Source organism: Tasmannia lanceolata, unplaced genomic scaffold, assembly GCF_043159265.1.
Source record: "Tasmannia lanceolata isolate RefF3 unplaced genomic scaffold, GAP_Taslan_0.1 ptg000007l, whole genome shotgun sequence".
NCBI lineage: Eukaryota > Viridiplantae > Streptophyta > Magnoliopsida > Canellales > Winteraceae > Tasmannia > Tasmannia lanceolata.
In genome coordinates this window covers 12,436,269-12,552,222 of record NW_027518684.1, presented here as the reverse complement: position 1 = coordinate 12,552,222, position 115,954 = coordinate 12,436,269, and the positions used below count along the sequence as shown (strand labels likewise).

General features: G+C 38.1%; 7 protein-coding genes and 2 pseudogenes across 10 annotated transcripts; 7 read left to right on the top strand and 2 right to left on the bottom strand.

Moving 5' to 3' along the window:
- The first annotated feature begins 12,785 nt into the window (after positions 1-12,785).
- On the top strand, positions 12,786-47,484 carry MAA3 (P-loop containing nucleoside triphosphate hydrolases superfamily protein). Of its 3 annotated transcripts, none has more exons than XM_077385264.1 (20): positions 12,786-13,043; positions 13,118-13,256; positions 13,428-13,564; positions 14,436-14,651; positions 17,577-17,774; positions 17,857-17,892; positions 23,982-24,067; positions 24,231-24,281; positions 26,190-26,301; positions 27,291-27,396; positions 31,103-31,200; positions 31,290-31,409; positions 31,706-31,798; positions 33,712-33,765; positions 37,605-37,663; positions 37,745-37,829; positions 37,921-38,286; positions 38,371-38,493; positions 38,588-38,674; positions 47,197-47,484. In XM_077385264.1, the coding sequence occupies exons 1-20, from the start codon at positions 12,936-12,938 to the stop codon at positions 47,467-47,469; spliced, it is 2,547 nt and encodes an 848-aa protein (XP_077241379.1). In that variant the 5' UTR covers positions 12,786-12,935; the 3' UTR covers positions 47,470-47,484. The 3 variants fall into 3 exon arrangements, with proteins under 3 accessions (XP_077241379.1, XP_077241380.1, XP_077241381.1); XM_077385265.1 differs by lacking the exon at positions 47,197-47,484 and adding an exon at positions 38,903-39,484 and having other exon boundaries at positions 12,788-13,043; XM_077385266.1 differs by having other exon boundaries at positions 13,028-13,043; positions 13,118-13,219.
- On the bottom strand, positions 42,053-43,424 carry LOC143881927 (uncharacterized). The gene is made up of 2 exons (XM_077385268.1): positions 43,070-43,424; positions 42,053-42,365 (listed from the first exon to the last, which is right to left on the bottom strand). The coding sequence occupies exons 1-2, from the start codon at positions 43,331-43,333 to the stop codon at positions 42,183-42,185; spliced, it is 447 nt and encodes a 148-aa protein (XP_077241383.1). The 5' UTR covers positions 43,334-43,424; the 3' UTR covers positions 42,053-42,182.
- A 3,731-nt stretch (positions 47,485-51,215) lies between the features above and the next one.
- Positions 51,216-53,396, bottom strand: LOC143881926 (abscisic stress-ripening protein 3-like). The gene is made up of 2 exons (XM_077385267.1): positions 53,050-53,396; positions 51,216-51,528 (listed from the first exon to the last, which is right to left on the bottom strand). The coding sequence occupies exons 1-2, from the start codon at positions 53,314-53,316 to the stop codon at positions 51,346-51,348; spliced, it is 450 nt and encodes a 149-aa protein (XP_077241382.1). The 5' UTR covers positions 53,317-53,396; the 3' UTR covers positions 51,216-51,345.
- An 8,842-nt stretch (positions 53,397-62,238) lies between these two features.
- On the top strand, positions 62,239-67,897 carry LOC143881923 (protein SET DOMAIN GROUP 41-like). Of its 2 annotated transcripts, XM_077385262.1 has the most exons (5): positions 62,239-63,032; positions 63,263-63,302; positions 63,402-63,502; positions 65,313-65,411; positions 66,825-67,897. In XM_077385262.1, the coding sequence occupies exons 1-5, from the start codon at positions 62,280-62,282 to the stop codon at positions 67,791-67,793; spliced, it is 1,962 nt and encodes a 653-aa protein (XP_077241377.1). In that variant the 5' UTR covers positions 62,239-62,279; the 3' UTR covers positions 67,794-67,897. The 2 variants fall into 2 exon arrangements, with proteins under 2 accessions (XP_077241377.1, XP_077241378.1); XM_077385263.1 differs by lacking the exon at positions 65,313-65,411 and having other exon boundaries at positions 62,240-63,032.
- A 1,052-nt stretch (positions 67,898-68,949) lies between these two features.
- On the top strand, positions 68,950-73,152 carry LOC143880993 (citrate-binding protein-like; annotated as a pseudogene).
- Positions 71,119-72,393, top strand: LOC143881217 (protein LOW PHOTOSYNTHETIC EFFICIENCY 1, chloroplastic-like). The gene is made up of 2 exons (XM_077384212.1): positions 71,119-71,224; positions 71,458-72,393. The coding sequence occupies exon 2, from the start codon at positions 71,572-71,574 to the stop codon at positions 72,391-72,393; it is 822 nt and encodes a 273-aa protein (XP_077240327.1). The 5' UTR covers positions 71,119-71,224; positions 71,458-71,571.
- Positions 73,153-73,628: 476 nt separating the features above from the next.
- Positions 73,629-76,090, top strand: LOC143880992 (citrate-binding protein-like). The gene is made up of 2 exons (XM_077383967.1): positions 73,629-74,021; positions 75,661-76,090. The coding sequence occupies exons 1-2, from the start codon at positions 73,752-73,754 to the stop codon at positions 76,048-76,050; spliced, it is 660 nt and encodes a 219-aa protein (XP_077240082.1). The 5' UTR covers positions 73,629-73,751; the 3' UTR covers positions 76,051-76,090.
- Positions 76,091-85,510: 9,420 nt separating this feature from the next.
- LOC143880991 (citrate-binding protein-like) lies at positions 85,511-87,981 on the top strand. The gene is made up of 2 exons (XM_077383966.1): positions 85,511-85,823; positions 87,595-87,981. The coding sequence occupies exons 1-2, from the start codon at positions 85,548-85,550 to the stop codon at positions 87,979-87,981; spliced, it is 663 nt and encodes a 220-aa protein (XP_077240081.1). The 5' UTR covers positions 85,511-85,547.
- Positions 87,982-111,775: 23,794 nt separating this feature from the next.
- On the top strand, positions 111,776-113,935 carry LOC143880593 (citrate-binding protein-like; annotated as a pseudogene).
- The last annotated feature ends 2,019 nt before the right edge of the window (positions 113,936-115,954 follow it).

Genomic DNA, 115,954 nt, shown 5'->3' with positions numbered 1-115,954 from the left:
CCCACCTGATGCATGGGTTTGAGACTTTGAGTGGAATTGGTGGAGCCAATCCTATCAAAACACAATGTAAAGGTGGGCCCCATTCTATGCATGGATTCGGATGGAGATGGTGGTCCCATTCATGGCTGTAAAATGGTGGGTCCCACCATATGCCTGGGTTTGGTTAGAGATGGTGGGCCTTACTATATAACAAGAGGTATAAAATGCTGGGCCTCACCCATACTATACATGACATGAGGTATAAGAAAGCCCAACATAGAAAAAAATCAAGTAAAAGTTTTCTGTGTAAAAGGTTTTCTGATAAAAAGTTTCCATGAAAGAAAACAAATGACAAAGGAAAGAAATATGTTTAACATATGGGATTTGCTTGGGACCATCGTAGTTGGCATTTTTCGGACCTGCTTGCATGAGAGAGAAGCCACATAAGAAATATTGCTAGCAACAGACACCCCTTAAACACGACCGAGGATTTAAATTTAGAGCGAAATCCGAAATTTCGGAGAGGACTGAAACCGAAATGTTCCAAAATTTCTGAAATTTATGCGAAATTCATGATAAAATATATTTTTTTATTCCTTTACAAAATTTCAGCCAAAATTACCGAAAATTTCGGCCCAAGAAAACTACATTTCGAGCGCTTCTTCTGAATTTCAGCTAAAATTTCAGTTTCGGTGAGAAGCGAAATTACCCCCGAAACCGAAATTTAAAACCTTGAACATGACAACACATCTTCATTTTTTCCTACTTTTTAGGGTTGAGCTGTATGGACACCATAAAGAATATTCTATGGAATATTTGTGGGGCCAGTTGTGAGAGATGGGGGAGATGGAGACTAGAGAGGATGAGAGCGAGGTGAGCATGAAAAGCCCCTAGGAAAAAAAATAAAAATTAAATAGGTATTTTCTTTTCATTAGTTTTTACATGCATTTTACTTGGAAAAAGGAGCATTAGCAAAAAGATGAAATATAAGAAAAAAAACGCCTACCAAGAAAAACAATTACCAAAAATGAAAAAGTATCAAAAAAGAAAACTCAAATTAGTGAAACAGTCAAAGAAAAAAAAAAGTAATCCGGCACTTGAAACTTGAAAAGATAAAAATAGTCTCTCTCTCTCTCTCTCTCATTAATTCTCTATTTTCCTCTAACCAATTGCACAATGCTCTCTCTGCCCTTCCCATTATTCTGTTTGTGAAGGTCTATGGTCACCTCTCCTGTTGTAAACTCGACTTACCTTGGGACCTAACACGATTTTTCCTGACTCAGAACATGACTTACCCTGATACCTCATATGGCTTACTCTGACATGACTTATCCTAGGACCTGACACAACTTACCTTGAAACCTAACTTGACTTGACATAACTTACTCTAAGAATTTACTTGACTTGGTCTGAGGCATAACACGACTCAATATAAATTACCCCGAATCATAATATGATTTACTCGTCACATAACATGACTTATATATCTTCAGGGAAATGATAAATTCGCCCCTTTTCATTACTTGGGACACCCAGCTACAGTGTATCTATGACTGCAAATGGGCTAATGAACTTCACATTTGAAGGAATGAAATGACCTGATTGCCACGTACAATGCAGCTGGGTGTCCTAAGTGATGAAAAGGGGCACATCTATCACTTCCCCTATCTTTAAACCTTTGACCCACCATAAATTATCATAAGATCTAACATTAGCATGAGGCCTAACACAACTTTTCCTAAGACCTAACACGAAATATCTTCAAAAATATCACGACTTATCTTAAGTCATAACATGACTTATCCCAATATATGATACGACTTACCTTGAGACCTAGCACGACTTACCCTTAGATCTAACACGAATTATCACGAGACATAGCAAGTCATGGTATTTATCATATAATGTCTCAAGGCAATTCATATTATTATTATTATTTGATGACATAGGGTATCTCCACCCTATTTTAGGGCCAGGTTATTTCCTACGGATGCAAGCAATCACCCGTAAACCACGCGCATTGGGTAAGCCGGGGGGATTTGAACTTGCATTAGTGTGGAGCAAACCCACGATGCCAGCCAACGTGTCAACCCCATACGTGTTGTAATTCATATTATATCTCAAGGTAAATCATGGTATTTCTCAGGGTAAGTAATATTAGGTCTTTGATAAGTCGTGTTAGGTCATGGGGTAAGTCATGTTAGTTCATAGGGTAAGTCGTGTTATATATATGTCATGGTAAGTCGTGCCATGTCTTAGGGTAAGTCATGCTATATATATCTTTCAGGGGTACGTCGTATTATATGTCACGCCCCAACTCCACTGTATAAATATTGGCCGGTTCTGGGTCTTCTATCCTCCCACGTTTTGTTTTCCAGCACTAACCATGCCCAACCCACTTCGTGGGGTCCGTCCCGTCCCTTGGAGATTCTAAAAACGTGTCTACCCAAGTAGAGAAAGTCCACATATATAGCCAAGAAATCTTGTCTCCTTTCCGATGTGGGATCGTACAATCCACCCCCTTGGGGCCCAGCATCCTCACTGGCACACCGTACTGTGGGAGGTCTGACTCTAATACCATTCTATCATGCCCTATGTAAATATTGTCTGATTCTAGTTTTTCCCACCCTTCTGGTTTTGTTTTCCATCAGCACTAACCGTGTTAGACCTACTCCATGGGACCTACCCCTTGGAGATGCTGAAAACGCGTCTACGCAGGGAAAATGAGAGTTCACATATATAGCCCAGGAACTTTCTCTCCCTTTCCAATGTGGACCTTAACATCCACCCCCTTATGGCCCAGAGTCCTCACTAGCTCACCGTACTGTTGGATGTACGGATCTGATACCATTTTGTCATGCCCCAACCCTACTGTGTAAATATTGTTTGGTTTTGGGTTTTCTACACTCCCGGGTTTTGTTTTCCAGCCGCACTAACCGTGCTCAACCCACTCCACGGGGCCTGCCCCTTGGAGATGCTGAAAACACGTCTACACAGAGAAAGGGTCCATATAAATAGCCAAGTAATCTCTTGTCCCTTTTTGATGTGGGATCTTACATTATATGTGTGCCAGGATAAATCATGTTTTATTTCAAGATAAGAAGTGTTATGTGTAACGGTATGTCATGTTATCACTCGAGATATAAGTCGTGTTATGTCATGGGTAAGTAATGTTATTCCTACGTATAAGTTATCTTTTATCGCAGAGTAAATCGTGTTTGGTCATCATAGTAATCAGTCCTTCCACTCAAAGATCATTTCTTATTGCAGGTATTTTTTCCATAGAAGAAGAAGAAATTATGCCTCATGGCATGAGAGCACCTGTACTATTGAATTTTTTTACCACTAGAGATGTTCCACATCACGGTCAACCACGATATGCCAAATGAATCATATACAGGCTAGGAATCAAGCCTTGATGATCAAATGACTGGGCTTCTGTCAATCACGAATGACGATATGAGGTCAATGAATAAGGGTGAGTTTCTCCATGATAACTTCTTTGGATTTACGTGAACGCTAGCAGTGAACTGATCATGGGGATGCTCAAAGAAGAAGAAATAATTAGAAGATGAAAGAAGAGGAAGTGTTGGGTTTGTGATATGAAATCACCACATTTCTTAATCTTGGGATTAAATTCTTTATGAAGGGACATTCTTGGAACGTGTTTTATAAGTTCACTAAGGAGGGTTTTATCTTTAGTTGGGAATTTATTCTCAAGGACAAGTTGGGTCTCTTTCTCTACAAGAAAAGAGTGGTTTTCTTTTTCTTCTTCTCTTGCAACTTGCAAGAGCTTATATCCAAGGTTATTGGGTTTCGTTTATGGTGTTTTTCAGGTTGTGACGACATTGTGAAGAGTGATTTAGGTTTTTACTTAGGTTACAGGCGACTAATTGTTGTTGTACGCTTTGAGTAATTTCCAGTAAGTAGATTTCTAGCAGCAGGTTCTTGCCACAACAAGAAGAATAATAAGAAAGGTATTTTATTTTATAGTTTCGTCTAAGACGACCCTAATTGGTTATTATTTGCATGAATGACTTTCATTAGCAAACCCAAGTGTGGAGAAGATCACTCATAACGAACGGTGTTAACATGAAAGTTGTGATCCGAACTCGAACAATTACCGTTTCTTTAAACATCACATGAGATTTTTATTTCACTCCTATGCTTGCTCTTCTTCTTAACATCATCATTAACAAGAATAACCCAATATTATTTCACCCCCACGTTCTTAGACTACTATGTGTTATAATCAAAGTGCTACCTTACCTAGCATGATGCAATCTAAACTTCTTCATATTGTTCCATAAAACACATATAATATCGAGGCGAACTATGTAACATTTATTATTTTAGCAAAGGTATCTTCAAGGATAAGCTGTCACTCATTAGAAAAGTGTGTTTAAATGTACACCCAAATTGCAATTCGGGTGTAAACTGCAATCTTATCTTTAGATTTTTGTCAAAATCAATAAAATAATGAAGAAGAAAGCCTAAAACTTCACGGCACAATAGCATTAATATGTGTGTGTGTGTGTGTGTGTGTGTGTGTGAGAGAGAGAGAGAGAGAGAGAGAGAGAGAGAGGGTTTCTAATTTTTTGACAGAATAAAAAAACTTGTTTCTTTAAACTAATGGCGGTTTCGAAGAACCACCGTCTTTCAACAAACAAGAAGAAAGAAAGGTTACCTATTTAGAGTTTAATTTTCTTGGAGGGGAGCTTTAAAGGCTTTGTTTTCTTGTAGATATAAGCGATTGATTGAAACCTTTTCCTCCGCCTTAAAACTCCCAAATCTTCTTCTTTTGCCTTCTCATCCGAAGAAATCTCTGGTGGGTTTCTTTCATTGCCGCTGATTTGAATTAGCTTTTGGGCAGCGGCCATGTCTGATTCTGTTAAACAATCGTTTTGAGGAGGAGTTTCTGCCATGGAAAAAAGAGAGAGCAAAGGAGGTGAAAAATAATATCGATATTGGTTTTTCTTTCTTTTCTTTTGTTGGTTTGGGTGTGTTTGACGGGTTTTTCTTCTTCTTCTTCTTTTTACTCTTCTGTAGCGTAGCGTAGAGCGCGTTTTACGGTTTGAGGGACTTGTTTCTAAATCTTATTATTCGCGTCTCTTCGTAGCTGCTCTCTTATTATTAAAATTACTATGACCAGCTGCTACGAATACACGCGACTTTGAACTCTCATGGAGACCCCGCTTTGAGAAGGGTTAGGATTATCCTATTTTTGGGGCACAAACGAATATGTGGGCCCAGTTGTACTCATCATATAATTATTCCTTTTCCGGAGGTTTTATATGGTGTAATCAAAGTCTTAGCCGTGGATATTTGATCCAATAACAACCGACTTCATAATAAATAGTTTCGCCAAGGATGATAACTATGTGATACCCCATTGTGCGCACATGCAGCCAAAAGTAGAAAGGGGCCCACGTGATTAGATAATATAAGCCATTCCTTTAGGGAAATGATATTTACGCCCCTTTTATCACTAGGGACACCCATTTGCCAGTGTACTGTGCAATCAAAGCCTCTGGATTTTTCTGACATAAAGTACATGAGCCCCCTTTTTGCCATTGATACACTGACGCTGGGTGTCCCTGGTGACGAAAAGGGGCGTAAATATCACTTCCCTTCCTTTATTGGCCTCCGCAAATACAGAGGGGTCATCGCTCAAGAAGTTATATATGTCCTATTTGTAAAAGATTATGACAACCGATTAAAAAGGGCGGCCCAGTGCACGAGGCTCCCACCGTTCCGGGGTCTGGGAGGGCTCACCCCTACTTTTGTAGAAATAAAGTGAAGAAGCAAGTACAATATCATTTTACGGTTTCAAAAATGATGAGACCCTGATCGTTTTAAATTTTGAGAATTGATAATGAACGCAGCGGAGTCCAATAATCAGTTTTGGACTCAAATTTGAACCTAAAAATATAGAACAAACAGGGCCTAAGATGATCACAGTTAGATTCTTTTGTAACAATCACATTTTGAACCCCATATATGCAATCTAGATGTGATTGAGTGACACATGCAAGTATGGTGTATGTGATGTAGTTCAAGTAATTATTTTAGGATTATGCTTTTTAGATTTGTGGGTGTTAGCTATTGGAGGAATGATAGATGTAAGGGCCCTCTTTATACAAGGGCTAAAGAAGGGCCCTTGAACAGATCCATGTCATTTAGTGCAACCGAATCCGGTTTCTCAACCGACTTTAAAAATGACATGGATCTATTCGAGGGCCCTTCTCCAGTCCTTGCATCTATCATTCATCTAGTTATTGATTATATGTCATGTGAGTGGGTAATGGGTTATGAGAGTGGGGTAAATGGGTTAGTGATGTGGCACACCTTTGTGCTTGTATTTAAGTTCTTTATTTTAATGAAATAAGAGGAGGAGAAAATTACAGCAAACAAGGGAAACGTTGTTTAGGAGAAGTCATGGTTCCTCACGATTTGAACCACCGAGAGGTCCGGTTTCCTCGAATCAACCATTCCCCCATCTCTTTCTAGTTTTTTTTTTCATTTTTTAATTATGTACCGCCAATTAGGCACGTAACATCGAGTCCGTTGGGATCTACCGACAAAGCAAGGATCCATCCCATTGCTATTGGGCCATACTTGATTGCTTGGCTTCGTGAAGGTTAAATTTTTTCCTCTTCCTTTTCTTTTTGTGTAATGCTGGGAAGACCCTTTGCACATTCACAGAAACACAATGTCATACTCATGCTGCTTATCTAAGAGAAGAGAAACAGCAACCGACACGATATCGAGGGAACGTAGAAACTGCCTTTCTGACTTAATTTGAAAACAAAATATCCTGTTTCAAGGGTCAATAGTCAAATGAATGTGATCCACAGGGTTGCACAAGCCAGAAACCAGATGACCCACTTGACCAAAAATTCTTAATAAAACCATTTTAAGGGAGGTGATAAATTTGCTCTCTTTTTTCACAGCCGTTAAATCAAACTATAAAAGGTCTCTCTCAGTACTAGGAAAATGTGTAATTTATAACATTAGCTTTTGTATAGTTGGCTCTCATCTGTGATGCTTCTTCCTTTACGCAGCATGTCGGTCCTTGTTAAGACAGACCTACAAGTGTAACCTTTCTCTCAGTACTAGAATCAAAATACCCTGTTTGGTTACCAGCAAAATTTTTATCCTAGGAGCTTTTTAATCCCAACAGTGAAATCAACGGGATTTCCTAAGTTTTTTTTTTCCTACAATTCCTAAAATTCCCGCCAAAATTTAGGGGTGTCATTACCAAATATTGGAAGGGAGGAGAGAGAGGGAAGAGAGAGGGAAGAGAGAGAAAGAGAGAGGACATCATTCCTTAGAACAAGGTTTAAAATTTTGGTTTCGGTAACCGTTTCGGACCCCACCAAAAACCGAAATTTGGTAATTTGGTTCCAAATTCCGGACCCAAATTTCAAAATTTCCAAAATTTTGTAACACTTTATTTTTTTAATAAATAATGTAATTGTCCGAAATTTGGTAAATGGCGAAAAATTGAAGTTCGGAAATTTTCGGTTTCGGTCCCCCCCGGTATCCGAAATTTTAAACCATGCTTAGGAAAGAAAAAGAGGGGGACAAGGAGTCCATGTCATACTCGTAAGCAATCATTACAAGAGTGGGATTAAAAAAATTCTAGTGCTAAAAGGCAACCAAACATGGGATGGGACGAAAAATTTTACTAAAAACTTCCTAGGTTTTAAATTTTACTGGCAACCAAATTTTCTATGTTGTTTACCATAGTTACTAAGGGTTTTGGAGGAGACCCTAGTATTCATACCTAGGTACACTTTGTTTTTAGAAGTTTCTTGTAGAACCGGTTCCAATCAAAAGAGGATATCATTTACGATCAAGAAATGGAAATATCACCTTGTCAATTTATGACAATCCTTAAACCTTTTGCAATCATCTCTTCTTCTTTTTTCTTTACCTTGGGACACTCCGTTTTTAGAAGTTTCTTATGGAACTGGCTCCGATGATGAAGAGGATCATTTTAAAAAATACAACGAAGGCTGCCTTATTTGAAGATCCAAACCATTCAGCTGTTGGGCTCCAATGTTACTAGATTGCCCCCACGCACGTGCACACACACACAAAATCATATTCATCGGATGATCCTAACCTAATACGTAGCATACGAAAATCTCTATAGATCGAAGAGCTCGGACCATCCAATGGAGATGATTTATGGGGTACGACATATTTAAGTTGGTGCCTGACAACTGAATGGTTTAGATCACTGAGCATGGTGGCCCCACAATTTTTCTTTTAAAAGAAACGTGGGACCACATACAGATGGTAAGGAATATAAATTAATTTTTCTCTCGATTTGAGAAGAAAGTTAAAACAATTTATTAGGTATTGCATCTGGGGTTACCTTGCACGTTGTTATGCGAGAACAACTTTCATGATTGTACATACTTGTTCTTGTGGGGGACCCTAATATTGATCATCACTATTGATGTGGATAGCAGTACATGCCAAGTCCCTTTACTTTTAAAGGGACTAGTAAAAATGCACGTGCAATGCACGTGCGTGGTTCATCTCCATGAACTTAAAAACTTAAAAAGATGATTACTTGACGGATAAGTGGATGAGGAGCAAAAAAATTCGGATGTTGCTAACTAATTAAACATCAAAGTGAGTATCGTTAGGTTATATTTAGATAGTAAAAAGGATATAACATTTTGACATTCGAATAGTAGGCAAATTCATCCAGAAAATTTGGAGGATCGCATGATTTACACATGACATATTCAATAAATTCTAAGAATAAATTCAGTCATTTAACATCAAGCTTTTGTAAGAAATTCCTCATAAGTCAGCAGCTTGGGTGAAATATTTCAGAATATTCTGATCAAGACATAATATAATGCATATGAGACCTAACCTAACAAAGTATAGTACAAAAACAAAACACACAGTTAGCTTGTTTTCATAACAACTCTATTTATTTTCAGCCACTGCTCACATGAGCACAAAGATCTAAAATGGAATTTATGAAATGGAATCAAATGATACATAAGTTTGAGGCGGGCTTCATTATGTTACCTGTACAAAATGTCAGCGAAGGTGTCGTTTGTCAAAATTTTCGGTGAATAAGACCAAGAACTTTAGAGAGAAAATGTGAATGTAGCAATCCTGGATTAAGGAGTAAATTTGATTAGTAAGAAACATTTATTCCAATCTCTTAAATCAAAACAACTTTACAAGCACTCAAAGCTTAAAAAGAGAAGAAAACCAAGAGATACATCCCTCCGTACAGCCACAAACAAAAGCATCACAAATCATAAACTACCGGCGAGCATATAATAATTACAAGGGAACAAAGAAACAACTTTAGATTGCCTAAAGTGGCAATAAGGGTGTACACAAATTTTACTCTTGTGGCATTACCTCACTTCTACCTAAGAGACCTAACCCAACTTTAAATCTTTCAACAATACAAACATAAGGGTGTACACAAATTTTACTCTTGTGCATCTCCTAAGGTTAAGACCCAACCAAGAATATGGCTGTACACTTAGAATACTGGGGAGGGCTTGCATTGTTGAACATGTTTGATAAGAAAATTATAACATATGTCACACTAAAACATGAAATTGTAAATTTGAAAAGACCCAAAACCTGAAATTGTAAATTTGAATATGCTCTTATGGTGAAGAGGGTGGAAATGCTAATAGCATTATAGCAGAGACATTTAGAACAGGCTGCAATTTCATAATGACACAGAAAATGCAGATACTCGGCAACTGATGAACAATCCTTCAAATTTGATGCAAAGCCAGAGAGCAGAAATGCTAATAACATTATAGCAGAGAGATATTTACAAAAAACTTCAATTTCATTAGGTCATGTGAAGAAGCTCACCCCATCTAGCAAGAATATCAAGAAGAAGGGAAAAGAAACTGAACACCAATACTACAATTTTGTAAGGACAGCATCATTAACCTACATAGCCAAAAGGCATTACTATTAACATTAATTCACTCATTCTCAAGTTAATGACAATCTGATATGAATAAAAACATTCTCTGCAGCATAGTACTTAAGGAAGACCAGGGCAAACCGATTTAAGCAAAATTTAAACTATAACATCGTCAAGGAATAGAACTCTGATTTAAAAAAAATCTTCCAGGGCAAACAGATTAAGCAAAATTTAAACTATAACATTGTCAAGGAACAGAACTCTGATTAAAGAAAAAATTGAACCTCTTCAGTTTGAAAGTTGCTCTTTTCTGCTAGGTTCAAGTCTCCAAACATGACTTTCAAAAAAAAGAAAGTCCCCAAACATCAGATATAACATTTCATGACTGATCATGGGTTTTTTTTAGTTTTTTTTTACTAATCATCAATATGTCCTGATCTAAAAGTAGGAATCGCAATTTTTGGGCATATAACCTATACATATTTTGATGCAATAGATGAGCATTCTAGATTGGCAATAGATGGGTTTCTGTGGCAAAAAATTTCTTAATAGGTCATTTCTTCTTCCCTGACCTGACAGGTGATTAACAGCAAAGGATGCAACTTATGCTCCAAAGAAAAAAGGCGGGCTTATAGAACTCACTTGCTGACTTATAAAGAGTATAACACACAAAGAAAGCTAAGATAAACATGTAAATTGGGCCGAAATGTGTCCAAATATAAATAGGGGAGACCAATACAAGTATTCCTTGGTAAAGTATTCATGTATGACATAATGCCATCAATGTCATTCCATCAGCAATGATTATCTGGATTGCATAAGTTACAATCTGTCTTCAAAAACCTACAAGAAGCATTTATGGTCTTTAAAGAAAAGAAAAAGAAAAATTACAACTTTATAAGTGAAGCTTTGGAGAAGGGTCTCCAGAGAATGTGATTGTTTTTTTTTTTTTAAAGGTGATTGTTTTGGAGATTTGCTTTTTGTCATCCTCTTAAAAGAAGAGTTTTATTTTTCCAAATTAATTTTCTGTTGATGAGTCGTCTCTTCAAAGTAGTTTTTTTTTGAAATTTTTTTGCTTTGCTGTTCAGATCAGAGGTTTTTCTTCTTTGTTTTTAATTAGCATTTTTTATGCAGGGAAAAAAAGTACAGTAGAAATGACTTTAAAGATGGCGACTCAAACACAGAGGAAGTAATTTGCGATACTAATTACTCATAATCAGCTTAGAGTGGAATAAATCTCATTGTAAATTCACAGCTGTCCTTATGTTTATTTTTTTGTTGATGAGCAGCTGCTCTTGATTTGAAAGGTGACGGAAAATAGAAGAAACCATAATCTGTAAAAAAGGAATGAATCAAAATCTAGCTATATTAAATTTATACAACAACAAAATACTGGAGATTTCTTACAATATTGAAGCACTGAACAACCTTTACAATAGATTCTCACAAAACAACTAATAACCAATGCCCTCAGACAAAATTCAATAGTAGTGGAAATTCTTGGTGCAAATTATCCTACAGGGGGGTGAGAATTTATCATCACCCATTTTTTTTTATTGTCCCTTAATTTTCAAAAAGTATCATAGCTATCCGATCTATGAGGAACTGCATATTATGGGAACTTGTATGGATGAGAGAGCTAGGATCATCCTATGAAAATGTTTTTTTTGGGGCACAATCGATTTACGATGTGTTCCGTCACATGGACAGTTTGGATCATCCTATGATGTGGTCTGTATAGTTCCTTTTAAAAAAAAAAAAGGAACTCTAAGAGGTTACACCATATAAAATCTCCAATTTTTTTTATAAATAAGTAAAAACAATCATGGAAGAAAGTAATGAATTGGAACCATAGATTCCTCACTTTCGATGGGAAATTGGAACTGGGTACTCGAAGTTGGTTACTTGACCCCAAATTGGTGCAACTTGAATGCAAACAAATGGTCACTAATTCAAAATTTATGACGTAAATAGTGAGAACCCATAGAAATTTTTCTACTTTTTTGTAGCATAAGGTATAAACAATCCAAGCAAAAGCAATGGATCAGCCAATAGTCAGATCCAATGTAAGGCACTTCACGGGCAACATCAAGTATTGATTGAAAGACATTGGAGATGAGAATCACATGATGAAATAGCTGTTATCTGTATCTCACCTACCTGCGACCCAACTTATCACTTGTTGGAGTTGAGTCGAACCAATCCAAAGGCCATGACTGAGTCGCAGCAGTTATCTGCATCTCACCTACTCGCAGCCCCAACATCAAGTGCAGAAATTGATTCATTCCACCAAAGCTTAATCTTGATGCTATACATAATTTGTCTCCCCTGTAGGTTTTCCTTTGTACTCATCACTTGTGAGAACCGAGTCCAATCAATACAAAGGCCACGAACTGAGTCCATAATTGAAGCTGGTTACGAAGACGGGGAAAGGTCCATCTATATTTCAGTTCCTGCAAGCCATATTAATGAAGGAAAAAACACATAAATAGAAATTAGTAGCTACTATTCCAACTCAATGAAATTAGGTAAGGCAAATTAAACGGCAGTAGGACGAAAATAGGCTCAACTAAGGAACATTTTGTTTTTTTGATGGCAACTAAGGGACATAACAGGGGAAATTTACTCAAGTCAACACGACCCAAGGAACCTTTTTTTCCAACCCGAACCTGACCCGAATTTTTAAGCTTACAAAATAGAAAATGATAAAAAATGTTGGGTTTCACTCGGGTTGGGTTGCCCAAGCCCTCAACCCGAACCCGACGTGAACTCAAACCAGGTGGGGAAAACCTAAACCCGAACCCATTTTTTTTTATTTTTTTGGGGTTGAACACGAGCCGAGTTGAGTGAGCCGCAAAATTCCCTAGCAAAACTTTAAGATGACTAAACCCCAACCAATCAAAACCCTGGAGCAGATAAACACCCCAACCAATCAAAAGTTCAAAACTCTGAAGCATAAACCCTCGCTCCTGTGATTTTGTATCGAGGGACGCGAGAAAAGACAGACAGAGTGAGAGAGATGGGCGTGGAGAAGGGCGGTATCCAAATAGCTTCTTCTCAGCTCTCTCGCTTTCAGAAAATCGTCCTCACTTGGGATTATCTCCGTCTCCTCAAAGAATCCTCCTCTGTAAGACAATACCCACATTTCCTTTTTCCTTTCTTTTCCTCTTTTCAACTATTTTTACCCTTCTTTCTTTACAGCAAAAGAAGAAAGTTATTAGCGAAGGATTTGCTAAAGTGAAAGATACCTTCAAAGACGTTTCTGAATATATTGGAATTTTCGAACCCCTTTTGTTCGAAGAGGTAAAGGCACTCATTGTTCATGGGAGAGATGAAGAAGGTATTGTTTTCTTTGTTTCAATTTTGAGGAGAGAGAGAGAGAGAGAGAGAGAGAGAGAGAGAGAGAGAGAGAGAGAGAGAGAGAATTTGAGATTTGATTGGTTGGTTGATTAGGGTTTTTTTTTTTAATATTTATTTTGGGGGTTAATGGTTTTGGGGTTTTGAGTTTCAGAGATGGAGTGGCAGAGGGGTGGTGTGAAGTCTTGTTTGCAGGAGCCATATGGGTTTCACATGGTATCGTTGGGAGTTCAATACGGATTCGGTAAAGAAGTATCGGAGAACGATCTTTTATTGCTCTCCAAAGATAATGTAATGCTTCAAATTCTTTGATTCTACATTGTCTTTTGATGAAAGATTTCTATTAGTTTCCTGTTTTCTTCTGTTTTGCTTATACTACAATTGGAATTTGAAAGTTTCTTTAGTCATTCATAGTCTGGCAAGTTTTAGGATGGGTTTACATTTATTGCATCATAGAGCTGAATTAATGGTATGTAGAATAGAGAAGCTAGACATCGTAGTATATTATTATTGCATCATCGATCTGAATTGATGGTAAACAGAATAGAGAAGCTACCTTCCACGGAATAGGGCATGAGCTACTGTCATGATAAAAGCTGAGGAGTGAGTATTGATGTTGTTCCTTCATAATTTTCAGGACATATTCGACTAGTAATATCTAACATAAAGTTGACATTTCTATCAAGATGTTTTATGAGTTGATGAACTTAGGATCTCTTTCTTGCCATATGTTCTTTCTTATGTCCAAAATACTGCATTTCTCTTTCCCACAACAGTACTCTGTTTAACCTGTTAGATACTAAAACAGCTTTTGCTGGAATTGCCCATAATTGGGTTACACTTGTCACGTTTCAGGTGGTAATTTGTATTAGGCCAGTTCATGCTGCATCTACACTATAAGATCCTTAATCTACACTTGTTCAGCTTTTTCTCAAATCGTTTATTGTGAATTGTGATATATTCATTTTGGAATATGGTTATGTTTTATGATCATGCCTACCACTGGGAAGAGGAAAATAAGATTTCCCATGTGAGATATATTATTTGTGCTATTGAATACTCGACCCATTTTACCATTCATAAAAAAAAATAAAAATCGACCGGTTTAATTTTTGTATGATATTTGAGCTGTACAAGTTGAGCAGGTCATTGTTTTCTGTAGATTCAAGAGGAGGCACCACTTCCAACTGCCTATGCTTTTGCTTTGGTGGAATATCGTGAATTCAATCGTGATCTTGAACAAGTTACTCTCAGACTTAGAACTTTTCTAGCCGGAGAGGTCAAGCAGATGAATACAGATGAGATTGAATCCAGCCCAAGGCTGTTGAGGATGCTTTCTATTCTTACAGCAAATCAGAGTGTCTTGTCAATTTTGAAGGTAAGGTTCTACTTCACATCATAGTGGATGTGAATTAGGTAATCTTGTATGCATTTTTTTCTTGATATGAAATATTTGTATGTTGGATTTGATATTCCTCTTATTTTCATCTAAATACAATAATATATCTTAGTTACCTATTGCATAGTTTGTTTTTTAAGTAGTTTCAGTTTCCTACTGTCCACAACTCGTATTGAATGCCTGTTTTCTGGTTCTACGGCCCTATTATAGTTTTCTGAAACCTGTTTCTTGATTTCAGGAGATCCCTTTTTGATTTTTTTTTAAAAAACCTACTTCCTGACAGTGGGAACCCATTTACGATTACTGAGACAACTTTTTAAATTGATCTGTGTTGATATATGATGATATATGCCTACATAGTCATATTTTTCTTACACGTGCGCAGATTTGAAGGATATCCATTTACGCAACCATCTCCTTTTCTGATTCCTCTTATAATTTATGGGAATGTCTTTTCTGATTCGTGGATGGCAATATAACCCTCATTAAGGGTATTTTAGTAATTTAAATAATATATATGGAGAAAATAAAGTATGTGCAGCTGCACAGATAAGTTATCTGTGCATGGCTTACAAACCATAGGGGGCCACATTTTTGGGGGCATCCAAAGCATTCATTTGGAAGGCCCTTCCATGGATAGGGTGTGTACCAAAAATCAGCCCTATAGGATCATCCTAACCCAATCAAAGGTGGAGGGGAAAACGGACAGACACTGTTTCTGCCCATTTTTTCCCTCCACAAATGGCAGGGTTAGGATGATCCTATAGGTCTGATTTTTGGTACACACCCTATTCATGGAAGGGCCTTCCAAATGAATGCTTTGGATCCCCCAAAAAATGTGCCCCCCCATGGTTTGTGAGCCATGCACAGATAAGCTTATCTGTGCAGCTGCACATACTTTAGTTTCTCATATATATATATATATATATATATATATATATATATAGCAGAAGAGAAATTGGAGAATTATTGTCCATTTAACATGTTAGTGTGCATGATTTTTACCCTTTTTTGCCCTCCCCACATATCTGTACAAACTATCTATGAGGGTAAAATAGACATTTAATTCACCCGAAATATAGCAGTCATCATTACTCTTTTACCATCATCATTACTCTTTTACCATTAACCCCTTTGCTGACATCTAACTCTACGAGAAATTATTTGGGGGTAAAATCGTAATCTACATACAAAAAGTACCAACACAGGTACCTGTCTATGACAATTACGGGGAAAAACTACCAAGAAGAGGTAAAGACATATGACAATGACGGAAGAACTACTTCTATTACTCATGCAGGACACTTGCAAAATATTGACGGATTTCGGACACCTAAAGAGGAACAACAATTATGGAAACCTCTACGATTGGAGGGCTAGGATTAGCCTATATCGATTGGAGGGCTACGATCAACCTATGGAAATGATTTTTCGGGCACAACCGATTGATGTTGTGTTCCATCACATGGACGGTTTGGATCAACCTATAAAGCCACATAATTTCAATCTTACCCCCTCATTTATGCTTTTTTAATAAAAATCTATAGGGTGATCTTAACCATCTGATTTAAGAGGAACAACATATTATGGAAACCTCTATAGATTGGAGGGCTAGGATCAGCCTATAGAAATGATTTTTGGGGCACAACCTATTTATGTTGTGTTCCATCACATGGACGGTTTGGATCAACCTATGATGTGGTCCGTACAGTTCTTTGTCGGCCCGTGCATCGCACGGGGTTTTTTTCGCTAGTGTGTGTGTATATATATATATATATATATATGAGAAAAGAGTTCCTACACCCCAGAATTGATAACTTATCTATCAGCGGGCTTAAAATACAGTGGGGCCACATTGTTTGGGTGATCCAAAGCATTCATTTGATGGCCCTCACATACATAGGGTGTGCCCAAAAAATCAGTGCCATAGGATCATCCTAACCCTTCGATTTGTGGAGGCAAAAAATGGACAGATTTGTGAAGTTTTATACCCGTCCATTTTTGCCTCCACAAATCGAAGGGTTGGGATGATCCTATGGAGCTGAATTTTTGGGCACACCCGATCTATGTGAGGCCCATCAAATGAATGCTTTGGATCACCCAAACAATTTGGCCCCCACTGTATTTTAAGCCCACAAATTAGATAAGTTATCTACTCCGGGGAGTAGGAACTCTTCTCTCTCTCTCTCTATGTGTGTGTGTGTGTGTGTGATATATATATATATATCTGTGTGTGTATGTCTGTCATTGTACCCTGATTCTTGAATTGAATGAACACAATCTCATACATTTTGATTCTTTTTTCCTTATCATCAAAATATTTATCCAGTTTTACATAAACCTAACGAGTGCGTACACCTTTAAATCACTGAAAAGAAATTGTGTCAAAGCAGAGGTAGAAAATATTGAAAAAATTGTATTCTTCATGAACAATCAAGAAAGCTTAGGCTTCAGACTGCAGTAGATTGGCTATGATACCATGATGAATAGTATTGCAAGGAGAGTTTTCTTTTGAGAGTTTGGCGGAAGAGGTGACACTGTTTTGATTAGGAGTGCATAAATCCCGAATTAATGCTGCACAACCAAGTCACTCCATCAATTGTATGAATATTTCATAAAAGCCCCTAGGCTTATACAATTTCCATAGGGGAATAATCACATGAAGAATGCTGAAATATTAAAACTGTCCTCTCTTGATAAGTCCATCTGACACATTTGGGGAAACTTAAAGAGGTTACTATTGATCTTATGAAAGAAAAATTAGGAAACAGATTTTTAATCATTCATTGTTGTGCCACTTTTGGAGGTGGTTGACAACTTATTTTGAGTTTTTTATGCTTGAATTTGATCATTACATGATTTTTTCTGATCAGATCCTTAATTGAAATGAAATACAATGTACAGATTGGCAGTTTATCAACTATCATGCGTGAATATGTGGCTCTGCAATCTATCAGTACTCTACCTTTCAAGGATTTGATACTATCGGCCACTGAAAAATCAGCAGATGACACTTCTGTACACCAAGCCTGGAACGTTCCTAGACCCCTCATGGAGTTTCTTACTAGTAATCACAACCCATCTCAATTGGCAGCCATACATGTGAGTTGCACTCAGAATAACTACATAACTGTTTCATATTTTGTAATGTACATAATTGTTTCCTTATTATCTTTTGTTGCAGGCGGGTCTTTCACGTAAAACTTTTGTCCTTATACAGGTTTGGTTGCTGCCTTCTTTCAGTGCTCCTATAAATTTATATGAACTTTCTGGGTGCACCTCTAGCTTCTTATTCTTAGTATATTTTTATATTAGTTATAAAAGCACACCTTGAGCTACTCCTTTTGAGTGAATACTATACATAGGATGAATTGGATGGAAGTATTGAGTTGCAAGGGAGAGAGTTGTTAGTAAAACTAATCAAAGTCATCTTAGTATTACTGGAGACCCTTCTCGGGCCATATCATAATCAGAACATAATTGCGAAGATAACCCAAATGCAAATGAGAACTGAGTTGCCAAGTAAAATGTAGATACAGCATTACGAGCAATCTAATGTATCAAATATAGGCAAAAGAATCTAAATCCAAAGCCTAATTAGTAATCTAATCCAGTTTAATTCTCTTAAGGCTGCTTGCTTTCAATTTAGTTGTATTTAAACAACTACAAATGACATTATGATGATGATGCAGCAAAAGTAAATGGAACATATCTGAATAGATCTGATCTATGAGATAAACCGAAGAAACTCCGAAGAAGAGAGCAAGAGAGAGATCAAAAAGCACCAAGGAGGGTGCTAATTGGTTGTACAACTAGTTTAAGAGAGTGAACCTCCTCTTTGTTTTCTATAATCTCCACAATCATCTATTTTACAGCCAAAGAAATTACAACCATTGAGAAAAATAACTCATGTTGATAGTCCTTATTACTTAATTTATTGAAGTCATCAGTTAAGTTGATGGTCTCCACTCTCCACCATTTTTTAAGTTGCAAAGATTCTAAAATCGAAATTCGAAAATAAAAAGAAAAGGACTGCTAGCACTACTTCCCCAAGGTAATAATAATTATTCTGCATCAACTCCCCCAAGCTGAAGAGAACTTGGCTCCAACAAGAGAACCTGCAAATGTTGCTCGTTTATGAATGGATCCATCCAACTGCTTTAAACCATCTTCCGAAATCCACATGCTTTCACTCAGCGGTCGTCCAAGCCACATGATATGGAATTGTCGATACTGATTACCTTGATGGAAACAAACTTCTTTCATGTCCAAAATTTCATCAATTACTTCTGCTGGCTTCTTAGGCAATTGCTTCACAAAATCACTACACGTGAGCTGATCACCAGTTTCATCAAACCCATGATAATCATACCAATCAGTGTGTAAAAACGCGGATGCAGCACTGGACGCGGCCGAAGAAAATCCTAGTCGACTCGTCACAACCTGGTCAAGTACTCGGCTGACACGGTTATTATTTGGGGGATTCAAAGGAGTTTTTATTGACTCTGTATAGCAAAACGTGGAAGGTGGCCTCGACTCGGGGGAATCCACGATGATGCGGGGGAGTTTTAAAACTATGGTACAAATCACCTACATTGAATGTATGACTGACCTAGAAATCGTTAGGTAACTCACCGCCTGAGCATTACAGCTATTCTCTTAAAAACCTTGCACGGACAAATCTTTCTAGCCTTCTATTTGTGATAGGTTCCTTTAGAATGTCGTTTCTTTCTTACGTGTACCAAACGTTGATTCACCTTCGCTGAATTCTTTGAATCAACAATGCCGATTTGCTTATTCTAGTCTCTAGATAGTGGTAATTGCAGGATTTAGTGACTGCACATCCTCTTGAATGCGTTTAACATGATCAATACTCACTCATGCATCTTGAGGCAACGGGACAAGATCAAGAACATGCTGCTATTTATGGCCATAAGTTACTTTCAACGAAGTCTTCTTGATAGTGTGATTAACGGAGGCATTATAGGCAAACACAACTCGAATTCCAACTTTTCACAGTCCTCAACAATGCATCACAATATATAACCAAGGATTCTTTGACGACTCACGTGTGCCCATTTATTTTGGATGACGTGGGCTCGGAATACTTCAATTGAGTACCCAAAATTTTCCATAGAATACGGCCAAAATATCCCATGAACTTAAATCTTGATCTACAACAATAGTGAGAGGAACACCATGAAGACGGGCTACTTAGTTGAAGAGTAGCTCGGCTATGTGCGACGCTTCAGTTGTCTTTGAGCGTGGAATAAAGTGGGCCATCTTTGAGAAATGATCAACTACTAAATATCAAATCATGCCTTAGAGCAAAAACAATATCCCTGCTAAGACGGATCCATGGTGAAGTAAGTATTGGCAAAGGAGGGTACAAACCTGTATTTTGCGATTGTCCTTTGCAAATTGACCTGACCTATTCATTAATCTTTCAACGTCCCGATGCATCGTTTGCGAAAATTAACATTCAACCACCATAGCCACACTCTGATCCTTTCCAAAAATACCCCCAAGTCCATCTCGACGTAGTTCTCTAATGACCTGGTCAGATAAGGACCCTTCTGGTAGTCAATAATAAAGAGCTCCTACTAAGTGCATCAACCGCGCTATTTGATTCCCCAGACTTTTACTTTTATAAGAATGTGAACTCTTGAAGATAAGTGCTCCATTTAGCATGCATATGACCGAGTTTCTTTTGTGAGCCCAAGTACTTACATGCTTTGTGGTCTGAGTAGGCGACAAATCCCTGTGCACTAAATAATTTTTACAATGCTGTAACACGTGCACCAATGCATATAACTCCATTTTATAAATGGAATAATGCTTGTTAATATCCATCAACTTCTTGCTAAAGAAGGCCACATGTTTTCATCTTGGTTGAGAACAAGCCCTATCCCAACATGGGATGCATCCCACTCCACCATAAAGAGTTTCACAAAGTCCAATAACAACAACACAGGTGCTTCAATCATTATTTGCTCCACCAAGTGAAATTCCTTATCCTCAGTGTTAAACCACACAAAAGTAGTCCCTTTCAAGCACTCGGCAATACGGGTCATGATAGCACTGAAATTACGAATGAATCTTCTGAAGAAAGACACTAGGCCATAGACACTACTAACATCCTCCACCACCCCCCCCGCCCCCCCCCTTTCCCTAGTTTGAGGTGCCAGCCATTCAGTGATAGCTTTCACCTTCCCTGGATAACCCATCAACTCCGACAATATACCCCCAAAGCACCACATTGTCTCAAAGAAAGGAGCACTTTTCTAGAATGGCGTGGAGCTTCTCCTAGCAAAGAATTGAAAGGTTAGTCACTAGCGTCGTAAACTCTGCATCCTATTTAATTGGATTTGATGATTAACATAGTTTTCTTTCATTTTAATATGCACAAACATATGGTTATCGACGTAAAATAGGTAAAAAAATTGAAATGAGTTATTTTTCTATAGGGGAATTCATACAAGAATTTCCTTGTTATTAATGCTAGATTAACATAGTTTTCTTTCATTTTAATATGCACTAATATATGGTTATCTATGTAAAATAGTTAGAAAAATTGAAATGAGTGATGCACATAGACACTTAGTTTTTATTTTTTTTTCTTTGTTGTTTTTGGGGTGATTGCCTAGGTAATTGCGCCTAGAGTCTTCTGATTCTCAGGCACTCGGGCAATAACACATATGGATAGCGGTTTATTAGCGCTCTAAAATCTAGATAAATTCGTTCTCTGAACCACTATTTCAAAACTTTGCACATCAATCGTCAACTCGCCCGTGTCGACTCCCGTTTACGTTGGCCGAGTTTTTGCCGGAGTCTGCATGTTATGAGCCCATCAAATGAGTACTTGGTCGCATCAACCAACTACTCGACTGTGCCACGCTGAGTCAACTAGCATTTTCTTTGACTGCATGGTCCACATCCGCATTTGGAACATTGAGTGGAACAATGCAAAGCTATGCATTGTATGCAATTCTTCTAGTAAAGAGAAGGTTGAAAACTTGGAGGTGACTGATGAGGACCAACCCTCATGGAAATTAGGGAGGGGACTGTATTTACGATAATGGGGCCCATTACAAGTGTCTTAGGGTTTTCTTATTTTTGTAGGCGTATAATTGTCATAATGTGTTTTTCATTTTCAATGTAATTGAGAGGGTTAATAGGTTGTTTCAGTGAGGTTTGTTATTGAATTTGAAGACACTATTCTCATTATTCACCCAGATATTAGTGTTTTGTTTTTAGTTAGAGTTTTATTTGTTTGTCATGTATGGCCCACATATTAAGGTTGAACTTGTTAGAAGCAAGGTTTTAGGTTTCAGTTTTGGTCGTGACAGGAATGGAAACTTGTCGGTTTCGGATGGAATTTTCTATGTAAATCCTGTAAATTCATGGAAACATCTAGAAACATATGCAGATGGTTGGCGTTTAAGAAACTTCTAGAAGTGCTAGAATAAGTATAAATACACACTAAAAAAATCATCACATAAGAGAAAAAAACCCACTCATAATGGGTTAACAACATTGAACATCTGAGCAGACTTTGCTCAATCCACATCCCTTGCCAGCTTCCTCGATAACCCCATCAACCCTTTGCACAACTGCTGCTTATAACTCGACGGGCTTGAAGTTATTTTTCAGAACTGCTAAAACTCCAAGTCCATCAGAAACCTTTTCCCTGTCAATTTCCAATTCTACAGGCAGTCTTTATTAAATAATAGTTATTCCATGCAATGGTACCTTGACACTACAGTCCCTGCCCAGCCTTGTTACAGCCTGAAACCTTGCCTAAACCTATAACCAAGGAAGCATGATTCTTCCCTGGGAGCCTTCGATTCCCGCTCTGGCAACCTTGAGCAGGATTCTTCCCTGGGAGCCTTCGATTCCCGCTTTCAATTCCAGTTTCGATTCCCACTTTCGATTCTGGCAACCTTGCCTATAACAATGCTAAATATTTTACTTCAGGTAATTTGCTGATCCATTATCATTCTTTCTACCCATTGCCAATCCATAGTCATTAATGACATTTCTTTTTACTCTCTCCACACCCTATTACCATCAAAGGTCAACCTATATCCCTCCAAGAATCCTATTTGGAGGCTGTCCTATGTTATTATTTTTTTATTTTTTGAGTGGTGCAAGAAGAGAAAAGACTCAAGGGGAACATAGTTGAATATCTCGAGACCGACTTAAGAACTCTCTCCCTCGCTAACCTATCCGCCACTGAATTGGCGGACCTACGGATATGGATGAAAGCAATCGAAGAATCTCCCACAATATCCTGTATCTCATCAAAGAGTTGCGCAAATCTCCAGGGGGGGACTAGAGAACCTCGAAGCCAACGGATGACATTGAGGGAGTCTCCCTCCACAATCACCCGATCCAAGGAAACTCTATCAAGACTTTTAATGCCTGGTAAGCTCCTCAAACCTCTGCCTCAGAAGCATCTGAGACCCCAACAGAAACTACAATGTAATGAAGGAATGCAGTACCCCAATTCTATGTCAATACCACATAGAGTTGTAAGGCAGCTTATGGGCACGGTGCATCTGCTGACTGATCTCGTCCTTGATGAACAAGAAGTAGTCCTGCCACGACATTTTAACGACGTTTGCATGTTGGTACTGCTGGACTTAATAATGAAAGACATACTGCTAAGGCTAACCCTACAGCAACAATCCTAAGCGTGTGTACATGGCATTAGTGTCAGGTGCTGGCGGTGCATGAAGTTGCCTCTCCATGTGCACGTGTAAATGTGCCATATGACATCCCTTACCCATAGGGCCATAGGACTCACTCTGTGCATTGCTGCAATTTTTTAGGTTACATTCTTTTAGAGCAACTCAATATTTTTCTGGTTTGCTTTGTTGAGGCTCTATTTAAATCACCCTCCTTCATTTGAGCTGTGATCCCAATTTTGTGAAGAATATACAAGTGATTTTAATCATGAATAAGTTTGTAATATTCATCAAGCCACGCATGGTTTCAGCATGGGTCAGACTTAATATCTTATGGTTCCTACACATTTGTGTAAGTTTCTTCTTACATAGTTGTACAATCTTTAACGCACATTTTAGTTGTTTTATTCTTGTTGAATGCAAAACAACTTTGGGACATCTAGTAGACTAGTATTATACTGTCAATTCCTTTTGGAAACTCTCATTTTATGTTTAATCATGAAGTTTTCTTGCAAAAAAATTTAGTCGATATTAGTGGGATACTGATCTTTATGTTACTGTGTTCCTGTGCTTCAGTATCTACATTACACTTGAAATCTTACCATAAGCTTTCTTATAGGGTCCTCCAGGAACAGGAAAAACACAGACTATTCTTGGACTCCTTAGTGCCATTCTACATGCAGTTCCAGCAAGAGTGCAATCTAAGTAATTCCTTTTCTAGTTTATTTGTACATTTGTTGATTAACAAAAATTCACACTATCTAATGAAATTTATGTAATTTTTATTTGACTTAAACGTAGAAGTTGAGAGTACAATTTTTGTTATAGTTCATTTTCATAAAATGCTATTGATTTTCTTCTCGTGCAGGGGAGGATTGTTTGCTCTAACACGTAGGCCCGAATTACCTATACAAGACAAGTATGTCTTGAATTGTTCATTCATTTCTTTGTTATGTAGTTGTTTGTTGCTTTAAACAGTTTTTTTTTCTAGAATAACACGATCTTCTCAATAATGATTGTTCAAGTTTTTTTGTTCAAAAAATTTCAACCACATTTATTTAAGGAATAAAAATGCTGTAGAAACTAGGTTGGACTATAATTCATATCATCCCATTTCGTTCTTCAATTATCTTTTTGATAAAACTCTAAACTTGTAACACCTCAGAAGTAAAAATGAGAAATTTGAAAATTTTTTGATTAATTTTTTTTTTTTTTCAATTAATTAGGTGTATGTGTAAAATGAATGAAAATGATTGTTATTTATAAGTACTTGATTGATTTGACAACTACTACATTCTTTAAAATGAAGGTGACATTGTAGCTAAGAGCCAAAAATCTTTGCACTAAGTAGTGACGGTTTGTTAGTACATGTTAATTGAATGGTAAGAAGTGTTAGAAGCAATAAAGTAAGATTTGTGAACAGTCTAAGGGGCCGTTTGGATACGCAGATTTTAGGATCCAGGTTTTTAGTTTGAAAACAGTGTAAAAGAGGGTTCATGATCAAGCTGCTGCCGCTGTCCTGGCAGCGTTTCTTGGATTTTAAGTGAGAAATTCAGGTTTTAAAAATCTTTCCCGCATCCTGAGATTTCTAAAACCTGGAAATATGGGAGGATCTGCTACTCTCTTGCTGACGGAAAGAAGGGCGAGAAGTAAAAAACGAGTCAAAAACGACGGCTGGTCAGCTTCTTCTCTTGTCTCTTAGCTACAATTTGAAGAAATCCCGGATTTTAAAATCTGCGTATCCAAACGGCCCCTAAGTATCTCACCCCTGTGGGGAGAAAACCTGATGGGACCGAGGTTTTGTGGTCCACTTCTTTTGCCCCACATAGAGTCTTGTCATTTTGTTGCACAGCAGGGCCTGATAAAATCTTCACCATAGATCGTCTCAACAATAAGAATCAAAGAATTCATAACATATCCAGTATATGTGCGGTTGCCGAAGAACCTTTAAACCATCTGCCTATTCATTGTCCCATTGCAAGAGAGAAGCGGAGCTATATTTTCATGATGTTCAGTTGCTGCTGTTTAAAGCCGAAGCCAATTCTTTTGTAGCAGCACGGGGTAAGGGCCTAAGCCGATTCTTTTCTGCTATGACGGACAACTTGAAGGATTATTCTTCAAACCTTATAGGAGAGAGAGAGAGAGAGAGAGAGAGAGAGAGAGAGAGAGAGAGAGAGAGAGAGAGAGAGAGAGAGAGAGAGAGAGACATTTTACTTCCAGTGAGAAAGTCATTCATTTTGTCATGGGTTCAGGTCTTGACATTTTATTTGAAGTGTTCATCTCTAACTAGAGAGAGAGAGAGAGACCCGATAAAGACATTTTACTTCCAGTGAGAAAGTCATTCATTATGTCATGGGTTCAGGTCTTGACATTTTAATTGAAGTGTTCATCTAACTTAGCATGAAATCCCTATAAGTATATGAGTAGACAAATGTATGTGCGTACGTTGATGTGAGTTTTAGTGGATATTTAGATGCATTTATGAATATATTCTTGGCTCTTGTCAATTTTTTTATGCATTCACATCTTGTGTTTATTAGGGTGTGAACAACCAAGAATATGTAGGCAAAATATAACACCCCCTCCACGTGCACACAGACTATTTTGATGCTTTTTCAATGTCACTAAGCACTTCTTTCCTAGCAGAAAGTTTTGCTATTGAGATGCCATGTTTTTGTCAACTAAGGTTGTAAACTTTGTCGTATCAACAATTAAATTATGTGACTAGGTTTTGAGCTGTCCCCCCCCTTCAAGCATTCAATTTGTTGTTGTTTTTTTTTTTACAAAAAAAGAAGGGTTTTGAGCTGTTTCTTTTGAGGATTTGCAGATATTGTCACTGGGGAACAGCATCTCCTTGGTTGAATGGTACTAATCCTAGAGACCTTATTATGCCCATTGATGGTGATGACGGCTTTTTTCCAACCACTGGGAATGAGTTGGTAAGTTCATGTAATCTCCATTGGGAAACTTCACTTTTGCCACCCTAGTTTCAAAATTCACCTTTGCCACCTTAAACTGCTCTTGAAATTTCTGATCGGAACCACCTTCATGGCAGCACTGTTTCTTCCGAAAATGTGCTTACTCGTTCCTATGAGATACTATAGACAGTTTATATAGAATAAAAAATTGAGCAATGTTCAATATTCATTCACCAGTATCATAGTAATCAAGCAGTTTGGATTGTCAGATTACCACCTTTTTTCGGCCATCTGTGCGGCAAGCCATCAGACGAGTTACCTTCTCCACCATCCATGTCACATGTAGGGTGGGCATTGCATCGATGGGAAAAAAATGTAACATTGTTCATAAATTTTTTTTATAATGGCTGCCATCTCAAATATGTGTGTGCGAGCGCGTGCGTGCGTGTGTGAGATGGCTGTTATAATGCGTCTTTTCCGGTAGGATGCCCATTATAGTGTCAAAGGCCTTTGGCTGCTATGGCATTTTTATACTTCCCGTTTTCATTTCAACAGTGATAGGCACATTGCTTATCATTACATAGTCCATGTTTTGAAAGAGCGTGAGAAATCAACATTTATATTTACATGAGAGAGCTTTAAGGATGCCATAAGTATGGCATTCTAGGAGGAAAAATTTAGTGTCAGTTTTTACATTTTAGTATAGTTGCAATAAGGTTATGTGCATTTTGGGTAGAAATAATACAACAAAAAATGGTGACACAGTTCTGAAAATTGAGAGCACTTTAAGGTGATGAAATGAATTAACCAAAAAATACAACAAAAAATGGTGACACATTTTTGAAAATTGAGTTCAATTTAAGGTGGTGAATTGAATTTTTAGAAGCTTGGTTGATAAAACCAATAATTGGCAAGCGTAGGTGCTAAGATGAGGTTTTACCTTTCTCTTTTGCTTCTTATGGTGGTGCTATGCCACCCTCATTTCTCTTCATTTACTCTTTCTTGCATAGAAACCTGAGGTTGTCAACTCCAATCGCAAATATCGTGTACATGTACTGGTTTGTGCTCCATCCAACTCTGCACTGGACGAGATTGTGTTACGCCTTCTAAACACAGGTTGGAACTTTCTCTAATATGCACCGGGTTCTACATATCAATTTTCTTTCAGTTTGCTAGGATTTATGGTTTCGATTTGATTGGTGGAGTTTGATCTTGATAGAAAGGAACTGGTAGAATTACTAGACAGTTTCCTAAATCAACCTTATCTTTTGAAAAATTGAGATATGTTTCCCAGTGATTTTTGTAGAGTGCTTTCATCAGTTGACTTGTATAATTGTTTGATTATAGTAAATCAAGTGGCTCTGAGTTCATGTAAAAAATGTCATAATTTTACACCGAGTTATTAAAAGTCACCATTGAGTTGGAAAACTTTACAGTGGGGACCCATATATAGATGAGGTATCAAATAGGTGACAAAAAGACTTCCTTGTTTAGAGAAAAAAGGATCTAAAGATAGGCAGCACACACTTGATAGTGGTAGGGGACTCTCTTAATGTTATCAGATGGCTTAGCTGTACCCACCCCTATCCGTGGAGGTTTGCTAAATTCTTTGAGGAAATTCAAGATCGGGTGGGTGAATTTACCACCCCCCTACCCCTATTTCTGTCATGTGAGGAGGTCGGCTAATGATGTTGCCTATAGGTTAGCAAGGGAAGGGGTATCAAAAGAGGACTTGAATCTTTATGATTTTCTCCCTCCTTGATGTTTGTATTTTCCTTCTTTTATGGGTTTCCTTTTATGGTTCCTCCTTATGTTTTCCTTTTTATTGCTTTGGATTGACCATCTCGGTCCCTTTCATTTAATGATACCTTTACCATTCAAAAAAAAGAAAAGAAAATAAAAAGGAACTAAAGAGGCTTGCTTTTTTTTTTTTGAATGGTAAAAGATTTTATTGAGAACCAAAGAAGATCGAGATGGTCATTACAGCCAGGAAAAGAGACAAACACAAAAATACAGAAGAAAACCTCAAAGGATTAAGAGAAAAGCGAAAAGGATCAAGGGGGCAGAAAATCAAATAACTCAGATCTCTTTTGAAATGCCTTCCCTAGCTAACCTATCAGCTGCACCGTTTGCCAACCTCTTTACATGAACGAAAGCCAGATAATGTTCCCCCCATCCAATCTGAAATCTCTTCAAAAAGGCAGCGCATTTCCACGGATAAGGATGGGAACCACTAAGCCATCTAATAACATTAAGAGAGTCCCCTTCCACTATGACTTTATCCAAGTCCGATTTGTAAGAAGCTTAATTCCATGATGGGCGCACACACTTCTTAATTTGTAAGAAGCTTACATGAAACTAAAGAGGCTTGATAAAAATGAGAATATGGATTTAGTGGGAGATTTTTCTTTTTTCCTTTTTTTTTTAAATTTTTTTTTGAGAAGAGATTCTACGTTTAGCCCCACTACACACGCGCGCACACGCACACACACACACACAACCCAACACACGCACGCGCACGCGCACACAGACACGACTCCCTTATTAGTATAGTAGAAGTGAGGCAGTTGTGCATGGGCAACTTACTAATAGGGGTCACGTCACTTTGAAAGAGGAGATCAGTGCTTCTATTTTTCAGCAAGTACTATACTAAAAGATGGTGTTGAGGGGCCTTTGATGTTGGTCACTTACTAGGCGTTTAGGGCTGATGAAAGATTAGTGAGAGATTAAGGGAGATCCACCATGGTGAAGAGGATAGATATAGGAAATAAAGATATGTCAAGAGAGATCTAAGGCTAGTGAACGATTCGGTAGAGATTAAGAGGGATGCATAAAGGTGAATTAGGAGGTGTGGGTAATGAGCTACTTTTGTTGCGGCTACCAATTAAGACTAAAAGATGGGTCTGACAACTGAAAATTTCAGTTTTAGTTTCAGTCAATTGTAAACTCTGGCAAGTTAATATTTTTATTAAGTCCCAAGTTGATTTTTAATTTCTCTATTAGCATATTGATTTTTTTGTCTCAATAATTTTTTGTATTATCTGTTAACACGCGCGCGCGCACACACACACACACACACACATATATATCGCATCATATTTTTTCATTTTCTATTCTCATTTACTACTGATACTATTACTCTGGGCGTAAATGAGTGATTCAATCCAATTCTTAATCAGGCAACACCGCAACACATTTTTAATATTTTTCAACACTGATGAGAATTTAATTAAAATGCATTTGTATTTATACTTATAATCTTACGTAAAATGGTAATATGTCATCATGACATAAGCTTCTAAGTTACACAGGTCACGTCTTTAGTTATTGAACAAATTTAGTTTGAGCCATGAGTTTCCTGACTTAATGTTTATCTAAATTTTCTTACCATACCCAAGTGACTTTCTTTGATCCATCTGATTTTCATTTTAGTAGTTGAATGTTGTCTGGTCTAACCACTAATTTTCATTTGATCATTAATCTACAGCAACCTTTGCACAATCATGGACGAAAATATGAATGGCATTCATATGACACTTACAACTTAGGCAGATGGGATCTAAGTTTACTCATAGAAGGTACCACTAGAAAAATCAGGCAATTAAATAACAAAATCTTGGATTTCATGAAAATAGTGAAAGAGGATGTTGATGAAGCGAGTAGGAAACATGCTTTTGGCTTCACTCCTTTTTGGTAGAGTCCATTCAATTTTCACTTTCGGCTATCAACATTTAGGTCTACTTACGTAGTTGATGTGGATGGCTATTAAGCCGGAGAGTTTTATTTGATGAAAGAATGGAAGCAAGGGATGAAGTGGTGGATGAGGATCACGGGGAAGGCGGGGTTGGTTATGCGATGAGTGCTGAAGGAATTGAAGAGGAGAGCAAGGGAGAAGTATAGAAATAATAGAAATTATCAAGGCGGTATAATCATTTTATTTAAATTAGGGAAAAAGAGGAAGCCTTGGAGGCCGGGTACCAAAGTTAGGGGTGTGAATATCAGCTCCCCCCATGTTATTTAGATTTATCAATTTCATTCCCTTTATTTAGTTCTTTTTTTTTATTATGGATTTAAAAAAAAAAATTTCCCATGTGATTTTCTTGATCACATCTTGAGAAAAAACTCAATTTGAAAAATGTCCTGTTTTCAATATGCTAACATATCAGCTTCAATATGCTAACATATCAGCATATCAGTTTTGGGTCTTTATTATGTTTGACACCTTATACCCGCGTGTGAGATTGACACCCTTTTCTTTTTTTCTTTTTTCATTGGTTTCAAGCTATATTTCTTAATTTCTTCTTATAATAATTAAAGAAGCTGGCAACTTGAGTGTTGCTAACAGATGTTATTCTTTTTTTTTTGGATGGTCTAACAGATGTTATTCTTGATAAATACATGTCAGTAACCAGGATTAGCAAGTAGCAACCAAGTTTAGCTGCCAAGATTTATAGAGATTTGCCAAACATGCAATGTTCAGTGGTAGAAACACTTACAATATTTCGAATTAGACGTTCCTACCTGGAGCATTCGTTGCCACTTGCCATCAAAATTGTATGTTTCTTGATTTGAATTTGAGACCTGTGATACGAAATATTTTGGTTGTTTGATTACATTAATGGGCATATGAAATGCTACAACTTGTAATGGGATGTGTTCCCATTCAGGAAGCTAGAGGTTTTGCTTCCAACATCTTAGTAATTTTATTCTTTTTTCTAAATGCTTGTTCTTTTTGCTATTGAATTTTTAACTTGTGAAGCAATCTTCCTTTTACAAAAAAATGAAAAAAAAGTAATCCTTATATTCCAACTTATTTGTTCAGGTCTTCGTGATGAAAATGAGCATGTATATAATCCTAAAATCGTGCGAATCGGTTTAAAGCCACACCATTCTGTACAAGCAGTGTCCATGGATTACCTTGTGCGTACCTTTGAAATCATAGATGCAATGTTGAATTCCACTAGGTCTTTGGTTGAATGTATTTGAGGCAAAGTGATTTCTCTTTTCAGGTGGAGCAAAAATTGGCCAGCATGGACCGTTCAACTGCTGTTGCTGGCAAACCAGCATCTGCTATAGGGGCTATGGATCGGGATCGAATCCGTGCTTCAATTCTTGATGAAGCAGCCATTGTATGTTGATATCCTTCTGTTGGAAGAATGATATTTGGCATGATTTATTAAGGGAAATGATACCAGCACAACCATGTTTTGATAATAAAAAAACCATGTTTTGATCATTGCACCATCTTCATCTTGTCTTTTCTTATTTGAAGAGCTGTCAAAAGCTCATAACAATTACCAAAAGCTCTCACAAGCCAATTAAAAGAGAAAAGACAAGCTGAGTTTGTGTAGTTATTAAAACGTGGTAGTGCCAACATCAATAGCCTTTATTAACTCCCTGATGTAATTCCTATCCAAATTGGCAGGTATTCTCCACTCTTAGTTTTAGTGGATCAACTGTTTTCACTCGAATGAACCGTGTCTTTGATGTTGTTATAATAGATGAAGCTGCTCAAGCTGTAAGTATCTTTATTTTTCATGATTTTTCTTTAATAAAAGATTTTACTGGTTCTAGTATGTATGAAAACCCCTTAATGGTTCCATTTTTTTTAACAACTGAATATCATGGTGGATCGCCTAGCTCGGCCGGGGTCAACCGAGATAGCTTGGAGCTATTTGATCACATTCCCCTTGAGCTCTACATTTACCATACATTTTGTACATTCTCTTTTATTTTCTTGTTCTTTTGTAGCCCGACCCACTCAGTCGGGCTCTTTATCTTAATTAATAAAAGATCTGCCACTCAAAAAAAAAAAAAAAACGCTGAATATGATGGTTGCAGTGTCCAGGAAACTCGTAGTCCACATAATGAGTAGTAATACCCAGTCCGCCCATTCTTATTCTAGTTTTAATTAAAGCAATGCTATGTGTGGGGAATATTCATATTCCATATGAAACAAATGAGACATCTCTTTAAAGTAATGCAATGTGTGGAATATTCATATTACCCCACTTGACTCTTTGTTATTATATTTATATTTTCATTAATTCGTCATGCTCCTCTAAGCTTTATTATGCTTGTTCAATTTCTTATATGGGATTTGCTTGTGTCCATCGCAAAAGGCATTTCGCAGATGGGCTGTTGCATATGAGAGCAGCCACACAAGCTCACTTTTAAGCTGATTTTGTCTTCATTCACGAGGTGGCTGCTCTCACATGCAACAGCCCATCCGCGAAATGCCTTTTGCGAGGGAGACTAGCAAATCTCTTCTTATATTTAAGAAAGAAAAATAAATATAGAAACATCCAGATCCTTTAGGAAATTACCAATAGTGATTTCCTCAAAGTAGAGCTACAAGATGATACTTTGCCCATAAAAGTCTGGAGGCTTAGGCATTGTCTCTGGCCAGCCCCCTCTTTGTATACGGTGAAATAACTGCATTGGATTTTGGCCACAATTTTAGATTTTTCCATCATGTTGTCTGAAGAACGATTTTGATCTGAGATTGTGGCATATGTATATAGAAAATTAGAAATAGGAACATGATTTGTATGGGATTCAGAAATATGGATCTTAAAAAAAAAGGAAGGATATATTAAAGAAAAAAAGAAGAGAAGAAATCATGGATCTCACATCCAAGAATCTTGAATTATGTTTGATAAATATAGGAAACATATATGTTACTGATAGGGCAATATTATCTTATTCCCTGTTGGGATCGCACAATTTTTCCTTTCCAGCACCAGCCGATCGAATGCCCAACTATGTCGCATGGAATAGTTTTGCCATCACCTCACTAGACAAGGAATACGTCACATCCTCTACTTTTTACAATTTATTCTTAAAATATATGTATATTTAAACTTCATGCTTTTTGATTGGAAATATGCATGCCTATGTACAGTTGGAAATGTTTGTATGTTTGAAAGTATGCATGTCATATCTCTACTTGCCATAAGTCTACTTCCATTTGTTTTTGTGCTTATTGTGATGATTAGTGCGAGCCTCGTGATGGAATATTATTTGTACTTTATGCAAAGTCAGTATCGGAAGTTGATGCACCTTTTAGCTCAATTTTGTGCGAATGATTCAGAAACTCTTGAATTTCAATGTTGTTTTCTCTATAGTACTTCTAGGTACTTGAGGTTTGAAACTTGTGTGGTCTTCAATTCAGCTTGTGTGAAGTTTTTTCATACCTTTGCAGTAGGTAATCATCTATTTGTCCCAATATGATGTTTTTTTTTTTTTTTTTTTTTTTTTTTTTTTTAATTCTTCATTTATTCGCTGTAGTGTGGCTATTTACTCTTACTAGTGGAGTACAGAACTGCACAATGTTTACTTTCACATTTTCTGGAACATCATTTTCCGTCCATTTATTCTGTTTCATAGTCTTAGACTATTTTGGTTTACATTTGATACTTGTGATTTCAGGTGGAACCAGCGACTCTAGTCCCATTGGCACATGGATGCAAACAAGTATTTCTTGTATGTTCCTTTTACTGATTCATTCATTATAGGTTATAAAAAAGGGATGCCTTATTTTTGTAAACATTGTGTTATGTCATCCATATTTAATATATTTTGTTTATACTAATTCTCTCTCGTACGTGCCTCCCTAGATGTCAGGCATATTCACACTGACTCATTGTTGGGACCCTTTGTTTTTCCATAACGAAATTGTTTCTGATGTTTGCACCTGAGAATAATCCATCATAATAACAAGATATAAGGATTTTTTTTATTACTCCATATTTTCATTATGTGTAAACTAAATATATTTATGTTTGGACCAGATAATTTTGAACACAACTGGATACGTTACAGTTAGAGAGGAAGATTCACCCCCTCTTTGCCAACTCTGTCTTTTAACCTATGATTTGTGGACACGGACACGGAGTGTCGGACACGGCAAACCCCCAACATTTAGAGACGGGGACACGGCTAAAATAGAAAGTATATATAATCATGATTTGTGGATACGGATTCGTGTGTCAAGTTTCAGCACAGCTACGGGTTGTCTGACATGGCAACATAAAAAAATCTAGAAATGGTTACATGTAGATACATATAAAATTACTAATTACTATCATAATTTGTAACAATATAAATATGGTATTCATTTAATAAACTAATAAATCATAGAATTAATCAACTATAATCTAAAACAAACTTGAGATAATCAAATAACAACGCATTCATCAATTTAATCTAGTTCTCCATTTCCAATATAAGACGACAGAGGGAAACCAATATGATACAATGAATATAGTATTGGAATAAGATTTTTTTTAGGGTTTTAGGTATAGGGGAGGGGATATAACAGTAAAAACTAGTTAAAAAAGAGCTAAAAGAAGAGTTAATAGTAAAAGAGGTAAACACAATTTTCAACAATAAAACAGAATGTCACACTTTACGCAGTACAAAAATGTGTCTAAATGGCCACATTAAGTCCAACACTTCTAGTAATACATTTAAAAGTGTCAAAAGGAATGTCGGCACGTGTTGACACACGTGTCGTGTCGGACACGGCACGGCACACGTGTCAGCAATAAATTCGAAGTGTCGGATAAATCATAGCTTTTAACAGAACTTTCAATGCACCTCTAACGTTCTCTTCTAGGATCTTTCCCTGCATGGACCACCTATAGGGACCTCTACCAACTTCACTAAGGATTTATTCCCCCCTCTCTTCTCGCTACCCTTTGCTATAACCACATCTCTGCCACTTGTCTCACTATATTCCCAGACAGAACCCTTCATTGTTTAAACTCATTCCCAGATATTATTGCCTTCAAACCAAACACACCTCATCCACATCACAGGCCCAATATGCTACCTACTACTGAACTGATGCATCCACAATATGTGCAATGTCAGACCTCCTCTCACCAACTTGAAACTTGGGCCTCGAACGATTTTTGTCCCTTTTTTCTGGGCAGAGTTTTCCATCCAAGTTTGTTGGTTTACAATGATCACCCTCTGGTGTCCTGTCATTCGCCTCATTTTTTTTTTTTTTGAATTGTGGAAAGAAAAAATTTCCATACCTGCGCTTCAAAACATTGTCGAGTGTGATTATGAGCATGGATTTAAATTTCGGTTTCGGTTCTGGACTAAGGATAAACAGAAATTTGGTAAAAAAAGAAGCAAATTTCTTTTTTTTAACAAAATTTCGGAAATTGTTGATTTCGGTTTCAGTCTTCACTGAAATCCGAAAATTTCGGATTTCAGTCAAAATTTCAAACCATGATTATGAGAACCCTCAGCTCAACTCAACTCAACTAAGCCTTTGTCCCAAACTAGTTGGGGTCGGCTTCAACTCAACTCAACACGATTATGAGAACCTTCTTCTTCTGAAAAAAATCTCTTCCTCAACTCCGGCTTGGTGCCTATGGTTTGCAAATTACCTCTTGTTTCGTTTCCTTCACCACCTTTCAGTTGGCGGGTAGGCTGTTAACCACCATCCAAAAATTTCAGTTGGTGGATTTACCACCTCTGTTAAAAATTTCCTTGCCTGTCATTCATGTAAAGAGCAAAGCTCTTGTTGAAAAAGAGAGGCCCAACAATCCCCATGAACTGTGCTGAACTGTGTACGATAGAAATAAGAGGATTGTTTTTTTTTCTTGGTTTGGGCTTTATGGTAAAATTTTGGATTTTTTAGAGAAGTTTTTTTGAGTTTTGGAGAGGGTCCAATTTGGAAATTTTATGGCCTTAGAGATAGCATCATTAAAAAAGAAATCGACTTAGAGATAGCAGAATCTACAATTTCTTTCAGTTGGAAAGTTTGAACCAGGAAAATTAGGGAACTTAGATGTAATTGGGTTCCGTGGAGGTGGCTCTAAGTATGATTTTAAGATTTCTGTTTTGAGTTAGCTTAGAAGATATAGGCATGATAGTCATCAGTTCATCACTCTGTCCATTAAGAATTTAAGAGTAAAACACACTATCACTGTCATCAACAGGGTGTTGTATGAAAGCAAACTAACAGATGAGATTCTTTTTTTTTGTTGATAAAAAATATATAGATAGATAGATGAGATTCTTGATCTTCAGTAGAAACTCATGTATCAAAAGATTCACATACTTTTAGGGGACTTTTGGATACGTGAATTTTAGAATCCAGGTTTTTAGTTTGAAAACAGTGTAAAGGGTTCATGATCAAGCTGCTGTATGCTGTCCTGGCAGCGTTTCTTGGATTTTAAGCAAGAAAATCGGGTTTTAAAAATCTCTCCTGCATCCTAAGATTTCTAAAACCTGGAAATATGGGAGGATCTGCAACTCTCTTGCTGATGGAAAGAAGGGAGAGAAGTAAAAAATGAGTTAAAAACGACGGCTGGTCCGCTTCTTCTCGTCTCTCAGCTACAAATTTGAAGAAATCCCGGATTCTAAAATCCGCGTATCCAAACGGCCCCTTAGTTTTTTTTTTGAATGGTAAATAATTTCATTAGAAACAGACCGAGATGGTCAAATACAGAGGAGACAAAAAATAAAAGAACAACATGAAAAAAGAAATTTAAGGACGTAAAAAATCGTATAGCTCCAGATCATCCCTTTCAACCTCTACTCTGGCAAGCCTATCGGCGACCCCGTTAGCTCACCGGCGCACATGCTGAAATACAAGAGGAGGATCCAACCCAATCTTGAATTTCATCAAAGAAATACATTCTTATAGTTAATATATCATTTAAATATGATAAATTATAATGATTTTTTTTAATGGTAGATAAATTATAATGATATACATAAATCTTTTTAGGTAACCCTGACCCTTAAAAGTTTATTAAGATAATACTTTAATAACAGATACTGCTTCGTTATATAAGTATATTAATGAATCAAGGTAAACTTATGTTACCCTAAAATTTATGTTAAATTGTTAATTATCTTATTATTTAGGTAAATGTTAGTTTCTAGTTGAAGCAATATGCCTAAACTCACTGAAAATAGAAGTAACCACAAGTATGTAGTTAAAACATTGCATATCGCTATACTTTTTAGACCATGAGAATCCCTATCACCCAAAACGTTGCATATCGGGCATATTTGCCGATAAGGCCATTACTTATCATTTCGTCTTCCAGTCAATATGTTGACTGATGGGCCCGATACCAATATTTTGAACCTTTCTCATTGCAAGTGTTCCTTGTTTTGGGGGGAAGACACACTAAATGTTCCTCTTGAATTTGTTGATCGTATGAATGTTGCTTTCCTATGTCTACATTGAATCATTATCTGGTTACCGTTAGTCTCTGTGTCTGGTGATCATAGTGGTTTATATTTTCTTGATGAAATATTTTTTGCTTTTCTCATTGACAATGAACATTCAGGTAGGTGATCCAGTTCAATTGCCAGCTACTGTAATTTCTTCAATTGCTGAGAGATTTGGGTAAGACATTCATTTGTGCAATCCTTATGGTACTTGTTAGTTTTTCCTTTTCATAAGCATAATTTTTCTCTGGTCTATTAGGTATGGAAAGAGCTTATTCAAGAGATTTCAGATGGCTGGCTATCCAGTACAGATGCTCAAAACCCAATACCGCATGCATTCCAAGGTTTAATCAGAACTGTATTTATATAATTTTGGACAAATTACTTCATTATTTTTTAAGTAAGAAACCTTCAAGCTCAATCTCCTTCTCACAGATACGAATGTTCCCATCAAAAGAATTCTACTCCAATTCCTTGGATGATGGACCTAACATTGATGAACTCACAAAGCGTAAATGGCATGAGTACCGCTGCTTTGGGCCATTTTGTTTCTTTGATATAGATGGAGTTGAATCCCAGCCCTCTGGAAGTGGTTCCTGGGTAAATGTTGAAGAGGTTGAATTTATCTTCCTCATGTATTGTAAATTGGTGACCGAATATCCAGAGTTAAAATCAAGTTATCAGCTAGCCATTATAACTCCTTATAGACATCAAGTGAAGCTTTTCCGTGAACGTTTTCGTGATGCGTTCGGGACTCAGTCTGATAAATTTGTAGATATTAACACTGTTGACGGTTTCCAGGTAACATGGTACATTTTCTTAAATCCATTTGAACATTTTACCTTGTTTCAAAATTAAACATACAAGCCATGTTCTCGTGTCCAGGGACGAGAAAAAGAGGTTGCAATCTTTTCGTGTGTCCGGGCAAATAGTGGAGGCGGCATCGGGTTTGTGGCCGACTTTCGGCGTATGAATGTTGGAATAACGAGGGCAAGGTCCTCCATACTGGTAGGAATTATCAATTTATTTAAGATTTTCTTTTGGAAGAGTAGAGTGTTACATTTTTCTTCTGGTTGACATACCAAGATTGGATGTTCCTCAGGTGGTGGGTTCTGCATCAACACTGATGCAAGATAAGCATTGGAGCAACCTCGTGAGGAGTGCCAGTGATGAAAATTGTTTCTTCAAGGTGGGCATTTTCTTTCTTTATTTTTTCTCTGATTCTCCAATGGGTTCTCTTACAGGTAGGGGTGCAATTTAGGTCAGGTCGGGTTTAGCTTTTGCTATAAAATGAATTGGAATTAACCCGAACCCGATTTTATGGTCAAAGATCAATCCAAATTTCCAAAAATCGACCCAAGTTGCACCCCTACCAACTGGGCTGCTTTGCTCCATATTAAGTATTGTCTCTTTGCAGGTTTCAAAACCCTATTCTTTATTTTTCGCTGGTGATAATTTGGGATCTATGAAACTAAAAAGGGATGATCCCAACCCCAAAGAAGTAAAACCCAACCCAGAAATTGGGATAAATAATGTGATTGGCGATGATAATCCTCTGGCGGAGGGATATCAGGAAGGTCATATGGACGATGACGCTATGGATGTTGATGATGGGGGCTTTGATGAAGACTGAATGCAGAATAGCAGGCACTCTTCGGCACCCTAGTTCCAGTTTATTTTTTCTTACATAGGGTACAATATAAGAAACAAACCATGGACTGTAAGGTAGCAAAGTGCTGCTAGTCAGTTCCCAAGGGGGATCTTCCCTCTTGGTTTTCTTTTTCATTTTTATTTTTTTGATAAATTCCCCCCTCGGTTTTCTTCATCCACATTGTTTTTGTGTTCACATTCATTCTTTGAATTTACTTAAGCTGTTGAATGAGTAAAACCAAAGCTTCCTCTCTCTTGGGGCTATACTGGTAAAGGTCTATATTATTGTTGTATCAAGATAATATATTTTGTTGTTTATAATTTATATTGGTTACTAACCATAATTGCACATAGTTTTGTTCCAACAGGAGAAACTACTTGTTTAGTAACCATTCTTGAAATCTTTCTAGCAGAGCAAGAATTGAAGCAACTCCTTTTCGCTTTGCCACAATTTGCCTAAAACATGCTTTTGGAGCTAAAACTTTGGCTGCATTCTCAAATGTAAATCCCATTCCCATTCTTAGGAAAGATAATGATATAAGTAAATCGAACAAAATTGGTTATAGGATGATCCAAACCGTCCATTAGATGGGCCACAACCTACATAGGTTGTGCCGCAAAAATCATTTCCATAGGTTGATCTTAACCCTCTAAAGATCGGAGGGTTAGGATCAACCCTCTAAGATTCAGTCCCTCTATAGATCGGAGAGTTAGGATCAATCCATCTAATGGACGGTTTGGATCATCCTATGGTGCGGGCCATACCTTACTTTTTAATAAAGTAAGGAGTGCGATCATCAAACTAGGGTAGTGCCGATAGCATTTCCCTAACCCTAATATGTGAATATTATTTAAAACGACCTTTTATTATTTTATAAACTTTCCGTAATTAGTTAGCTAAAAATCTTAATATTTTAAGATTATACAAGAATAACATGACTGGCAAGTAATATGTAGTACACTCACATGGTATTAGTGCATTAATAGGTAAAAATTAAGAGGGCAACTGAGTCGACCCAACGTCTTATAATATACCGTTAGTAGCACGTTGCACACTATTATTTCCGATTAAAGGCTCGTAATTGAAATTTCAATGCAATCTCATCTCCAATTGAAAAACCTATTATTTCTCGTCTCTTCAGCACCCCCATGCAGTGTAACGTAAGAAGAAAAAAAACCCTATAAATCTCACCTCAAGTCCCTTTGTTCACAACCCATCTCTCTACCTCTCTCACACACTATGGAGATTTCAAAGCAGCTCTTTCTCACCATTTTAGCATGTAACTTCCTTGTGTCAATGACAATGGCTCGACCCTTGCCTTATGGTTCGAGCCTTCCTGTTCGAACCATGCCTTATGGTTCGAGCCTTGCAGCTCGACTACAAACGAACAACATGATGCAGTGTTGGGATTCTTTAGCGGAGCTCCGATCTTGCACAGGCGAGGTCATCCTCTTCTTTCTCAACGGCGAGACATACCTGGGCCCCAGTTGTTGCCGGGCCATAAGGATAATCGAACACCAGTGCTGGCCCACCATGCTCGGGTCCATCGGATTCACGGCCGAAGAGGGGGACATACTAAGGGGCTATTGTGATGCCTCCACTTCTATGCCTCCACCACCCACACCCCCTCTTCTCGGACCCACGGCCGGACCCAGTTCGAGCCATGGTTCAAGTGTATGAGGATTTCGTACCTTAGAAAAGTTCGTTATCTTTTGTTTTTGATGTAGATGGTCTTATGGTCGCATGATGCGTAAGTTAGTCTTGTGTGTTTTGTTTCGGGTCTTTTTTTTAGTGTGTTTGGTTGTGTTGGTTTTGCCTGTGGGGCTACTGTACGCCTGGGTATTGATGATTCTCTGTCACTTTTATGGCTTATTATTATAGTTAGTACGTGTTTCTTCGTCTGATATTTCATGAGCTCTCTGTCCTCTTATTTGTTCTAAACTTTCTCTAGGTGGAAGTTAGCCTGTTATAATGTTCAATAAGCCATCAACAGCTATTGAGACAAGCCCATAATGAGGGGTGTATCTATAAAAATCACAGGTGCTAATATCATGCACTTCTCCTCTGTAGTTTAATCAGTGCACTATTTTCTCTGGAAATGATATATCCGATCCCTTTTCCACACCCCCATAGTGTAAAATGTGTAGTCATAAATACACTAGACGAGTTGGCCCGAGGAAAAAAAGGAGGCGATTACAATTTAAAAGGGCGATGATAAATTTGCACCCCCTTTAGGATAATTCGCACCCTATCCTCCTGTACAGGGTTGCAAATTATCTCAACAAAAAAAAGAAAGCGGTTTATTAAGTCAAGGAGTGCCATTATTAAAACAAAGAAGTGCATTCCCAAACCTAATATTTTGTATATCCTCTTGCCAACCATTTTAGCAGTCAATTGGCCAAATAAACTTTTGTAATTCCCACTGGCAACTGATATCTGCACTACCATATTTTTATAATGTTACTACTTCCCTTGTTTTACACTTCTTAATTAGCTCTTAAGGGATCATTACAATACTCAAGAATTCAAGATGCTATCAACATCCAATCAGAAGAGGGTAAATAACGTAAACAGTGCCGTTATAAAAAATCTCAGTGTGGATATCAGCCGCGTTCCTTCTCTTCCAGACCATTCATTATAGTGGAGCCCATAGATTGGTCAAATCCAAAAAAATCACAACAGATATAGAAATCGTAGGATAAGCTGTTCTTGGGATTGGTTACCATGCTTGGATAATTTTATCTTGAGTAAAATATTCCATGCAGTCAAAAGGGATAAATTTCATTTCCTTCATATTTATGAACTTGATTACCAACGTTAAAATTACCATAATTTTCTTGAATAGTCTCTAAATAAACCTTTTCTTTTTAGACCAGAGAGTTTTTTAACATATAAATATCAAGGTAAGAGTAAACATAAGACGAAGCAACTCCATGATCCATTATTACATAGAAAACCAGATCATGTTTTTAACACAACAAACCCATCAAGCAAACACACACTAATCTCATATGTATAAGCTGGTAGTAAATAAAAAAGAGTCACTCTAGAACAGATGGTGATGCTTCTTTCCATGAGCTTCTTCCTCCTCCTCCTTTGCTTCTTTCTTATCATGATGCTCATGAAAGGCATACCCTCCACCACCCACAGCGGCCGCTCCCGCAATCTCCTCTTCGATCTTGTGCTTATGGGCGTTCTCCGGATCCTTCTCTTCCTTATGCTTCTCATGCTGATAAAATTCATCAAAATATATCAGCTAAAAGAAAACCCTTAACACAGATATTGTCATGTCTTTTTTTGATAAAAAAAAGGTGCTGATATCAATAATCTTCATTCATTTTTGTAATTGATATTAAAGGGCCATTAAGATAATGATGATAGAAAAAGTAAGCACACTCTAATATGTCATGTTCTCTCAAGTCTTTTCTTCTCTCACCCTCCTTGCCCCTCCTACCACATTATAAACTAATATTCCATGGAAAAACAAATCATGGTTTACAAACATGGCCTTGCTGAAAAAGTCGTCGCATCATCAACATTTTTTGGGTGGTGGAATTTGGCACCCTCAAGTTAGTCACTTCCACCCGTATCAACTGACTAACCTATCTGTAAACAAGTAAAAGCATATCAAATGTAAACGAGTAAAAGCATACAAAAACTGGGTAAAACGAAAACATGCTTGGAAGTCCTAAATCAAGGAAAATGATGATTCCCTCCCCAGCATTAACACCCCCTTTGTTTGTCTTTTTTTGTTAAATAAATGAATGTGAGGGCCTATCAAATGAATGGTTTGGATCATCCAAAAAATGTGGTCCCCCCATATTTTGGGCTGACGGAGTAGATATGTTATCTACTCTACAGAGTAGAAACTCTTCTCTCCCTATATACGTATATTAAATCAGAAAATATAAATAGGGTTTTCCGAAAATTTACCAGAGCAAAAGCACCCGCGGACACAGTGCCGAGCTCGCCCATGTGCTCCCTGCGTTTGTGCTGCTTCTCTTCTTTCTCATAATCGAAGCCGGAATCTGTGACTCCGACCACCTCCGTCGTCTGACCGTACCCATCCACGTTCATCGTCTGACCGTTCCCACCGTAGCCATCATCGGTGTAATTGCTCTCAGAGTATACCACCTCTGAGGGCTCTTCTTCCTTCTTGTGGTGGAAAAGGCGATGGTGTTTCTTTTCCTCAGACATGGCTAAAGAGAATGAAAATGCTGAAATAAGAAAGCAAGAATAGGGAAGTGAATTGAAAGGTGATGGTTTATGAAATGAAAGAATGAGGTTAGTATTTATAGAGAGGAAAGTATAGGAGAGACCTCCCTTAGATAATATGGACGGTGACGATTGTGGGTAGGGCTGCAACTCGATCGGGTCGGGTCGGGTTGGGTAGGGTCGGGTTTTATCACGTTGACGCAATTTTTGAAGGAAAATTCTTATTTGGCAAGGCAACTCAACTCATAGAAGCAGAAATTACACTCACATTACACTTGAATCAAACAATGATGTAATTACACTCACATTATACTTGAATCAAACAATGCTGTAATCAAACAATGTTGTAATTACAATCAAACAATGCTGAATCAAACACTTGAATCAACTCAACTCATAGAAGCATAAATTACACTAACATACAATAACAGTGGGTGCGTGGGTTTTCACTTTTAATTTTTAACTAACAATAGAAAAAAATGTACATACTATAACTTATGTAACTCGGGTCGGGTCGGGTCGGGCCCCTTCAAACCCGGCTCGACCCGAGATTCATGCGGGCTTTTGAATGCTCAACCCGGCTCGACCCGAAACCCATGAAACCTCAACCCAACCCAAGCTATTTTCGGGTCGGGTAAAACCCGGCTCGAGTTGCAGCCCTAATTGTAGGAGGTCACGGATAGATTTGACAATTAATAAAGTTGTTTAAGAAACTCCAACATTTACCAGATTGTCTTCTTTATCTGCTTAGTTTATGACATTTTTGTTTTTTTAATTCAATGATTATGATATTTTCATCTGTTATTGAAATATTAAAATAAAGTGTGGTCATATGCAGACCGAGAGTGGGACCTAGAGTATAACCTAACAAATGGGGTAGTTTTGTCATTTTCATGGAGAAAAAAGCCAAAATCAAGGGAAAGATTTCTAATGGCTACAGACGGAGGGTTAAAATAAAAAGTGTTGATGATGGTTAACATTTTGTAATTGATGAGTGGATTTGATCTTTGAACAATGTGGGCCCGCTTTAAAATAAAATAAAATAGAGGCACTTACCTGCCGAGTGCCGACACCATATAAAAACTCTTGATTTAGATAGATCATACCGATAAACTTGGAAACTTGCCACGTGTATGTTAACAATATGTGGTTCCGAGGCCACCACATCCAAGCCCCTTCAAATGAAGCAACAAAACTTAGGGCAAATCAGCAAGATATCCCTTCTTTAATTAAAGTAGGGAAATAATAATATGAGAGATAAAATTTTCACCCTACTCTAGGATTATATGGCTCCCCTGTTAACGTGATTTGACATAAAAAAGGGTTAAAATCTGCCCACAATTCACTATAGGGGAAAAAATCATCTCCCTAATAATGGTGTAAAATAATGGGCCCACCCCCATCAAAATATCAGGTGTAAAATGGTGACCACCACAAAATGCATGGGCCCGACCCTGTCAAAACGCATTGTAAAATGGTAGGACTCACCATACACATGGTGACATGGGTTTGGGGAGAGATGGTGGGCCCAACCTTATCAAAACACGAGCTCTAAAACAGTGGGTCCTCACCTTGTCAAATCATGTATTGTAAAATGATGGTCCACTATGTGTAGGGTCCCATCAATGTTAACGGAGAATAATATTTTAACTAAAAAGACATTCAATGGAAAACAAAACCAAGGGACCAAATCATAGCTTGGAGGCTCGGAGTTTTTGGAGTTGCATTCTGTGCCCTTTCCAGTTTTTGTTTTGTTGTTTTGTGGTTTGTTTTTCAGTAAGCCTTTTGCTTTGAATTTTGTTGTCTCCCCCTTCCTCCATGGAGGGAGGTTGCTTTCTTAGCTCATTGTTCCCTATTGTTGCTCCCCTCTGCATGTAGAGGTTTTGCTTTTCAAGCTACATGTCTATCTTTCTCTCTTTTTAATATATCTGGTAGAGGTCTTGCCTAACCGCAGCTTACCCATAAATAAATTAAAAAAAGAAAAAGAAAAAAAGGTTCTCAGTTTCTCTTGAGCCTTGACAAACAACTAACATTTTGGATAAAAAATCTGCTGATATTGACATTAACATATTTTGATTATAGCACTAACTCATTTTGTCTTATTATTTAACAAGCTATCAAAAGCTATTACGATTCCCAAAAAGCTCTCAGCAGCCGATCAAATAATAAAAGGCAACGTAAGTTACTCCCCTTATCAAAACAGAGATTATATATATGGTGCACAACCGTGCATGCACGTTCAACCCAAAAATACAGTGGGAGCCACATTATTTGGATGATACAAACCATTCATTATTGGGTCCTGACTTAGATAGGGGTGCCCCCATAAAATCATCTCCATAGGATGATCCTATACCTCGATTTGTGGAGGTTTAAAATGGGCGGCATAGTGTATAAACCTCCATGTATCGGAGGACTACGATCATCCAATGAAGAAGATGTTAGAGGAATTAGGTCAAGCAAGAGGTTGCTTGAAGCATTACACCCATGGTATCTAATTTGGAATACCAAGTTTGTTGCCTCCAGCCCCTATATATAGAGATACACTAGGGTTTTAATAGGTTAATGGGCTCTAGCCCAAATAGGCCCACTACACCAGTCCATTATCTTATTGGGCTTATATTAGAACATAATAAGGTTATATTATATACCCAACAATCTCCTCCTATGTTCTATATATAGCACAATCCATACTGGTAGGAATTATCAATTTATTTAAGATTTTCTTTTGGAATTGTAGAGTGTTACATTTTTCTTCTGGTTGACATACCAAGATTGGATGTTCCTCAGGTCGTGGGTTCTGCATCAACACTGATGCAAGATAAGCATTAGAGCAACCTCGTGAGGACTGCCAGTGATGAAAATGTTGGTTTAAATACTAAAATCTTCGTGACTTTCAAACCTTGAATTTCTATTTATTGGGCTCTAATGTTGAGACTCATACATGAATATAGAGATTCATGAATGCTCAAGTTTCAATGATTCATAAATGCTCAAGTTTCAATGTATGTATAAATTCATGAATACTAATGTTTCATTCAAGAATCTTTGGATTAGGATTCATGCACAACTCTTTATTCATTGAAACATTAATTCTTAGAAGTTTCAATGAATCTGGAGATTCATGCATGGCTCTTAAGGACTTTGAAGTTATGAAAAGTCACCTAGAGATTCATACATGCCTCATCAAGAGATTCATGAATTCATGAATGGTCACATTTAATGTGTGTCCTTTGAGTTGCTACTTAAACTCTATAAATAGAGCCATCATTCTAGCATCCAGAGAGACCAATGAAAGGGAGACTACTCAAGAGCCTCAAGAAAAATAGAAAGTATTCAATAAAGAGCTTGCCTTATAGGATTGTTGAGTGGTGCATTACAACAATCCATTCTCCTGCTGTTCCTGGAGGTGGTTCGGTCGTGTGATCCATGCACTGGAGTTGGGCCGAATAACACTTTAAGGTGGGCGTTCAAGGACGTATGGCAATATCGCAATCAAGATCGTTATTAATCCATCCTTCATTCAAGTCTGTATAATTTTATATTTTTGCATTGTTTTTCATTAGTAGATCCATTGTCTTCAACCGCTTGCTCTAACAGAAAATTGTTTCTTCAAGGTTGGCATTTTCTTTCTTTACTTTTTCTCTTATTCTCCAATTGGTTCTCTTACAGGTAGGGGTGCAATTTAGGTCAGGTCGGGTTTAGCTTTTGCTAGAAAATGAATTGGAATTAACCCAAACCCGATTTTATGGTAAAAGATCAATCCAAATTCCCAAAAATTGACCCAAGTTGCACCCCTACCAACTGGGCTGCTTTGCTCCATATTAAGTATTCTCTCTTTGCAGGTTTCAAAACCCTATTCTTCATTTTTCGCTGGTGATAATTTGAGATCTATGAAACTAAAAAAGGATGATCCCAACCCCAAAGAAGTAAAACCCAACCCAGAAATTGGGATACATAATGTGATTGGCGATGATAATCCTCTGGCGGAGGGATATCAGGAAGGTCATATGGATGATGACACTATGGATGTTGATGATGGGGCTTTGATGAAGACTGAATGCAGAATAGCAGGCACTCTTCAGCACCCTGGTTCCAGTTTTTTTTTTCTTACATAGGGTACAATATAAGAAACAAACCATGGACGGTAAGGTAGCGAAGTGCTGCTAGGTAGTTCCCATGTGGGGGATCTTCCCTCTTGGTTTTCTTTTTCATTTTTATTTTTTTGATAAATTACCCCTCGGTTTTCTTCATCCAGATTTGTTTTGTGTTCACATTCATTCTTTGAATTTATTTAAGCTGTTAAATGAGTAAAACCAAAGCTTCCTCTCTCTTGGGGCTATACTGGTAAAGGTCTATATTATTGTTGTATCAAGATAATATATTTTGTTGTTTATAATTTATATTGGTTACTAACCATAATTGCCGACAGTTTTGTTCCAACAGGAGAAACTATGCTTTTGTAGCTAAAACTTTGGCTGCATTCTCAAATGTAAATCCCATTCCCATTCTTAGGAAAAATAATGTTATAAGTAAATCGAACAAAATTGGTTATAGGATGATCCAAACCATCCATTAGATGCGCAAAAATCATTTCCATAGGTTGATCCCAACCCTCCAATCTTTAGAGGGTTAGGATCAAACCTCTAAGATTCAGTCCCTCTATAGATCGGAGAGTTAGGATCAATCCATCTAATGGACGGTTTGGATCATCCTATGGTGCGAACCATACCTTACTTTTTAATAAAGCGAGGAGTGCGATCATCAAACTAACTAGGGTAGAGCCGATAACATTTCCCTAAGCCTAATATGTGAATATTATTTAAAACGACCTTTATTATTTTATAAACTTTCCGTAATTAGTTAGCTAAAAATCTTAATATTTTAAGATTATACAAGAATAACATGACTGGCAAGTTATATGTAGTACACTCACATGGTATTAGTGCATTAATTCTAGTAGCGATATTAGTAATGACACACAAGCGTTAGTAGGTAAAAATTAAGAGGGCAACTGAGTCGACCCAACTTCTTATAATATACCGTTAGTACACTATGATTTCCAATTAAAGGCTCGTAATTGAAATTTCAATGCAATCTCATCTCCAATTGAAAAACCTATTATTTCTCGTCTCTTCAGCACCCCATGCAGTGTAACGTAAGGAAAAAAACCCCTATAAATCTCACCTCAAGTCCCTTTGTTCACAACCCATCTCTCTCTCTTTCTCACACACTATGGAGATTTCAAAGCAGCTCTTTCTCACCATTTTAGCATGTAGCTTCCTTGTGTCAATGACAATGGCTCGACCCTTGCCTTTTGGTTCGAACCTTCCTGCTCGAACCATGCCTTATGGTTCGAGCCTTGCAGCTCGACTACAAACAAACAACATGATGCAGTGTTGGGATTCTTTAGCGGAGCTCCGATCTTGCACAGGTGAGGTCATCCTCTTCTTTCTCAACGGCGAGACATACCTGGGCCCCAGTTGTTGCCGGGCCATAAGGATAATCGAACACCAGTGCTGGCCCACCATGCTCGGGTCCATCGGATTCACAGCCGAAGAGGGGGACATACTAAGGGGCTATTGTGATGCCTCCACTTCTATGCCTCCACCATCCACACCCCCTCTTCTCGGACCCATGGCCGAACCCAGTTCGAGCCATGGTTCAAGCGTATGAGGATTTCGTACCTTAGAAAAAGTTCTACTTAAGGATGTGTTATATAGGGGGTTATCTTTTGTTTTTGATGTAGATGGTCTTTATGGTCGCATGATGCGTAAGTTAGTCTTGTCTGTTTTGTTTCGGGTCTGTTTTTTAGTGTGTTTGGTTGTGTTGGTTTTGCGTGTGGGGCTACTGTACGCCTGGGTATTGATGATTCTCTGTCACTTTTATGGCTTACAATTACTAATGGGGGACAAACATTAGGCGAAATTAGCAGCAGGCCCATGCGTTTGCAAAAATTATCAAAAGAGACAAAAGAGGTCTCGTCAGTAAAAGCTGGCAAAATTATCAGCAGGACCACTTCTATGCCGCCGCCACCCACAACCACCTCTTCTCCGACCCACTACCGGGCCCAGTTCTAACCATGGTTCAACTGTATGAGGATTTCGTACCTTAGGAAAAGTTCTACTTAAGGATGTGTTTAGCTGCAGGGGATTATCTTTTGCTTTTGATGTCTACTAGTAGATTGGTCTTGTGGTCGCATCACGCATGGTGCGTAAGTTAGCCCTGTCTGTTTGTTTTGCGTCTTTTTTAAGTGTGTTTGGTTGTGTGGTTATGCGTTGATGATTCTCTGTCACTTTTATGGCTTATTATTATAGTTAGTATGTGTTTCTTCGTGTAATATTTCCTGAGCTGTCCTTTTTTTTTTTGTTCTAAACTTTTTCTGGGAAATTATATATCCGTCCCCTTTTCTTCCCTAGGCCACACCCCAATAGTGTAAAATGTGTAGTCTCATAATTCATAAATACACTAGAGGGGTTGGCCCGAGGAAAAAAGGGGGCGATTACAATTTAAACTCCTACACTGTTAGAATCCCAAAAAAATCATCAACAACAAAAAAAAAAGAACGCGGTTTATTAAGTCAAGGAGTGCCATTATTAAAACAAAGAAGTGCATCCTCAAACCCAATATTTTCTGTAGCCTCTTGCCAACCACTTTACCAGTCAAGTGGGCAAGTGGCCAAATAAACTTTTGTTGTTTAGGGCCTAAAATTCTGTCCCCATCTACACCCAAAAACACAAAGATGAGGTAACAGTAATTCCCACTGGCAACTGATATCTGCACTACCATATTTTTATAATGTTACTACTTCCCTTGTTTTACACTTCTTAATTAGCTCTTAAGGGATCATTACAATACTCAAGAATTCAAGATGCTATCAGTATCAACATCCAATCAGAAGAGGGTAAATAACGTAAGTAGTGCCGTTATAAAAAATCTCAGTGTGGGTATCAGCTGCTTTCCTTCTCTTCCAGACCATTCATTATAGTGGAGCCCATTGATTGGTCAAATCCAAAAAAATCACAACAGATATAGAAATCGTAGGATAAGCTGTTCTTGGGATTGGTTACCATGCTTGGATAATTTTATCTTGAGTAAAATATTCCATGCAGTCAAAAGGGATAAATTTCATTTCCTTCATATTTATGAACTTGATTACCAACGTTAAAATTACCATAATTTTCTTGCATAGTAAAATATTCCATCCAGTCAAAAGGGATAGTCTCAAGATAAGCTGTAGTTTCTGTTAGTTTCTATGAGATTTCTGTCAGATTTCTGTGCAACGAAACGCTCATCTGACAGGTTTCTGTCAGGTTTCTTTTCCTTCACTTTTCTTTCTGCCACATCAGTTTACTTCCCTTCACTTCGCTTTCCTTTCCTTTCCCGACGAGAGAACAGAGCATAAGGGATCATTACAATACTCAAGAATTCAAGATGCTATCAACATCCAATCAGAAGAGGGTAAATAAAGTAACTAGTGCCGTTATAAAAAAAAAATTAGATTGTGGATATCAGCCCCCTTCCTTTTCTTCCAGATCATTCATTATAGTGGGGCCCATAATTGATTGGTCAATTCCAAAAAAATCCCACAGAGATAGAAGATAAGGTGTTCTTGGGATTGGCTACCACCCTACCATGCTTGGATAAGTTTATCTTGAATAATACATTAAAACCCTTCATGCAGTCAAAGGGAAGAATTTCATTTCCTTCATATTTGTGAACTTGATCGCCAACGTTAAAATTACTATAATTTTTCTTGCATAGTCTCTAAATAAACTTTCATTCCATGGAAAGAAATAAAAAGGAAAAAAAGCAACCAAAATAGACCAGAGAGTTTTTTAACATATAAATGTCTAGGTTAGAGTAAACAGAAGACCAAGCAAATCCATTATTACATAGAAAACCAGAACATCTTTTTAACACAACAAACCCATCAAGCAAACATACACTAATCTCATATGAAAAAGCTGGTAGTAAATAAAAAGAGAGTCACTCTAGAACAGATGGTGATGCTTCTTTCCATGAGCTTCTTCTTCCTCCTCCTTTGCTTCTTTCTTATCATGACGCTCATGGAAGGCATACCCTCCACTGCCCACAGCTGCCGCTGCCGCAATCTCCTCTTCGATCTTGTGCTTATGGGCGTTCTCCGGATCCTTCTCTGCCTTATGCTTCTCATGCTGATAAAATTCATCAAAATATATCAGCTAAAAGAAAACCCTTAACACAGATATTGTCATGTCTTTTTTTTATAAAAAAAAAGGTGCTGATTAAGATAATGATAATAGAAAGAGAAAACGGTTCCTACACACATGTAGATAAGTTATCTACGAGCTTAAAATACAGTGGGGGCCACATTATTTGGGTGATCCAAACCATTCATTTTTAAGGCCCTCACATAGATAGGGTGTTCACAAAAAATCAGATCTATAGGATCATCCTAACCATTCGAACTGTGGAGGCAAAAAATGGACTAATTTGTGAAGGTTTAAAGACATCCACTTTACCTCCACAAATCGTAGGGTTGGGATGATCCTATGGATCTGATTTTTTGTGGACACCCTATCTATGTGAGGGCCTTTAAAATGGATGGCTTGGATCACCCAAACAATGTGGGCCCCCACTGTATTTTAAGCTAGTGTGCAGAGAACTCTCTACACATGTGTAGGAACCGTTTTCTCTAATAGAAAAAGTAAGCACACTCTAAATATGTCATGTTCTCTCAAGTCTTTTCTTCTCCCACTCTCCTAACACATTATAAACTAATATTCCATGGAAAAAAAATCATGGTTTACAAACATGGCCTTGCTGAAAAAGTCAACATTTTTTAGGTGGTGGAATTTGGTACCCTCAATTTAGTCACTTCCACCCGTATCAAATGACTAACCTATCTGTAAACAAGTAAACCATATCAAATGTAAACGAGTAAAAGCTTACCAAAACTGGGTAAAACGAAAACATGCTTGGAAGTCCCTAAATCTAGGAAAATGATGAACAAAAGGTATGGAAATATAAACAAAATGGGGGAGAAATGCAGAGAATTGGGGAAGGGTGATATTTCCACCCCATTTTGTCTGTCTTTTCCTAAAAATTACTTTATTTCCTGGAAAGGACAAACAAAATGGGATGAAATGCTTTCATTTTTAGGAAGCAACACCAAAAGGGTTTGAAAGCTCACTATGGCATGTGGGACATATCAGAACAGAAGCATAACAACATGCAACAGTACCCGATTGTGAACAGCACAATCGGTTCTCAAAGTCCAAAACAAACAAGGGTGTAGTACTTGATCGTAAACCCACTGCGCAAGATACAGTTGGCTCACTATCGCACACACCCACATAAGGAAATTCAACCAGCAAAACCAAATTCAATTGCCTAACACAGGTGATTCTAACTCTATACGAAAATCAGCTCTATAGGATCATCCCAACCCTTCGATTTGTGGAAGTTAAAATGGACTGGTATAAACCTCCACAAATCGAAGGGTTATGATGATCCTGTGGAGCTGATTTTTTTGGGCACACCCTATCAATGTGATGGCCTATCAAATGAATGGTTTGGATCATCCAAAAAATGTGGTCCCCCTATATTTTGGGCCGACGGAGTAGATATGTTATCTGCTCTACAAGAGTAGAAACTCTTCTCTCACTCTATACGTATATTAAATCAGAAAATATATAGGGTCTCCCAAAAATTACAAGAGCAAAAGCACCCGCGGCCACCGTGCCGAGCTCGCCCATGTGCTCCCTGCGTTTGTGCTGCTTCTCTTCTTTCTCATAATCGACGCCGGAATCTGTGACTCCGACCACCTCCGTCGTCTGACCGTACCCACCCTCGTTCGTCTGACCGTACCCACCCCCACTGTAGCCATCGACGGTGTAATTGCTCTCAGAGTATACCACGTCTGAGGGCTCTTCTTCCTTCTTGTGGTGGAAAAGGCCATGGTGCTTCTTTTCCTCAGACATGGCTAAAGAGAATGAAAATGCTGAAATAAGAAAGCAAGTATAGGGAAATGAATTGAAAGGCGATGGTTTATGAAATGAAAGAATGAGGTTAGTATTTATAGAGAGAAAAGTATTGGAGAGACCTCCCTTAGATAAAATGGACGGTGACGATTCAATGAGGTCACGGATAGATTTGACAATTAATAAAGTTGTTTAAGATACTCCAACATTTACCAGATTGTCTTCTCTATCTGCTTAGTTTATGACATTTTTGTTTTTTTAATTCAATGATTATGATATTTTCATTTGTTATTGAAATATTAAAATAAGGATAAATCGACTCCCATGTGTCTTTCTCTCTCCTCTAGGTTAGAGAGAGAAAGAGTAGAGAGATAAACACATGGGGAGTCGATTTATCCATTTGGGGAGTCGATTTATCACTGCCCTAAAATAAAGTGTGCTCATATGCAGACCGAGAGTGGGACCTTGAGTATAACCTAACAAATCCCCATATGCCAGATGGTATGGGAGGGGTAGTTTTGTCATTTTCATGGAGAAAAAAGCTAAAATTAAGGGAAAGATTTCTAATGCATGTGTTAAGAAGCTATTTGTTGGGTGGGTGATACTGATCATTAAATGGAAATCTCATCTTGGATAACGGATGGCCCAGATATGATCTGTAATCTTTTATTTGTGGCCTACAAACGGACGGTTAAAATTTCTGAACGGCGCTGGTCTGATGATGGTTAACATTTTCTAATCGAATGGACCCTTTACCACTTTTGATGAGTGGATTTATGGTTGACGAGGTTCAAGTACATTTGGGCCCAACAAATATGGTTTTGATCTTTCAACAATGTGGGCCCGCTTTGAAATAAAATAAAATAAATACCTGCCGACACCATATAAAAACTTGGAAACTTGCCACGTGTAAGTTAACAATATGTGGTTCCGAGGCCACCACATCCGAGCCTCTTAAAATGAAGCAACAAAACTTAGGGCAAAAATTAACGGGAAGTGCATATTTGGCTACAATGGGGTGGTCCAAGTAGAGAGGGGTGAATATATCAGTGTAGGGAAATAATAGTACGGGAGATGGTTTTTTCACCCTACTACTTTATGCGCTCCCCTGTTAACGTGATTTGACATAAAAAAAGCGTTAAAGTCTGCCCACAGTTCACTTTACGGGAAAAAAATCATCTCCCTAATAATGGTGTAAAATAATGGCCCCACCCCCATCAAATTATCAGGTGTAAAATGGTGAGCACCACAAAATGTAATGGGTTACGTGGAGATCGTGAGAACCACCCATCAAAACACAAGGTGTAAAATGATGGGCCCCACCCGATGCATGGGCTTGAATAGAGTTGGTGGGACCCCACCCTATCAAAACACATTGTAAAATGGTAGGACTCACCATACATATGGGTTTGGGGAGAGATGGTGGGCCCAACTTATTACAACACTAGCTGTAAAATAGTAGGTCCTCACCTTGTCAAAACATGTAGTGTAAAATGATGGTCCACTATGTGTCGGTTCCCATCAATGTTAATGGAGAATAATATTTTAACTCAAAAGACAATCAATGGAAAACAAAACCAAGGGACCTTTGGAGGCTGGGAGTTTTTGGAGTTGTTAGAATATGAGAATCTTACCGTTGGATTGGATTGAAATCACACCATTGGATCATCATGGTGGTAGATTACGCAAGGTGGTTAAAGGGGTAACCTTGTTAGATTTGGGATATTAGATTTGATGGGATTTGATTAAGGTGCTAGATTGGCAACTGAGCTAGATTTAGTATAGGTAGGATTTCTATCTTCATCTCTTTCCTTGGCTAGGATTTATTTCTTTATCTCTTTCCATAGTCACTTTTCATCTTTCCATGTTTATCTTTTGAGTGTCCTATATAAACACTCTTTAGCATCATTGTAATTCATCCATTATTAGTGAAAATCTTCTTATAATTTTACAGGAGTTGCATTCTGTGCCCTTTCCAGTTTTTGTTTTGTTGTTTTGTGGTTTGTTTTTCTGTAAGCCTTTTGCTTTGAATTTTGTTGTCTCCCCCTTCCTCCATGGAGGGAGGTTGCTTTCTTTGCTCATTGTTCCCTCTTGTTCCTCCCCTCTGCATGTAGAGGTTTTGCTTTTCAAGCTTCATGTGTATCTTTCTCTCTTTTTAATATATCCGGTAGGGGCTTGCCTAACCCCAGCTTACCCATAAAAAATAAAATAAAAATAAAGGCTTTTAGTTTCTCTTTGAGCCTTGACAAAAAACTAAAATTTTGGATAAAAAGTCTGCTGATATTACCATATTTTGATTATAGCACTAACTCATTTTGTCTTTTATCATTTAACCAACTATCAAAAGCTATTACGATTCCCAAAGAGCTCTCAACAGCCGATCAAATAATAAAAGGCAAGGTAAGTTAGTAAGTTACTCCCCATATCAAAACAGAGATTATATATATATATATATATATATATATATATATATATATATATATATATATATATATATGGTGCACAACCGTGCGTGCACGTTCAGCCCAAAAAATAGAGTGAGAGCCAAACTATTGAGTCCTGACTTATTTGGGTGATCCAAACCATTCATTTATTGGGTCCTCACTTAGATAGGGGGTGCCCAAAAAATCATCTCCATAGGATGATCCTATACCTTGATTTGTGGAGGTTAAAATGGGCGGCATAAGTGTATAAACCTCCATGGATCGGAGGGCTACGATCATCCAATGAAGAGGATTTTTTGGGAACCCTATATCCATGTTATGTCAGGGACCAACAAATGAATGGTTTGGATCACCCAAACAATGTGGGCCCCACTATAGTTCTAGGCTGCCCGTGCAAGCACGGCCTTCCACCGTATAAAATCTCATCAAAACATGGTGATGCGAATATCAGTAGCCAAAAGTAAAAGTTGGGATTTCCTTTTTCTTTCCAGAGATTTTATAGGGCCCCATGAGTCATGACTCATGAGATAAAGCCAAAGGACGGTGGTGGGTCCCACGAAAGGTAATAGAGGATAGATACTGTCGGCAAGAGGATAATGCGCGAATATTCATTCGCGCTTTTATCCACTTTCGTATTTAATAGGTTATCGATCGATGAATTATTTCAATTCTGGGGCCCACCATGTTCTCGGCTGTTGGTCTTCACATCTAACGGTCTTTGGATCTCTTTTTTTTAATCAAAAGAGTAATGATACTGCCACTCTCTTTCATCCTCATTGAAGACGTGCCACGTGGATGTGACTTTACAACAACGTCGTGTCGTTTATTGAGGGCCAGTTGTCTGTTAGTCAAATGCATTTATTAATCGACCCTTTCTTATTAAAATCTATGCCTGGCGAATTCTCGACCGTTGGATTTGACGCGTCACGTTTTTAATGGTCACCTACTCATAGTCTAATAGCGGTGACAAGGCCGTGTTCGTGTTTGAACGGATGATGTATTGATGTTGGCACCATTTCATTATCTAACGTCGCGTATGTAATTTGTCTACTAAAATTTGCCATTTCAGATTCCTGGGAAGAAGAAGAAACAAGTGGTGTAGTAAGGAGATCAATCTCTACGCTACTCAAAAATGTTGCATTAAGAAGGCTTCACTTGATTTTCCATTTCTCCTTAAACCCTAACCTAAAACTTTACATTCTCTTAAAGTTTCTCTTCTAAAAACTAAATGCTATATTAAAGCCTAGGAGTTGATTTCACCGTTTTTTATTAAAAAAAAAATCAGTTACATTTACGTTTTGGAGCCTACAGAAAATTTGAATGTCTCCGAGATGAAGGCTTCACATAATCACAATTGCAAAATTGACTTGAGGACTCAGAATTCTACCCACCCCACAATCAGAATGCATAGATGCATAAGAAATAATATGAGATAAGGAAGTATTTGTTGGAAGGTGTGGCCATCAACCCTCGATCGGTGATCCGTGATGATCTAAGTATGGCCATCAGTGGAGATCAGATTGCACACACCCACTTGCATTTGTTTTCCGAATTACAATTATTTATATTATTTTGTATGATCAAACTGATTTCGAAAGGTTGCTTTTATCAATTGCATGGCATGTGCATTAGGGACATTGGAAGGAGATGGGTCTGCCACATCAATTGGTGGACCAACTTGGTGTGGATGGCCCATCAGGTGGTTGACAACATCTCACCTAATGGTAGAGTAGTTGTCTTAGGTGGGTGTATGTGATTGGTGGTGTGGAGCCCACTGAGCAGAATAGATGAGTCTCTTTTGTATATTGACTTGGGCCCTTGATTGATGATCGAACGGACCTAATTGATAGGCCGTGTTGGAAATGGAGTAGCCTCTCCCTGGTGGAAATGGAAAAGCCTTTCCTGCAAAAGGTTATTAGAAATGGAGAAACCTCTCCTCAGTGGATATAGAAAAGCCTTTCCAGGAAAGTTGTTAGGAAATAAGCAACCACCACCCCATAGTAGTGTAAAAGGTTTTCCGTTAATCGAGAATAGCATTTTCGCTAGGGTTGCAACTCGGGTTGGGCGGGTCGGGTTTTCTAAAACCCTACCCTACCTGAGAAACCATCTCGAGTCGGGCCGGGTTTGGTTTTATACTAGAAAACCCGAGATTCATAAACCCGACCCTACCCAAGATAGTTTCTCAGGTCGGGTCAGGTTTTTCCACATTCCTGGCCTTTTCTTGCTTGATTTATCTATCCTTTCTTGTTTATCTCTCGTGGCCATAATTTGTTTTGTCCATTCAAAGTATAAATCTATTGCTCAATTTGTTCTTCGAATTTATGGCATCTCTAGGGGATATGGTAGGTTATATTAGACAATCATTCAATCTCAACAATGATCGGCTCTTTTTCTTTATTTCATTTACGGTGGTGGTTGGGAGATGCGGGGTTGGGGTAAGGTATACGTGTTACTTTCTAGTCATACAATTTCTGTATTCTGTGAACAAATATAATTACAGTAGTTCTCTACTAAGCTCATTAATGGCTGGATTACTTTACTGCCCTTGGCAATGTTTGTTCTCTAAAACGACTGAACATATTGTGCTATAGCTATTTTTTGTTTATTTCTTTGCCAACAATTGTGACAAATTGAAACTTGATTGGCTATCTTATAAAACGTTTGGCTGTATGTCTGCTTCTAATGCATGCTTTAAAAGGACATTATGAGGATCATCTTATCATGGGTGCATTAGTTTTGTTGCATACTAAGGACAATCTAATAAGTTACGGAGGCCGTAGTTGCTTGGTTCACGGTCAAATCTCCGTGTGGTTCACAGTTTGCTACATTTCTAGTGATAAAACTATGGCAAACAGCTTAAGGTGGCTAATTATTTCTTTGCATCATCTTAAAGTTACTGGAATTCTAGCGTGAACATGGTAACTGTGATAGGGAATTGCTTAATGGACACTAACCCAAATTTATTTATGAACCCACATACTAAAAATAAAAACATCTACTAAAGTATTATTTGTTTTTTAGTTGCATTTGACTTGTCAAATTAAGCAAATGGAATATAGCTACTCGGGTTTCGGGTCGGGTCGGTTTTTTTTTTTTTTTTTTTCTTTAAATCCGATCCGACCTAATAATGTGTTGGGTTTTTCAACCTGCAACCCTACCCAACCCAAGACCCATTTTTTATAAACCTAACAGGAGTATTTTCGGGTAGGGTCGATGCAGGGTCTTGGGTCGGGTTTTTCAACGTGAAACCCTATACAACCCAAGACCTATGTTTTCTAAACCCGACCCGGTGTATTTTCAGGTCGGGTAAAACCTGGCGCAAATTGCAACTCTAATTTTTGCATATGCTGGAAAGAGAGTTGCAAATCCACACCGTCCTGAGAGAACAAGTGTTTTAAGAAACGGTACACTAGGATCTCTTCCAATCCAACCCCATTCTCACATCCATTCACTTGATCTTGAGCACCCAAGTTTACCTACAGGATCATATTGACGGAAATTCAGCTGCGCTCACATTCAACGATCTTCAGTAAGTACTAACATCTGAATTGACAGATAATTAAGCATAAAATAGGAAAATCAATTCTTATAGATACAAGAATGGTATAATAACCTTTAAGGAAAGTAGGAGCTCCAACACAAAGTTGATAAAAGATATGATATGATCTTTCTCCTTTCACTTGTTGAACCCCTCTTAAATGACCATAAAAACACAGATTCTTCAAATATGAAACAAGAAAGTAAATGGAAAATCCGAGTAGAAGTTCAGATGGAAGTAAAATATCTTCTCATGCAAAACTATTCATAAATTATGGGCAAGTTAAACCTTATTGAAAAAAGAAATGCATTAAAAGAGAGTGAGTAAGTAAAATGTAGAACAAGTATAAATGGTATATATATCATGTTCAAATGGGGAATAAGATATTGAAAGCATGTTCCCAGGTTTGAATCTTGGCACCACAAATTTTTCCCGTTGAACCCTGCGCAAACGTCAGTCAAATGCAAATCTATCCCATTGCATTAGGACATAGATTTTATGAAACAAATTTTGGGAAATGTTATCAGAACTGCTGTATTTTGATGAGGGCACTTCTCACTTTATTAAAAGTACTGTATGGCCCACCCCATAAGATGATCCAAACCGTTCATTAGATGGGCCATAGCCTAAATAGGTTGTGCCCCAAAAATTATTTCCATAGCTTGATTGTAACCCTCCGATCTATAGAGGGTTAGGATCAACCCTCTAACATTCAGATCGGAGGGTTAGAATCAACCTATGGAAATGATTTTGAGGCACAACCTATATAGGCTGTGGCCCATCTAATGGACGGTTTGGATCATCCTATACTGCGGGCCATATCAACATACCGTACTTTTAATAAGGACCAATTACCAATGGGGGAAAAAATTAGGCGAAATTATCAATAGGACCCATGCTTTTCAGAAATTATCAACGAGGGACAAAAGAGGTCTTGTCATTAAAAGCTGGACGAAAATGCCCTTTTCTTAAGCAACATGTTTTGCTTTTCCAGTTTTCCCTCTTCTCTCTTCTTTCCCTCTTTTTTTTTTACTTTTTACTTTTTCATTTTCAACTTTGTTTTTTTACCTTACCAGTCATCTTCTTCATCATTTAGCCACCATTGGAGGCGGGAAAGCTCGAAAACTTGAAACGTGAGCTCATTCCCATCTATCTCTCTATATCGAGGTTTTGTTTTTCGTTTGTTTTAGGGTTTTGCATTTCTCTTTCTCCCTTTCAATGGAGGATGAGGAAGATGAATCGTAGGGTAGAAAGAAAAAAATGGTGAAAATGAAAGAGTGAAGAAAAAACAGCAAGTAAAAATGTGTTCATAAGGGACTTTATAAGCCCATTCGGAATTTGGTAACCTCATTTTGATATAGGATAACCCCAACCCCCAAAGACTTGAAAACTCCCTTCCAAGACTCCAGTACCCTCGACCAATTCTAAGAGACTTGATAAGTCCATTCGTAAATTGGTAACCCCATTTGATACTAGATAACCCCAATCCAAAATACTTGAAAACCCCTTCCAAAACTCTAGTACCCTCGGCCAATTTTCAAGAACTTGATAAGCCCATTCGGAAATTGGTAACCCCATTTTGATACTTGATAACCCCAATCTCAGAGAGTTGAAAACCCCATTCGAAAACTCCAGTACCCTCGGCCAATTCTCAAGGACTTGATAAGCACATTCAGAAATCGGTAACCTCATTTTTTATACTAGATAACCCCGATCCCAGAGACTTGAAAACCCCCTTCCAAACCTCCAGTACCCTTGGCCAATTTTTAGGGACTTGATCACCCCATTCGAAAATTGGTAACCCCATTTTTTATACTAGATAACCCCAATCATAGAGACTTGAAAACCCCCTTCCAAAACTCCAGTACCCTCGGCCAATTTTCAAGCACTTGATAAGCCCATTCGAAAATTGGTAACCCTACTTTTGAGAGTTACTAACCCCCTTCCAGAGAGTTGATAAACTCATTCTGCTACAAAACCCCCTGCATATAACAACTCTTCTAATGGCACTACAATTATGCTCATAATAGAAATAACAAAAGAAATGGATGTTGTTTTCATTAAATGTGCTTCATGTATTACATCCCAATTTGTGTATTACAAAAAACAATTTAAGTACATCAAAAAATATGTAGCCATCCATTCATGTATTACATCAACATTTTCTTATACAACCAGTTGTCTTCCAAAAAAGTGAGTGAAGCCATCCATGCATTATCTCCAGAAGACACCCTAAAATACAAACCGCTTAAACCCTAAACAAGATAAATCAGAAACAGAGGAATGCAAAATAGTGCAAAACCCTAAAAAAAGAAAAGAAAAACAAAACCTAGAAACAAAGAGATAGATGGTAAGAACTCAACATTTAAGTTTTCAAGATTTGCCAGCAACAATGGTGGCTGAACAAGGAGGAAGATGACTAGTAGGGTGAAAAATAAAAACAGTGATAATGGAAAAGTAAAAGAAGAGGGAAGAAGGAAAAAACAAGATCAAAATGTTATGTAAATGCCAAAAGGCATTTTCGTCCAACTTTTACTGACAAGACATCTTTTGTCCCTGATTGATAAGTTTTGAAAAGCATCGGTCGTGTTGATAATTTCACCTAATGTTTGTCCCCCATTGGCAATTGTTCCTTTAATAAATTGAGGAGTGCCCTCGTTAAAATACAGTAGTGTTGATAACACTTCCCTAAATTTTTTATTTTAATTTTTCCCATTCCATTAGGACATAGATTTCAATGATTCCACCATCCAAACTCAGTCCAAGTATTTTCAGGCCACCATAAGCAAATAAATGTTTCGGATAACTGAAAAAATAGTTGTCCTTAGACTATAGCTTGTTTTTTCTCCTAGGGCACAATATACTTCTTCGTGGCACATTCCTATCAGATATTGGGCACAATCTCATTCGTACCCCCACCTTTTAACCAAACAACGATAAAAGAATCCTCCATCAATTCCGAAAAACAGAATAAAAAAGAAATGGAGATGAGAGCTCCAGAGGAGATCGAAATAGGCCAAGATATCACACCCCCAATTTTACCACTCGCCTTCACCCTTTCCGATTCCTCCCTCCATTCCCATTGCTCCTCTTGCTTTCACCCTCTCAATCCCAAAATCCCCAAACCTAAACCTAACAATTCCCACAATCCCGTCCCTATCCCTTGCAATTCCCACTGCAATTCTTCACTCCTCTACTGCTCCCACCACTGCCGTCACGCTGACGCTGACCTCCACGTGTCCAGCGGTGAGTGCCACCTCTTCCTCCAATCCGATACCTCCACGTGGCCTTCCGAATTATCCCAACTCCGTCTCGCCCTCCGCCTTTTCCTCTGCTTCCAGAAACTAGGGTTTCTCTCTCCCGAGTTTCTCGTCTCGGGGAGAATCGGCGGGTTGATGAGTAATCGCGAGAAATTCGATATACCGGGGAGAATTAGGGAGGGAGGGAGAATAATGTGTTTGGCGAGAAGAATGCGCGACGGACGGTTTGGAAATGTTGTGGGAGAGAGTGCGACGGATGAAATGGTCTTGTGCCTCGTGCTAACGAACGCCGTTGAGGTGCAGGTTAGCGAAGGGCGCACGATTGGGGTAGCGGTTTACGGGCCGGGTTTCTCTTGGTTTAATCATAGTTGCTCGCCTAATGCTTCTTACCGGTTCTCCTTGACCGGGTTTATTGGTGAACCGGGTTCTCTCGAACCGGGTTTTCGTGTTACCCCTTGCGGAGAAGAGGGTACGGTAAGTAGGTTTTGGGATTTACGTTTTTTTGTTCTTCGGAATGTGATATTTACACCCCCTTGTTTGATAGCTGCACCCCCGTACATACAAATCTTTTGAAGGTGTAATTATCAAAACAAGGGACTAAAAATCTCAATCCGCCCCCCCCCCCCCCCCCCCCGCGCCCCCTTTTGTTTTTTGTGTGTGTGCGCGCATCTAGTGAGTGTTTTTTAATTCTATGTCTGTTGCAGTTCAAGGCTTGGAATGGTGATGAAGACAAATTAACTAATGGTGATATTCTATTTTTTTCTTGATTTGGATTGTTTTGGGTTCTTCTTTTGATACCCAAGTTTTTTTTTTTTTTTTTGTCTTTTTATCGATCTAAGGCAGGATCATGTAAATATGGGCCGAAAGTCATGATACGAAGTATAAAGTCGATTAAGAAAGGGGAAGAGGTGTGTGTTGCATACGCTGACTTGTTGCATCCTAAGGTACATTGCCATTTCTTACCTATCTTTATGCAATACAATATGATTACAGTCTGGTAGTTTGTAGAATTTTGAATTTGATGCACTAGGATATGGGTACATATAGATGCTAGGAGTTTGTAATTAGTTTTTCTTTTACTTCTATAAGTAGTTAATCTGGACTTATATGGTAACTCTTGATTTTTTTCAATAAGACTTGCATATTTTGTTAGTCCTTGCTACCCATCTTCCTCTTGAAATATTGTTCTTGGGAGTTTGTTCATTATCTTACCACAAACTTAATGGAAGTCTTATTTCAGGGGCAACACAGCTGATGTGTATAGCATGTTAGATTGGGTAGACATTTGAAGAAGCTAACAAAAATAGTGGGTTGAGTGTTGACTCAGATTTATACACATGCAACACCCAACTAGGACTATCATGTAGGCCACTAGTTGCAAAATACATGCGTCGACACTGAAATTGAACTTTGATGGCTCTCGTCTTGGTAACCTAGGTCGGACGGGGATTGGCAATTTGTTAAAAAATGCCCAAAGAGAGACAATTTGTATATATCCAGGACCTCTAGGTGTGATAAGAGGTTCAGGAGCTACTTCATGGAGTTAGGCTGTTGGAGCACGATCAATTGTGTCATATTATCACTGAGGGAGATTCCCTCAATGTTATCAAGTTGATCAGAGGTGACAATAATTACCATTAGAGGTTTACAAATGCTTTTGAGTAGATCTTGGGTGTATCGGAGGGACACTCGATTGAGTTTCGACATGTTTGGCTGTTAGCCAACAACGATGTGGATCTACTCGCTTGTTCTCTTTTTCTGTCATCTTTTCTGCTATTTTTGATTTGTAGATTTGGAGATCATATCCTAATGGGATTTTCTTAATCTGGTCGGTTTCCATGTTTTGGTGAAAAGGGAGCATCCGTCTTTTAGATGGATGAAAATTTGAAAGTCTTGTGTGCTGCCCAAGGTCCAAAGATTTTGTTGGACAGTTGTGCACCAAAAGATTGGCACTCTATATCTATTAAAGAGGAGTTTCGAATTGGGAAACCTGTGTGACCTTTGATTGAAGGAAGAAGAGTTTTCCAACCACCTATTCATTCAAATTGAGTTTGTGAGTATTGAGTGGCATGAGTTTCGGTTTCATTGGGTTTTCCTTCAATATGATATGGACCTCTTGGATTGCCTGTGGACTAGGCAATTGAGTGCGAAAGGCCATATTCTTTGGTCAATTAATCCTTTGTGGTCATTTGGATGATTTGGCGGATAGAAACTGAAGAATTTTTTATAACAAGAGATCCACTAATAGTAAGGTATTTAGTGGAATCAAAAGTACTATTTTTAGTGGGCCATAACGAGGGAGGGGTTCAAGGGATGTTCGGTTCAAGATCTATATCGGAAATGGTTGGTGATAATTTTTATAGTGTTAAAAGGCAAAATGAAAGTGAGATGGAAACCCTCTGGTTCCAACATTCCCAAGCTGAATTTTGATTATGCTTCTGTTGGAAACCTGTGTCTGTCCGGTAAAGATGGGATGATTAGAGATCAGAGGGGTTATTTGAGGGGAAATCTCTGCCCCCACCGTATAATTTTTGTATTGCTATTTTCTTTTTCTTTCTTCAATAAAATCTGATTACCATTTCAAGAAAAAAAATCTCTTAGAAAGGTTTTTCGATCTTTGTAGATGTACACTCTAGCATGACCATTGATGTTGTTCGGTAAGATATCCTGCTACATTTTCAGTAGCATCATTAGTTTTACTTCAGTTTATTTCATGATTGCTTATCTTTTGTGAGTTCCTATTTATATTTACAGATGTTAAGGCAATCAGAATTGTGGGAAAAATATCGATTCGTTTGCTGCTGTGACAGATGTAATTCGTCACCACTAACATATGTGGATCGTATTTTACAAGTAAGAAATGAAACATAATAAATGCGTGATCTGTTTTTTTGTGTTTTGTTTTCCTTCATAAGCACTGTGTTAGCTTATAATCTTATTACCTGTCATAAGATGAAAAAAAATCTTATTACCTGTCATTTCTTTGGCTTAATTTAATACTTGAGTTGATTTTTTTATTTTTTTGTACCTTTACTCTCATTGTATCATGACGAATGCTGTTCATGCTGTTTTGAGTGGCAGGCTTTTTTTTTAGATGTATCATAGCTTTGGTTTCCTGAAGTTAAAAATTGCTTCTGTACATAAATATATCTCAGCAGGAGTAATTGTTTAAATTGCTACAGAAATTTTTTTATAAATAATTAAATACCGCCAAGAAACTCCACATTCTAGGCATACTTTCTGCAACTCTTGCAGGAAGTACTAGAACCTTAGCTCCCTAGCTAGCTAGTCCATTCATTTTTAGGGCCTCACCCAATAATTTATGGCAACAAATTAGGAAGAATGTTTTTGTTTGAAATTCTGGGGATGCCTTTCTTAGATGCACAAAGTTGCAAATTAAGTGCAGGTTGCAGGAAGCATAATTGTTCGTGGCTTTAGGTTATTGGTAAAGGCTCCACCCATCTAGTAGAATGCAATATTAACCTAGTGGTGCAAGCCCTACTGCCCCTTACAGAGGATTTTATCATGCCATGCTCTGTCATTCCCTAGTTTTTTTTTTTTTTGGAATGGTTCATTCTCGAGTTTGTTTTGTGGTGCTATATTGTATATTATATTTGTTCTAGTCTAGTCTCTCCTTGTTAATGCCACGGTTACCAGAACAAGCAACAGATGTGTGATGCAACAATGATGTGGAACCTCCAAGTGTTTCTCCATCATGCCCTTTATTGGAGAAACCAAATTGAACCATCTTTTCTTGCATTGGGAGGGAGTGATCGTAAATGTACATTATTTTTTTTTGTTTTATGTTTAAGAAGTTCGTCTATATCTTTTGGGAACATTTTAATATTTCTTCGTTCATTAACGGACTGTGGTAGTGCTGAAGCTCGCAACTGTACTGCCAATAGCTTGTGATGTTGAGTTAAATCCTTCTATCCTTCTTGAAGAGGACACCATGTATATCTTCTCTAGTGTCCCGGACTCCCGTCCAACCTCCAATGCAAAACCTTATATTGTTTTGATTTTAACACCTACTTTGACTTAGTTTTTTTTTTAATTTTTATTTCATGAAAAATGAGAAGTGGCTCCATAAAATGTGGATTTTTGTTCTGATTCTGAGGCAGCAGATATCTTCTAGCAGCATTATGCTCTGACCATATCTGCAAATAATGTTTTAACACTTCGATCATACATACTAGACATGCTCGAGTTGTTTACCTTCCAACTCGAGAATGGGATCTAATATACTTTTGGTGTATCAATTTTCAGCAAAATGCTGCCAACCACTCTACTTGCTTGGATTTAGATCACAGCTTATGCGTAGAGGAGGCATATAGAGAGCTAACTGATTGCCTAGACCAAGCTATTACTGAGTACATGTCATCTGGGAATCCTGAATCTTGCTGTGAAATGCTTGAAAAGATGCTTATTGAAAGTTCCAAAACTGAACAATCTCAGCCATTGGAACCATCACCATCAAATTTCAAATTGCACCCGTTGCACCATCTCTCTCTCAATTCTTACATGACACTAGCATCCGCCTATAGGATCCGCGCACTTGATTCTGATTCTGATAAAGACAATCAGTTGGAAGCTTTTGAGTTGAGCAGGGCTGGTGCAGCATACTCCTTGTTGCTCGCAGGTGCGACCCACCACTTATTTTCGTCTGACTCTTCTTTAATTGCACCAGCCGCACATTTTTGGATAAGTGCCGGGGAATCCTTAATGGGACTTGTTAAAAGCTCGAAATGGAGCTCAATCATTAAAAAGAGTTCTGGGTTTAACCTTTCTTCTCTGCTCACTCAGAGAAGTGGAAAGTGCTTGCTATTAACAGAGTTGGAACTTGGTTTTGTTTTGCGTGATGGGTTTGATGTGGTGTGTAAAGGCTTTCTTGCTTGCATCTCAAGGATTTCGCCGAAGGTCTGGCCTTTCTTGGTTCATGGCCTACCTTACTTGAAGGATATTAATGACCCATTGGATTTCAGCTGGCTGGGAATGACAGCGAGGCATGAAGCACAGGCTCTTATTGGTGGTTGTGAATGTGAAGGAGTTGCATACATTGAAGAAGAAACCATTTGGAAGGGCCTTGTTCTATTTGCTCTTCATTGCTTGCTCTATGGAGGATATCTAACAAGTGTGTGCTATGGCCCTCACTGCTACTTGATTGGCCATGTTAGAAACCTTCTCTATGGTGGGGAGGGCTCTTCTCTGTCAGAAAATGTTGAAAATATCTGTTAAACAGAAGCATTCTGTATCTAATTTTCACTTACGAAAATTGAAGAAGTGATTGGAGAATTTTCCAAGAAGAATCTGAAAAAAGAAGGTAAGTCTAACATTCAAAAGTGCCCCTTATTGCCATTAAAAAAAAGGACCCTCTTCTGGATCTAATGTATATAGAATTGTTTCTCACCCTCAACATCTCATGCAAAATTGTTTAAGCTTAGATGCTGCTAGAATTTGGTTGCTTTTCTGAAAGAAAATAAAGATAATGCTTGAAACTCTTTTTTATGAATCTGCATCTGTGATTAACATTCCTCCTTCAACTAATCAGAAGTGGCTTTTCGCACATCTGATTGAATATGAGGAATGCTAAACTGAAGGGCTTCCTTGCAAAAACCAGCCGCAAGGGTGCTCCCAATGGATCCACACCATCAAAGTGCTATGTTGCTCTTCAGTTTATCAATATATATGTAAATGAGATTTGCTAGGCAATTTCACAGAAAGCCATTTAGTGGTTTACTTTTGCCGGAGGAAACAGCCACCTCACACGCATTGAATGAATAAGACAGAATCTGCTAAAAAGTGATCATGTGTGGCTGTTCTCCCTGCAAAAGCGAGATGCGAAATGGCTTTCCACAAAATTCCGGGCCAAATCCCTATGTATATACAGGTTACTAATATTGGTGCCACCATGTTTTGATAATGGGACAAACTCACTTTGTTTTACATGTTTTAACCAGTTGTCAAAGGCTATTACAATTCCCAAAAATCTCTCAGCAGCCGATTCGAGAAGTGTAAAAACAAGGTTTGAGTCCGATTATCAAAATATAGTTGAGGTGTTGAACAAGGGCCCTCAACCCACAAGGTAATCGAGTTTTGGATGCATCGAAGGTTTTTTTTTTTTTTTTTTTTTTCTTTTTAGATTTATATCTACTTAAATACATAAATTATAGTTCATGTACATTTCACTAAAATATTGGGTGGGTGGCGTAGGACGTGACCATGTAGTTGTTTGTGTCTGTGAAGTATAAATTATGTTTATGCAGAACTTGGCCTACTTTGTTTGACAAAAGAGGATAGATTAGATTAGACAAACTTATATTGACACGACAATCTTGTAAGGCTAACCGGTTTGGTTCCATTATATTCCAGCAGTCGACGAAGGCTAGGAGGATCGTCTTGCTAGAGCCAGTGTGGATTGTCCTTCTCTAGAGATTTTCAATTTTTTCCCCACTTGACTATTATAATTCTTGTAGCTATTTGATCCTATTTGCGTTCTATATATTCTCTTAAAGGAGGAGGAGAAGAAGAATTAGAAGAAGAAATGGGTTCTTCTGGCTTTGTTTTAGCTCTTTTCTATATAGTCCTGCTCCACCTTGGCATCCAAAGAGCCAAAGGTGGGGTCAGTGGAGATCCTACGGACGGGTTCATCTCTCTTCCTCTCAATGCCTCTAACTCTGTCATCCAAAGACATTACGACGTGCCGGAAAATAAGCGATATAGCTTCATCCATGGAGTCCACAGGCTCTGGGTTTACTCTACCGATAAGCCTCACACACCCACAAGCAAGACCGGACCACGAACTGAGATCCGCATACATGTAAACCATCTCTAAAACTCTGCATCTCTACTTTTGTTTTTGTTTCAATTGTTTCACATGATCGAGACTAAGTCGACTAGTACGTCACCCATCACTGTTTTTTGGGTGAAGTCACGATGAAACAATATCAAATCATATATGCATGTGGTCTTATTTACAAATAACAGTTATAAGAGGAATGCTAAACTGAAGGGCGATCTTGCAAAAAAGGAGTTAAAACAATCTCTAATCTTATATGCGTGTGGTCTTATTTGCAAATAATATTTATAAGAGGAATGCTAAACTAAAGGTTACCATTGAAAAAAAAAAACCCGGCTACAAGGGTAACCCCATTGGACCATCTCACCAATGCACATTTATTATTATTTTAATTTTAAATTCTTCTGTGCCTTTATAATTGTCTTTTGATGACATTGTCCAAATCATAAATTCTTCTGTGCCTTTATAAATCCCTTTTTCTTTTAAGAAAAAAACATATTTTATACTGCTTTAAATGTGGTTTACCCAACCTTCACCAAATGTAGATATTTTGCCTAATCGTGTTAATAATCGGTTCGGTTCAGTCTTGTTTATATATGAACTACAAACACTAACCGGCACAAATTTGGGATAATCAGGCACAAATTTGGGCAATGCAAATATTCTATATGAACTACAAAGCAACACATTAAAGAGGGGTGAATTAAAAGGGGGTGGGGTGATTTTATCAAATGGAGGCATTGGGTTTTAAGGTGAGGGTCGGTTCTCGGTTTCGGGATCCCAAACCCAGAACCGAACCGAATTTACACCGGTTCCAGAATTTCGAACCGGAACCTAACCATATAGATCTAGAACCGAACCGAACCGAACCGAATGTGCCGGTTCGGTTTGGTTCCCTGGTTTGAACCGAACCATGTCCACCCCTAATCTCACCAATGCACATTTATTATTATTTTAATTTTAAATTCTTCTGTGCCTTTATAAATGTCCTTTGATGACATTGTTCAATGTGAGCGCCTTTGTAGCTGGTTTTTCATGGGTGCTCTTCATTTTAGCATTCTCTAGTTTTAAATAGCTTTATGTCGATAAGTTATTTTTTTTCTTTTCTTTTCTTTTGAATGGTTATGTAGATAAGTTGTATATACATGTTACCATAATTATTATCGCACTAACAACAGCTTATAAATATAACTTGTTTATGTTACCATAAACAAGCCTTAGACAAGGTCGCCAAGATGATCCTAGAGCTTAATTATAATAATTTTCATGATCACCATATTCAAAAGGATATAAAAATCCTAGCAAGGACTGATTAAAGGCCCATTTCACAAGGCTTCTCATTTTCTCTCTTTTAAAGCGGACGAAACTGCGGAAATGGGAGAATGAGAATCTCCATAAGCAACTCAGCATCCCTTTTTTTTATTTAAAAAAAAACATATTTTTTACTGCTTTAAATGTGGAATAGGGAGAAATGGTTTGCCGAATGCCATCTACGCAATTATTTCCTTTTTGTTTTCTTTCCACCTAAAATATAAGATATTAACTAGAAATTGTTTTTCTCCTATTGTTTATCTCTGCGAAACAACCGATTACTCCAAAACCCACTTTTAAGCTGTTTTGACGTCAAAAAGAGTTAAAGTTGGGGCGAATGCGTACTGCAGGGGGGCGGGGTTGAAAATATTATCTTTTGGTCTGAATATCTCGTGCAGACCAAAGGTCACCGTTCCATTGGCATCGAGTGGCTGTGAGAAAAGCAACGTAAAGGAAAGAGAAAGAAAATCCTTCAATCTCATGTACCCACTTTGGAAATACACTCCATTTTGTAAGGACAATAACATTCGAACCTCCTCAGCTCCTCCCAATCTTCAAGGTACGAATCCCTTTTTGTATCATTCAAAATTCTAAAATCTGTAACTTGAAATTGGGTAATTGTTCTCTGTTATGCTGTAGAAATTCTTTTTCTTGAATGGGATTTCTGATTGTGGGTTTTTGCTTTGGCACATAAATTACACCCATAATGCAATCTTTGAGCATCTGGTCTTTAAAATGGGACTTTCTAGCTGTCCCCCATTTGGATTCTGATCATAATTCTTCTTTCTATAGTTCGAAAGAAAGGAGGAGGAAAAAAAGATTGGGATTTAGTTGCCCCTTTACTTCCCATTTTTCATTTGGTTCTTGCCAGTCAAGAGACCTTAGTAGTTCTAATGTCAATTCAAAATGTTGGTTTGTCACACAAACTTTATACCTGCTTGTGGGCAAAAGAGAATTTCTTTAGGGCTACCTATTGCTTTTGTTTGGGCATCAGAGAAAGAAACAATTGATGATGGATTTATGAAAGTAGGCTATGCTAATCTAAATGAAGTAAATAGTGGTTCAATTATTAAGAAAGAAAATGAAGTGGAAAAAGTAGTAGTATTAGAAGGAAAAGTTCTGAATGATGAGAGTAAATTAGATAAGGATAAAGGGGCGAGGGTCGATGTTCGCGCATTGGCATTGAGTTTACAATCTGCTAAAACTGCTGATGATGTAGAAGAGCTTCTTAAGGACATGAAAGAACTACCTTTTCCGGTCTATTCATCCGTTATTAGAGGTTTTGGCATAGACAAGAGACTGGACCCCGCGATTGCTCTTGTTGAATGGCTTAAGAGGAAGAGTAAGGATACTGATGGTTCTATTGGCCCAAACCTTTTTATCTACAATAGTCTTTTAGGTGCAGTCAAACAATCAGAACAATATGGGAAAGTTGATAAAGTCATGGAAGATATGAGAGAGCAAGGGATCGTTCCGAATGTTGTAACTTACAATACTTTGATGTCAATTTATATTGAACAAGGCCAACCAAATAAGGCTCTCGATGTTATGGATGAAATTCGGAGAATGGGTCTAATGCCATCGTCTGTGACCTTCTCAACGGCTTTGCTGGCATATCGAACGCTTGAGGACGGAGAAGGTGCACTTGGATTCTTTGTTGAAACAAGAGATAAGTATAGGAAGGGGGAGATTGGAAAAGATATGGATGAAGATTGGGAGTCCAAATGAGAATCTCTTTTGGGTTTGCTGTACATGTGAATCTTTTAATATCAAGAAGTTGGCGGTTTTGAACCCAGACCTGCCGTGAGGCAGTGCTCTGATACTATGTGAAACAACCAATTACTCCAAAAGCTTAGGCCCTGTTTGTTTTAGATTATGACAACCGATTGTGGATTCCCCAACTAATTATTGGACCGAAAATTGCACTAAATTTGTGTCAAATAATCAGCTGGGGACTCCACAATCGGTTGTCATAATCTTAAACAAACAGGCCCTTAAGCTGCAAGACTTGGTGTTATTTAATCATTTTTACTTCAAAATTCTTTGATAATTTGTTTGTAATAGGGCTATGATTATTCTTCCGGAGTGTGGCAATTCGAAGGGCACGGGTACGTGCCCAAAGGGACGTCTGGAGTGTGTATCATGCAACTCTTTCGTGCAAGTGACCAAGCCACAACACTTGCCATGGTACACTTTCATATTACCTGAGCTCGGTCTTGGTTCCTCATATCTACGATCAATGGTTCCGCTTAAACGTCATCCATGATGTTGGTGCCGGAAAAGTTAGGGTTTTCATTAATGGTGTTCTAAAATTAGAGGCGAATGATCATGGGGGACCTCTCATTACTTCAAATGTGGTGTTTATTCACAAAGGACGCCTTCCCACTACATGGAATCCCGTTGGAAGGGAATCAAAGTCCTTAAAAAAATGTGATAGAGATGAGGGGAACAAATCAAAACATGCATATGAAAGTTTGTTCTGTGTTATACTTGGCTTCTTGTGGTTAATGAAATAAATGGTGTTGTTTTGTAGTAAAGGAGATATTTGTGAAATTCGTTTCATTCTTTTCTCTCTGTCAGCCATTACAAACTTATATAATTAATCTCCATCAAGCTCACATCGACAGCCTAGTATATAGATCCTCCAGTTCTCCATAGCTATAAGCTTTTAGGGTATGTGAAACAACCAATTGCTCCGAAAGCTTACCCAAAAATTTAGGGACTTCCACTGCCACCGTTTCTTGTATTTGATTACATTTTTTTTCACATATGAGACAAACTGACATAGTTTTTTTTTTTCTTTTTGAAAGACAAAGTGAGAGGTGAAAGTCTTAATTTTAAAGACGTGAACAAAAAATTATAGTTCTTTGCCTTGGTGGACCAAATTGCACCAATAATTGACTAGGTTACCAAAATAAAATCTGACCATTCTCTCTGTCAGTTAAGAAATGAGGAACATGAACTTCTTGACAAGGAGAATTCACTAATTGAACCCCTCTCTTCCACTTTTATCCTTCACTTTTCCTCCCCTTATACCATATCCATTTTCATCTATCTTCTCCTCTCTTCTTGAAGAGCAAGGAGAGATGGGTTCTTCTCTCTTAGCTGTTTCAATCTTCACTATTTTCCTTTGCATCTACCACAAAGCCATTGGTTCGGCCCCGTCTGATCCGACGGAAGGTTTTGTTTCCCTTCCACTCAACAGTTCTAACTTTCACATCCATAAACCTTGGAACTTGCCCGAAAACCAACGGTATAGATTCATTGATGGAATCCACTGGTTTTGGGTCTTCTCTACTGACAAGCCACTCTCTCGCAACAGCAACACCAACCCTCGCAGCGAGATTCGTATTCGTGTACATTTTCTCAGACTCTTCTAAGTTTCTTCATTAATTGCAACTGACTTATGGTAAAGTATACTTGAAAACTCGCTTGTTGGTATTACATTTTGCAGCTATCAACATAGTTACAAAAGTTTCTGAATAATTACAAAATTCGGGATTTCTAATGCCCTTTTTGAACTTTAAATGATCCTGAATAATTAAGATTTCTCTCTTTTTTTGTATGAAATGTGATTTTTCTTAGTTAAAAAACAGGAATTTTCCAAATAAGTTGTTGATTTCTCATATATTACTTGTAGATTTCATGAGAAATTCAAAATTATGGAATAAACATTCAAGTGAAAAGGGAGCTCACATCCTGATCTACCCAACATATACACTTAAATATTCTCCTATTTGCTTTAATTTGTTGTCTCTTAATTACAGAAATAACTGTGTACATATATAACGATCCATCAAAACAATTATTCAAAATGGAAAAATTAAATGGGTGATATCATTGCATGTTTACTGCTGCATATTAGGTATTGTCATAGATAGGGCTGCAACAGGGTCGGGTTTTTCAAAACCCTAGCCCAACCCTGGAACCCATTATCTCGGCCCTGACCCTGAGTCAGAGCCAAAAAACCTCAACCCATTGCCCGCCCTACAGGGCTCAGTGCTGGCCCTGGCCCACTCTGATGGGCCCTGATTGGGCTGGGCCGAGCCGGGCCGGCCCTAATTGACCTTAGTGCAAGTACCTGTTAAGAGTGCCAAAAATAAAGCAACCACTTATCATATAGAACAAAATGATAAATAAACAGAGAAAGGGAACAAAATAAGACAATATGAATTCAACAACATGACGGGCAACAGAGACAATTACTAATAATAATCTAAAGAAACATCAATCCAAGATAATAGAAAACATAAAACTTAATGTCGGGCCGGGTCAGGGTACCCGAGGCATTAACCCAGAACCCGACCCGACCTGAGTCAGGGTCTAAAAAAATGAACCATGACCCGCCCTCAGGGTTGGAAAATCCAGCCCTGACCCTGTTCGGGCTTAGGGCGGGTCAGGGCGGACAGGGCCAAACTTGCACCCCTAGTCATAGATATTCACCACAATGTTGGTTGGTTAATAAAGGAAGAACATGGATACCAGCCGATTTTCAAAAAAATAAAATAAAGTAAAATTAATGTTTACTACGATTTAATTACTGTACATAAAAGGATAAAAAAATAATTATAACAAATCAATTGTGAATTCCAAATGACCTTGAATAATTAGGATTTGTTCTATTTTTTGGATAAAATGGGAACTTTCTTAATTTAAAACCAGGAATATTAAACAACTATATAAGTTGCCGATTTCTTATATATTATTTGTAAATCTCACGAGAAATTCAAATTTATTGAATAAACACTCGAGTGAAAAGGGAACTCACATGCTAATCCAGCACACATACACTTAGATAAATAAGCGCGCGAGCGCGCACACACACAAATGCACATGTTGTCAAATAAAAAACACACCCATATTTTTTCAAAAACTTCAAGACCACTTTCTAATCATTTTTAAAAATCTGTTAACTTGCCAATTTATCCGCGAATCTGGGCTATCCTTGCAATATTTGAATCCCTCCATCATTAATTCTACTAACTGGTCTCCCAGGGCTATGACTATTCTTCAGGCGTATGGCAATTCCAAGGATATGGTTATGTTCCGAATGGGACTTCAGGCGTGTGTATCATGCAACTCTTTGGTGCAAAGAATGCCAACACAACACTGATGATGCGAGTATATGATGGTAAACTCATGTACTACAGGAGGGAGGTCCTGGTTCCTTATATCTATGATGAATGGTTCCGCTTAAATGTTATCCATGATGTTGGGGCCGGAAATGTTTCGGTTTTTATCAATGGAGTCTTAAAACTAGAGGTGAATGATCGTGGGGGGGCATTTCACTACTTCAAGTGTGGTGTTTATGCACAAGATAACGATTCCTACTACATGGAGTCTCGTTGGAAGGGAATCAAGGTACTTAAAAAATGTGATTTATAAATGGGATGCACCCATGAGTGTGACTTTTTTAAGTATTGTGGGGTGGTTACAAATGTGTATGATCTTGCCCTATAAGTGTAATATATGGTGTTTTTTTTCAATGGTAAGAAGGATTTATATTGTTATCTTTCTAAGGGCCCATCTTTTAATTGAGGCCATGTTGGCAACCATGAAAAGTTATTCCACGGAATAATCGAGGGCCCAACTATGTGAGAGGGTGTGAGAAGGAAGGAGGTGGAAAATGCTAGTCTATATGCATGAGCAATTCTAATTTTAATTTAATCACTAAATTAATTATAATCTCTTTCCCTATTAGCTAGTCTTATGCACTTTTTTATTGATTATAAAATCTTAAATTTTAAAACCATACTCTTAACTTTCCATTCTATAGAATATAGATAATTGTGGGATTGTGGTTTTGTTTTGATAGAGAGAAGTAATTAAACAAATGCTAACGAAGGAAAATGCCAAGGGGAGCAGTTATAAGCCAAAATCAATCTTGCCCGGTACCCCAACGAAGCGACAATTACGTCCTTTATTTACTCAAAACATCCAAAATTTTTTAGGAAGCAAACAAGGCTTGAAACTGTATATACGTTGGATAATGTCTGGCCATGTCATTTTAAAATGACCAATCAACTACACGCGAATGCGTGGGGCCCATCCGTGTGACATCTGGTCAACAGTTTGGCCCTATGTTTATAATGGGCCCATATTCAAGGGCGACCCACGCAAAAGTAACATTGACGAGATTGTTGTAATTATTTGATATGGGCCCAACAAGGGCGATGATTGACACTTTTTTACGTCAAATCACGTTATAAAGGGAGCGCATGCGTATCCGCCTTCTCATTTGCCGATCTTCTAACATGTTGAAAGCCGATAGCGGACCCCGCAGTTAAGTCCTCAATCTCATCAAAAATGGAAAGAAATCTCCACAGAGGAGCCACCCCACCTTTCAGCCAACGAATCACATTTAACGAATCTCCCTCAACAATGGTCTGATCCATCAACCTTCTATCAATATTCAAAATGCCAAAATGTGCTGCGTTCTGTTCCTTTCAAAGCGACCAATGGAAGAACCGCTCCTTTGTCCGGCTCGCCAAAGACAATATTCAAAGGAGTTCAGGGAGAAAGGGGAGAAAATACGTGAAAATTGTTTCCTTATGAAGACGTTATCATGGAATGTAAATGGATTGGGTTCTTTGGCGAAGAGAGCTCAAGTGAAGGAAATGGTTAAAAGATGTAAACCGAGTCTTGTATGTCTACAAGAAACCAAATTAGAGGTTATTGATAAGGTTATTGTTCAGAGTATTGGTCTCACAGGTCAGTGGAGCTTTTCTTTTGTGGGTTCAATTGGCCTTTCTGGGGGGATTTTGGTTGCTTGGGAGGAGTCTTATTGGAATGTGGTCGAGGAATGGAAGGGTAGGTTCTCCTTGTCTGTTGTTTTGGAAAGGGTGGAAGACACGGTGAGGGTTGTTTTCTCTGGGGTCTATGGGCCTTCTCAAAGGGTGGAGAAAATGTTGTTATGGGGGGAGTTAGATGGGATTAGGGCACGATGGTCCCATCCTTGGTGTTTAGGTGGAGACTTTAATGAAATTAGATTTGCGTGTGAAAGGGTGGCTTGCACGAGGTCTAATAGAAATATGGTCTTGTTCGCTGATTTCATTTCTAAGCATGAGTTAATCGATCTTCCGTTATCTGGGGCTCAGTTCACGTGGAATAGAGGGGAGAGTCATAGTAGGATTGACCGCTTCCTTGTATGTCCGCTGCGGATGTGCTTGACTCCTGAGGTGATACAAAAATCCCTGGTTCATTCGGTTTCAGATCACTGTCCTATTCTCCTGGATCCGAGGTTAGAATCTTGGGGCCCCCCACCTTTTCGATTTGAGATTGCATGGCTCCAGGATCCGAATATGGAAGAAAGGATGGAAAAATGGTGGGCCTCTGAAAATTTTGCCAAGGGGAGCAGTTATAAGCCAAAATCAATCTTGCCCGGTACCCCAACTTAGCGACAATTACGACCTTTATTTACTCAAAACATCCAAAAATTTGTAGGAAGCAAACAAGGCTTGAAACTGTATATATGTTGGGATAATGTCTGGCCATGTCATTTTAAAATGACCAATCAACTACACGCGAATGCGTGGGGCCCATCCGTGTGACATCTGGTCAACAGTTTGGCCCTATGCTTATAATGGGCCCACATTCAAGGGCGACCCACGCAAAAGTAACATCGACGAGATTGTTGTAATTATTTGATATGGGCCCAACAAGGGCGATGATTGACAATTTTTTACGTCAAATCACGTTATAAAGGGAGCACATGTGTAATGCAGGGGGAGTGAAAATATCATCTCCCGCGCAACAAATAACAAATTTTTTTATTATTCCATCATCCGTTTGTAATCCGTTGTCACAAAATGGTTAGGATCCTCTAATGACAAATGATTTTCTGGAAATGATATCGCACTAACTACAGTCGATAAATATAACTTGTGGATGTTAGTATAAAGAAGCCTTAGACAAGGTCGCCAAAATGATCCAAGGAGAGTTTAATTATAATAATTTTCATGATCACCATATTCAAAAGGATATAAAATCTTAACAAGGAATGATTAATGGCCCATTTCACAGCGCTTATCATTTTCTCTCTTTTAGAGCGGACGAAACTGCGGAAATGGGAGAATGAGAATCTCCATAAGCTACTCCACATCCCTTAAAAAAACATATTTTTTACCGCTTTAAATGTGGAATAGGGAGAAATGGATGTCTTTGGTAGTTTTTCCGAATGCCATCTACCCAATTATTTTGTTTTTGTATTATTAGCACCTAAAATATAAGATTGAACTAGCGATTTTTTCTCCCATTGTTTATCTTTGTGAAACAACCAATTACTACAAAAGCTTAAGCTGATATATAGACTGGTATTATTTAATCATTTATCCTTCAATACTTCCTCTCATGTGTGGCTCCTCTTTTTTGGGTTTGCCGTACATGTGAATCTTTTACTATCAACGAGTTAGTGGGTTTTGAACCCAAACATGCCGTGAGGCAGTGCTCTGATACCATGTGAAACAACCAATTACTCCAAAAATTTAGTCCAGCAATCAGTTGGGTGTCCACAAGCAGTTGTCATAATCTAAAACAAACAGACACTTAAGCTGCAAGTGTTGGTGTTATTTAATCATTTTAACTTTCATATTCTTTGATAATTTCTTTGCTATAGGGCTATGAATATTCTTCGGGAGTGTGGCAATTCGAAGGGCACGGGTACGTGCCCAATGGGACGTCTGGCGTGTGTATAATGCAACTCTTTGGCCGGTGCAAGTGGCCAATGTTGTAACCTAAAATTTAGACACTTCCACTGCCACCGTTTCTTGTTTTTTATTACATTTTTTTTCACATAGTTTTTTTTTTTGAAAGACAAACTGACATAGTTTTTTTTCGAAAGACAAATAGAATCATATCTCAAGATTAGTAGAATATTAATTTTAAAAAAAATCACGCATGCCTCGAGGAGAATTTATTTACAACTCTGCCTATCAAATTCAATCTGGTAGTGGTAGTTATTATGTACGTCAATTCTTTTCTTATTATTGATTTATAAAAGTAATAGAGATTCTTCAAGTTATTTAAATTTTCCACACCAAACCATGGAAATGTGTTTTTGATCGTCGGATGTGGATAGTAAAAAACTAGAGATAATCAACGATCCACATTCAACAAAAATCCAATGCATTTTAGAGACCCCATATGGGTCAATATGAGATGGGCATTGTAAATCAATCACAAGTGGGTGTGCCTCATTGTAATACGAGGTTGATCCCTATTGAGGTATTTCTCCATAAAAGATAAATGATATCCACACACTCCTTGTTTCGATAATGGCACTTTGCACTTTTTAAACCACTTTTCTGATTATGGCCCTTATGGGTAGGAAGCATTTAAGGAATTATATGTTAACGCTAATTAGAAAATGAATTAACAGTTGAGTCAGTATCCCAACAAGTTACATACATACATTTATGTGATATCCACACCAACATGTTTTGGTAAGGGCGCGAACTACCCTAAAGATGAATTAAACGAAAAAGACAAAATCTGTTGAAAAGTGAGCCCATGTGGCTGTTCTCTCATGCAAAAGCCAGCCGCAAAATTGCCTACTCCCCGCCCCCCACGCAGCACACTCAAAAGACGAACTCACCTTGCTTTTATCATTTAAAATAAAACTCACCATGTCTTTTATTATTTAACGAGCTGTCAAAGGCTTTAAATTCCCAAAAAGCTCACGGCAGCCGATTAAAAAGGAAAAGACAAGGCAAGTCTATCTCATTATCAAATCAAGGTAGTCCCAATAGCAATAGAGCCTATATATCAAACTAAATTCAGTCACTTTTATTCCAGTTAAAATTTACTTGTTTTTCAATTTCCCCTCTGCCCAGGTAAAAAAAAAGAAGCACAAATTCCTTAATTAATTGGTATTTTTAACTGAATCGTCCACCTATGTGAATTTTAGTTTCCAGTGAACACCACAAGAACCTGAGAGAGAGAGAGAGAGAGAGAGAGAGAGAGAGAGAGAGAGAGAGAGAGAGACATAGTAGCGTGTGTGAATTAAAGTAGGAAGATAACATCAGATACATCTACCTGTCCATAAATAAATAAAAAAAGAGAGGGAAGGGGAACAAAAAATTATAGTTCTTTGCCTTGGTGGACCAAATTGCACCAATAATTGACTAGGTTACCAAAATAAAATCTGACCATTCTCTCTGTGGAATACGGAGAAATGGATGTCTTTGGTAGTTTTTCTGAATGCCATCTACCCAATTATTTGTATTCTTAGCACCTAAAATATAAGATATTAACAAGAGATTTTTTCTCCCATTGTTTATCTTTGTGAAACAACCAATTACTCCAAAAGCTTAAGCTGATATATAGAGTTGTATTATTTAATTATTTATACTTCAATACTTCCTCTCATGTGAGAGAGAGGAAGTAGCTTTACACTCATATACTTCAATACTTCCTCGCATTGATCATTTTGTTCTCTTAGGCTTAGTGCTTGACGCTCATATATGAAGATCCTTGGTTCCCCCTCTCGCATGTTCCGAGTTAGGGTTGGTTTTGTGATCTTATTGTAACATCCTTTTATATATCTAATAAATCGGTAGGTGTACCCGTTAAACCCCAGCTTACCCATAATAAAAAAAAAAAAAAAAAAAAAAAAAACTTCCTCTCATGTGTGGCTCCTCTTTTTTTTGGGTTTGCCGTACATGTGAATCTTTTAATATCAAGGAGTTGGTGGGTTTTGAACGCAGACCCACTGTGAGGCAGTGCTCTGAAACCATGTGAAACAAAAAATTATCCGAAAGCTTAGACCCTATTTGTTTTAGATTATGACAACCGATTGTGGAGTCCCCAACTGGTTATTCGACCAAAAATTGCACTAAATTTGAGTCCAATAATTGGTTGGGGACTCCACGATCGGTTGTCATAATCTAAAACAAAGCAAGTGTTGGTGTTATTTAATCATTTTTACTTTCATATTCTTTGATAATTTGTTTGGTATAGGGCTATGATTATTCTTCGGGAGTGTGGCAATTTGAAGGGCACGGGTATACGCCCAAAGGGATGTCTGGCGTGTGTATAATGCAACTCTTTGGTGCAAGTGGCCAAGCCACAACACTTGCCATGGCGGTATATAATGGTACACTTTCATATTACCTGAGCTCGGAGGTTTCTCATATCTACGATCAATGGTTTCGCTTAAACGTTATCCATGATGTTGGTGCCGGAAAAGTTATGGTTTTCATTAATGGGGTTCAAAAATTAGAGGCAAATGATCATGGAGGGACCTTTCATTACTTCAAATATGGTGTTTATTCACGAAGGACACCTTCCCACTACATGGAATGTGGTTGGAATGGAAGGGAATCAATGTCCTTAAAAAATGTCATTGTGATGAAGGGGAAAACTAATCAAAACATGCATATGAAACTTTGTACTGTGTTGTATATACTTGGCTTCTTGTGGCTTAACCTGTTAATGAAATAAATGGTGTTGTTTTGCAAAAAAGGAGGTGAAATTCGTTTCAATCTTTTCTATCTGTCAGCCATTACAAACTTATATAATTAATCTCCATCAGGCTCACATCGACACCCTATATATATATATATATATATAAGATCCGCCAGTTCTCCACTGTTTCTTGTTTTTTATTACATTTTTTTTTCACATATAAGACAAACTGACATAGTTTTTTTTTTTTTTTTTTTTTTGAAAGACAAAATGACATAGGTGAAAGCATCGTTACCAGGGTGGGAAACGGAAACAGGAAACGAAACGTGAAACGGAAACGGGAAACGAAATGTGAAACGGAAACGGGAAACGCATGAAAAAAATACAGGGGAAACGAGAAACGAGAAACAATAGAAAATCGTACGAGAAACGTCTTAGGAAATGATGCGTTTTTTCCAAAATGATTTTCGTAAGTTCCACACATGTTTCCTACACGTTTCATATGCGTTTTCTACGAGTGTTGCATACGTTTATTACGCATTTACACATTATTTACATAAGTTTTCCATATGTTTCCCATGTGTTTCAGAAATATTTCTCCAATTTTGTATTATTTTGGAAATGTTTCTGAAACGTGTTTCCCTCATTTTAGGGGAAACGAGTTTCCCAACCGCGAGAAACACATTTTAGGGGAAACGGGTTTCCCACCCGCACCCGCCCGAAGGAGTTTCTGGCAACTATGGGTGAAAGTCTTAATCTTAAAGAGTGGAACAAAAAATTATAGTTATTTGCCTTCGTGGACCAAATTGCACCAATAATTGACTAGGTTACCAAAATAAAATTTGATCATTCTCTTTGTCGGTTTGTAAATGAAGAACATGAACTTCTTGACAAGGAGAATTCACTAATTTGAACCCCTCTCTTCCACTTTTATCTTTCACTTTTCCTCCCCTTATACCATATCCATTTTCATCTTTCTTCTCCTTTCTTCTTGAAGAACAAGGAGATGGGTTCTTCTTTCTTAGCTCTTTCAATCTTCACTATTTTCCTTTGCATCTACCACAAAGCCATTGGTTGGGCCCCGTCCGATCCGACGGATGGTTTTGTTTCCCTTCCACTCAACAGTTCTAACTTTCACATCCATAAACCTTGGAACTTGCCCGAAAACCAACGGTATAGATTCATTGATGGAATCCACTGGTTTTGGGTCTTCTCTACGGACAAGCCGCTCTCTCGCAACAGCAACACCAAGCCTCGCAGAGAGATTCGTATACGTGTACATATTCTTAGACTCTCCTAAGTTTTTTTATTAATTGCAACTGACTTATGGTAAAGTATACTTAAAAACTTGCTTGTTGTTATTAAACTTTGTAGCTATCAACATAGTTACAATTTTTTTTGAATAATTACAAAATTCTGGATTTCTAATGCCCCTTTTGAACTTTAAATGATCCTGAATAATTAAGATTTCTCTCTTCTTTTTTTTATGAAATGTGATTTTTCTTAGTTAAAAAACAGGAATTATCCAAATAAGTTGTTGATTTCTCATATATTACTTGTAGATTTCATGAGAAATTCAAAATTATGGAATAAACATTCAAGTGAAAAGGGAGCTCACATCCTAATCTACCCAACACATACACTTAACTATTCTCCTATGTGCTTTAATTTGTTGTCTCTTAATTAGAGAAATAACTGTGTACATATATGGATCCATTAAAACAGTTATTCAAAATGGAAAAATTAAATAGGTGATATCATTGCATGTTTACTGCTACATATTAGGTATTTTCATAGATATTCACAAAAATGTTGGTTGGCTAATATAGGAAGAACATGGATACCAGCCGATTTTTTATATTTTTTTTTTAAAACACATAATGTTTACTACCATTTTAATTACGGTACATAAAAGGACAAACAAATAATTATAACAAATCAATTGTGAATTCCAAATGACCCTGAATAATTAGGATTTGTCCTATTTTTTGGATAAAATGTTAATTTTCTTAATTTAAAACCAGGAATTCAAAAACTATATAAGTTGCCGATTTCTAATATATTATTTGTAAATCTCACGAGATTAATTTCAAACCAGGAGTTTGAAAACTATATAAGTTGCCGATTTCTTATATATTATTTGCAATTCTCATGAGAAATTCAAATTTATTGAATAAACACTCAAGTGAAAAGGGAACTTACATCCTAATCCAGCAAACACATACACTTAGATAAATAAGTACACACGCACGCACGCGCGCGCGAACACACACACACACGAATGCACATGTTGTCAAATAAAAAACACATCCATATTTTTTGAAAAATTTCAAGACCACTTTGTAATAATTTTCAAAAATCTGTTAACTTCCCAAATTATCCGCGAATCTGGGCTACAACTTCTAATTTATTTGAATCCCTCCATCATTCATTCTACTAATTGGTCTCCCAGGGCTATGACTATTCTTCGGGCGTATGGCAATTCGAAGGATATGGTTATGTTCCAAATGGGACATCAGGCGTGTGTATCATGCAACTCTTTGGTGCAAGTGGCCAATCCACAACACTTGCCATGGTGGTATATAATGGTACACTTTCATATTACCCGAGCTCGGTCTTGGTTCCTCATATCTACGATCAATGGTTTCGCTTAAACGTTATCCATGATGTTGGTGCCGGAAAAGTTATGGTTTTCATTAATGGGGTTCAAAAATGAGAGGCAAATGATCATGGAGGGACCTTTCATTACTTCAAATGTGGTGTTTATTCACGAAGGACACCTTCCCACTACATGGAATCTGGTTGGAAGCGAATCAAAGTCCTTAAAAAAATGTGATTGAGATGAAGGGGAAAACAAATCAAAACATGCATATGAAACTTTGTACTGTGTTGTATATACTTGGCTTCTTGTGATAATGAAATAAATGGTGTTATTCTGCAGTAAAGGAGGTGAAATCCGTTTCATTCTTTTCTCTCTGTCAGCCATTACAAACTTATATAATTAATCTCCATCCAAAGCCTAGCTATTATTTATTAAAAAAAATCCTCCAGTTCTCCATAGCTGTAAGCTTTTAGGGTTTGTGAAACAACCAATTGCTCCGAAAGCTTACCCAAAAATTTAGACACTTCCACTGCCACCGTTTCTTGTATTTGATTACATTTTTTTTCACATATAAGACAAACCGACATAGTTTTTTTTTTTTTTTTGAAAGACAAACTGAGAGGTGAAAGTCCTAATTTTAAAGATGGGAACAAAAAATTATAGTTTTTGCCCTTGGTGGACCAAATTGCACCAATAATTGACTAGGTTACCAAAATAAAATCTGATTATTCTCTTTGTCAGTTTGTAATGAAGAACATGAACTTCTTGACAAGGAGAATTCAATAACTTGAACCCCTCTCTTCCACTTTATCCTTCACTTTTCCTCCCCTTATACCATATCCATTTTCATCTATCTTCTCCTTTCTTCTTGAAGAACATGGAGATGAGTTCTTCTCTCTTAGCTGTTTCAATCTTCACTATTTTCCTTTGCATCGACCGCAAAGCCATTGGTTGGGCCCCGCCCGATCCAACGGAAGGTTTTGTTTCCCTTCCACTCAACAGTTCTAACTTTCAGATCCAGAAACCTTGGAACTTGCTCGAAAACCAACGGTATAGATTCATCGATGGAATCCACTGGTTTTGGGTCTTCTCTACCGACCAGTCGCTCTCTCGCAACAGCAACACCAAGCCTCGCAGCGAGATTCGTATACGTGTACTTATTCTCAGACTCTCCTAAGTTTCTTTATTGATTGCAACTGACTTATTGTAAAGTATACTTGAAAACTTGCTTGTTGTTATTAAACTTTGTAGCTATCAACATAGTTACAAAATTTTCTGAATAATTACAAAATTCCGGATTTCTAATGGCCCCTTTGAACTTTAAATGATCCTGAATAATTAAGATTTCTCTCTTTTTTTGATTTCTCGTATATTACTTGTAGATTTCATGAGAAATTCAGAATTATGGAATAAACATTCAAGTGAGAAGGGAGCTCACATCCTAATCTACCCAACACATACACTTAACTATTCTCCTATGTGCTTTAATTTGTTGTCTCTTAATTAGAGAAATAATTGTGTGCATATATCAATCCACTAAAACAATTATTCAAAATGGAAAAATTAAATAGGTGATATCGTTGCGTGTTTACTGCTACATATTAGGTATTGTCATAGATATTCACCACAATGTTGGTTGGTTAAAATAGGAAGAACATGGATACCAGCCGATTTTCAAAAGAAAAAAACATAATGTTTACTACCCTTTTAATTATTGTACATAAAAGGATAAAAAAATAATTCTGGATAATTAATGTAGGGAATTTAACCGGGTAGAACTCGCCCCTAAAAGCTAGCTGTTAGAGAGAAGGTGCCCATTTCTCTTATAACCCAGCCCCATCCCCATCACTTTTCTAATGTGGGACTATTTGCTTTTGCGTGGAACCCTAATAATCTCCCCCTCCACGCAGAAGCAATGTGGACAATCTCACCCTTCCATGCGGCAGGAGTGTGGGAACTACGAGATCTTCCCCGAGGGATTTTTCCGTTCGCGGAGGCATACCGGGGTTACCGAGATCTTCCCCGAGGGATATTTCCATCCTCAGGGGCTAAACCGGAGTTACCACATGCCCGGCTCTGATACCACTTGTAGGGAATTTAACCGGGTAGAACTCGCCCCTAAAAGCTAGCTTTTGAGGGTGAGTTCTACCCGGGTCCTAACAAATGGTATCAGAGCTGAGGCGTCGTAACTCCCGGGAAGATCTCGGTAACCCCGTTATGCCTCCGAGGACGGAAAAATCCCATGGGGAAGATCTTGTAGTTTCCACGTTCCTGTTGCGTGGAGGGGCGAGATTGTCGATGGTGCTTCCACGTGGAGGGGAGATTATTGGAGGGTTCCATGTGAAAGCAAAATAGTCCCACATCCAAAAAGTGTAACGATGTGGATGGGCTTATAAGGGAATGGGTTCCCTCCCCTTAATACCTAACTTTTGAGGGCGAGTTCTACCCGGGTCCCAACAATTAGGATTTGTCCTATTTCTTGGATAAAATGTGAATTTTCATAATTTAGAACCAGGAATTAAAAAACTAGATAAGTTGCCGATGTCTTATTTATTATTTGTAAATCTCATGAGATTAATTTAAAACCAGGAATTTGAAAACTTTATAAGTTGCCGATTTCTTATATATTAGTTGTAAAGCTCACGAGAAATTCAAATTTTTTGAATAAACACTCAAGTGAAAATGGTACTCACATCCTAATCCAGAAAACACATACACTTAGAGAAATAAGTAATACACAAACGTACATGCTGTTAAATAAAACACACATCCATTCTTTTTTCAAAAATTTCAAAACGACTTTCTAATCATTTTTAAAAATCTTTTAACTTGCCCAATTATCCGCGAATCTGGGTTACAACTTCTAACTACGTGCAAAATTTGAATCCCTCTATCATTCATTCTACTAATTGGTCTCCCTGCAGGGCTATGACTATTCTTCGGGCGTTTGGCAATTCGAAGGATATGGTTATGTTCCGAATGGGACATCAGGCGTGTGTATCATGCAACTCTTTCGTGCAAAGAATGCCAACACAACACTGATGATACGAGTATATGATGGTAAACTCATGTACTACAAGAGGGAGATTCTGGTTCCTTATATCTATGATGAATGGTTCCGCTTAAATGTTATCCATGATGTTGGGGCCGGAAAAGTTTCAATTTTTATCAATGGAATCTTAAAACTAGAGTTCAACGATAGTGGGGGGACATTTCACTACTTCAAGTGTGGTGTTTATGCACAAGGTGACGATTCCTACTACATGGAATCTCGTTGGAAGGGAATCAAGGTACTTAAAAAATGTGATTAATTTATAAATGGGATGCACCCATGAATGTGACTTTTTTAATTTAAGTATTGTGGGGTGGTTACAACTGTGTATGGTTTTGTCCTGTAAGTGTAATAAATGGTGTTTTTTTTAAATGGTATGAAGGATTTATATTGTTATCTTTCTAAGGGCCCATCTTTTAACTGAGGCCATATTGGCAACCATGAAAAATTATTCCATGGAATATTCGAGGGCCCAACTATGTGAGAGGGTGTGAGAAGGAAGGAGGTGGAAAATGCTAGAAAAGTGTCAAGTGTGTGAAAATAAAATTTCCTATAGATTTTAGATAGAATAGATATTAACACTATTAGAAACATCACGACTACATTATTAGCTAGTCTATATGCATGAGCAATTCTAATTTTAATTTAATCACTAAATTCCAATCTCTTTCCCTACACTTAAGCACTTTTTTGGTGATTATAAAATCTTAAATTTTAAAACCATGCTCTTAACTTTCCATTCTATAGAATATAAATAATTGGGGGATTGTCGTTTTATTTTTATAGAGAGAAGTAAGCAAATGGACATGAAGGAAATGCCAAGGGGAGCAGTTATAATTAAGCCAAAATCAATCTTGCCTGTGACCCCAACTTAGCGACAATTATGACCATTACTTACTCAAACATCCAAAACTTTTAGGAAGCAAACAAGGTTTGAAACTGTATATACGTTGCTTAATGTCTGGCCATGTCATTTTAAGATGACCAATCAACTACACGAGAATGCACGGGCCCCATCCTCGTGACATCTGGTCAACGGTTTGGCCCTCTGTTTATAGTGGGCCCACATTCAACACCATGGCCACGACCACGACCACGACCACGACCATGACCACGACCACGACCACGGCCCAGATTTATTCCCGGTGTAGTAACGTGGAAGAACGATCGAGCTTTCATCTCCAACCTTAATTCATGGCTGAAAAGGAGGCCGTGAAGATCTTCACAAGGACAAGTTATTGGCGTGATTAGTCATCATGCGAGTGAGGAGAAGGTTTAATACTCTTGACCAAGGCTAACCCATTACTTGAACTTAGCATTAGTCCAAACCATTATTACTTGGACTTAGCCATGTATAGATAGTTATGGATAGATTGTCCTTGCATATGGTGTAACACCCAGCCCCAATGCTTGAACTTGTTTTAACTTCTTGAAATGGGTGTAATTACCAAAAATCAAGCTCAGGATTAATTGCTTAGAAATGAGTGTCGTTACCAAAATGAAGCTTGTGAATTTTCTTTGAAATGGGTGTTAATACCAAATGAACTTAAGATTAATTTCATTGAAAATGGTAAAGGGTGCTATTTTCATCAATGGAGTAAAGTCCATTTAAACACCTTTTAAAAGGCTGCTCATTTTGGGAAGCAATTAGATTGACCGAATATAACACCTTCACTAAAGTTAAATTTGGCTTTGAATAGAATCTTCCACTAGTGGGTAGGATTTTTTAGGAATCTCTATCTTTTCAAGATTCAATCTTGGTAGGTTTCCTCCTATGGATTTTCAGCTAACAGAAAATAAGGTAGCAAACATTTCAAAAAGGAAAAAGGGAAGGTCAATAATTCCTTGTTTCAAAATATTGCTTGCAACGAAAAGGGCAGGTGAGCCACATCGTTTTGGACAGTTCCTATGGGGGGAAATATTGGGTTATCATATCTTTAGAAAGGAGCTGCTTCATAGGCTAATTGAAGGTCTTTAATTCTCTATTTAATTAGGATTCTATTCTTAATAAAGTAAGACACTAAATGTAATGGTAACTGCCTAATTGATTTGAATTACTTTCTAGGAAAGAGGGTGCCTCTATACATGAACGAAAATCACTAAAATCTTGAGGGAAATCATATAGAAGGTGAGAAGGGTCGTGAGTTTCAAAATGCACAGAAGCCTTATGATATCTACTTCTACCCCAGACTTGCAATGGATTTCTTTTGCCACTTGAAGCTTGCTTCCAAGGTTTAGAAACTGATGAGCCTTACCTTGCAACTCTTGTCTCAAGTAGATTTTTATATTTTTAGCCATTGGAAGCCTCTGCTGCCCTCATCGTGCGGATTCAAGAAATCTGCAAACAACTTATAAAAGTTGCATTTCTTGATAGTTTTATAATAGCACTGGATCTCGCCCATAAACTCCATCCGTTGGTGAATCTCTACTAATTTAGCAGCCGCAAGTTTCAAACTGGGTGCTTCGCTAAAGGAAATTCTTGGAGTAGCGCTTAAGGTAGGCGATCCTACACTATGTCAGTGTATTACGCATATTTGCATATATTTAGATTTGTTGCAAGCTTTTATTACAGTTCATTTTATGGAACTTGTTTTGAATAGGTTTCTCACTGATATCTTTTAGCATGTCATACTAAATGGTTGAATTGTCATTATCCATGAAATGTTTTTAGTCTTAACATGCTTCCTTATTTATACAAAAAAGAGCTTTGTGACTAACATGATTTTGGAAACTCAAATTCATGAAACACTATTGAAAAGCATTCTATTTATAACATGGTTTCAATGGATTTGAATGGGGGAGCCCCCCATGGTTTGAAACGTCTACAAAATTTATGGCATGGTATTGCAAACATCAAATTGCTTCTCTCTATATTTGTATACAGTCTTAGTATGGAATGGATTCCGCCAGTAAGGTTGATCTCTGGTGGGGATCTAGTGCCCAACCTGCCAGTGGGTGAGTACACTGGACGTGATCACGTTGACCGGTCAAATTTTATCTGCCCGTAAGGTTGATCTTGGGCGGCCAGTAGGGAGTCCTCTGGCTATTGATAATATTAAATTGCGCACTTTAGGACCTGTGAGTCCTGCGAACGAGTGTTCGCCTTGGGTATGCTACTTGCCAATAAGGTTGGAAATTGGCCACAGAGAAGACTGTTAAGTATTTGATTTCCAACTGGAAAACTGCATAACCGAGTGGTTGGAACTGTTTTTGTAAAAACATGTATCTTTCTTATATAGCTTATGTAGAAATGATCTTCTTAATTCTTATCAATTTCTGCATTGGCTAAATTTCATGGCATGTTACTTCTTTTCCGCACCAGCTTTGTTTTCATTTTCCTATTAGCTGGCTTGGATTTGGAAAACCGGCTGGGCTGTTAGCTCATTATGTGGTTTAACAATTTTCAGATACAGAGGAGCGGCAATAGACTTGCTGAGATCAAGCACTTGGATTGGAGCTTAGAAATTTCTTGCTTTCTTTCATTATTCGAGTTAGAGACTTTTATTTACGTTATTAAGGTGATTGTCGTCTAATAAGAATTGTTTGGGATTTAGACTTATGGACCTAATCTATTTGTATTTCATTTGAACTCTAATTGAGACTAAAATTTCCGCATTTATTAGTTATTCTGATTGTTGAGAATAGTTGATTGTAAAGGAGCCTTGCATGCTTGTGGGGGGCGACCCTATGGGCATGCGGCGGCTGTCACGTGCGCCTTACCTCGAATTCTGGGTTTGGGGCGTGACATATGGTCTATAGTTCAGTAGAATCTGCATGACTAGAGCACGAGATGGAGATGCCGACATCTTCTCCATGGTTTCCCATATGGCCTTGGAGTAGGACAACCCAACAATTTGTGTGTGTGTGTGTGTGAGAGAGAGAGAGAGAGAGAGAGAGAGAGAGAGAGAGAGAGAGAGGAAATGAGCGTGTTGGGTTCCACGCAAAAGAAAAGATCCCAAATGGATGTGGATGAGCTTATAAGGACTTGGAAATCCTCCCCTTGACGGAGAAGCTAGACCTCAGTAAGCCCGGTGTTCCCTTGAGGACAGAGAAAAATCCCACGGGAAAGATCTTGTAATTCGCACATTGCTACTGTGTGGAGGGGGAGATTGTTGGGCCGAGGGCTTCACGCAAAAGCAAAGTTCCCACATTAGAAAAGTGAATGGATGTGGAGGGGCTTATAAGGACTTGGGCACCCTCTCCCTTAACGGTTAGCTTTTATTGGCGAGTTCTCCCCTTAATAACTCTGACACCACTTCGTTGAAAATTGACAAACACAAAGAACACACTTAGTTTACATGGTCGGCACGAAAGCTTACTTCGACGTTGTTCTTCTCCTTCCCTTCCTAGGTTGAAGAAACAGAGAGAATCACCTTGAAAAGAAACCGTCCAAATTTTCTTCCCTCGTCTTTTGGTCATGTGTTAGTCTTCTTTCAACAGGATTTCCAAAATTTCTACTTTGGCCTCCACACAAAACACACATACTGTTGGGGCTCTCATAATGAATGCACCATAAATTTATAATCTCTTATATCCTATTGCTAGACCTGGAAGCGACATTGTTTCTACCTTGGTAATTTATAATCTCTTATTTCTAATACTTAATAAGGGAAAAATAGAAAGATCTTGTGATATAAGATATAAGAGAGCACCTTCTTAAAAAATGTTGTTAGAAGTACAAGTACTTTACAATACTATATGTAGGTACAACCAAGGTTTTAAGTTTTGACCGAAATCCGAAATTTCGGGTTTCAGTTGAGACCAAAACCGAAATTGGGTAAACCTGAAAGGTCACAAAATTGCAATCGAAATTTTGTTTTCCCAAAAATTTCGTTCTTAAATTTAAGGAGAATCACCAAAAAATCTGGATTTTATTCTTTATTTAATATTTTCCTGAAATTTCAGCCTAAATTATGAAATTCGGTAATTTCGACCGAAATTTTGTACGGGATAAAATATTATTTTATCTTGTTTCGTTTGATTTCGTTTGAAATTTCTCAGTGAGGACCGAAACGCATTCCGAAACTGAAATTTGACACCATGGGTACAACTAAGGTTTTAAATTTCTAACGAAATCCGAAATTTAGGGTTTCGGTGAGACAGAAACCAAAATTTGGTAAACCCGAAACATTACAAAATTTCGAATGGGCCCACATTCGCGTGACATCCGGTCAACGGTTTGGCCCTCTGTTTATAGTGGGCCCACACTCAAGGGCGACCCACGCGAAAGCAACATCGACGGGATTGTTTTAATTATTTGTTATGGGCCCAACAAATAACTGTTAGTATTTTAATACTAAAGAAAATTAAAATGAAAAGACATTTGCTTTTGCAAAAGCTTCTTTTTAATTTTGAACTTCCCACCCAAAATTCAAAATGTCAAATTGATTCTATTCTCTTGTACTTTCCCACCAAAATCATTTAAACTTTTGAAGGTAGCTCTCTTACCTCTTAAAAGTTTAGTCCAAGATGGGAAGTTGAGAAAAATTCTCCCATCCATATAAGAGGGAGTGTTGAGCAAAGGCTTGGGCCTTTCAAGGGCATTCAATTTGTTTGCCTTTGGTGTTTTACAAAGAACAAGATCAAATAAAAAAAACACACACGCGCGCGCGCCGAGCCGAGCCGAGCCGTGCTGTGTCGGGTCGGGTCGGGGCGTGGGCGTGGGCGCGGGTGCGTGTGTGTGTGTTGGGTTGGGTTTTCTAAACGGATTTTTTATTTATAAATCCAACGGTCATGTCTCTTTAGTTTTAACTTAATCCAACCGTTACAACCCTCTTAAGTAATGTTTAAAAAAAAAAAACGACAATTTTTTAAATGACGTTTTTAAAAAGGTGTCTCTACTGTTTTAAAGAGGTGTCTTCAACAGACACGTTTTCTCTATAAAAAGAGATTGTTTCCAACGTCTTGAAATACAGTTCTTACATCTGTCTTAGAATCTCTCTTTGGTTTTAAAAAAAAACAGATAGACGAGCCTTTCATCTCTGCTGATTCGTTTTTCCATCTCTATTGAGTCGTTTGCAAAAACAGAACAGTTTCCTTTCTGTTATTTTTGTTTTCTTTTCTCTGTTCTGTTTTATTTGTTGGGCATTCGGGGTGTTCGCTGTTTGGTTCGGATCTATCTGATTGTGCACTTCAGATAGATAGCGACGGTGCGTCGGGCTGTTGTATCTTGGGGGTGATTGCGTTCGGATCTGTTGCACCGGAGGGTTTTCCGCAGAGGCGCAAAATCACCTTAAAGAGAGCGACCTAGTCCGTGCCTCAACTCGCCGCATCGAAAAGGTTATACTAATCATCTATTCTTTCTATTTTTCACAGAAATCAGTAAACAGGTACGCCATATTATTTATATTAAGAGGAAAATCTCATAACAATTTTAAGGTGATTTTCGTTTCTATTTTCCTCTTTCTAAAATATGGCATCCCATGATGAGATTATATAGGATTCCTCAAATCCGAATAAGCCTTTTCGATTTAGTGGTGCTAATTTTAAGAGATGGAAGAAGAAAATGTTTTTCTATTTATCCACCAAGAAAGTAGCCCATGTTTTGGAAGACCCAAAACCTTGGCGGTCAGAACTTGAACCAGTTAGATCTACTTTGAAAAAGAACTGGACAGATTCTGATTTCCTATGCCAAAACTTTATTCTCAATTGCCTATCCGACGAATTATACGATTTTTATAGTGACTGTAAGGATTCCATGACACTTTGGGAAGCCTTACAGAAGAAGTATGATACGGAAGAGGCCGGGTCTAAAAAATATGCTGTAAGTAAGTATTTTCGATATTACATGGTAGATGAGAAGACGGTGATTTCTCAAACTCACGAGTTGCAAAAACTTGTTCATGACATTCTAGCAGAAGGAATGATCATAAGTGAACAATTTCAAGTTGCAGCCGTGATTGACAAATTACCCCCTTCTTGGAAAGAATTCAGAAATTCCCTTATTCATAAAACTAAGGAATTATCTATGGAAGGTCTTCTTGTTCGTCTTCGGATCGAAGAAGAAAACCGTAACCAAGATAAGAAAGAAGGGAATACTGAAATTGTAACTAATGTGAATGCCATTTCTGAAGTTAAGAACCAAAATCAGAAACCGCAAGTGAATCTGAAGCCCAAAAAGAAGTTGAAGAAAAAGCAACAGAACCAAAACCGAGGTACCTTCAAGCGTCCGAACCAAAACACAACTTCTGGAAAGAATGACTATTCCAAAATTGTGTGCTATATTTGTGGGCTCAAGGGTCATATTGCACGGATGTGTCGACGTAAGAAGACTGCACCAATCCCTCAAGCCAACGTGATAGAAGAGTGTAGACACCCCATTTTGACCGGACCCAAGTTCGCGGTGCTTGAGCAAAACCCCATCCAATCACCAAGCTAGGATCCCGGATTGCACCCTAAGCTAGGTTAGGGTCCCTCATAGGTCCCCGTAAAATTTCGTTGGAATCCGAGCTCGTTTGATCAGCGAACGAGGTGAATCAGTGTCATAATGTAAACCTGTAAGGGGAGTGGATTAGCTGAAGAGGGGGTGCATCTTTGAAATGCAAAATTCCAATTTTATCTTTCGCTAATAGGACAAAGCGGCGGAGGTGCGCTTATAAATTCGCGCGCTTTATCCATTTGGAGTGCCGATATCAACATGATTTTTTTTTTTTATAAATATAAAAAAATCAAAATCACTGTTGATCCTCATTTTTCGTTGAAGAGAGAGAGAGAGAGAGAGAGAGAGAGAGAGAGTAGATCTCATCGGGTTTCATCTTCTCCGGCGGATCCATCGGCCGGAATCTGAGCTCCGATCGGCCACCACCACCTCCACATCTTCATCTTCCCCGATCGATGTTTCTCCGGCAACGATCTTTCTCCGGCCGATCGATCCATCCTTCTCCGGCAACCTCAGATCTCCGGCCGAGGTTCATTTGTTCCGATCAACCTCTCTGATCCTCTTCCTCCACCCTCCGATCATCATCTCCTCCATTTTTCTTTTCTTCTGCAAGATCCCAAATTCTTAAACCCATCTTCTCCGGTAGGTTCCTCACCGGAATCCGGCCGTGCCTCCTCCAACCACCTCGGCCACCATTAGATCCACCACCACCATCACCCAGCTTCGGCCAAGACCCATTCTCCGACGAAAACCCCTGTAAATCCTACCTCTGAGCTGTTCATTTTCGTGGAAAATCGCGAAGAGGGAGAGAGAGAGGCTCGGCGATTTTCCTTTCTCCACTCTCCTCCGGCGAGCCGCAACCTCCGATCTTCATCTTGTCCGCTCCGGCGAGATTTACAGATTCCGGCACTCAATTTTGTCTTCTCCGGTGTGATTCCAACGGAATTCCGGCCGGATTGCCATCTCCGGCAAGCTCAGATCTGAGATCTCATACCAAATCTTTCTTTCTCACCTCTAGATCCATCCCTTGTTTTGGCTTTCGAAGCCCTAACTGAGTCCCTTCATTTTCTCCGATCAATTCATTTTCTCCGGTTGAAATCCGTTGAAATTTTGGTTAGATTGCTGCTATTTTTGTCATCGATTTGAGAGTCCCTGGCTTTGATTTGTCCGTTTTCAGCCAAGATCTGATAATTTCTCTTTCAGATCTGATGAGCCTTAAGGCATTTTTAATATCTTCCTGCAGATCTGAGCATATGCCTCAGATCCAAGTGTGTAAGGTGAATCAAAGCCTGATTTAAAAGGAGGAGAGGAAATTGGATCCGATCTAAGGAAGTGCAGAAGCGACCCAGCCGGCTATTGATCCCTGCTTTCAGGTATTTTTCATGGTTAGCTTCTATTTTCCCTTGGAGTGTGCAATTGCTTTCTTTCATTTTTAATCTCTCCTCTGATCGAATGGTCCTTGATTCATGAGTAGTGATTTTAACTTGATTTTCTTTCTTCAGTTTTGATCCCCAAGCTATATTGTTCTAGCTGATTTTGAATCCTAGCTTTTAGTCATTGATTTCAATCCTGATGTTGGTGTGATTACAAATTTCTTTGCAAATGCCCTGTCTCAACAAATTGATTTCAATAACCTGTGGTTGCTCCAAGCAATCCATGGGTAATAGCAACTTTGTAATTACTAATTGATTTGATGAGGTTCTTACAATTCAGCAAGTCCAAAGCATGATGAGTTTTCTTTATTGTTCCTGTTCGGCCATAGATGGGCGTGAGCTTACTGTGCTAAATCATTTCATGGCATAGAACTGTGTTGTTTGCTCTTCAAGCAGTGTAAGTTTACTTTATTGGGTTCTTGGTCTGTAATATGATAAGCCAATTATTGTTTAAATCTTAATCCATATGAAAATCAATTTGCTCTCTCATCTTTGTTGCTTCTTTAAGGCCAACCACTAAAATTTAAGATGAGGTTCGGGTTGCCTGTAATTGCCCTCATTATAGCCCCTGTTTTGCACAGGTGCAGTTCATGATTCAGTCCCTGTTTTAAGTATATTTCAGCCCATTGTTGCCCCTGTTTTGGCAATTCTGTGAGTGGTGGTGCTCCCTATTTTCGGCAACCCAGCCCCTGTTGGCGGAAATGTTCATCAAATGCACTAAAATAGGGTTTATTAGGGGAAGGAAATAGGGGCAATGAAGGCGCTAGCCCAAGCCCATCTTTTAGGGGACTTGCTAAGTCCCGTTAGCTTTTTCCCTTTCTCTTTTAGGAAGACTTTCCCAGTCTTTTAGATGCTTTTAGATTTTAGTTCCTTTTATCATTGCCAGGGCGATGAAGGCGATAGCCCAAGCCCATCTTTAGGGGACTCGCTCAATCTAAGTAGCGCTCCCCTCTTTTGTTTAGTAGGCCTACTCAACCTTTCAGATATGCCCCCTGTTATGCATCAAATTTATAAAAATCAGAAATATCATTGCATGCATTTGTATAATCTGTTAAAAATTTTAATATTCTTCTCTTGTACTAAACTTTGAGTTAGGTTCTGAAGATGAATGGACTGTCCAGGTGAGACTATTTTGAAAGCTTATTTTACTTAGGCTACCCAGCGGCTGGTCTGGGCTAATTAATTTTATTTCAATAAATTGTTTAATTGAAGGAGGAAATCAGATGACTACTCTATTCGATATTATCGACATGAGTACTGTCTGATTTCAAGGCGGTTTGTAGGAATATTATCCTGTGTATTTGTGATATCAGATGATTACTTTAGCATCATCTGATTTCACCCCCATATCGGGGCAGTGGTACTTGTGGTTGGGCATAGAAGTGTTTAATGTTGTTTCTTGCTTTATTAGGCTATCCAGCGGCTGGTCTGGACTAATTAATGTTGTTTATCATTGTATGATTGCTATTATTACAGATTGTGCACTCTTTAGTTGTAGATCATATTTTGCTGATATTTGATTTGTTTTTATAATAATTGATTGGAATTTGCGATTATCTGGTAGTATTTTCCTCTCTCTTTGATTAGACTAGCACAGTCTTTTAGATTTCTGTTAGATTTCTTTAGATACTATAACCTGTGCTAGGAGACATACTCTGTCTCGTTAGGCAATCCTCCTTTGGAGGCAAGCCTCATTTGTAGAATCCTCTCTGAGATTGCACCTCAGTTTGTTCTTTTGTTAATTAGAGACCAATTTGGTCAATTAGTTGTCTTAGCCTCGCTTCCCCCTTTGCAAGGGCAATGATAAGGTTGCTTAGAGCCCATCTTTGTGTGTTTGGGAGACCCGTCCGGTCTCATTCTCTCGTTAATCCTCTTTGTGTGCTTTTTGATTTTGGGAGAACACACTACTCGGCTTGGCTTCATACCCCTACCCTTATGGGTATTGGGTTGCACATTTGTTGCACCCTGAGGGCTAGGTAGCTGTCCGGCCCGGCTGGATGTTTTTACCTTTGCCAAATATGCACAAAGTCTCTTATTTCCTTTTAGACCCGCCCGGTCTCATTCCCTTGCTAAACCTCCTCTTTGTGCGCCGTTTGGTTTTGGAAGAACACCCTACTCGGCTTGGCTTCATACCCCTACCCTTATGGGTATTGGGTTGCACATTTGTTGCACCCTGGCGCTAGGTAGCTGTCCGGCCCGGCTGGGTGTTTTTACCTTTGCCAAATATGCACAAGGTCTCTTATTCCTTTTAGACCCGCCCGGTCTCATTCTCTTGCTAAACCTCCTCTTTGTGCTCCGTTTGGTTTTGGAGGAACACCCTACTCGGCTTGGCTTCATACCCTTACCCTTATGGGTATTGGGTTGCACATTTGTTGCACCCTAGGGCTAGGTAGCTGTCCGGCCCGGTTGGGTGTTTTACCTTTGCCAAATATGCACAAGGTCTCTTATTCCTTTTGTTTGTAAGCTTCTCCTTAGTCGATAGTCCATTCGCATAGAAGTCAGCCCTTGATTAGAGAGTCTTTGACTCATTCATCCTTTAGTTAGTGTTATTAGAGAGTCTTTGACTCATTCGCCTTTTAGGTGATGTTATAGGAGAATCTTTGACTCATTTGCCTTTTCGGTGGTGTTGTAGGAGAGTCTTTGACTCATTTGTCTTTCAGGTGTTGTTATTAAAGAGTTTTTGACTCAATCTTTCTCTTATTGGTTTTTCTAGAGAGTCTTTGACTCATTTATCTTTTAGTTGGTGTTAGTGGAGTCTTTGACTCGTGTTTCCTTTTCTTTAAGAGAGTCTTTGACTCATTTATCCTTTAGTTGGTGTTGTTGGAGTCTTTGACTCGTGTTTCCATTTCTTTAAGAGAGTCTTTGACTCATTTGTCTTTCAGGTGTTGTTATTAAAGAGTTTTTGACTCAATCTTTCTCTTATTGGTTTTTCTATAGAGTCTTTGACTCATTTATCTTTTAGTTGGTGTTAGTGGAGTCTTTGACTCGTGTTTCCTTTTCTTTTAGAGAGTCTTTGACTCATTTATCCTTTAGTTGGTGTTGTTGGAGTCTTTGACTCGTGTTTCCATTTCTTTAAGAGAGTCTTTGACTCATTTGTTTGTGTGATGTTGTTATCAGTGGAGTCTTTGACTTGTGTTGTTGTCAGTGGAGTCTTTGACTCGTGTTTCCATCTCTTTTGAAGAGTCTTTGACTCTTGTATCCCTCATTTGCTCTCTTTTGAAGAGTCTTTGACTCTAGTATCTCTCAGTTGCTCTTTTTGAAGAGTCTTTGACTCTTGTATCTCTCAGTTGCTTTTTTTGAAGAGTCTTTGACTCTTATATCCCTCAGTTGCTCTCTTTGGAGAGTCTTTGACTCTTGTATCTCTCATTTGCTCTCTTTTGAAGAGTCTTTGACTCTTGTATCCCTCAGTTGCTCTTTTTGGAGAGTCTTTAACTTTTTTATCCTTCAGTTGCTTTTATTAGAGAGTCTTTGACTCATTTATTCGTCAGTTACTGCTATTAGAGAGTCTTGGACTCATTTGCTCTTATAATGGTATTATTAGAGCATAGTTTCTCCTTTTAACTCTAGGGTTCGTCCCTAGGTTGTTGTTTTGTATTTTCCCTCCGGTCTTTGACCAAAAGGGTGAAAACATAAAAAACCTTTAAAAAATCTAAAGTGTTGAGTTTATAGCGTAGTTTGAGAGTTCGTTTCGAACTACGTTGGCTTGATCCTCTCCCACGAGGTACGTAGCGCAGCTCGGGATTTATATCCCAAGTCCAGCCAAACTTTTTGTAAATAACATTTTAAAATCTTTTTCTTTGAATAAGCAACCTTTCTAATCTTGTTTTCAAAAGATCTTCCTCTAGAGTTAGGTGTTTCTCCTAGATAGAGAGTTTTAGAGTTAGGTTTTTCTTTTGCTAGGTTGCTTGATTGTTTGTTTGTTGTGTGCTTGTTTTAGAGTTAGGGGTCTGTCCTAGAGTTATAGGAGCGCCTCCGTCCGGTCAGTCGGCGATCCACATCGCCGAGTGATGACTAGAGTAGGATACGCTAGTCCACCCTTTGTTTTCCTTAGGAAACACAGCCTAGTTACACATAGGTTGTAGGAATCACTTGCATTAGCCTAGGGCTAACATGCATTTAGTTAGGGCATATAGGGTGTCCTAAAAATCCACAATTCACTGGAATTTAAATAATCGTACAAGAAACTTTAATAACTAGTCCGGTCTTTTAGATCGAGTCTAGGATAGAGGGCTAGGTGTCTTAGGCATCATAGCTTAGAATAGGCGCGAAGAACTACGTTGCCTTGATTCTCGTGGAGGCGGGGATACGTAGGCTTTTTTGGATGAATACCAGATCATCCGAGGACTCGGGCTAATGTTTTAGAGTCTTAGGATTTATTATGTTGTTATTATATGTTTTGATGTGTTTTCTTACTTTCTCGTACCGATCCTATACCTTTTGCTGTAGCTTGCATGTGTTTGCACATCAGAACTTAGACACCCATTAGGCTTGTCACTCATAACCTAGCTATACTTAGGTGGCACATCTTTCATTTTATTTTATAGGTGTTTATTATTTTTATCCTCAGGAAATGCATGCTTAGGTAGACGAGTCCTGAGGATTGTTCCCATTTCACATGATTTTTACCCAAACTTCTTTGAAGTTAATAAAAATGGCATAAGAGACCAAGTGCTTGCACTCGGACGAATTGGGGGTGCTCTCAGACCTTCCCCATTCGTAACCAGGCACGAACCCATATATATTTCTGGTTATCCATTGCACAGAGGATTTGATTTTAGGGTTCCATGGCATATCCATGGATGGCGACTCTGAGTTTATTTCAGGTATGTCTCGGTTTCGAACCTCGGTTCCGGATCGAGACATATCTCTTTCTTTTTATATCGCCACTCGTGCTATGCTATGAGGGTGGCATCCGTTTTGAGAGTTCCTTGGTAGAGCTCTCCTTCACATTGTGGATGATCCAGAGGGTGTGGGGGACCCGTTCCCTCGCCATCCTATCTCGGATCGGGGTCCACAAAGAGCCACTTGTGGCTATGATCACTGAAGTGAATATCGTTGGAGGATCTGAAGGGTGGTGGGTTGACACTGGTGCGTCCCGTCATGTGTGTTTTGACAGGAAGTGGTTCAAGACGTATGCTGATGCAGATAATGAGAAGAAGGTGCTTCTAGGGGACTCGCATACAATAAAGGTACTCGGTGTTGGGGACGTTGAACTTTGCTTCACTTCAGGGCGGAAAGTGATACTGAAGGATGTTCTTCATACTCCAGACATGAGGAAGAACTTAGTTTCTGGTTTTCTTCTTAACAAGGCTGGTTTTAAACAAACCATAGAGTCTGACCAGTATGTTGTAACCAAGTTTGGATCCTTTGTTGGTAAAGGATATGGATGTGATGGAATGTTCAAACTGAATGTTGAAATAATGAATGAAAGTGATTCTTCTGTTTACATGCTTTCTTCTGTTAATTCATGGCATGCTAGGTTGTGTCATATAAATAGAAAATATGTTCATAACATGAGTGTATTAGGTATGATTCCTAAAGTAGTCTTAGAAGAATTTAACAAATGTGAAATATGTAGTAAGGCTAAAATTTCTAGAAAGCCTTTCAAAAGTGTTGAAAGGAATTCAGAACTTTTAGACTTAATTCATAGTGACATTTGTGAGTTAGACGGTATCTTGACCCGTAGTGGTAAAAGATACTTTATAACCTTTATAGATGATTTTTCTAAGTATACAATCATTTATTTAATTAGACATAAGAGTGAAGCCTTAAAAATGTTTAAGGAATACCTATTAGAAGTAGAGAACCAATTCAATAGGAAGATTAAGAGACTAAGAAGTGATAGAGGAGGTCAATATGAATCATTAGAATTCACTAACTTTGTTAAGTCATTAGGAATTATACATGAAACAACCGCTCCTTACTCTCCCGCTTCAAATGGGGTTGCAGAAAGGAAAAATAGAACACTAGTGGAACTTGCGAATGCTTTACTCCTAAGTTCAGGAGCCCCTTCTAACTTATGGGGAGAAGCAATTCTAACTTCCTGCTATGTTCTTAATAGAATTCCTAATTACAAAACTAAAGTCTCACCTTTTGAATTTTGGAAAAATAAGAAACCCAATGTGAGTTACTTTAGAGTTTGGGGATGTTTAGCTTATGTAAGACTTCCTAATATTAAGAGACCCAAATTAGGAAGTAGAGCCATAGAGTGTGCCTTTATGGGTTACTCACTTACAAGCAAAACATATAGGTTTTTAGACCTAAATAACAGTGTAATAATAGAGTCAGTGGATGCTGAATTCTTTGAAGATAAATTTCCTTTTAAATCTAGACATAGTGGGGGTACCGTGACTATTGGAGATAGTGGGGGCACCGAGCCTAGGATTGAGGTAAACCCTGAAGTAGAAATTGAACCTAGGAGAAGTAAAAGATCCAAAATAGCCAAGGATTTTGGCTCTGATTTCTATGTCTTTAGTTTGGAGGGAGATCCTTCTTCTTTAGAGGAAGCTTTGTCCTCCTCAGATGCTGACTTTTGGAGAGAAGCTGTCAATGATGAGATGGAGTCTCTGATGTCAAACCAGACTTGGAAATTAGTAGATTTACCACCAGGATTTAAGACCATAGGGTGTAAATGGATTCTTAGAAGAAAATTGAAACCAGATGGAACCATAGACAAATATAAAGCTAGGCTTGTTGCTAAAGGCTTTAGGCAAAAAGAAAATATAGATTTCTTTGATACATACTCTCCGGTTACTAGGATTACATCCATTAGAGTTTTGATTGCAGTGGCTGCAATCCATAATCTGGTAATTCATCAAATGGATGTAAAGACTGCTTTCTTAAATGGTAGTCTAGAAGAGGAGATATATATGGACCAACCTAGTGGTTTCATATCTCAAGGTCAAGAAAATAAAGTATGTAAGTTGGTGAAGTCACTGTATGGACTTAAACAAGCACCAAAACAGTGGCATGAAAAATTTGATAATGTCATTATATCAAATGGTTTTAAAATCAATGAAAGTGATAAGTGCATATATTATAAGTATATTAATACTTATTGTATTATTATTTGCTTGTATGTTGATGATCTTTTAATTTTTGGTTCTAACTTGGAAATAGTTAAACAAACCAAAAATCTATTAAAGCAAAACTTTGATATGAAAGATCTAGGAGAAGCAAATGTAATTTTAGGGATTAAAATTACAAGATCTGATAGTGGTATATCTTTAGACCAGTCCCATTATATAGAAAAGATACTTAAAAAGTATAAGTACTTTGATTGTAATCCAGTATGTACTCCTTTTGATCCTAGTATTAGATTGTATTCTAATGAAGGTGATAGTGTTAATCAAAAAGAGTATGCTAGTATTATTGGTAGTTTAAGGTATGCTACAGACTGTACCAGACCTGATATAGCATATGCGGTAGGCATATTATGTAGATATACTAGTAATCCAAGTATAGAACATTGGAATGCTATATCACGAGTCATGAGATACCTTAAACGAACCATTAGTAATGGGATTCACTACCATAGGTTTCCTGCTGTTCTAGAGGGTTTCAGTGATGCCGATTGGAATACTTTGTCAGAAGATTCCAAGGCTACCACTGGGTATGTATTTACTATTGGTAGTGGTGCAGTTTCTTGGAGATCTAAGAAACAGACTATTAGTGCTCAGTCCACTATGGAATCTGAGTTGATTGCACTAACCTCTGCATGTGAAGAGGCTAGTTGGTTGAGAAATATTTTATCTGATATACCTATTTGGGAAAGACCTGTTCCCACTATTTTGATTCATTGTGACAGCACAGCTGCTATTGGAAGAGTACATAATAAGTACTATAATGGAAAGTCGCGACAGATACGCCGGAAACATAGTACTGTGAGAGAATTGATTTCTAATGGATCAATCACCATTGACTTTGTGAGATCTGGTGATAATTTGGCAGATCCCTTAACTAAGACATTGTCAAGGGAGAAAATCTGCAATACATCGAGGGAGATGGGACTAAAGCCCATTTATAAATAGTTACCTATGATGGATACCCAACCTAGGGATTGGAGATTCCAAGAACTAGGTTTTCAATGGGAAAAACGAGTCATAGTGTAACTTGTGGACGATCATGCTGTTTTCAAGTTTATCTCAAAGTCCATCCCTATGGTGTAACTCAAGCATGATATCTTGAAGCGTTTGGAAGGTTGAGTTATTACTCTTAATGAGATATATAGCTCGTATGAGTGGGATGTATAGGCTACAGGAGCATCCTTGATAGACTCACCTACATGTTAGCGCGGAAGTGGGCCGCTTTCAAAGAGAATAAGGGCTTGTTCTCTTATGCTTACATGAAAACTGGGATGTAGCACATGGCCGTAATGTGCGAGCTTTTTTGGAACCAACTGAATACTTTATGTATCATGTGTGTGGTGTACGTCTCTCTGTACCCAAGGATTGTAGTTCAAGACATAGTCACTATCAATTCCTTACAGTTAGAATGCACTAACACTAAGTAAAGGTTCAAGACATAGTCACCTTTATTATACGTGATACTTTGCTGATTGCCTAGCGTAAAGTTTTACGAGTATTTTTTCTATTAAAATAAGTGGGGGATTGTTAGTATTTTAATACTAAAGAAAATTAAAATGAAAAGACATTTGCTTTTGCAAAAGCTTCTTTTTAATTTTGAACTTCCCACCCAAAATTCAAAATGTCAAATTGATTCTATTCTCTTGTACTTTCCCACCAAAATCATTTAAACTTTTGAAGGTAGCTCTCTTACCTCTTAAAAGTTTAGTCCAAGATGGGAAGTTGAGAAAAATTCTCCCATCCATATAAGAGGGAGTGTTGAGCAAAGGCTTGGGCCTTTCAAGGGCATTCAATTTGTTTGCCTTTGGTGTTTTACAAAGAACAAGATCAAATAAAAAAAAAACACACAATCGCGCGCGCGCTGAGCCGAGCCGTGTCGTGCCGGGTCGGGGCGGGGTGCGGGTGCGTGTGTGTGTGTGTGTGTGTTGGGTTGGGTTTTCTAAACGGATTTTTTATTTATAAATCCAACGGTCATGTCTCTTTAGTTTTAACTTAATCCAACCGTTACAACCCTCTTAAGTAACGTTTTTTTTTTAAAAAAAAAACGGCAATTTTTTAAATGACGTTTTTAAAAAGGTGTCTCTATTGTTTTAAAGAGGTGTCTTCAACAGACACGTTTTCTCTATAAAAAGAGATTGTTTCCAACGTCTTGAAATACAGTTCTTACATCTGTTTTAGAATCTCTCTTTGGTTTAAAAAAAAAAAAACAGATAGACGAGCCTTTCATCTTTGCTGATTCGTTTTTCCATCTCTATTGAGTCGTTTGCAAAAACAGAACAGTTTCCTTTCTGTTATTTTTGTTTTCTTTTCTCTGTTCTGTTTTATTTGTTGGGCATTCGGAGTGTTCGCTGTTTGGTTCGGATCTATCTGATTGTGCACTTCAGATAGATAGCGACGGTGCGTCGGGCTGTTGTATCCTGGGGGTGATTGCGTTCGGATCTGTTGCACCGGAGGGTTTTCCGCAGAGGCGCAAAATCACCTTAAAGAGAGCGACCTAGTCCGTGCCTCAACTCGCCGCATCGAAAAGGTTATACTAATCATCTATTCTTTCTGTTTTTCACAGAAATCAGTAAACAGGTACGCCATATTATTTATATTAAGAGGAAAATCTCATAACAATAACAAATCCTTTTTTATTCCATCATCCATTTGTAATCCGTCGTCATTAAATGGTTAGTATCCTCTAATGAGAACTGATTTTTTGGAAATGATATTTTCACCCCCTTGGTTCAGTAATCCATATTGATTATTTGACTACATTGATTCCAATGCTGAAACACACCTCATTTGCATCATATTGAAAAATGACTTCGGTCCCACAATATCCAGGTTGCTACGTGCATGGAAATAAAATCCACATGAAAGACAAGGAAATAGGCGCATTTAGATGGAAGGAAAAGGGACAAGGAAGCACACAAATTCAAAATCCTAGACAATTTTGAAGATTGTTTTAGATAGAACCTTGATCTTCTTTTATAGAAAGTAAAAAGACATGAAGCACCCTTTCACATGAAAAACAAAAACTATATTTCACAGTTTTAAAATAAAAACATTTTGAAAATATTCAACACCACGGCCACGGCCACTACCCAGATTTATTCCCGGTGTAGTAACGTGGAAGAGCGATCGAGCTTTCATCTCCAACCTTAATTCATGGCTGAAAAGGAGGCCGTGAAGATCTTCACAAGGACAAGTTATTGGTGTGAGTAGTCATCATGCTAGTTAGGAGAAGGTTTAATACTCTTGACCAAGGCTAACCCATTACTTGAACTTAGCATTAATCCAAACCATTATTACTTGGACTTAGCCATGTAAAGATAGTTATGGATAGATTGTCCTTGCATATGGTCTATAGTTCAACAGAATCTGAATGACTAGAGCGCGAGATGGAGATGCCAACATCTTCTCCAAGGTTTCCCATATGGCATTGGAAGAGGACAACCCAAAAATTTGTGTTTGTATGTGTGTGTGTGTGTGTGAGAGAGAGAGAGAGAGAGGAAATGAGCGTGTTGGTTTCACACAAAAGAAAAGATCACAAATGGATGTGGATGAGCTTATAAGGACTTGGAAACCCTCCCCTTTATGGGGAAGCTATATCTCAGTAAGCCACTTGAGGAAAGAGAAAAATCCCTCAGGAAAGATCTTGTAATTCACCCATTGCTACTGCGTGGAGGGGAAGATTGTTGGGCCGAGGGCTCCACACAAAAGCAAAGTTCCCACATTAGGAAAGTGAATGGGTGTGGATGGGCTTATAAGGACTTGGGCACCCTCTCCCTTAGCTTTTAAGGGCGAGTTCTCCCCTTAACAACTCTGATACCACTTTGTTGAAAATTGACAGACACAAAGAACACACTCAGTTTACATGGTCGGCACAAAAGCTTACGTCGACGTTGTTCTTCTCCGGTCATTCGGTTAAAACCGAACCGAATGAACCAAAACTAACCAAACCGAAAAAATTTTGGTTACCTAAATACCGAAATCGAAACCGTAACCGAGTACGATGATAACCGAACTGAACAGAACTGAACAATGATTTCGGTTGTTCGGTTAGTTCAGTTAGAACCGAATGGTGAATTTAGAATAAAAAGAAAAGTGGTTTACGATTTGAACACAGTGGTTTAGGATAAGCAGACAAGTGAAAAAAAATGGAAAAACTGAAAATAGAAGTATAGAACAAAGAGATTAAAAAAAGTAGGGTTCCTTGTAGAGATGATGGGAGAAATCATAGGGTTTATTGTAGAGATGATGGGAGAAATCATGAGAAATGAAAATAAAGTAGGGTTTAATGCAAACATATATTTTCTTCTTTTTCTTCTTCATCTTCATCTTCTTTCACTTCATCTTCTTCTTCTTTTTCTTCTTCTTCTTCTTCTATTGCTTAAGGTTTCTGTGATGGGAGAAATGGACAAATCAAATCAAATGCAAAGAACAGACCTTTGTTTATTTTTTCTTTTTGCAACCCTAGAAAAGGGAGCGAGAAAGAGAAAGAAAGGCATGAGAAGGAATGGATAATTGGAAAGGGCCCCTTCTTTGATATTAGCACTCCGGTCTTTGCTGTATACTTTTGATGTATCTCATTGCTAATACAATCTTGTGGGCCATCGCTGCCATCACTGTAACTATAATTGAACAATCTGGGTCGTTGATCATTGTCTTGCTAAAAATGGAATAGTTTTTAAATCTTTACAGTCAATAAGATAATTTTTTTAATCGTGGTGTTTAATTGTAGAGGGTGAGGCTGTAGCCAGCTGGAGAGAGAGAGAGTTGTCACTATCAGGAGAGAGTTGTCGCTATCATGCCTCGTTTATTGAACCATGACTTTTTTTATCATTAAATTGAACCATGACTTGTACTCTTCTCCCTCTACAAAAGGCTAAAAAACCTATTGCTAGTACACCTATTCGCCGCACCCAATCAACTTTTTTGAGATTTAGAGACCAAAAACCACTATGTGGTATGTGGAAGGCGGTTTTATCATTTGAAAAGAAGGTTACTTTTTTCTCATGCATTTTGGTGAAAGCTGTTTTGTTGCTAGAAACCATGTGGTTTTGGACATGTCCTTTTGGGATTAAGGCCAAAACCAAGTGGGCTAAGCTGTTTTGAACGGGGGTAAAAGTGCAATAACTTTATACCAGTGGGTTAATTCGGTTTTTCGGTGATAACCGAAATATGTTTTACACTAACCAAAGCCGAAACCGAAAACCGAAAATGAGTAAATATGGTAACCGAAACCGAACCGAAGCCCCAACTAACCGAACCGAATTTACCGACCGAGTTCGGTTCGGTCGGTTAATTCGGTTTTAACCGCATAGTGAACAGCCCTACTTCTACTTCCCTTCCTAGTTTGAGAATCAAAGATAATCACCTTGAAAAGAAACCGTCCAAGTTTTCTTCCCTTGTGTTTTGGTCATGTGTTAGTCTTCTTTCAATACGATTTCCAAAACTTCTATTTGGCCTCCACGCAAAACACACATATTGTTGGGGCTCTCATAATGAATGCACCATAAATTTATAATCTCTTATATCCTATTGCTAGACCTGGAAGCGACATTGTTTCTACATTGGTAATTTATAATCTCTTATTTGTAATACTTAATAGGGAAAAAATAAAAAACTCTAGTGATATAAGATATAAGAGAGTACCTTCTTAAAAAATGTTGTTGGAAGTATACGTACTTTACAATACTATATGTAGTTACAACCAAGGTTTTAAATTTTGGACCGAAATCCGAAATTTCGGACTAAAATTTAAGGTTTCGGTTGAGACAAAAAGCAAAATTGGATAAACCTGAAAGGTTACAAAATTTCGATGGAAATTTCGTTTTTCCAGAAATTTCGTTCCTAAATTTAAGGAGAATCACCAAAAAATCTGGATTTTATTCTTTATTTAATATTTTCCCTAAATTTCGGCCGAAATTTTGTACGGGATAAAATATTATTTTATCCGATTTTGTTAGATTTCGTTCGAAATTTCTCGGTGAGGACCGAAACGCATTTCGAAACTGAAATTTTAAACCTTGGGTACAACTAAGGTTTTAAATTTCTACCGATATCCGAAATTTTGGGTTTCGGTGAGACCGAAACCGAAATTGGGTAAACCTGAAACATTACAAAATTTCGACTGAAATTTCATAATTTTGATCGAAATTTCGTTTTCCCCGAAATTAAGGAGAATCACCAAAAAATCTGGATTTTATTCTTTATTTAATATTTTCCTGAAATTTCAGCTGAAATTTTGGTAATTTCGGCCGAAAATTTTGTACGAGATAAAATATTATTTTACTTGATTTCATTAGATTTCATTCAAAATTTGGTTGAAATTTCGGTTTCAGTGAGGACCGAAACGCATTCCGAAACCGAAATTTGAAACCTTGGGTACAACCATGGTTTTAAATTTCGACCGAAATTTCGGATTCCGGCCATTACGAAATTTCGGTTAACTGTAATTTTTTTTTTAGGTGATAAACTTAGTTTCTAATCCTTAATGTGCTGTAACATTTTTTTTAAAAAGATGCCACCGGGAACATAAAAAATAAGAGCGCCAGCTGTAACTAGTAACCTACTTACAATGGGAAACAGGTGTATGGGGGAAACTTAGGGGTGTAAACGGATCGAATTCGAAGCGGATATGGCTATATCCGACCATATCCGAATCCGAATTCAGTATACACTATCCGAATTCGAATCCTAATTCGACGGATATTTAACATCTATTACCAAATTCGATTCCGACGGATATTGTTCATATTCTGATATTATCCGTATCAGTTTATCCGAATATTCGAATTCATATCCGAATGTCCGAAATCCAGTAACCGAATTCGTTTGAAGGCTGCTAGGATGAGGAAGTGGAGGTGCGGCTTGGAAATGAAAAATGGTGGCCGTAGATTTTAATTCTCCTTATTCTCCTCCTGCTATCTCTTTCTCTAAACCCTAGATGAACTCTTCTCAAGGAACCCTAAAACCCCTTTTCTTTTCAAGCTACAAACCCTAGTAATCCTCTTCTTAAGAAAATCTTGGAATGAAAAGAAAGATCCCCCTGTTTTCACTCTTCTTCTAACCCTAAAATGAGATGGAAAATGGGGGTGGGTGGTAAAAATGTAGGAGATGGGTGGTGATAGGTGGCAGAAATGGAGGAGAAGTGGTGGTGGTGGCGGCTAGGGTTTGATGGAGGAGGTAGTGGTCGACGAAATTTGATGGTGGTGGCTGAGGAGAAGGGGTTTGTGGAGTTGGTGGTGGTGAATCTTGTGGAGGGATCCGGAGGTTGGAGGCGGTGGCCGTGGAAGAAGAGGTGGTGGCCAACCACACCAAACCCTAGTCTTCCCCTCCTCCTTTCTTTAGAAACCCTAGCAGATCTCCCCTCTCTCAACTAAAGAAGCAGCCCTCCTTTTCTCCTCTTTTTCTTTTTTATACTAGGTTCATTGAAAACCCTAGTTAAGTTTTAATCTCCATCATCTATTCTCTATCCTATGGCCTTCCTTTCTCCCAACCTAAAAGCCTATTTGAAAACCCAAAAATACCCCCCTTTTCACCCTAAATGAAAAGGCTTTCTTTTAAGTTTTAACTACCCTCATTTTTTTCGTTCTTTTCTCAAGAAAGATTAGTACCCTGCCCCTGCCCCACATTTGGTCCTTCTCAAGAAAGATGAGAGAGACCCCCCTGCAAGTGTCGACCCCCCTTTCCTTTCATAATTAGGGTCCTTAAGCACATAACTAATATCAGCACACCCATTTTTTGGTAATGACACCCACCCAATAATTAGGGTCCTTAAGCACATAACTGATATCAGCACAGCCATTTTTTTGGTAATGACACCATCCCAACTGTCTTTTCTTTTTTAATTGGTTTGTGGGTGGGGACTCATATCAACACACCCATGTTTTGATAGTGGCACTCTCCCAACTTGTATTTTTCTTCTTTGAATAAAAGGGGGGTTGATATCAACACATTCATGTTTTGATAACTTCACTCTCCCAACTTGTGAAAGTTTATTTTAAATGGCTTGTGAAAGTCTTTCGGTAAATGTAATAAACTTTTGATAGCTCTTTTAAATACAAAGACAAGGTAGGTTAGTGAAAATATCAATATGGGTTTTATTTCACTTATTTGATGATATTATTAATAATAAATATTAAAAATTATTTTTAAAATAATAAAATGAATCCGGATATCGAATTTGAATACGAATTCGGATATGCAGATACAGATGCGGATATTCGGAATAAACAGATGTACTTCTCGGAATCGGATGTTAAACGGATCGGATGTACCATTTACCAGATTCGCATCCGCTAAGAGACGAATATCTCATAAACGGATTCGGATAATATCCGTTTGAAACGGATTCGGATAATATTCACTTTAAACGGATTCGGATGCGGACGGTAATCGAATTTTCGAATATCCATTTACACCCCTAGGGAAACTAGGCAACTTCCCAACAGAGCCAACTAGGAATCATTTGGCTTTTACAAAACCGAAGCTTGGAGGGCATGGTTTGATAGGACACATATGCCTTAGGAATTAGGATCCTCCGATAACGTGTAAAGTAAGGAATTGAGAAAATCTAACACGATGCCTTGGATGGGGGAGCAACCCCATATTTAAGTCTAAAAATCACGAAGAGTACACAAATAAAAAAGTTATAATATCACGAAGATACTGTTACTATTATGTTCGTGACTTTGACACATCGATTATTTTGACAAGAGGAATTCATATATATATTGCCGTCCCATTGTCCCATTACTCCAATCACTCCTATTCCTTGCTCTTCCAACCCATTTATAAATGACCCCTTTTAACCTAACACTTTACACAGCCAAGCTCCAACTCCTTACACACTCTTGCAAGACTTGGAATTAGAAGAAGAAGAAGAAGAAGAAATGGGTTATTCTTGCTTTGTCTTGGCACTTTTCTATATAGTCCTTCTCCACCTTTGCACCCAAAGAGCCAAAGGTGCAGATCCGACGGTCGGGTTCACCTGTCTCCCTCTCAACTCCTGTAACTTTGAGATCCAAAGACCTTACGACTTGCCCCAAAGTGCGCGATATAGCTTAATCAATGGAGTCCACAGGCTCTGGGTTTACTCTACTGATAAGCCTCACTCCCCCACTAGCAAGACCAAACCACGAACTGAGATCCGAATAGTGGTAAACCATCTCTGAATCTCTGCATCTCTTCTTCGCCCTAATTTGATTTTTTTTTCAATCACGGTCTTAATAAACTTGGGCGTCACATTATTTGGGAAAAAAATCATCAAGTACTTATTAATATATAATGGCACAAACCAAGTTATAATAGAGCATAGGCTCCGTCAATGTATTTGTCTATTATGTAAGATAATAACTACAAAGAAACATTTGTAGGGGGGGGGGGGGGGGGGGGGGGGGGGGGTGTGGTTTGCTAGCATCCATCGCAAAAGGCATTTCGTGGATGGCATGTTGCATTTGAGAGCAGCCACCTCATGAATGAAGACAAAATCTGCTTAAAAGTGAGCCCGTACTTGTAGCTGCGCTCACATGCAACAGGCAATGGTGTGGCTAGTAATAGCCAGACCCAGCTATCGTACATGAGGTGGTGCGCCTACACCATAAAATGACCATTTTTTTGCAATGAAAATGGTGATTTGTTCAAAAAGATTTTCTCAAACTATAGGCCAACTATAAACATCCAAACCAAACACTTGAGCCATGTTTGGCTACCACTAATCTTTTCAATGAAATCTTTTCAATTCTCTCCCTCTCCCGCCCTCCTTGCCCATCTCCCACCACTTGATAAACCAATATACCATGGAGAAAGCTTTCATGGCCGTCAAAAATGGCCTTAATAATGTTCCAACCACAACTATGTTACTAATCTTACAACTAGGTGTACTTTTTTTTATAAAAAATTAATCTTTCTCCCTTTATCATTTACATATTTGTATGTTTATAGGGCTACGATTATTCCTCCGGCGTGTGGCAATTCGAAGGGCAGGGGTTCGTTCCCAACGGGACAACCGGGGTCTGTGTCATGCAACTATTTGGCGCATATGGCCACGCCACAACACTGATGATGCGGGTCTACAATGGTACACTTACATATTACAGGACCCCAATAATCCTGGATATATACGATCGATGGTTTCGATTAAACTTTATCCACGATGTTGGTGCCAGAAAAGTTTGTGTTTTTATCGATGGGGTTCTAAAATTAAAGCCATAAGATCATGGGGGAGCCTCTCACTACTTTAAATGTGGTGTTTATGCACAAGATAACGATTCTAATTACATGGAGTCTCGTTGGAAGGGAATCAAAGTCCTTAAAAAAATGTGACTGAGATTCAGAAAAATGCAATTGTGGAGTGCTTTAGAAGAATAAGTTGGTTGGCTTGTCATGGTTTAGCTTATTGATGTAAATGGTGTTGTCTCATATCATAGGACTTGCTCATCTATTTGTACGTTTATGGATGTATAAATGATCTTCTTTTTTCTGTTTGAGAGATTTACAATGGTCTGATCTTATCAGGGACAGGTGACAGTGGTTTGGATAGGATTTACAAAATATACCAGGCGTAAAATTGAGCATTGTAAACCTTTTCCTAAAAAACAAAGTTATTTTGCTGTAAAAGTTTTGAACGAAATATTAAACGGCGAACCAACAACTCTTTTTTACAAAAAAAAATCCATTTAAAACGAAGTTTTGCTAACTATGGGTGTGAGAATGGAAGACTGAATTCGCGGCCATATATACACAACTGATGTAAGGGTAAAGTAGGTACAGTAAATTATGGGGAGTGATATTTGCACTACGACATTTTGATAATGAGAGCAATCTCATTGTCTTAAACCATTTTATCCAGCTGTCAAGAGCTATTACAATTCGCAAAAATTCTCAGCAACCAATTGGTGAAATGTAAAACGTGGAGATTCGTCCAATTATCAAAAGATGGTCGTGTAGATAAGTATTCCAAAAAATCATTGAAAATCTTGACTCAGCGACAAATTTCAATATAAAAAAAAAAAAAAAATATTTCTAGAAGCCAATGCAACTTAATATTCATTATAATCTTATTCGAGAAAATTTCCATTTTGAGTTCTTGAAAAAGCATGAGTTCTTGAAAAATAGTTGTCCTTAGACTATAGCTTGTTTTTTTCCTAGGGCACAATATACTTCTTCGTGGCACATTCCTATCAGATATTGGGCACAATCTCATTCGTACCCCACCTTTTAACCAAACAATGAAAGAAGAACTCCTCGATCAATTCCGAAAAACAGAATAAAAAAGAAATGGAGATGAGAGCTCCAGAGGAGATCGAAATAGGCCAAGATATCACACCCTCAATTTTACCACTCGCCTTCACCCTTTCCGATTCCTCCCTCCATTTCCATTGCTCCTCTTGCTTTCACCCTCTAAATCCCAAAATCCCCAAACCTAACCCTAACAATTCCCACAATCCCATCCCTATCCCTTGCAATTCCCACTGCAATTCTTCACTCCTCTACTGCTCCCACCACTGCCGTCACGTTGACGCTGACCTCCACTTGTCCAGCGGTGAGTGCCACCTCTTCCTCCAATCCGATACTGATAGAACAGTTCTATCAGATAGAAAATAAAGAAGAACATTGATAGATTGAGAGGAAAAGAGAGAAGAAAGTGAGCTAATTCGAGGAAACTCAGGCCTCCAATGAGTTAATTCGAGGAAACTCGACCTCCAACGTGCCAAGCACTAAACGTGATTTTATTTCTTGCTCAAAAAGCCATACGACATCTACATCTTATAGAAAATAAGGATAGCAAAATAGGAAATATAGATTAGCAGAATAGGAAATAGGAAAATAGAAATATAGTGCAATATGGAAATCTAGCTTAATTAAAATCTTCTAAAAAAAGGAAAGTGATCCTAACAGATACCTCCACGTGGCCTTGTAGACACCCCATTTTGACCGGACCCAAGTTCGCTATGCTTGGGAGAAACCCCATCCGATCATTTCCGCCATGTTTCGCATTTTTTTCGTGAGAGGTTGAGAGAGATTATTCATAAGAATCCAAGCGAGGGAGAATTTGGACCCGTTTGGTGGGCCCGCATTGAACATTTGTTTAAAATTCGAATCAACCGAGGGCCCACATTGTGGGGCCCACGTTGTGGGGCCCGCGTTGTGGGGCCCACATTGTGGGGCCTCAGTAGGGCCTCTTGTGAGGCCTCTTATGAAGAACAATAATGATGGATTCTCCACTAAAGAAACATGATGGGCCCTCCACTAAGAACAATAATGATGGATTCTCCACTAAGAAACATGATGGGCCCTCCACTAAGAAGAATGATGATGGATTCTCCACTAAGAAACATGATG

What these genes read in the sequence shown, in the direction of transcription:
- MAA3 (XM_077385264.1), top strand. Translation starts at nt 12,936, where the DNA reads ATGGGCGTGGAGAAGGGCGGTATCCAAATAGCTTCTTCTCAGCTCTCT. An exon ending in AAACTTTTGTCCTTATACAG is followed by an intron (nt 17,893 to 23,981) that starts GTTTGGTTGCTG and finishes GCTTTCTTATAG; the next exon opens with GGTCCTCCAGGAACAGGAAA. An exon ending in TAGATGAAGCTGCTCAAGCT is followed by an intron (nt 31,799 to 33,711) that starts GTAAGTATCTTT and finishes TTGTGATTTCAG; the next exon opens with GTGGAACCAGCGACTCTAGT.
- LOC143881927 (XM_077385268.1), bottom strand. Translation starts at nt 43,333, where the DNA reads ATGTCTGAGGAAAAGAAACACCATCGCCTTTTCCACCACAAGAAGGAA. An exon ending in CCGCGGGTGCTTTTGCTCTG is followed by an intron (nt 42,366 to 43,069) that starts GTAAATTTTCGG and finishes GAATTTTATCAG; the next exon opens with CATGAGAAGCATAAGGAAGA.
- LOC143881926 (XM_077385267.1), bottom strand. Translation starts at nt 53,316, where the DNA reads ATGTCTGAGGAAAAGAAGCACCATGGCCTTTTCCACCACAAGAAGGAA. An exon ending in CCGCGGGTGCTTTTGCTCTT is followed by an intron (nt 51,529 to 53,049) that starts GTAATTTTTGGG and finishes GAATTTTATCAG; the next exon opens with CATGAGAAGCATAAGGCAGA.
- LOC143881923 (XM_077385262.1), top strand. Translation starts at nt 62,280, where the DNA reads ATGGAGATGAGAGCTCCAGAGGAGATCGAAATAGGCCAAGATATCACA. An exon ending in TGAAGACAAATTAACTAATG is followed by an intron (nt 63,303 to 63,401) that starts GTGATATTCTAT and finishes GATCTAAGGCAG; the next exon opens with GATCATGTAAATATGGGCCG. An exon ending in ATGTGGATCGTATTTTACAA is followed by an intron (nt 65,412 to 66,824) that starts GTAAGAAATGAA and finishes ATCAATTTTCAG; the next exon opens with CAAAATGCTGCCAACCACTC.
- LOC143881217 (XM_077384212.1), top strand. Translation starts at nt 71,572, where the DNA reads ATGTTGGTTTGTCACACAAACTTTATACCTGCTTGTGGGCAAAAGAGA.
- LOC143880992 (XM_077383967.1), top strand. Translation starts at nt 73,752, where the DNA reads ATGGGTTCTTCTCTCTTAGCTGTTTCAATCTTCACTATTTTCCTTTGC. An exon ending in GCAGCGAGATTCGTATTCGT is followed by an intron (nt 74,022 to 75,660) that starts GTACATTTTCTC and finishes CTGGTCTCCCAG; the next exon opens with GGCTATGACTATTCTTCAGG.
- LOC143880991 (XM_077383966.1), top strand. Translation starts at nt 85,548, where the DNA reads ATGGAGATGAGTTCTTCTCTCTTAGCTGTTTCAATCTTCACTATTTTC. An exon ending in GCAGCGAGATTCGTATACGT is followed by an intron (nt 85,824 to 87,594) that starts GTACTTATTCTC and finishes GTCTCCCTGCAG; the next exon opens with GGCTATGACTATTCTTCGGG.